The sequence below is a fragment of the Glycine soja genome, chromosome 4, assembly GCF_004193775.1.
Source record: "Glycine soja cultivar W05 chromosome 4, ASM419377v2, whole genome shotgun sequence".
Taxonomy (NCBI): domain Eukaryota; kingdom Viridiplantae; phylum Streptophyta; class Magnoliopsida; order Fabales; family Fabaceae; genus Glycine; species Glycine soja.
The window spans coordinates 39,478,053-39,622,231 of record NC_041005.1 but is presented as its reverse complement, the minus strand read 5'-3'; the positions used below and the strand labels follow the sequence as shown (position 1 = coordinate 39,622,231).

Below are 144,179 nucleotides of genomic sequence, written 5' to 3'. Positions count from 1 at the left end.
GAGCACATTTTCCCCATGACCATGCACCTAGTATGAAAACTGTTCTCCCTTTAAATTTCATCTCTATCTTTCCACACACTTCTTATTAACCTCATAACCATCAAAAGATCACCTTCCAGGGGTTGTACATCACATTCACTTCCACTCTCACTAGAAGAACTAAAATAGCTAGAAGAAGATGCACTAGTGATATCCCTATTACCCAGCACAACTATAGTCTTTTTGCTAGGACATTGGGAGGTAATATGACCCTTTCCCAAACACTTAAAACATTTAATAGAACTCGCCTCTAAAGAAGTGGGAGTAGGGTTAGAATTATTTTTACTAAGGGCAACACCTTTTTCATGAGATTTGAATGAAGATCCTTCCTCCTTCTTGAATGTTTCCTTATCTTTCCAAGTTGAAGAGCCATATGGGGACTTCTTGTATGTTTGATTCCTCTTTAATTGTTGCTCCACCTTGATAGCTTGATGAATGAGATCCTCCAAAGAGCCATAGTGGTGCAACTCTATAATGTCTTGGATCTCCTTATTGAGACCATGCAAAAACCTTGCCATGGTGGCCTCTTGAGACTCCTCAATTTGAGTCCTAATCAAGGAAATCTCCATCTCTTTGTAATACTCATCCACAGTCTTATTTCCTTGAATTAGTATTTGGAGCTTGTTGTGAAGGTCTCTCCCATAATAGGAAGGCACAAATCTCTCTCTCAAAACTCTCTTCATGTCTTGCCAAGTATTAACCAAAGGCCTTTTCATCCTCTCAACATCACTCCTCACTTGATTCCACCACACTAAGGCATATCCCTCAAACTCTAGGGAGACCAATTTGATCTTCTTTTCTTCATTGTAGTTGTAGCAAGTAAAGACTTGCTCGACCTTCATCTTCCACTCAAGATACACTTCTGGATCATAAGTCCCTTTAAAAGTAGGGATCTTCACTATCACTCCCTCAATCCCTTTCTCTCCTTTTCTACCTCCATATCTTCTATGATTTCTTCTTGTGGAAGCAATGACTTCCAAGATTATTTTGATGATGCTAAAGAATCAAGAGTTAAGCAAGTTCCAAAGAATCAGGAGTCAAAAAGCTTCAAGAATCAAGTTTCAAAGAATCAAGATTCAAGAATAATCAAGTTTCAAGATTCAATCAAGTTTCAAGAATCAAGATTCAAGAATAATCAAGATCAAGATTCAAGAATCAAGAGAAGACTCAATCAAGATAAGTACTAAAAAAGTTTTTCAAAACATTGAGTAGCACAAGAATTTTTCACAAAATCTTTTACCAAAGAGTTTTACTCTCTGGTAATCGATTACCAGAAGGTAGTAATCGATTACCATTAGCCAGCATTGTTTTCAAAACTGATTTACAAAGTTGTAATCGATTACCATAATCATGTAATCGATTACCAATGTTTTAAAACGTTAGATTTCAAATTTCAAGAGTCACAACTAGTGATAAAACATTTTCAAATCATTTTAAACTTGTGTAATCGATTACACAATACTTGTAATCGATTACCAATGTTTCTAAACATTTTGATTTTCAAATTTAAATATGAAGAGTCACATCTTTTGATGTGTAATCGATTAATCGATTACCAGTGACTGATTTCGAAAAATAAATTTCCAAAACTCACAATTCTTAAAGTGACTTGTTTCTGAAGATTTTTTCAAAAGTCACAACTTTTTAAGTGACTAGTTTTCAAAAGAGTCACAATTTTTAAAAGGTGACTAGTTTTAAAGAAATTGCCAAGAGTCACAAACTTTAACTTGAGTCATCAAATGATTATAAATATGTGACCATGGCATGAATTTCCATAACGTTTTTTTACAGAACTTTTTGATTCATTTCTCTTCATCTTTCTAAGAGTTTTTGTTCAATACTTTCTCTTTCAAGAAAAGTTCATTGACCAAAAACTTGTGCTATTCTTTTTCTTCATTCACTTCTTTGTCTTGCCAAAAGATTCAAAGGACTAACCGTCTGAAAATTCTTTTGTTTCTTCCTTTCTCCCTCTTGACAAAAGATTTCAAAGGACTAACCGCTTGAGATATCTTCTATTTCTTACAAAAGATTTCAAAGGACTAACCGCCTGAGATATCTTTTGTATCCCCCTCACAGAGAATTCAAGGGACTAACCGCCTAAGAATTCTTTGTCCTAACACATTGAAGGCTATATCATTTGTTTTACAAGTAGAGGGTACATCTACTTGGGTTGTTATACTGAGAACAAGAGAGGGTGCATCTCTTGTGGATCAGTTCAAGTGAAGGGTACATCCACTTGGTTGTTCAAAGAGAACAAGGGAGGGTACATCCCTTGTGGATCTTTGGCTTGTAAAGGATTTTACAAGGTTGAAAGAAATCTCAAGAATCGTTGGTTGCTTGGGGACTGGATGTAGGCACGGGTTGTTGCCAAACCAGTATAAATCTTGTGTTTGTCTTCTTTTTCCCTACACTCTTTAATTTCCGTTGTGTACTTTTATTGTTTCTGTTCTTTACATTCTTAACTTAGTAGTAAAAGCCTAGTTAAATCTAGTAACATTAAGAAGGATAAATTTTTTAATTAGTCAAGACACATTAATAATTAATTCAACCCCCCTTCTTAATTATTCCGAGGCCAATTGATCCAACACTTCTCTCCCTATACCTCTTATTCCTCCATCCTCCTTCATCCTTTTTATATCCCTCATCTTCTCCATGAGAAGAATTAGATGATCTTACCTCTCTTCTTCGCTTTATATTTTCAATCCTCACACTTAAAGCTTCACTACTCTTATGTATTTTTCCCAAACTCTCCTCATTCTTCTTTCTCATTCTCTCTATCCTTTCTTCATTGTCATAACTCATTCTTCTCATTTGATTACCAAGTTTAATCATCTGCGCCATGAACCTTGCGGTTTTTGGAGATGGTGGAGTAGCATGTCCACTTGTAGAAGCCATACCTACAAGAAAAGTTAGTACACAAGTAAAAAATAGAATAGGACCTCACCACTTTTATAATATGCACTCTTTCCTTTTACCACTCTTGCTTCTTTTTAGTTCTTATGCAAAACCTTCAAGCTCAAAATCAAGAAGTATTCAATGTGAAATATGTCACAAATCAAAACTCAACTCAAGAAGTCAAGAAAAGAAATACTCTAAGACAAAACTAAGGAATTTTAAAGACAAACAAAAATAATGAAAGGAATACTCAAAAGGAATGTCAAGGAAGACAAACTAAAAGACTCCAGAATGAAGAAAAGGATTGTCCAAAAATTGAACTATACTAGATGTAAATAACCAACCAGACACAATTTTTTTTTGAAATAAAAGTATGTAAAAACAAGAAAGACTCTGAATGCATATTTTTTTTTCGTTTTTATTTCTTCCTTTTTTATCTCTGCACTTTTTATTTTATTTTGGCACACAATTCAAATTTGAATGCAAATATGTGATTGGGAAAATCCAAATCTAGACTGTAACAAAATTTTTCCTCCAAATCTAAAAACTGGATTTCTTTCTTTTTTTTAACTTCTTTCTTTCCTTTTTTTTTGGACGAATTTTAATACTATATTTATAAAAAGAAGAAGATAAAAAGATATTGGTACTAGATATAGTTCAGAAAAGAAAGATAGACTCAAGAAATAAAACAAAGGAAGATAAAATAATAATATAGAGCTAAACAAAAAAATGACAGAACAAATGAATGAGGAAACACACATGAAACAGAAAACACAAAGGATAGATAACACCTAATTTCAAGAATAGAATTGAGAATGGAAAGAACAACGCCACAATCTTTGGAGATTGATAAGTTGAGGATGATTCACCACAAAGAATATAATTCTTTAACAAAAACCTAAGGTTTCACACAATAACCAAGAGAGACTCTTAACTGTGTCTAATATGAAATTTCATAAAAACTTCCCAACAAAGTGTTTAAGGAGTCTATTTATAACTCCTACTAATAATCCTAAATTAGGCCCAAGGCCTAATAACTAATCTAATAATTAGAAGACTTAAAAATAACATTAAAAAGGTAGCAGCCCATTACAAGTCCAAAAATAGGCCCAAAAATATAATTAAAAACGAAAATAAATCTTATTCTAAAAGTTGGCTAAAATAAATGAGCTTTGCTTCTTCTTCTTTTCCTCCATGAGAGAATTTAGTCTCCTGCCAAGCTCTTTTTGAATCTCTTACTCCTTGCTCTATGATTGGTCCATCCATGTTGAGTCCACCCAAGCCAAACTCTTCCTCCTTGGGCAGTCCTCTATCATAAAACATCTTGCAACAATTACACATTAGCCTAACTTAATACGTTTGACAATAATACGTAAATATAAAGTTTAAAACAATGAAAATGACAAATTTACCTCCCACGAAGGGTCTCTATGGCTCTGACAAAACTGCTTCCACTTCTCCTTGCTTATGTCGTACTTTTCACATACTTTACCATCCTTGTCCTCCTTGTCATCGACAAGAGCCCATTTGGAGGTCAAATCTGACTTAAACTGTCTTCGTCGCTAACCTACAGTTTGAAGTATTTTTTTTTCTTCATCCTCAAATCGGATGCTTCAGGAATATCAAATTCAGCCTGAGAAACAAAAAATATATTTTATAGTTAGCCAATTACAATTTAAGAATTTTAGTATGACCAATTACAACAAAATGCAACATTTAATTGAAATACCTAAATATCCTCTCAGATCAAATCCTTTTGAGTTGTAGGGACTTGTTTCCATTTATCATATGTAGCATCCACCTTATCGTAAACGACACCCCAAATATATTCTTAACTTCTTTTTGTGGGGACCATCTGCTTTCCTAGTGGCAGGATCCACATGAACCAATGGTCTCTCCACCCCAACTAGTCTAGTAGCCAATGATCTAAGTCATGTCACTTTTCTTGTCCTCTTTAAGGTAGACAGGGAATGTGTTGCTGACTCAGGAAGAGGAGGAGGAAAGCTGGGTTATGTAGCCATGTGCTTGTTAAAAAACAACATTAACTAAACAATGTCTAAAAACTATATTAAGTTATGTAATTGAATGGAATTAAAGCAAGTCAATATAAAATAAATTACATTATACGATGTTAATTAATTGTCCTTCCTCATGATCATTACGATTTGCATGCACGTCGTCAACTTCTTCTTGCATGATGTTAGGCGATATTTGTGTAGAGAAAGGACTGACACAAGTATCAATGGTTGAATCATCATCTTCAACATTAACACCAATTTTTTTTTCCATGTAGAATCACTGACCACCTTTCATCACAAGGGTCTTGAACATAAAATACATGTTTAGCTTGAGCTACCATGATGAAAAGCTCTTTATGATAAGCGAGCTTCTTTAGATCTACCAACGTAAATCCAAAATCATCAGTTCACACACCGATATTGTTATCAACCCACTTACACTTGAAAACACAGATAGTGAATTTGATATAATTAAGCTCCCATATTACTTTACTGACTCCAAAGTAAGGCATGAAAGCTAGATGGGGATTGTCATCATGTACACTAGCAAAGTGTTGAGATTCAACCCTTAGACTAACCCCACTTCTTTGCATTGTACTATTGTCATCTTGTGATTTTGTGTAGAACAAATACTTGTTGATATCGTATCTTGTCAAGTTACAACATTTCTTTTAGGCCCATCTGCTAACCTCCTTAACATTTCAGAAGCATTATCATCACTAAAGATTGTATCTTTAAATCAATTTAGGAAAGTCTTGTTATGCTCTTTCAACACCCTATTTGTGGACATTTTTGGATTACTTTCCTTCACTAAACCTTTGTGACGAACTATGTGTGGCAAAAATTCATTACTATTATTCAATATATACAAATGAGCTTGTTGAAAATCTTCTAGACTTGGAATGATAACATGCATTATTGAACCCTTACCTTTCACTCTTTTGTCATGCCGAGACTCGAGAAGCCCCACAAGTTTTTCCTTTTCAATGTACTCTGATCAAAACTCTATAGCTTCTTTTGCAATGTACCTTTCAATAATGGATGTTTCAGGATGATGTAGATTCGTTGTATACACTTTTAAGATCTTCATGTATCGCTTAATCGGGTACATCCACCACAAATAAACGGGACCACAACACTTCATTTCCCTTACCAGATGAACAATTAAGTGAACCATGATGTCGAAAAATGAAGGAGGAAAATACCTCTCCAACTGACACAATATAATAGTAGCCTTGTTTTCCAGCTCATCTAATTTGACAAGATCAATGACTTTGCTACATATGGCACTGAAGGAAAAGCATAGGCAAGTTATGGCATGCCTCACTTTATTAGGCAAAATGTCGTGTATTGCCATGACTAACAGTTGTTGCATCAAGACGTGACAATCATGAGACTTTAAGTCAATTAACTTTAGATCTTTGAACTGTACAAGACTCTTAATATTTGAAGAGTATCCCTATGGGACTTTGAAATTGCATAGACACTGAAAAAAACTTTTCTTCTTCTTTCTGGACAAAGTATGACAAGTTACAAGCAAGTATATTTTCTTACCATTAAACCTTGGATGTAACTGGTCTCATATACTCATCTTAGCTAGATCTTGACGAGTATTCAAACCATCTTTTGTCTTGCCTTGAATGTTAAGAAGTGTGTCGATGACACTATGACACACATTTTTCTCCACATGCATAACATTAATACAATGTCTAACATCTTGATCTGACCAATATGAAAGATGAAACAATATCAACCTTTTCTTCCATATGCAAGTTTTACTTTTTTTTCCTCCTTTTGGATCTTTCTAAATATAGTATTCATGTCTTCAACTCGCACTTTCATGCTCTTTCATGCTCTTGACTTCCATTAAAAGCTTTTTTCAATCGCCGGTAAAGGTGATAAGGTTTCAGAAAACGTTGATGTCGAGTGTATACTATTTTTGTTCCATGTTTTAGTTGTACGTAGCTTGTCTTCTTCACAGATAGGGTATGTACGATGGCCCTTAACATCGTATCCACTCAAATTCTTGTATGCTAGAAAGTCATTAATGGTACAAAATAGCATTGTACACAACTTGAAAGTCTCATTTCGGTACCCATCAAACACGAAAATCCCCTCGTCCCATAACTTTGTCAAGTCTTCAATCAAGGGACTGAGATAAACATCGATGTCCTTTCCTGGTTGTCTTGGGCTCGATATTATCATAGACAACATCATTATTTTCGCTTCATGCACAACCAAGGAGGCAAGTTATAAATTACTAACAAAACAGGCCACAAATTGTGTTGAGTGCTTAAACAGCTATAGGGATTCATTTCATCAGTGGCAAATCCAAAGGATTTCTTGATTTGCCGAAATCTGAATACAAAAGATCAATCTTCTTCCACTCAGAGGAATCAGCCAGATGGCAGAGCATTCCATCGTAGTTTCTCTCATCTACATGCCATTTAAGATCTTTTGTGTCATCTCCATTAGCAAACAGACACTTAAACCTTGGCATGATCGGAAGATACCACAACACCTTCGCTGGGGGGCCTTTCTTTGAGTTTTCATCACTGCTACACTCCTCATCATCCTTTACTTTGTACTACGATACCCCACACCTAGGGCATTTATGCATCTCTTCAAACTCATGTCTGTACAGTATGTAATCATTAGGGCATGCATGAATTTTCTGATACTTCCTACCCATCGAACACATTATCTTATTTTCCTGATAGTAACTTTTTGGCAATGTGTTTTCCTCTAGAATCATATCATGCATTACTTGAAGCAATGAACTGAAGCTTTTGTCACTCTACCCATATTTGACCTTCACATTAACCAGACTTAACACCGCTAAAACAGCGTCAACGACTTGTTGCACCACGGATACAAAGGCTTCTTCGAATCACTTTATAATGTATCATACATAGGGGCATGTGCTTGCTGAAAAGACTCTTGTCCAAGATAACGAATCGTATCCTCTAAGCGATATTCCATTTCTACATCAAATGGTTCAGATTGAGACCTCCTTTGCATGTCTGTCAATTCACCATGTCGTATAATTCTTCTTAATCCCATTACACAGAAGATGTTTGCATATGTCGTCTTGTACTTGTCATCTCTCATTCAAATAGTTTATACAAGGACATAAATATTTTTTGTCCTCATCCAGTCGACTTCTTTCAAAAGAAAATTGTAAGAATTATTCCATGTCTTCCTCATATGCAGGGCTCACGCGACTTGCTTTCATCCAACTTTGATTCATCTAATTAATAACTCTATGATACTCACAAAGTTATTCGATGTATGAAAATCTCATTTTTTTTTAATTAAAGGTGTGGCCCTATCTCATTCAAGAAAACATTTTTTTATAGTAGATTCATACATCAAGGTTAAGTCTCTTTTCTTAAGTTTGATGAAATTTTGGCAGCATTTCGCATTGATCTCCAAGTACACGACATGAAAGTGGTGAGATTAATTCCATGGCAATCAAGTATTCACTCAGAGAACAAAGAGAAATGCATTGTACCGAAATTTCATCAAATTTAAGAAAACAGACTTAACCTTTACGTATGAATCTACTATAAAAAATGACTCTTCCTAAACTGTCCAACGGACAATTCAAGATTTAATACAATGATTAATCCAAATTTTCCGAAAGAATCATTGTATTAAGTCTCAAACGGGAATCTAAGGTTCACTCATGATAAACATTAATTATATATAAAGCAATAGTCATTAATAACATAAAACAAGGTAAAAAAAGAACTCATAAGAAAGAAGAGACTAACAAAAGTATGAAAGACATTTGTACCTATAATAATACTCACTAATAGTCTCCAACAATGAATATTGTGATCATGATGCAAACAAAAAAAATAAAAAGTGCCTACAAAATTACATTGAACATGTTATAATTTAGAAGAATTTTTTTTCCTTTTAACAACATTTCAAAATAATCCACATGAGACAAGGAAATAATTTTTTTCAAGATTGTTGTATAGGCTGATAAGTACAATGCTTGAAGAGGAAGCCAATTACATGAAATAAAATTGAGCAATATATGTGTTTTTTTTTCTTGTGTAAAATAGTGAATAGGTTAAAACTTAAGACCTTGACCAAGCTATTTAAACATTTTACCATTATCCCTCACCCTAGTAATTAATATATACAAGTATTCTAACTTGTTATTATTGGCTTATGTCAATAAAATAGCAGCTGCATTTTTAAAGAGAATCCTCACTTTTTCATAATTAGTCATGTGCCGTCTCTTTCTGACTTTTGTGAAAATCATTAAATGATTATGAAACCACCTCCTTGCTCTAACTTAGGGACTGCCTTAATTTCAAAGAACATCGTAGTAATGAGCTCAAACCCAAAATGCACAGGATATATTTGAAATTAATCAGCTCAAACCCAAAGAAAATTGTAGTATTGAGTTCAAAGAATATGTTGTTATTTTCCCATAGCACTTGAAGGTTGTGTGTTCACTAAAAACCAATGTTAACCAAGTGATATTAATGTTAACATCGATTTTTTTTATTTAAAAAAATTGATGTTAAATTATCATTTTCTAACATTGATTTTTTTAAAAAATCAATGTTAACATAACTTCGTTAACATTGATTTTTGAAAAACTGATGTTAAGTAACTCACATTATTTATGATTATGCTACCGCGTTTTTGTTAACATTAATTTTATTAAAAATCAATGTTAACATAGGAATATTAAATCTATATTTTTTAGTAGTGTTACTTTCTTTGAGAACTCAGTATGCTGAAAAATTGTTGTAGAAGACATCTGCAAATATCATTTTAGTTTCATGTCTTTTTTTAACATCCAAGCAACATCTAGAGAGGACATTTTGATTGGTTAGTTATGTTATCTATTTTATAATCTATATATAAGTTTTGAACACGAAATCTATATAATGTCATGTATCTTTAGATGTCATTGGTCATATAGTTGAGAAAGATAACATAAAAGAAAATGTGAAAAATGTTCAGAAGAAGAAACTTATATATTGACATTGTTCTTCAAGATTTAGAGTAAGTATTCGTAATTATAAATAAAAGCTCTTTTTTGAAATTAGGTTCTTTTACAAGTATGAATTTTCATTATGATTTTTTTTTTAATTTTGTAAGCACAATTATGTTCATTGTACTCTATGGGAAGACTTTGCTGTTAAGATGCATGCGCAACTTGAAAACCAATAAACTCAAATGCTCTAGTAATTGTCATATTACAGCTTTGCAAGTTGAAGAAGTATATTGGTAATTATTATTTTTGAAGGATTGTAACAAATATTCTTTATACAACCATTTAATTTATATGATAGTGGTTAATCTCGGTTTAATTTATTTTTGTAAATTTTGCTCTTATTATATGATAAGTGTTATGAATATATCCAATGCTTGGTACGGGAACAAACTTTTCATCAATCCAGATATTCCCGAAGTTGTAGAGTATAGAAAAAAGGTCAAATTTAATTTCAAGTGCCTTATATTTAAGCACTAATAGTGTTTTAAGAATTTAAAAAATGTTCAATATTAATATGATTTGGTTTTATGAGTCATGCTTTAACTCTATTATAAAGTTTACTCCTACTGGAACCATACTTCAACTTTAGATAACATATTCTCTTCTGTTATAAACTTTTTTATAAGTGTGATAAGATTGTCACGACTGATCCTAGATGTAAGTTGGAAGAGTAAATTGAAATCATACTTCAACTTTAGATAGCATATGCTCTTCTATGTTCACAATGTCACTCCTAACTAAATTGTCATGAAGATAAAATGATTATATTTTGAAATTTTTACATTCTAAAAACCACGTTCAATTATCAAATATAAAAACTCTTTTAAGTAGTTTAGGCACTGTTATACTTATTATTCTTACCAAAATTTGAAACCGTGGCACGTCAAGATGGACGTGGCTGAGTAGAGTTCCGAACTTCACACGTCGGTTTGGAGATGTGCCTTTGACAAGAGGGAGGACCTGGAAAAAAAAAAGGACTCTGACATGGAAGAGATAGAGAGGCACATGCTTGTCGCCGTGTACTGAGTGTGTGAGCAAGTCATATATGATCGTCGTGTAGAAGGGTTCAATAGAACCTGCATTTATATTAGTTGAGCGGGGGTGCTGGTCTTTATTTGTAGGAGTTGTTGTAGCCTTGTAGATAATTCTCGGCTTATAGATAATAGTCGGGAGATAATGTTAGAGATAAACATTTGAATTATACATAAAGGTAAAAGATAATCGTACCTTTTAGATAATGTGGCATTATAGATAATTTAATACCTGCCAACAAATAATATATTCAAATATATTTGAATATTAGTTAGGTTAGAGATAACATGTTTGTTAGGGAGCCCGACTGCTAAGGATCAGGCGTCTGCGCTCCTATAACACGGTTGACGTGGAAGGTTGACACGTGTCTTTGAGTGCCAAGTAGGATGTCATATAGATTTTGTGAGCCCTGGATAGTACAGTTACTAATATGCATTTGGTGCATTGAATAAGCATGTTAAATATTAAAGAGATAATGTTGGTGCATTGAGTATGTACTATTGGGATCCAATGTTTTTTTTTATCTAAGTTGGTGTTGCATTGCAGTGTGACTATGGGGTGGTGCGATAGTGTTGTTTGGTGGATGAAAGTTGTGAATCTAATCTGTTGTTGATGATGGTTGTAATGTTGAAGATGTTGTAGATCTGAGTGGACAATTATTATATTATTTATGTTGTGGTAGTTATGAAGTTTACATAAGAAGATGACAAACATTAGAAAAGTAGATGGTTGAATGCATTTTGAAAGGATAGTGACAGTTTTTAGCCATCATTATTTTAAATTAATTATTTCAAAATTTAAAGCTAACGGCATTCAAGTTTGTTAACGGAATTATAAGAAATTATTAAAATGAAACTTTTAAAAACATAAAGAATCAAAATATGAAAATTTCAAAACAAAAGAATAAAATGAAAACTTTTAAAACTTAATGTACTAAAATAAAATTTTAAAAACATAAAGAATCAAAATGAAACTTTAAAAAACATAAAGGACCAAAATGAAACTTTTAAAATTAAATGTATCAAAATAAAACAACACAAAAATATAATAAATTAAAAATAACATTTGACCTTTAAATTAAAGTAAAGAAAAAAATATGAAACCCACCTTATTTTTTGAAAATTTCTTCTTAAATAATAGTTTCTTTTCTTCAATCAAACAACCGATAAATGAAATGAACATCCTTTACCAAAACAAGAAAAAAACATTGCTCCAAAAAAAAAACATTGCTCCATTTCATAGACGTTGAGCCTTTAACCTCCCTAACTAACCCTCTCAGATTTCCTCACGCGCCTCCAAACGCTTTTCCTTCACTTCTAACATCTGCAGGTACTCAATAAGATTCATACACGTTCAGTCTCGCATCACACCCTTTTGATCCTAAAATCTAGCACCCTTGATCCTCTAATGGGATTTTGATAAATCAACGTTTTTTTGTCCCTGGATTTGGAAAACAGCTTGTTCCATGGAAGGTTTGGTGAGTTCTGGGATCAACACAGTTCGTGTTTTTAGCATTACAAACCACCAATCTCGTTTTCTTCCTTCATCAACTCTGCATCTCAGGAATAATAGTTTGTGTGGATTTGGAATTGGAGTTGAGAAGAAGAATAAACAGTGTTCCGTTGTGGCTGCTTCTGTTGGGGGCTCCAAAGTGGGCCATTTTGAGAACACACTCCCTTCCAAAGGTTATTATTATTATTTATGTATTTATGTATTTTATATGTATGCACAATATATTTTTTATGTTATTTGCTTAATGTTTTGGTGGAACTTGTTATGTGATGTTAGAGGTTCTTGAGCTTTGGAGAAATGGTGATGCTGTGTGCTTTGATGTGGATAGCACTGTGTGCTTGGATGAAGGGATTGATGAACTTGCTGAATTCTGTGGGGCTGGAAAGGCAGTGGCTGAATGGACTGCTAGGTTGTATTGTTTAACTGGGATTTTTATTTTTATTTTTTAATTTCTTTTGGTTTTTTTGGTATCTGATTTAAGTGTTGTTGAATTTTCACAGAGCAATGGGTGGTTCTGTTCCGTTTGAGGAAGCCTTGGCTGCTAGGCTGTCTTTGTTCAATCCCTCTTTGTCCCAGCTTCAGAATTTTCTTGAACAAAAGCCACCAAGGTATGAGTATGACTGAGAGAGACTGAATTGTTTTGTTAGGATTCTTCAGTGTTTGTTGGCTTGAGCAAATTTGATGTGTTGATGAGCAATGAACTTGATTGATTAATGTATCAGTATTTTGCTTTTGAGTATGCTTTTAAATGCAAAACAGTGCCTGGACAATTACTTGTGAAATCCCCAATTATTCTTGCCTTAGGCATTTTGGTTTAACACATGGTGTGATGGTTAGATTTTATTCCATGTGACTGGGAGGTCACAGGTTCTAGTTGTGGAATTAGCCTCTTGCAAATGTAAGGCTGCCTACGATAGACCTGTTATGGGTCTGAATTTCAGGGATGAAACTAGAAAAAATTAGTAAGGGGGACGAAAATTTAAAAAAGCAAATAAAATAAAAAGACTAATTTTTACTATCAATGCTTATTTAAAATTTAATCTAATGAAAATAAAATATCATGTATCGTATAAAAGTAAATTTAACACATGGTATTCTATGATTGTTTTGTTCGAGTTTTGTTCTATGAATAACACTTTCATTTGATCACCAGCACACTAAAATTATTTTCCTAATTTTAATTGTAAATCTTGAATTGAAAGAATGAACTAATGACAAAATCATTGGGATTTTGATTGTTATGTACACGTGCATCCATATATTTTTTGTATAGATTTGTGGGAAAAGGTCTAACTCTGTAACAATCTTATTAGAGTATAAATATACAGCAACATTCTAGTCACAGTGGCTTAGGAATGAATATGAAAGGGGGCAAGCTTTCTTTTCTTAATTATAAATGACTTCTTGTGGGAAGAGGCTTTGTTCTTTAGGGGGCACAACTGCCCCTGTAACCTTATGCCTAGTTCCATCCCTAGGTCTGATGCTTCCCAAGACATGAGACCCACCATGACAAGAGCTTTATAACACCAGTTTGCACTTTTAGGCTTTTAATTTGACTGCATTGAAGGGATTTATTTTGAGCATTCTTGTATTGAGTGACGCTACATGTCAGAAAAAAATTGACAGATTTCGGTCAGAATTTACCAAGATTCAAATATTGGTTGTTAAATAAAACAAAAGTGGTGATGCGTACTTGTATATCCAAGAGTCAATAGCAGTGCAAATTAATCCTGGCAAAAAAATTCTGGCAAATTGATCCATGTAGCCAAACCTAACCTAGTGGGATAAGGCTTCTGTTGCTCTTGTTGTAGTATTTTTCCTTTTGTATGTTAGTTTTTGTTAGGTATGGGACTTGAGTCCCACATTGATAGTATGGGATTCCAATGTGGGGTTTATAAGGTCTTGGGCTCTCCAACTACAATAGCTAGCTTTTGTGGTATGGTCCTCCCAAGGTTCTTATCAGTTTTATTCTATGGTCTACCATTGACTATCAAACACAGTTTTCTGCACCTGTTTGGGGTATCCATTCATGTCTGAAGCAGCAGAAAAATAAGAGGATAAAGTGCAAGGTTAGATTGACAGATTCAAAAATGGTTACTCTCCCCTAGGATGCCCATGTTGCCACAAACCTTGTGAGCACGTTCTAGCAGCAACCAAATTTCTGAAAAAGAAATATGTTTTTCCCTACCTAGTGTATATTTAATGCAAGTTTTAAGATATATTTGCTTTTGACCACTAACAAAAAGATGCTGCATGGTTTCTAAAGCCAAAAGTTATATTCATTTCTATTCAAATTATAATTCTAATTGTTATTAAATCATACTTCCATTATAGAAAGGAACAACACTCTACACTTAATAAATTGAAAGTGGTGTAGAGAAATGAGACTCTACGACAAAGATTTATTGACTTATCCCTAGTTAAGACCAGCTTAAACTTTGATAAGACAAAGGGTTGGTATTTGAATCACCAAAGCTTGAATGTTTATTTTCTTTCTCTTCACACCTTCTAATCTTTATTTCTCCAATGTATCTTGTCATGCTTAGTTCAGACAGATTTGGAATAATTTTATGATTCTACTTCTTATCTTAATATGCAGGCTTTCCCCTGGCATTGAAGAGTTAGTCCAGAAGTTGAAGGCTAATGGCATAGTTGTTTATCTGATCTCTGGTGGCTTCCGTCAAATGATCAATGTACAGAGAATATTTGTAATTAATGGTTTTTCTGATTCATTTTGGGCTCGGGAGGAAATCAATAGTTACTGACATATTGTGAATTTGGATAGACTTTTTAATCTGTATTGCACACTGCCATTGAAAATATTTCAAAACTAGTACATACAGTCTTTGCATGCCCATAATCTTTATTAAGATTAGCGCGATGCTAAACCCTAAACATATCTCTTGCAAAATACATATTTTAATTTAGAATGTGGAATGAATATGAGAGGCTTGATGAAGTTTGAATTGTGTTTCAGGGAGGGAGGGGGGGGGGGAGATCATATCTGATATTGGAATTTTGATCAGGGCCTCTTCCATTGCCCTTAACCCATCCTGCAAGTCTGTTTTGAAATGCAATGAATATAGTTAGCAGTGTGTCTCTTCCAATGCCCTTCTCATAGCTTAAATTTGTCATGACATTAAGAATTTTTTGCAGTTCTTTTGACATTTGATATGTTCTATGTATAAAGGATGATGGATTAAGTACTACAGTTTTCTAACTACTTGCACGCTTCTTACTTAGCCTGTTGCATCAATACTTGGGATTCCACAAGAGAATATTTTTGCCAATCAACTACTTTTTGGAAGCTCTGGAGAGTTTCTGGGGTTCGATAAAAATGAGCCTACTTCAAGGAGTGGAGGAAAAGCTGTTGCTGTCCAACAAATCAAGAAGGTTCAGCCCTCTTGTTGAGTTTTGTTTTTTTAACTACTTGCATTGCTTGTAAAGCTGATCAAACTGATTTTCAGGCTAATGGTTTCAAAACTTTAACTATGGTGGGGGATGGTGCAACTGATTTTGAGGTAAGAAAAATCCTCTGCAAATTTCCTTGTAATTTTATGATTAGACTTGTTTTTATTGTTTTAATATAAAACCACTGATATCCAAAACCTTTTAATAATATTAAGATAATTTCTTTTGTTTCTTTGTACATTGTCCTACTAAACAAAACAAATTTTAGATCTCACACACAAAAGACCAAAAGTAATGCTGTCATTGTTAGTTTTTTTTTTTTTTATCGGCAAATATTAGTTATTTATTAGTTTGTTAGTTTGGGAGAAATTCGAACTCATCACCTCTCCCTTCCCCCTTCTCCCTTTAGTTATTGGTTTGTTAGTTTTTTTTCTTATAATGTATCCATGTGTGATAGTAATTTATATGCTTTTTATCACCCTCGTATAGGCTCGTAAACCAGGTGGTGCTGACATGTTCGTTTGCTATGCGGGTGTTCAACTTCGAGAATCTGTTGCTGCAAAAGCTGATTGGCTAGTTTTCAATTTTAAAGACCTCATAAATTCGTTAGGGTAACTTTTTATTTTTCTTTTTTCATTTGTTTCCTTCTGAGCCGGCATGGGGAGTTTCCTATATTCTAAGAGGATGGGAATGCAGTCACCATCTCACTGTTTTAAATTTTTTTAGACTTATGTTTTATTGATTTTTTTAATGTATAAAAAAATATTTAGCGGGGGATTCTCTACACTTGAAAAAGTGTGTAGAAACCTTTCGGATGATAGAAGAGTGAGAAATCGAATAAATGTACATTTGATGGCTTTTCTTACTAATTGCCATTAAATTTTATTCTTGGTGAATTATGTTTATTCTTCTTTCATTAATTATTTTTTATTATTTATTTGTTGCTTTTGTATGTTTAAATGCACTTCTGTAAGTCAAGGGGATCGTTGAGCAGGACACGTGAGGTCAATTTCCTGACGTTTATTTTTACGGATAATAAAAAAAATTTTACTTTTGTAATACGTTGTGGCAAACAAAACTGAATCTTTAAAGTGTTGTCTAATGAAAGTTATGAATGGCTTCTGTTTCTAGCATTTATAAATGGATCCTTTGGGCTCGAAAGCGTTAGAGGCTAAAAACTTCTCCGCATGTTTTAGGTGAAACGGGGCTAAGAATGTTGATTTGGGGGTCTAAGATCTCAAATGGTAAGCACGGGTCTACCCAAAATTACGTCTGGAATACTATTTCTTTTTTCTAGTACTCATCCAAATGCATTTTCCTATGCCTTCAAATAAAGTTTGTTAAAACTTAAAAGGATACAAGTTTTAGTTTCGTTTTGCTACTCAGGGAGGTTAAAAAAATAATGTTTATTCAACTAGAGACTAGAGTGACCTAAGACTAGGGGTGACAATTCAATTGGAGGGAGTCTTTTTCATCCAGCAAAATTATTGGTGCACCCAACATTTTAAATGAAATGGTAAAAATATTATTTACTTAAAAATTTAAAAAAACTCTCCCTCTTCTCTGCTCCCTCACCATTCGCTATTGCGTCTCTTCTTCATTTTGCTGCGTTTTCTTCTCACCCTTGGTCTTAGTTGTTTTCAGGATAACAGTGATTCCATTTTTGTGATTGAAATCCATATAATATATACGGATTTGTAATCCATATAATTAAATTTTTTTTAAAGGATTGAAATCCATATAATACATCTAGAGGAAGGTGAAGACAACGAGGAGGATGAGAACAACTTGTAACACTAATCTCTTTAGTGTGTAACTACATCAATCTCTCAAAAAAAAAAAAACTTGAAGTTAATATTTGTGTTACCAGTTGTTCTCATCCTCCTCGTTGTCTTCACCTTCCTCTAGATGTAGTGTCCTTTTAAAATGTATTATATGGATTATATGGATTTCAATTCGTATGTATTATATGGATTGAAATTAAAGCTCTCCCTCTTCTCTGCTCCCTCACCATTCGCTGTTGCGTTTCTTCTTCATTTTGCTGTGTTTTCTTCTCACCCTTGGTCTCGTTGTCTCAAAAGATGCCTTCATTTCAGTGTGTTGCAGTGTGATCATGTTGTTCATGGCTTCCCAAATACTACATAAGTCTCCAAGGCTATTCTGTAATAGTCTTTTTAAGGCTCAATGAGCAAACTCAACCCTATATTTGAAATACACAAACAAGTAAACAAAAATAATTATTTTTATGCATCCCTAACAACAACAAATATTTACAAATTTCATACTTATTAGTTGTTGTGTTTCCTAAATGCATCACCTTATTCGTCTAGGCTATAACAAATCTTTCTTTATGGGGAATCAACCATGTTTGCTTGACATAGTCAACAATCATTGGTCATGGTGAGCAAGCAATTTTAAACTTCATAAGGCACACATCGAACTCTTGCTCAGAAGGACAATTCACCAAACTCCCCTAGGCTTCCATGACATAATCTCATGCATTTTTTTACCAACCAGAGTTTTACATTTTTTCCTTCATGTTATTATCAATGTGAAATTGACACAACAAATTGGTAGACTCGGGGAAAACGGTTTTCACTGCATTCATCAATGATAGATCTATGTCGGTAACAATAACTCCAGAGAGTGCATCATGCCTCAGAGAAATACCTCGAAATAGTTCTAGAGCCCAAACAACATTAGTTAGATGTTCTCCCACCAAATAGGCAAAATAAGCAAAAAATGTCATCTCTGTTGGTGTCACACCAACAATGTCAAGTAACGGCAATCCGTACCTATTTGTTTTGTAGGTAATATCTATGAGAAATACCAAATTACATGCATTGGATAATTTGGCTGTATCAGGATGACTCCAAAATATATCACGTACAACATCTTCATCCTTCAATTTATGCCAATGAATATATTGATCTCGTTCAAGAAGATTCATTAGTTGTTGTATTTCGTATTATTGCCTCTTATGGAAGAACGATATCCATATCTTGCATTGTATACTTGCTTCATTGTTCTATAACTATTGGCATTATGCTCCTTCAAAATTAAAAGAATATTTCTTGATTTCACCATTGATTTTGTCATATCACCAATAATAATTTTCTCTTCCTTAGCCAAACGATCAACATATGGGTTTCCAGCTAATGACTTAGCCAATGCATGATTATGACTCTCACATATTAACTTCATCATTCATCCTTGACCTCCCACCATTGGTTTCACTCATAGCTTAAAGGAACACTCACATTTTCTACTGTCAGTAACTATTCATACTAAATTTTTCTTCCTAACCCTATATTTTTCACTCCTTTCACAATCAATTAAAACAAACGATGTCCTTCCTTTAATTCCAGTATTTGCCTCATAATCATCGCCATAAAACCAATATCATACGCAATAGAGTGAGCCCAATGCAAAACATAATCACGGATAACAAACACCTACAAAAGGGATAATACATATTTAGTCTTTAAGGGACATTCATTTACTTACTTTAACAAAAGAAAACAAAATCATATTAATACCTAAGAAATATTGAAGGCATCAGAATAATCAATACATTGAAACACAACAGGTTCCTTTCTATTTTCTTCATTCACACCAGGTTCCTTTCTATTTTCTTCATGCACTGATCTTCATCCATCTTAAGAAAACAAATTACCTAAAAAGGATTATGTTGCGAGAAATAATTAGGGACTAATAGACCTTGCTAAAAAAAAATATATATATATATATATATATACACACATACATAAATAAGTCACTTTTTATTAGATGGGTAGTGAACCATCTAATATCTTGTGATCAAGTAGATCAAAATTCTTTAGTCAAACAATCTTTTATAGAAGAAACTTGGACTCTACTAATTTTAGGGTAGGGCGGAGGAAGGAAAATACTGAATTTTATTTTTAATTTTTTTGGCAAAAAAAATTATATTACTTTATACAAGTGAGTTGCAGACATTTTTATTTTAAGTTCGATTTCCTTTCTTTTATATGCTATCAGAAGATAAACACTTTTTATAGAAATTGTTTATCCTATATGTAATTTTTCCCAACTAAACTAAGCGCATTCAAATATTTTGTTCTTAAATATTTTAATTTATTTTTTTCAATAATGTATTGATTATTATGCATGTTTGGAAAAGTAGGTAAATGAAATGTATTGATGAGGTTTTAGTTGCTACTATTTATTGGTGAACTCAAGATATACTCCGACTGGAATTCAAAGACTAATAAATTTATTATATATTTTTGATAGGGCAAATGAATTTTATTATATAAACAAGTGAGTTATATATCAAAGGTAGTTAAGGTTAACGTAATCTTATAGTAATTGTTTATCCTATTGATGAATTTTCTATTGTTAACTATTTTAATAAATACTAAAATCATATTATATATGACATTTTATTGTTATGTTTGATAAAGTATTTCAATTACTTTCTAACTTTTCTTTACTAGCTGAAAAGTTTGTTTAGTTGTTCGGTAAATAAGTTTTTTTAAGTAGTGAAATACTACTTAAAATAATGTTTTTTACCATGCTAGTTTCTAACTTCTAGTTTTTTATATTTTCTTTTATTTTTATCCTCAATAAATTTATTCAATTTACTTATTGTCTTTTTTAAAATAAATCATGATTTTATTATTTTTCTGTTATTGTATATTTTTCAGCTACTTCAACAATTAGTTTTATAGAACACTTACAATTTAATAAGTTAATTGGTAATTTTTTAGCTTCCGGCTAACTTTTCAACTACTTCTACTGAACATATCTTAAATATCCAAATACTCCCTCCATCCCATTATACTTTTCGTGTAAGAAAAAAATGTTCTTCTAACTTTTCAATATAACATTATCTTTTTTCACTTATATTCTTTATAATATTAATCATAGACAAGAAAATTTATAAATGAATTAATGATGATATAAAGTTAATTTTATAAAATTATTTTGTATGTATTTATTATTTTTCTTTATCTGTGTAAAATAATCTAAGACAATAATTATTTTGGGATATCGATGGAAGGAGTATTTTTTTTTTCTATGAGCAGTAGTTTAGTGCTTTAAACTTGTTAATGGATTTTAAATACCAATGGTCTCTATTACAAGCCATTTCACATTCACTACACTAATGGGTTTTAGTTACTCTTGTCCATTGTATCTATTTGTATTTTTGTGTGTTATAAAGAGTAACTGATTGCTCTAAAGCATCTCCAACGTTCAGGACTCTTGTAAGATGTATTTTGGAGTTTTAACGCCTTAGTCTTATTTTATTTCTATCATCCTCTTTTCCTACCTTTCAATGACTTTAGGTTTCCTCTAATTTTATTTTTGGATGAATTGGATAGATAAATATATGTAACATGATTATAATTTTAAATTGAATGGAGTTAACGATCTGAATCAAATTGTAACACAGTCACACAGATCATCCCTGGTTCCGCAGGTTGTGCTTGTGATGTGAGAGCTTTGCTGCTAACTTAGGGAATAATTTTGCTTTTGTGGCTGAATTGATGGGTGCAATTTTGGCCATTGAGTTGGCTGCTGAGAAGAATTGGACAAAGTTATAACTTGAATGTGACTCTTTACCGGTAGTTCAGGCGTTTAACGATTGGAATTTAGTCACTTGGAACCTAAGAAATAGATGGACTAATTGTATAGAAATTGTAAAAAGAATGCCTTTCTTAGTTGGCCACATTTACATAAAAGACAACTCGTGTGAAGATTTGTCAGCCTCTCATGCTAATTTGATTACAGGTTTTTTTTTGGGGGGATGCAATCCCTCATTTTGTTTTAGCCGAGTTCTATAGAAATAGAATTGGTCTTCCAAACTATAGAGGTTCAAGTAGTTTGCTTTCATGGATTTGGTTTTTATCTCCCATGATTTTGTATATGCTATTGGGTTTGGTTTAATGGATTTCTTGGGGTTCTTCTAGTGTCAACCTAATTATAATAAGGTCGATTTTTTCCTATTCTTTTGATCCTCTCTTGTTTGTCTTAAAAAAATTAAATTTGAACTGAAAAAAATATTCGTATCAAATTAGAATGAAATCATTTCTTATCAAACTAAAATAAGGTTAAATATTATTACAACTATCATAATTTTTATCAAAGATCATCACCATTACTTTTATCACCATAAATTTATCATCATCATTGTCATCTTGACACCCCGTAATCTATTATCACCCTCATCAATCATCATTAAACATACTTGAATTAGAAAGTAGGACTAGAAGTGATTTGTGTGGTTTGGATTTAATATTTTGTATTAAAATTTGTATTTAAAATTACTAGTTTGAAAAGTTATTTAATTTTTAAAAATTTAAAAGTTTAAAGTTCACATCTATATCCAACCTAGTCTAAATATTTTTAGTATAGTTTTGCAACTAAAATTGATATTTTACATAATGATTGTTGGTGGTGGCGGAGAAAATTTTGACGAAGTGTTGAAAATTTGAGACAGACATTTTCACTTTTGAAACCGAAAGGAGCATATGAAAACATTTGATAAAATCCCGGGATATCCTGTAAACAATAATCAAAATAACATTTCAAGAAGATATTATGAGAAGTCAAGGTTGTAGATAATTCCTTTTTGAAGACATTGATTTCAAACAAGTAGAGTTTTTTAGATTTTTGATGTTGAAAAGAACAAATCGAGGTCTATGATTTGAAGTTAAAGACCGAACGATAATTCCAATGTATTCGAGGAATTGAGATAAAGATTAAAATAATACTTTATTAAGACCTTATAATAAGAAAAATCAAGGTTGAGGCAACCTATTGAAATGGTATTTTTCAATGAATTTAATATATCCAAGACTTTTATGAAAAAAAAAATCCAACCCATGGACAATTTTCAAAGATTGAAGTTTTTTCGAAATAAAACTCTGAAGCTATTATTAAAAGTATATTGAAGTCATTGTAATTTATTTATGAAGTCAAAGTTTGGAGCAGGTGCCATAATATTATTCAAAATTATAGCTACATATAGGTGGTTTTTTATCAATAAATACTAATTATTTATATTTTTTTTAGTGGGCGAATTACAAATATGTGTGTAAGCATATATAAGATTTAACCATTATCGATAGCTGTCCATAATTAGTTTTTCTTTGATTAAATAGGGACTGAATTTCATTTACTCGTTACTTTTATAAAAGCTAACATGTCTATCATGATTCATTATGATAACTAGCTGCAACGGATTTAAGAGTATGTTATTTAACCATCTTTTTAACAAATTTTCTCTACCTTCCTTTTCCTTACTTTTGTTATTCTTTAATTATTTCTTTTTAGTTTAATGTCATGCACTTAAAATTTTACATTGTCAATCAATAAAAAAATTAAAATTAATATGATTTTTAAAATAATTATTATAAAAAATTCTATTATATTAGTTATATAATAATTTGTTCATTTCATTTAACTATATAATAAAACTATTTTATATATATAGTATACTTTTTAAACTTTATATTGTTGTATTTCTTGTTCATTTCATTTAACACTATTCTTGTTTATTTTACTTAACATTGTTCTTTTTTTTTTGTTACATGAGAGAGAGAAAAAAACATTCTATTTTATTTCATCTAACATTCTTAATCTTTCATTAATTTGACTTTTTCTATTACCAATTATCTTCTTCTTTTTTTATTTTAAGTTTTAATTATACACTATAAATCTATCGTTAAAGGTTTCGAAGATTTAATTCTATGTCTTTTAAATTAGCACAATTTTTGCATCATAATCATCTTAAATGACTCATTGTCACAATAATTAAATTCTATTTTTTTTAATACGGACCTTTCTGAAAAGAAAAAAAAAATCTTAAAATCCATCTCAATCACTCGACGGACACCCGTAATACAGAAGTATTTATTGAAGTGGTACTTAAATATCCATTTGGGTACTTCAATGCCTTTCTCGATCAACTAATCAAAATCCTCACTTGTCAACGTTATCAAGCTATTGTTTTCAACTTGCCGTTGATGTTTAAAACTAATTAATTTCTTTATTTGTGGGCCTTCCTCATATGTTTTTTGCTTCTCTTGTCAGAAACATATTTAACGCAGGCCCCCGAAAAAGAAAGTAATAATAGGTTTGGGTCTCTGTCTCATGTTTCTGATTTCATGATGTTCATTTCTTCCATGTTCACTTATCTTATGCTCATATTATATTAATCTGTGGAGAGAATTTAGATTTGATTTTCTTATAATACATTTCTAGGAAGATAAAAAAGTTTAAGTGTCATTAAATTAAGATTAATTTCATAATTAATTCAATATTAATTAAGAACCAAAATTTATGGTGATACCTTAATGTTTTATTGGAGAGTCAAAGACGTAATTATAGTTTTAAAAAAATAAATAATACATACATATATATATTACATCAACATGTGTGACATTCGAGAGGTCTAAAGGAAGATAAAAAGAACAAGGTTCTCTCTAGTGTAAACTGATTTATCTAAAACTTGGGTTAGACTATAGTATAATTAATACCAGTTTAATAATTTGAACAAATTTTGTAATTCTTAAAAAAATCATGAGTAGTATTTGATCAAAAATCCAACAATTATTTTAAGCAGGTTTTTAATATCATTAATTATTATTTTATATAACATACTATCAATTATTTTAAATTTAAATATATATATATATAACAAAAATTAATTAGTATTTATAAATTTATTTCAAAGTAACCAATTTAAAATGTTTATTATTGAAATTATTTAACATATTATTATAAATTAACAATTATTTTAATAAATCAGTTTTATGTACTGTTTCTTTATTTTATAAATATGACATAGTAATTTAATTTTTATTTACTACAAATAATTCAATGAACAGTTAATAACATTCATTCACGCAATTCATAACATATTTTACCAATAAAATAAATTACACCACATTGTTTCATAGGATTCTTTATTTATATGAGATATAGTTATAAAAAGTTACAAGATAGTGGTTAATAACCCCATATCCATTAAAAGCAGACCGATAAGATGAACAATTATTGTTATTTGACAAACAAGACCATGCATATAAAATCCGCCCAAATGCGATAATACAAGAAGAAACTTCTTCACTTTCTTTACACGACAAAGGTTAAAGTCCAGCATTCAAATTATTGAACCAAAATGGTTTCTGAGACAGTTGATGATGAATATGATTTATGTATTCATTATTATTACAAGGGAAAAAAATACATTTTTAGTCACTGTATTTTCATAAAATCTTTTTTTTTTAATCCTTAAAGTTTTATATCAATCAATTTTTATTCATGTATTTTACAGAAAATTTGTTTTTAATCCTTCTTCCTCACAGAATTCTGACAAACGACATATAAAAACAAGTTTTTTTATAATAAAAAAATACAAAGAATAATTACATGATATAAAACTATAGGAATAAAAATAAGGTTTCATAAAAGTATATGGACTAAAAATATTTTATTTCATTATTACAGTTATCTTTTTTTATTTTAACGTAGAGTTCAACTTTGATGTAAATTAGCTTACTAGCATTCCAATTTTTATTATAAATATTATCATTTTGTGAACTCTATCCTTTCTTAAATATTTGATTTCTCTTTAGGTTTAATTATGTTTTTTGTCCTTAAAAATTAAAATATATCATTTTTTGTCCCAAGCAAGAATTGGACATCCAAACCTACATACATTATTTTTTTACATCAATTATATGTACAATCAATGTAAAAAAAAATCACATTTTATATCGGTGATATGAATAACCGATGTAAAAAAATGTCAAAGTATGAATTAGAGATAACAATAAGTAGGGTCTGGTTAAGGTATTATAGTACTCATCCACATACCTGCATTTTAAAAATTATCAGTACTCGAACTTATACCCACGCAAATAGTAACTTTAATCTCCATTCTCGTACCCACCGAGTACCTATATATCCATACTCGTACCCACCGAGTACCTATATATCCATACGTGCACTTTACTTGTATAAAAAGTCAACAAATCAATAAAAAAGTATTAATTAAAAAAAAAAACTAATACAACCAAATTGAAAATTCACTATTAAATCATCCAAATATTACATTAAAAACATTCAAATATGACCTAAAGTAATTCAAGCATAAGTCATAAAAAAATAATATCATAAACATAATTATCTAATAAATCATTCTTAAATGTAATGTTTTAATCATTTATGATTTAACATAATGTGTGTGGGGGGGGGTGTGTGGGTAATTAATTTATATATATATATATATATATATATATATATATATATATATATATATATATATATAATAGGTGTGGGGCGGGGTGGTTATTATAGAACCCATACCCGCACCCATCCTCATTCAATTTTTGCGGGTAAATACTCGCCTGAACCCATTCCCAATAAGCAGATAATTAACCTACCCATGTGCGAATATTTTTGTGAGTATCCGTAAAGTCTGAGTACAATTTATCATCTCCAGTTTAGATTTATCCAAACTTATGTCCGGATAAAAAAAAATGACACATTTCAATTTTATGAAGACAAAAAACGTACTAAAAATTTTGCTAGGATGAATTTCAAGCATTTCCTATTTGTGAGGACGAAAAATATATTTTAACCTTTTCTTTATAAATAGTGGTGTACATAAGACACTAATTTGGTTTCAAGATTATACTTGGGTTTAATTTTGATAGATGTAAGTATGCTCTACACTTGCCCTCTACAGGGATCCCGTCTATCAGAAAGCCTAGGATTATTATACTATATTCTTCTAAAAAAAATATAATTTTAAAAAAATTATGTATTAATAGTAAAAAAATATTTAAGTTTTAATATTTTCTATAACATGTTGACATAGTATTACATTAATAACGACATTATTTATTTATGTCCCTCAACTATTTCAAATTTTGATTTTTAGTATCTCTTCAAAAAAACTTGCCCAATTTTAATTAGTCCCTATCAAATTTCAAATGACTAACTTTTATCCTCTATAAAACTTTTTGTTCATTTATACTCACTAATTTATTTTTATTACTCAAAATTAGTCTATGAGAGAATCTAAAAATGGGCCAATAAAAAGAAAATGAATATTAATTTTGAGCAATAAAAATAAATAATAGACTAAAAATGTGCAAACTTTTTAAGAATAATTGAAAATCAAAATATGAAGTAGTTTAGGGACTAAAAACTTATTAATCATAAATATTACTCCCTCTGGTCCTTTATACAAGAAACAAATAACTAATTTATGAAAACCAGTAAAAATAATTAAGTTATTCTTAATTAATAATTTCATAAATTTTAATGTTATTCCAAAAACACCCTTTAAATTAATTGGTTTAAATGGTGATTACATTTGATGACTTTACATCTCTAACAATGAGTGTAACTTGTATTGTTAATAACCAACAAAGGACCAAAGGAAGCATTATTTTGTGGAAGTCTATTCTTCATTAATTTTTTTTTATTTCTCTTTAAAAGTAGCAGTGTGCATGATTCATCATTTCCTATTAATTTGGTCTAATTCAAGATTAATTTGACACATTTAAATGTTAGAATTAGATTCAGTATATTTTGAGGACATATCCAAGCTATAGCTTGGGTTGTTATCCTATATGTAACATCCTTGGGGATGCTACCTTATTTGCTCATGTGCCTCAACAAGGAGGACTCAAAACATACAAACATCAAAGATCACATGAAAATAAAACATAATCATGAATTACTAAAATAAGTATAATACAAAAACTTTGCTATCGAGAATAGCCCCTTACATACCCTCCTTTAGGCACATAAGATATCTACGTCTTCATTTAATGTATAGGCTTATCTGACATTTTTCACCTAGCAACTAGGCAAACACATCATTTAATACCCAACTGGGCAATATACGTGTCTTACATGTAGACATTCACAATATACATTTGATGGTTACATTTTCTATTTTTCATTTAGTTCATATTAACATTGCTATTATTTTTCACTTAACTTCCATCATAAAAAGCATCCTTCTTGCTTGACCTTATATTTATATCCTCCTTCAATTTAAGGGATTGAATTCGGATATGACTAGATCCGAATAAGTTCTATCATTACTAAGGAGACATTTTTTCTTTAAAAACATCTATCTATAAAATATTTCTTTGAAAAACATTTTCTTTCATAAAACCTTGTTATAACTACAGGGAAACTCCCTACCTTTACTAAGGAGGCATCTTTTAATCTTAGGTGTATTAAGTATCTTCTTACATGTGGTCTATCATTTCTATACATACAATTCTAGGAAGACATAATAATCACATGAATGAAACACCTATGGCTACACAATATAGATACAATATCAAACACCTCAAGGTACCAATTAATGGCAAGAATACAAGGAATAATCATATATTATCCTTAATCAATCATTTAAAACATGTAAACATTGGTTATATGAATGGAAATAAGCAAAACACACCATGTTATTGTAGGGTCCCATACTTAGCATGCACAACCCTCATGTTGAACACATCACTTGTGCTTAGCACGCTAGTGCAATAGCTCTAAACTTGCTTTCTAGAGGTCCCCATTCTTAGCATGTCCATCATGTGCTTAGTGCACCAACCTAAACTAGCACTCCATGGGTCTTCATGCTTAGTATGCCCTTCACATGCTTAGCATGGGTTACCTTTGTGCTTAGCACACCTGACATGTGCTTAATTAGCATAGGTGATCAAACCTGAACCAAAAAACTCATGTGCGTTGAGCACACATTCATTATGCTTAGTACAACCCTTGAACATAAACCTTGAAATTCATCGTGCTTAGCACACATTCACCATGCATAGCATCGACCCTAACCCTTGAACATGAACTCATAAGTCATATGCATTGAGCATGCATCAACATGCTTAGCATAGGCATGTGATCTTTAACTTGCGAGAATCACAAATTCACACTCTTAAGGGTTATCCATGACTTTTAATCAATCCCAAAGAAATCAAGTCTTAATAACTTCTATTACACTTCAAACTATTTAATCTACTTGATAACCCTCTCCCCCAATCATGAAAAATCATCAAAACCCATAAATCTCCAAACTTAGGGTTCAAAGGGGAAAACTAATATATCAAGGGGACGAAGAAGACAAGAAAGAGGGACTCACCTTACAGAATATACAGGGATGAGCTCTATGCCCTGGGTACCTTCAAATTTATTCCCTTCTCCTCTTCCTCCTCTTCCCATTCATTTTATCTATCTTTCTTTCTTTTCTCTTTTTCTTTCTCTAACCATCCTTTCCCCTTCCAACTTATAATCGTGTTGAGATGTGTGGGCTAATGGGTCTCTTGCCAATCTTGGGCTAAGAGTTCAATGTGGGTCCTATTACCTTTTATTGTGGGGTCCTATTATTTCAATTAATGGATGGGGAATTAAATCTTTTCTTGTTTGATTCACAAAGGGGAATGGATGGATTTAAAAAAGTAATTTACTTTTATATCCTTATAATATTAAATTTAAAAACATAAGTGGGGATATTTTTACTCAATATATCTATTTTTTTTAAATCCCCATTATCCCCCAATATTGAAAGAAAGCAAAGATTGAATGAAGAGGAATTTTGCTTCATTCCATTCCCTTCCCTCCCCTCCTAAATATTGAACTAAGTATGAAAGGTTTAAAAAAAACCCTTCCCTTCCCTCCCTTCCATTTCCTCCAATCAAACATCATGCAAAAGTTTTCACAAAGAACCAAAATAGATGTGAATATACATATTCATATAATAATATGATTTGTGTCTAACAAATGTTGTTACAACTTATTTCTATGACTAATGGAGCATAATTTAGCATTCATTATGATGTGAACCTGAGTAGGAGCGGATCATTTGATACAGGCTACGGAGGTTTGGATGACGCCACTTCCGGTGAAGAAAGATAAGTCAGGGTAGATGCCACAAGGATTACCTTGATAAGTCTAAGATTGGTTCAACAAGGAACTCAGAGAGAAACTCTCACCCAATTTTATCAAATACCAAAAGTTTCCTTTATTGAAAACAAAAACAAATACTTATAGTGTATCTGAACAAAAAAATAAAAATAAACATGGGCCTTCTAAACAGTTTGGGCCAAAATTACAATAAAAATAAATTATAACTAAAAACTTATTTAACTTGGGCCTTCAAGTTAGTTTGGGCCTTCAGCAACAATTAGTAGTCTTGTTAGTGCCTCTGCCTCTGGGCCTTCATCTTTCTCCACTTGGGCCTTCAATCATCATCAATGGTAGCTATACAAATGACCAGCCTTATCTCTATGACGTGTTGGGCTTGTTTAAGTCTACCTCTGGTCATGGGCCCTTCAAGTGCTTCATGGTCCTTGCCCTTGGTTATGTCCTCATCACTCCCTCCTTCTTGAAAAGGATTTGTCCTCAAATCCAAGGCCCCTCCATCTGCATCAAAAAGAGATAGATCAGACACATTGACAGTGGCACTTACATTATACTCACTAGGCAAGTCAATCTTGTAGGCATTGTCGTTGATCTTCTCCAACACTTGGAATGGTCCGTCTCCTCTAGGTTGAAGCTTGGACTTCCTGTGTTTTGGGAACCTCTCCTTCCTCAGGTGTACCCAAACCCAATCACCTGGTTCAAGCATGACTTTCTTTCTACTTTTGTTGGCTTGCCTTGCATAGCTCGCATTTTTCTTTTCAATTTGAGCCTTCACTTGCTCATGCAACTTCTTCACATACTCAGCTTTAGCCTGTGCATCCTTATGCTTAAACATAGCAATGTTAGGCATAGGCAACAAATCAAGAGGAGTCAAAGGATTAAATCCATACACTATCTCAAATGGTGAACAATTAGTTGTGCTATGGACAGCCCGATTATAAGCAAACTCAACATGAGGCAAACAGGCTTCCCAAGATTTAAGATTTTTCTTTAAAACAGTCCTAAGCAGTGTGCCTAAAGTCCTATTAACTACCTCAGTTTGACCATCAGTTTGTGGGTGACAAGTAGTAGAAAACAACAATTTAGTACCAATCTTACCCCACAAGGTCCTCCAAAAGTGACTAAGGAATTTTGCATCCCTATCACTGACAATGCTCCTTGGTAATCCATGAAGCCGCACTATTTCTTTGAAAAACAAATCAGCCACATGACAAGCGTCATCTACTTTCTTGCAAGGGATGAAGTGTGTCATCTTAGAAAACCTGTCAACAACAACAAACACAGAATCCTTTCCATTCTTGGTTTTGGGCAGCCCCAAAACAAATTCCATAGATATGTCAGTCCAAGGATATTCAGGAACAGGCAAAGGAGTATACAATCCATGAGGTTTAACCTTAGATTTAGCTTGTTTATACACAATGCAATGACCACAAAATTTATGCACATCACGCCTCATATGAGGCCAAAAGAAATGCTCTTGCAGAATTTCCAGGGTCTTTTGAACCCCAAAGTGTCCCATCAACCCCCCCTCATGTGATTCACTCACAAGCAACTCTCTAATGGAACACTTAGGCACACACAATTTATTTGCTTTAAACAAGAATCCATTATGCCTATAGTAACCATTTTCAGAAAACTTTTCACATGCAGCAAAAATTTCAGCAAAGTCCACATCATGCACATACATGTCTTTCAAAGACTCAAGACCAAACAGTTTAGTTTCAAGCATAGCAAGTAAAGCATGTCTCCTAGACAGTGCATCAGCCACTACATTCCCTTTCCCCTTTTTATGTTTGATGACATATGGAAATTGCTCTAAAAACTCTACCCACTTAGCATGCCTCTTATTAAGCTTTCCTTGGCCTTTTAAGTATTTTAAGGACTCGTGATCACTATGGATGACAAACTCTTTGGGTAATAGGTAATGCTGCCAAGTTTGTAAAGCCCTAACCAAAGCATACAATTCCTTATCATAAGTTGAATAGTTAAGGGCAGCGGCTCCTAACTTTTCACTAAAATAAGCTATCGGATGTCCCTCTTGCAACAAAACAGCCCCAATACCCACATTTGACGCATCACACTCAATTTCAAATGATTTTGCAAAATTAGGCATAGCAAGAATGGGTGCATTAGTTAACCTATGTTTGAGGGCAGCAAAGGCCTCTTCTTGTTTCCTACCCCATTTGAAACCCACATTCTTCTTAACAACTTCAGTTAAAGGTGTAGCCAATGTACTAAAATCCTTAACAAATCTCCTATAGAAACTTGCTAAACCATGAAATCCCCTCACCTCACTCAGGGTCTTAGGTGTTGGCCATTCTTAGATGGCCTTAACCTTTTCCACATCCACCCGTACTCCCTCAGCAATAACAACAAAACCCAGAAACACCACATGATCAGTACAAAAGGAGCACTTTTCTAGGTTGTCATACAATTTTTCTTTCCTAAGCACACTTAAAACATATTGCAAATGTTGAACATGCAAATCAAGACTAGTGCTATAGATAAGAATATCATCAAAGTACACCACCACAAATTTCCCAATAAATTCCCTTAAAACATGGTTCATCAATCTCATGAAAGTACTAGGTGCATTAGTCAAACCAAATGGCATAACCATCCACTCATACAAACCATATTTTGTTTCAAAGGCAGTTTTCCATTCATCTCCCTCTCTGATTCTAATATGATTATAGCCACTTTTCAAATCAATTTTAGAAAACACACATGCACCATACAGTTCATCAAGAAGATCATCTAACCTGGGGATTGGGTGCCTATACTTGATGGTGATGTTGTTTATGGCTCTACAATCAGAACACATCCTCCATGAGCTGTCCTTCTTAGGTACTAGAATGACAGGTACAGCGCACGGACTCATACTATCTCTCACCCAACCTTTGCTCAGGAGTTTGGACACTAGCCTTTCGATCTCCTTAGTTTCTTGTGGGTTGCTCCTATAAGCTGGCCGATTGGGCAAGGACGCTCCTGGAATGAGATCAATGTGATGCTCAATTCCCCTCAATGGTGGCAAACCATCTGGTACACTTGCTGGAAACACATCATCAAAATCCTGCAGAAGAGACTAAATACTAGAAGGCAATTTAAATTCATCAATTGGGTTAGCATGCAACATCTGACGTTGAGAAAACAATAAATAGAGGGGTTGTCTCGCACAAAGCACCCTCCTTACCTCCCTTTTTGTTGCTAAATAAAGTTGTTTGCCCTCAAGTGTTTCACTCTTTTTGTTTTCTCTCTTTTCCCTCTCAAGTGTTTCACTCTTTTTCTTTCCTCTCTTTTCCTTCTCAAGTGTCTCACTCTTTTTCCTCTCAAGTGTCTCACTCTTTTTCTTTTCTCTCATTTTTATCTGATCCTCACAAACCTCTTGAGGAGATAACGGTTTGAGAACAATCTTCTTGTCAGCTTGCTTGAAAGAGATTTTGTTGGTGAAGCCATCATGCACTGCCTTGGTATCATACTGCCACGGTCTTCCTAACAGCGCATGGGTCGCTTCCATTGGGACCACATCACACAGCACCTTGTCATTATATCTCCCAATGGTGAGACACACCTCAACCTGTTGAGTCACTTTTACCTCTTCATCTTCACTAAGCCATTGAAGTTTGTATGGTCTAGGATGGGGCTTAGTTTCCAAATTTAGTTTGGTCACTAATGTGGAACTTGCAACATTGGTACAACTTCCTCCATCAACAATTAAAGAGCACAACTTACCATTAATTACACACCTGGTGTGGAAAATATTTTCTCTTTGATTGTCATCCAGTGGCTGCATTTGATTTCCCAACAGCCTTCTCACCATCAACATATCACCCTACATAGCTTCCTCCTCATAATCTTCTTCTTCCACTTCTTCTTCACTGATTTCAGACTCACTAGTGATTTCTCCATCAGCCTTCATGATCATGGTCCTCCTGGTTGGACATTCAGAAGCAATATGTCCTCTGCCTAAGCACTTGAAACATTTTATATTTCTGGTTCCAATATTGGATGAGGAAGTGGAGGTGTTATGTTTGCTTCCACCTACATTGGACGCTGCTAACTTTCCATGCGGGGATGTGGCTGCAGGTCGGAACAAATTACCTCCCTCCTTCTTGGATCTGTTGGCCCAGTTTTGGTTGTAAGTATTGGGTGAGTCCTCCTTGTTGCACTTTTTCTTTTAATTTGATGTTCAACCCGGAGCGCCCTATGTAACAAGTCATCCAACGCCACATACTCTTGTAATTCAACAACATCTCTGATTTCAGGGTTTAGACCATTCAGGAAACGAGCCATTGTGTCTTCGGAGTCCTCTTCGATGTTGGCCCTCACTAACGCCATTTCCATCTCTTTATAATATTCTTCCACGGTTAAATTTCCTTGGGATAGCCCTTGGAGTTTCTGTCGTATGGTTCTGTTATAGCTAGTGGGCACATACCTTTTTCTCATCACCCTTTTCATCTCAGTCCATGTATCTACCTTTCGCCGTTCCTCTCTCAACATTTCTCTCTGGTATTTATGCCACCAAACAAGGGCATAGTCGGAGAATTCAGCTACTGTTAGCTTGACTTTCTGCGCATCAGTGTAGTCATTGCAGGCAAATACGTGCTCAGTCTTCATTTCCCAGTCTAGGTAGGCATCTGGATCACTTCTACCTTTGAAGGGAGGAACATTGAACTTTACTCCCTCAACCCGGTTCTGCCTCGGTCCATCATTACCGCCATTGTTACCTCTATTCCCATCTATATTTCGTCTAGCATTCTGATTGGCTTGGTTCTCCAAAGCTTCTAGTCGTCCATAGACCTCCTCATTGGTACGATCCAACAATCATTGCATCTGTGCATTCATCGCATCCAGTAACAGACATTGAGCTCCGTCCAACTGATGATACTCGTCACCACCACCACCTGCTCCAGCCATAATTCAACAGGAAAAAAAATGTGCAATAAAAATTATTAAGGTTTCAGGACCTCACAACACTCTACTCACGTGTTTAACTCTTAGATGGTAGTACACTCGTGTTTAATGCTCTCAATAGGCTTTTGTGTAATGTATTCCCTCTTGCCTTTTACCACTCGTGTTTCCTCTTAAGTTCCTGGATGGACCAAATTAGACACACAAGGTAATATAAAATAAAAGGAAAGACAATATAATGATTACAAACAGATATGATTTGGGATAACAACTTGGACTTGATTTGGATAATAATATATTAGATTGGATTTGGATAACAGATGAGCTTTAATTTGGGTAACAGATAGGATAACAGATAAGATATTAGATAGGATAACAGATAAGATATTAGATAGAACAACAGATATGACAACAGATAGGACAAGTAAACTTCAAATGCTCATAACTTTTGCTACGGTTGTCCGTTTGAGGCCCACTATATATCAAAACGCTCAGAATTCAGAGGAGAATCTAGATAAGGGGATTTGTTTCACGATTTTCTTTCAAAAAAACACCTCTAAATGCCTCAATTTCGTGTTCAAAGATCAAACACCCACTTTTTTTTTTCAAAATTTTTGCAACTTTTTTTTTTGCAACTGTTTCCTTTTTTTCTTTCTTTCTTTTTTTTCATTCTCTTTTTTTTTTTTGTTTTTTTTTTCAGACGTCCAGCTATTAGAATTCGTTCAATAGGCAATCATCATTAGGCAAATTTGACAATTTAACAATTCGGCAATTAGGCAATTTTTACCCCAAACAGAATTCGAATAGGCTGAAACAAAAGTTATGAACAGAAGATAGGATACAATATGACAGGCACAAGAACAAGAAACAAGAAGTCAAACAGATTTTTTTTTTGACAAAGTCTGAAAGACACAGGAAACAAGAACAAGAACGTGACAAGAACAAGAACAAGAACGCAAATAACAGAACACAAGACGCAAACAAGAACGAAACAAGATGTAAACAAGAACGCAAATAACAGAACAAGGACAAAAACGCGAACCTAGACAAATTACAAAGAAGAAAAATAGGATAGGATAGAACCTGTATCAAGAGCCGAAGCTCTGATACCAGATGATGTGAACCTGAGTAGGAGCGGATTGTTTGATACAGGCTACAGAGATTTGGATGACGCCACTTCCGGTGAAGGAAGATAAGTCAGGATAGACGCCACAAGGATTACCTTGATAAGTCTGAGATTGGTTCAACAAGGAACTCAGAGAGAAACTCTCACCCAATTTTATCAAATGCCAAAAGTTTCCTTTATTGAAAACAAAAACAAATACTTATAGTGTATTTGAACAAAAAGATAAAAATAGACATGGGCCTTCTAAACAGTTTAGGCCTAAATTACAATAAAAATAAATTATAACTAAAAACTTATTTAACTTGGGCCTTCAAGTTAGTTTGGGCCTTCAACAACAATTAGTAGTCTTGGTAGTGCCTCTGCCTCTGGGCCTTCATCTTTCTCCACTTGGGCCTTCAATCATCATCAATGGCAGCTATACAAATGACCAGCCTTGTCTCTATGACGTGTTAGGCTTGTTTAAGTCTGCCTCTGGTCATGGGCCCTTCAAGTGCTTCATGGTCCTTACCCTTGGTTATGTCCTCATCACATTAGTGGCTTAATTTGTGCATAATTTACATACTTTAATGATTTTTTTTATCCTTTTAGCTAATTTTTGTGCCATTGGGCCTCATTGGGCCAAGTGTTGAGTTTTATTAATTTTCATATATTTTCTCATTTAGACATTGTTTTACCATACATGCCATAAATATATACATGGAGCTTTGATTCAGTTGATTTTAATCTTATTTGAAAGAGACCACAAATTTCTATGATTTTGATGTCTCGCGAGCTCTGCCTAATTTTGAGATAAGTATTTACATGAAACTTTGATTCATTTGATTTTAATCTTATTTGAAAGAAACTGAGAATTTCTATAATTTGGATGTCTCGTGAGCTCAACCTAATTTTGAGGTCTCAAGGGTCAAAATTGAGCTTTGATGTAGCTATCTTGCACCAGAAAATTAGAGTTTTGTATTTTTGGGCCTAGTTTTATGTTTAATGGCCCAATAGTATTTTTAATAGGTCTGGGATTTCAAGAGTAGGTTTAAGTTGTACTTAAGAGTCCATATTTATTTTATTTGTGTTCTTGTAATAAATACACCTACTCTCTTATAGACACAACATTTTACACCACAATTTTTACATTTCAAAAATTTAATTAGGTTTCGTTCTCTTGTCTTTCATCTTCTTTCTTCTCCCTTTCTTTTCTCTTTTGAATTTTCTATTGAAATTTTCAATGAAGATGATTATGGAGAGCTAAATCCATTTCAATCCAAGGATCCCAAACTTTTGGTAAATTTGAGTCCCTCTATTTTTAATTTTCAAATTTATGATTTATGTTTTCCCCCTTTTTTTTGTTTTTCCATTTTCTGTGTTTATGTATGATTGTGTTGAGATTTGGGAAATTGAATTGGGAATTAGGCATAGGATTGATTAATCATTTCATAGTGATCAATTGATTGTTTGTTTCAATTTGAATTATGTTTGAATTCATTTCAATTGAGATATGCAGTTGTATTTTTTTATTTTGATGAACGAATGTGAGGTGTTTGTCTCATTATTTTGAATTGGATTGTGTGATAATAAAATTTTTTTATTTTTTGGAACTGTGATGATTTACCAAAGCATTGAATCCTTAAGTGTTTGTCTGAATTTATTTTCAGTTTTATTTAAATTTTATTTTGTATTCTATTTTTAAATTATGAATTAAAAGAACTTCCTTTGTTTCAAATGAATAACTCGTGTTTGATGAAATGTGTCTCCAAGAAATGACTTTGGATCATACCTTGCTCTGCAAATATTGGGGATTCTAGTTATTTTTGACAATAATTTGACAATTCTTGTTAATAACTCATTTGATAAAATATATTTATGAAAAACTTTATGAAGGATTTAACTTGCCTAAAGTTTTTTTTTTGTTCTTGAATGAATTATTCAAGCAAATTTAGTAAATTTCTATATAAATTGAAGTTATACATAATTGAATGAAGTGCATAAAATGACCTATTTGTCCATGAATTTTCATGAAAATATCTAAAAGTTAGTTACTATAATTATCAATGTTGTGTTGATGGGTTAAATGTTATTAAGGTTCCTAAAGAGTTCTAATAAGATTTGAAATTAAATAAAGAATTTAAAGTGTCGAATCTAGGATGAATCAAGTTTTTTCTCTCTCAATCATATAGTTACTAAATATAAATAAATATCATCTTATATCTCGAGAAAAGAAAGCAACACTATTTATGTGAAATGTTGTACCATAATGAAATTAAAGCATTGATATATCTTATTGGTCACATATGACTTAATATCATATTTGATCTTAACCTATTAGTAAAGTTAACTTATTAGTAAGGTATAATTCTTCACCTATACAAAAAATTAAAGTTTTAACTTATGAAGTCTTAGGCTCCATTTTCTTAGAACTTATGTAAGAATTCCTAGTTCAACCAAACTTAGCTCAATTGATTTTGATTCATGCTTAAATGTCTTTAGAAATGTTCCAAATCTGATTTAAATTTTAGCTTAGTTGTAGAATTTTTCACCTAACTTTCATCAATTCGTGAATTTATCATCCAATTTTTTTCACAGATTTTACCACTAAACTTCATCATTTTACGGATTTTACAACCCGAGTTTTTTTTGTGAATTTTACCACCTATCTTTTCACATTTCGTAAAATTTATTATCCATTTTTTTTGCGCATTTTACCATCACATTGGTAACAAAACGACGTCATTTCATTTTTTCCTTAACTTATTGTGACATGTCATAAATGATAAAATGTGTAAATATGGAAAACTTGACTGATAAAATTTGAAAAAAAAACATAGGTGGTAAAATTTGCAAAATAATTGAAGTTAAGTAATAAAATTTGTAATTAAGCCTTAAGTTTTTTTAAAGTTGTTAGATGTTAATAAATTGATTTGATCCATTTTTAGGTCAAAAACTTGTTAATGTTGTTTCCAACTCAAGATAATATATTATCTATAAGGCATAATTAATTATTTTTATTCTAGTTTTGTTTATATTGCCTCACTGAAATAATCAATTATGAGAACACATAATTAGGTATAAATCTATTTATATTTTTAGAAGGCCTTGGCCCTCCTTAATTTTGTTAATATATATTATTGATATTATTTTATTAAGATAATTTGTTAATTTTAATGACATTTTCTCTCTTTGTTCATACAAATATTATGTTTTTTTTTATAATTTTGGTTAAAGAAATAATTACACTTGAGTATTATTAATTTTCTTTTTAATAGTTTTTTCCTTTTATAATATATTATCACAATTTTATTTGAAATAAAATGTTTTCATTAGTATTTCTTTTTTTATTGATTGAATTGTAAATTGATTTATGAAATAAGGTTTATTTATTAACTTTTGTCAATGGAGTAAATTTACTAATGTTTTATAAAGGTTTAATATCTTGAATTTTATAACATACCAACAAATGCTCTCTCATTCTATGATTATTCTTCTTAATTTTTTTTTCATTTTTCTTGTCTTGTTTTAGTAAAATGACACAACATTTTACCTCTACTAATTTTTCATCAATGATTATTGATTGCCAAAAGATAATCAAAGGACTAATATAATTCATTATAACTTACTAAATTTTTATAAAACAATCAATATGAAATTTTCATAAATAAAATGGACTTTTATAAAATAATAAATGTCATTAGTGACTCATAAAATGAATAACTGATGTACTAACAACTAATGTGAATGAAAGACTCAATCAACCCTTATTAGCTATATTTTCTAGATATGTTCTTGAATTGATTTGAAAAATGCATAATTGTAAATATTTTATATAAAATTTAATACTCAAATACTATTGAATAGAAATTAATTTTTATTGTTTGTGTGACCTAAGTTCTAAACCTAGCTTCATCCATGCTCATAATTGATATTATTTATGCTACAAAATATTAATTGATTAATCGATTTTTCTAACCTATACGACCCTGCACATGTTATTATAAGCCTTATTAATTACCCATTTTTCAACAAACTAACTAATTTTGATTCTTAAAAAAAAGGTTTTCTTTCGTTTATTTTACAATCTCACTATAATATAATCTCTCTCTTCCTATCAATAAAATAGAAATTAATTAACACAAATCTCCTACCTCTGAAAACTATACAGTCTTATGCCTTTCTTCACCAAAATAATATTTTACATCAATCAAAGGACTAAAGATTATAAGGTACTTAGTTTTTCTTTTTTAAAATTGTTTTTCCTTTTTTATTTTTCATTAATGTTGTATGTTGTTATAAAAACAATACAAAAACACATTGTAAGCAATAGATAGAAAAAAAAGTACTATGATTACTTGTCATTTTTGTGAGAATAATTTAATTTTTTAAATAACATTTTACTACAATGAATTTAGAGTTGTTTTCAATGAATTGGCTTCAAGTCTTCAACCCAACATGTCGAAGATATAAGAGATTCAAGGAACCAAGCTAATAGAAATTTGTGACACCACTAAGTATTTTTTTTCAAATAATAATAATTTTTATATATATTGTATATTTTTTATTTGATAGAGTCATGACTCTTGACTACTAAACAATACAAATTGAATGTGTCTTTTTCTCTCTTTTTTAATTTACTAGTTTTAAACAATTTTTAATTAAATTAATTAGTATGAATATATTTATATTGTGAAAATTTTAGCAATACAATATCATTATCAATTTATCTATGTAGGTTGAGACTTGAGAGTCACAAATTTGATTAATTTGAACAATCTTTCAAATGATGAATCATGTGATAATTTTGGATGTGGAGTAGTTGATATGAGTAACGATGACCATGAAGGTTCTCTTAAAAATGTTATTGAAAATTATTTTGAACCTTCTACTCAACAATGTTTCTTAAGTGAAGAAGAAGCTTATAGGTTTCATGAGGATTATGCTAAAATAAATGAGTTCTCAATTCGAAAAAATCATTTTCTTAATAAAAATGGATAATAAATGGGCATGATTACATACTTCACCATGGAGGATTTCCAAATAAATTTTTTTATAACCCATCTAAAGAGCAAACAAATAGATAATCTTCAAGAAGTGGATGTAAGGTTGCCTTGGCAATCAAGTTGGAGAAATCCTTTGAGATTTCTCCAGAAGAATGGTAAGTTATTGAATTTATATTTGACCGAGATCATGAATGATTGCCTCTAGAGCATGTACGCTTCTTTGCATCTTCTGGAACATTTTTGAAGAAGATGAGAAGAAAATTTGGTTATTAAAGGATGTTGGTCTTCTAGTCAAACAAATAATGAGCTTGAGAAAAATGTGAAGAAAGGAGATCTTCCTTTTCCTTTTCTTCAAAAGGATGTTTATAACTTTTTCAATAAGATTCACCAACAAAATGTGGATAATGATGCTAATATTTTTTCCAATTTTGTAAGCGTGTCAAGGAGAAAAATTCTTGCTTCCAATTTGGATTTACTCTTGATGAACATAAGATGTTGGAGCATATTTTTTGTTGCCACCTCATTGCTTTGAATTGTACCAAGAGTATGAAGATGTTGTTGCATTTGACACCACTTATAAAGTGAATTCTTATAATATGTTTGTTGGCATTTTTATTGGAGTTGACAATCATGAAAGGACACTATTGTTTGGATGTGCGCTCCTTTGAAATAAAGCAATTGCTACATTGCAATGATCAATGAAATTTAGTTATTACACATCCCTCTTTTTCTTAAATTTTGTAAAGTTTTACTATAATTTATTTTAAATAGCAATCCTATGCATATTCTTATTGGCAACTTTTTCTTGCATACAAACTTTTTTCTATAATGAAGAAACCTCCAAAGACAATAATTATTGACCAAGATCCATGGATAACTTAAGTAGTTTCTCTTGAAATGTCATTCACTAACATGTCATATTACTGCTAAATTTAGTGGTTGACTTACTTTTATTCGTCGATTCATCATGGTGTACTATTTTTTATAGGATTTACATGCTCGACAATATTAATGATTTTGAACAAGAATGGGCTATTAATGTTTCTAAGTTCAACCTAGAAGCAAATAAGCACATAAAAGGCTTGTATGAAGTCAAGCAATATTGGGTATCATCTTATCTTCATGGACATTTCTTTAGGGGTATGATAACAACTGAAACATTTGACGATATAAATAGATGTGAAATGCTTTACTTATCTTGCTCGTGTGTAATCCAACTTTTTAAACAAGAATTCATATGATATTTTAGTTTCTTGTCTATCCTGTTTTGTGGATTATTTTTACATTGCAAGTATTTAATAATTGGTGGTAATTGGATTGTAGTACCATATGAAGTAGCTTAAATTCTAAATTGGTTTTCATATCTAATATTATAGATTGATTTTGTCATCGAGAACATTGGACAACAACAATTACATCATACTATGTTGTATACGTAGAGGAGCATGTTTATAATGTTTTCACAACAGCTGCTTTCAATAAGTTTTTGAAGGAGTTTGAAAGAGCAACTCAACACAAAATATGTGAAGAAAATCATGGAATGCATTGTACAACATTACAAGGAGCAACAGTCACAAAAGCATAAAGTCTTCTAGGATGGTGGTGTGGTTAGTTGCAGTAGTAAGCATTTTGAATTTTGTGATATTCTTTGTTGGCATGTATTGACAATATTCCTCCATAAACATTGTTTTCAAGTTTCAATTATGTTGGTGCCGTGACAAATTTCATAGACCAGTTAAATCTTTTTCGGTGCCAAGTGAAGGAGAATTTATTGATAAAGATTCATCTATTGATAGCATCGAGTACAAAGATATTAATTTTGTTAGCATTCCTCCAAGTTCAACAGCAAAAGGTCGTCCCAAGACAAAATGATCAAAAGGTGAAAAAGAATTAGAGAAGACGACTAGAAGTTATACATTTTGCAAGAGAAGTGGCCACCATAGTACAACTTGTCTATATAAAAAACATCATTATTTGTCAATAATGTCAAAGAAAAGGAAGAAAGAAATTCAATCGCAAGAAAATTTAAATCTTATTTTTTATCTCAAGTTTTATATTCAACTTTTGGGGATAGAGTGATTTTTGTTTTTTAGTATTATTATATATTACTATTGTTATGTCTTTCCTTCTTTTTGTTTTTACAATATTAGATGCTACTATTGTCTTGAGAAGCAAAAGTTTGCATTATCATTATGAAACATAAGCTGTGAACATCTAATGTGAGAACCAAGAGTTTGCTAATTGTTATTTAGCTATGAACATTTATTATAAAAAATATTGGTGTCATTTATTATTAGTATAATTTTTTTACACAAGTTGATGAATTGATGAAGAAGTAACAATGTTGCAAAGGTAGTTATTTTTTTGTTATGCAGGGAATCATGGTTTTTTTTCATGAGTGTCTAAATATTGTACGATAATATTTTCATGTTATTTTTTTGTTAGCTGCTTTTTCCATCTTTGTAGGAATATATTTTTTTAGATAATACTATATGACATATTTGTTGGATGTGTGAAGGAGTATATTCATTTTCATGTGAGAGACTTGCACAATGATGCACCAAAAAATGGGTTCAGATAGAATAATTAAGCTGCAATGAGAGATTTGTGTAAATTAATATTGGTAGGAAGTGAGAGATTATATCATGGGGATCTGTAAAATAAATCGGAAAGATAATTTTTTTTTTAAAGAATCAAAATTAACTAGTTAGTCGAAAAATGGATAGTTAATAAGGCCTAACCTGTGCATATGCAAGGTTACACAAATTAGAAAAATGTTGATTATTTTAAAATAGTAAGAAATTATTGATATTGTTTTCATGAGAAGTGATTTCTAAACTAGCTTTAATAAATGATTTAATGTTATAATCAATTATTTTACCCAAGTTTTTAGTCTTCAATGCTCAATATATCATTTACTGTGTTCTTAAAAATTTTAGTATTTTCCTAAAATACCTTTATGCTATTTAATAATATCTAAAGGTTTCTAAAAACACATAGAACAATGTACATTATTTTGAAAGATCTTTTTGAATTCTTGTCAATTTTCCTAAACCAATTTGCTTTATTCGTGTGGTATTTTCTCACTATTAAAGTGTTATTTATATTATCCTTTAGTAACAAAAAAAAAATCTACATTATCATTTGCTTGAATTCTTAAAAGGATGGGATATTCCTTAGAGATTGACAGGATAAGGTATGTCTATTACTATGAGTTGTTTAGGTTGGGTTATCTCTAGTTGTAATCAAAGAACAAACATAATTTATTATTGGAAGAAATTCATAGGTTATTGCTTAGGAACTATTGGATGCAAGTAGTAAATAGTTAATAGTTGAACAAGGAAAAATGTCAATTGTATCCTACTATTTTTATATAAGGCAAATTATTTGTTTATATTTTTGCATAAATATATTATTTCTTCAATATCTTGTTTGTAGTTACAAAAAATTAATTTGAATACCTCCTATTGTTATTGTTATGATTAGTACATTAACTTTCATCATAATAGAATCAGACCCTTAATAAACCTATCATTCACGCATTAAAGTTTTTGCAAAAAAATTTGGTTAATTTACATTTTGTCCCCTTTAACTTACGATCTGCAATTTCCATCTCCTTATTTTTTTCTAACAATTTTAGTCCCTAACTTTTTAAAATCCACAATTTTGATTGAATCCTCAATTTATCATTTGGTTGTTTACTTTACCCATTAACTAATGATTTATTAGTGTTTTGGTGACTAGTCGAAACAGTAAAGTTATGATTAAATGTGATATCAGCCCACAAGGACCTTTATTTGAAAGGATTTATGTTTATTAAATTGAGAATTATACCAAAATTGAGGACTTTAAAAAAAATGGGACTAAATTGAGAAAAAATGACAAAAATTGTAGATAATAAATTAACAAGAGAACAAATTACAATTTAGTCAAGTGCATTGACTTTTTGAGATACATTATACATAATGTACTTTTTCCTTAACCATTGTTTTTCCCAAGAAAATTCTCCTCAAAAGGATTTTAATTATGTGGTATTGAATGACATTAAGATAATATTTGTTGGTGAATAAAAGGAAATATTACATATTAAAACAATCATGTATTATTTTTTCTTTATTATAGTTTTGTTTCACATAAATTTTTTTAGTAATATTGTAATGAAATTGTCTTTAGGTAACGAGCATTCAGTAAATAGTGTAGAGTATAATTATTTTATAGACCATTAAGTCTGGGGATCAATGAGATGAGATTTTTCTAACTTAAACTTGTGGCCTCGAGTTCAAACATTAAGACTTTTGTCAAACTAGTTGAAAAGTTAGGTTATGTTCATCAAAACTAGTTAGAAAGTTAACTGAAAATTGAAAAACTAATTTATTAAATCATAAATGTTCTGTAGAATTATCTGTTGAAGTAGTTGGAAATGTAAAATGACAAAAGTAAACATATTTGTATGATAATTTTATACAATTACTATTTTATTTTATGAGAAAAAATGTATTTTGAAGTATATAATTTTTTTAAATTAATTTTAAACTCTTGTTAAATTGTTTTCATCACATTTTTAGTTTCAATTATTATATTTTTCATATATATATATATATATATATATATATACTATTAATCTTATGTTATGTCTTAAATATTTTTAATCAAATTTAAAGTAAAGTAAAAAATACACTTATATAGACATTATTTTTTTATTATGTTAATTAGAGCAATAGTTAAAATAAATTATGATATAAAAATATTCAAAAAAATAATAGAAAATTCAAATAAAGTAAATCTAACATTTACTCATTGTATTTTTCTTGAAGTATAATGTTGAAAGAATAATTAAATATTATAAATAGTACAATGATTAAAATAAAATAGTATAAAAATATGTAGGAGAAATGAGTAAAAAAAATAAATAATAAATTCATGTTCAATTTAAAATGGGCAATAAAAAAATTTTAAAATATTTTAAGAGTAACAAATAATAAATATAAAAAACTAAAAACTAACATTTTAAAAAACAAGTAGTTTTTCAAAAAATAATAGAAGTTAATAAAAACATTTGTTTACGTCAAACAACTTTTCAGCTAATAAAAGAGTTAGAAACTAACTAAAATGACTTGTTAACATAATCTTAGCTAAAAGTTAAAAAACTTATTGATCATTGGAAGTCAGCTGAAAGTTCAAAACTATCTCATTAAATTATAAATGTTTAGTAAAATTATTTGTTGAAGTAGCTAAAAATGTAAAATTACATAGATTAGCATATAAAATTTTAATCGATTTTCTTGAAAAAAAATATATTTTGTAGTATTTATAACTTTAGTATTAAATTAATGTTAAAAACTTGTATTTTTTATTTATAAAATATCCAAAATAAAAAAAAAAACCTATATAAACTTGTTATATATTACTATAAATATAATATATAATAAAAATATAAAAATGAAAATAAAAAAACTCTATTATATGTCAAAAAAGAGTTAAACTAATAAAATTTTACCCTAAATATAAAATATTAAAAAATAAATCTAATAAATATTTAAGGACAAAAGGTGGATAAATATAAAAAAGTAGCATTTTAAAAAATTTACTTCAACTAACATTTTAAAAATATTAAAAGTTACTAAAAGAATACGGAACAATTATATAAGTTTTTTCAGATAGTAAAAAAAGGTTAAAAACTAAGATATCTTGTCAAACACAAATATGCAATTTGTATTAAATATCCTAAGGAAGAGTTTATTGTTCATGATTTTACACAATTTAAACATGATTGTCTTTAATAGAAGATAATTATAGTATTTACTACTTTTTTTTTCATGGATGCCCATTAGTTGTTTGATTTGATTTGAATTTCTTCTAATAAATAATAATGAAATGATTTGATTAGTTTCATTTGCCAAGGATATGATATTGAGAGGATATTGTAAATAATTACAAAATTAATTTCTTACTTTTTTTTTACCCATTGATGTGGAGTATATAGATAATTTTCTATTTACTTGTATCAAATTTGAAATAATACACAATTTTTTTTCATCTTTCTTTTCTCTGGTGAAATTTTCTTTATCTTTCTAGTGTCTTAACTCTATCTTTAATTACTTTCTTTATATATATATATGTTATCTCTTTGCATAGTTTCATAACAATTTTAATATTTTTTAAAAGAAAGAAGAAAACTAATCAATTTAGAAAAGAAAAGTAAAAAGACATTTTGTTAAAGATATTTATTATTTTTTTAGAGAAAGATATTTGTTATATTTTAAATATAAAAAACATTAAATATTTGTTTTTATATACAATTGGTAACATTTAATAATACATATTATAAGTTCTTTAATCAGTTCCTTTAATGTATTCCTTAATAGTGTGTTTGGATGGAGCAATTCAGTAGGAGAATTCATTTTTTCCAATGAATTTAAAAGGATTCATGATAAAATAGCTTGTTTGGATAAAATATTTGAAAAGAGATTTAATTTTTGGTATTTTTATGAATCATTTTGATTGATTAAAACAGTGAGATTTCAAATTCTCTCAAAAAATATAGAATTTGAAATTCTTTTTTTGGAGATACTCACTTTAACTCACGTTCTTGCGTGCAACTCTTTCTCGTGCAACACTCACAACTACGAGTGACCAAAGCTATTTTTCGGTCAAAATTTTTTTTGTATGATGTCAACCAAAGCTATTTTTTTTCGATATCAGCTAAGATTTTTTTTAGATGATGTTGGTTAGGGTTATTTTCTCACTAACGTCAGTCATGGAAATTTTTTGCTGACGTCGGCCAAGGATATTTTTGGTCGTTGTCATCCAAGTTTTTTCAGTTCATGTTGACCAATGATTTTTTTGACCGAAGTTGGCTAGATTTTTTCTACTAACATCGATCATGACTAACTTTTGAGTAGACATCTGCTAGGGTTTTTCAGCCGACGTCAGTTAGGTTTTTTTCAGCCAACATCAGCCAAAACTATTTTTAGCCAATATCGGCTAGGGTTATTTTTCAGTCGATGTTAGCTAGGGTATTCTGGCTGATGTCAACTAGATTTTCTTAGCCGACGTCAGTTAGGATTTTTTTTTTGCTGACATCGACTACGATTTTCTGGTTGACATAAGCCAGAGCTATTTCTTAACCACATTAGCTAGGTTTTTTGGTTGATGTTGGTTAGGATTTTTTCTGCTAACACCAGCTAGGTATTTTTGACCGACATTAGGTATGACTATTTTTAGTCGACATCGACTAGGTTCTTACGATCGACATCCACTTAGAGTTTTTTCAATTGACATCGATCAAAACTATTTTTTAGCCAACATCAGCCAAGACTATTTTATAGTCGATGTTGGGTAAAGTTTTTTGTCCGACATTGGTCATGGCTATTTTTTAACCAACTTTGACTAGGGATTTTTTGGCCAACGTTGACCAATGATGTTTTTTGGCCAACGTTGACCAATGATGTTTTTTGGCCGACATCAGGAAGGTTCTATTGGTCGGCATCGACCAAGCTATTTTTTAGCCGATATTGGATAAATTTTTTTGTCAACACCTGCTAGGATTTTTTAGGCCAACGTTGGCTAAAAATAGCCTTAGTCAATGTCGTTCAAAAAGACCCTAGCCGGCGCCAAAGAAATCCTAACCGACGTTGGTAAAAAAAACCTAGCCAACATCGACTGAAAAATAAACTCAACCAACGTTAGTCGAAAAATAGCCCCGACTAACGTCAGTTGATAAATATTTCTGGCATACTTTGACAATAAAAACCCTATTTGATGTTGACTGAAAAATAGTCTTGGTTGATGTCGGTTTAAAAACATCACTAGTTGTGGTCAGGCAAAACAACCCTAATTAAAATTATCAATATTTTGTATTTTTAAATTATTAAAAATTGAAAAATATTTTTTAATTAATATTTCAAAATTAGATTGTATTTGTTTTTTTTATAAAGTTTAATATTAAAATTTCATCTATTTAAAATATAAAATTGAAATTTTGCATATGAAGAAAATTGAATTGTCCTATCCAAAAAAATAATTTAAAATTGAAGAAATTTGAATTAATTTATCCAAACAAAACATTTAAAAAATAAAAGAAATTAAAATCAAAGCAATTCAAATTCTAGACATTTAAAATTCCCTGAAATTTTAAAATTCCTGATCCAAACATAAGATAAAAGAATCCCAATAAAAGTTAAAAAATAAATAAAGAAGGACTAATTCATTTAAAGGCCAAAACATATAATAAATTTCAATAAAAAAAAGGTTATGGTGATATTTTGGTATACCAAAAGAAATTGATAACAGAAGTAAAACTCCATCCTTTCAAGCCAAGTATTTCGTTGCTAAACCAAACCCATTATAGTCTTTTAAATTTTAATTCCATTATAAATAAACATGTTAGAGACATGACCTGTGGTTGGGACACTGACTCAGTAACCTTTCCCTGGTAGGGGCAATCAATAATCTAACTTTTTCGTTTCGTAAGGTCTGTATAGAAACAAACCAATAATAACAGAACAATACTTAAATAATAGATTCACAGTAAAAGCAGAAGAAAACAAAATCTTTGTTAGCTTCTTTTTACTTTCACTGATAACTAAATCAAATTCGTTTCGTTTTAGAGTTTGATAAAATTCTGAGATTAATTTTTATATACTATTTAGTGTAAAGATTTTTAAACTATCAATGGAAATATATTTCAGATATGACTTGAAAAAAATATTATAAAAATTAATAAACATATTATATATAAAAATTTGTAATTAAATAAAATATTAAAAATGTTTATATTTTTAGTACATTCTAATTTGACCAACATGGATAAAATATCTCTTTGGATTAATGTTGCTCACAAATTTTATATTTAAATGTGTATTAAGGTATGTGAAACTAATTCCAAATATCAACGAAATAAACATTAAAATATTTTTGTCAACAATATTATTTGATATAAAAGTATTTTTATATCACTGTTTTGTGTTCTAGGTACATTATTTTTATTTGTAAAAAAAAATTAATATTTTTTATTTTATTTTTTTTAATCATATTGGTATAAAATTGTCGGAGATCATATAAAAAGTAAATATTTTTCTCTTAACATAATTTATTTTATACATAAAGATTAATTAAAATTCGAATGATGAACTACTTGATTAAAATACACATCGTTATCATTTGATCATTATTATTTGATTCAAATTTGTTACCAATTTTATTCAAATATTGACTTAAAGGCTCAACACCGAGACCACGGTTAGCAGATAAATAAATCCTTCCTTTATATTTAGACATGTTGAATAAATTTTTTTTTTACACTGCAATAATGTTTGATATTTGATATTTTAAAAATATAACTTTATCAAATGAAATACAATATGAGTTTAATGGTCTTATAGTACAGTAGTTTTATAATATCATTTAATCATAAATTATTGTTAAAATATTTCTTAAAATAATTATCATATAAATTAAAGAACTTACCATCTTGATAAATAAGATTAGATTACAGCATAGAATTACTTTATACATTTACTACATATCTCATAAATATAATGTCTCTATATATAAGATTTTTTATTCCCTTTCATAAGATTTTTGTTAAAAGCATTATTTTATATTAATTATTTTAATTAAAATGTTCTGAATTAATTTATAATTGTTGTATTCAATTAAGAAATAAATATTATAAATAAGATTATTTCATTTTTTCTTGTGAGGTTAAAAATGAGTTTTTTTATTTTAAAAAAAGAAAATGACTACTACACGCTAATTTATTTAGTGAAAAATAATTAAGTAAAAAAGTGAAACGATGATGATAATTTTAAAAAATATAAATTATTAACAATTTTGAAATTATTACTTAAAAAAGTGAAATTCTCTCTTCCCAATCATATTTTTTTTCATCTACAAGATTTGAACTTGAAATATTATTTAAGGAAATCAAATTTAGTATCCCTCGGATCAACAACTTATTAGTAAACTAATATGATCATGGATATAACATTCAAACATTTAATTCAAGAGCTATGACAAGTCCTACAAATTTAGAAAACAAAATTATCCATTTACTTGAAAAAATATTAAGATAAATAATCAATTTGATTCTCAAAAGTACGAGATATTGTCACTTTAGTTCATAAAAGTAATAAAACAAAAAAAAAGGTCATTGAAATTATATTTTGTTATTCTCTTTAGTCCAAAATTCAAAAAATTATATAACATAAGTGATAAAAGCCTAAAATGAGACAACACTTTATAGTTTTAAAGACTAAAATAGTGATTTTTAAAAATGATAACCAAAGAGATGAATATAAAGGACACTTTTCTTATTTATGAGAGTAAATTACATTCTTCATACATGAAATATCCTGAAATTATACAAATTTCTAATACTTTTTAATCATTATCGTAACCTAATTTTACATGAAGTCGGGTGTAATATTTTTCATATAATTAAAAAAGTGGTGTTAGTATAATATATAATGGAATACTAATAATGATCGATAAAAGTAATAATAATGTATGTCTCTTAATTAAGTTATCTCGAATTTAAATATAACTTTGGACATAGAATACATTATTTTATGAGATAATTTTTTTTATGTGTTTATAGTCTATAATAAAGATTAATCGTTATTTTTAGTGAAGACTATTTCATATCAATATTTTGGTCAGAAAAAAAAATTCAAAAATTAAATTCAAAAATTAAATGAGATTAATGTAAAAGTAAATAAAAGCAAAAATTAATGTAATTCTACGAAATATCAAAGATAATTAATGTAATTTACATTTTTTATTATGACTAATTGAAAATGAGACACTTCGTGTTTTTATGTTTATTTTTAAAAAAGAAAAAGAAAAAAATAGTTGAAAAATATAGTAATTAACAATTTTTTAAGGAAAATGACATCAATTAAAATTTATAAAAGAAATTATATGCATTAAATATGATAAATTTGGAATAAAAGATGTATAATTCGATCAAAAGAGATAATTGTCTTTGTTAACACACACTCTTAATTTTTCAAGACATGCCAATATGGATCAGACTCCATTGGACCCTATAAAAACTGGAGAGAGAGACCGAAGAAAAATAAAAATTAAAAAAAAAGCATCGAAATTTCTTTGCAGAAAAGGAAAAGCATTTATTTTCTTTTCCGTGGGATATGTTATTAGCGATCAGTGTTCTTTTTATTTTTTATTTTTATTTTCTGTTTTGAAAACGTTGTAGGTTGTATTGTATCCGTTCTGTGGAGATAACGCTGTAGCGGGTCTCATTCCTTGTGTTTGGAGGTACCCAACTTGCGAGATTCCACCATTTTTTCATGTCTTAGATTTCATTTCACAAGAGTGAGCAATTTCCAAAAATAAAGTTCATTTTTTTTCTTTTTCTTTTTCTCATTTTTCCTCTTCTCCAATGCCAGAAAATTAAAGGGTCGTGTTCGTTTGTTGTTGTAGTAAACTGTGTGGGCGTTATCTTCGATTGTTTGTTTTCGCTCAAATGGGTAGCGTTTGTTGCTGTAATAATAACCTGTGGTTGTTGTCTCTGGCATTTGAAACTGGGAGAAAGTTGTGAATTTCCCTTTTTTTTTATTTTCTATTGTTGTTGTGGGTATTCTAATGTTCTTATTTGTTTATTTAGTTATTTTTGTGTGTTTTCAAGTGCTATTGGGGACTCTGGGGAGTGGTTTCTTGTGGTTTTGACTTTAGAGTAGTGAATGGTGGGGTTTTGGTTTGGTTTGGTTTGGGAGGAGGAATATGTGTCTGGTGTTGTTTAGCTTGAAGTGGTGTTGAGTTTGTTATTGCTAAAAAAAGTTGAAGGGTATTTCCCTAGTTCATGGAAAGTTCTTGCCTTTGATGTTTGAAAGAAAAGGGGTGACTTGTGTTGTGGAGTTTGAGTATTGGCTGTAGAAGGGAGGGTAGAATGGATTTATGGGTTGTTGCAGCTGCTGCTGGAGCTGGTTATTTGGCTAAATATTGGAATAGGATTTCAAAAAATGGTGACGGCTTGTGTCACGTGGCTTCGGAGGATTCTTGTTTTGAGAATCCTGGGCCGCCTAGCTGCTCTTCTCCGTTGGCCAAACAAATGCGAAGAGATGAATTGGGCAAAGATTTTTGTTATGATGGAAGGGCTTTAGAAGGGAAGTCTTCAGATCTGAACACAATGAATGGTCTTTTGACAGGAGAAGTGGCTTCTACCAGAGGGATTGATGGTGAAAAATTGCAACATTTTTGGAATTATAACAAACATGATGTGCTATCTATATCAAACTTGGCAATGCCATTATCAACTTATGATGATAGCTTCAAGGATGTTGATGATGAAAATGAGCAAAGCTCTGGCTTTGTTGGTGACCATGGTTTCCTTTTTCCGAATTCTTCTGCTGAAGTGGTTCCTATCCATAACTCTTCTGGACATAAAACCTTTCTCAAGATGAAGCATTTGTCTGGGTGTGTCAATAGACCTTTAAGTTCCTTGGAAAGTTGCTTTATGGCCCAGCTGTACAAGGAGCATGCTGAAACGGAAGAATATGTTTTTAGTTCTCTTTCATCACTGTCCACGGCCACGAGATCTTTTCTTGTAAGCAATGGAAGCCAAATAATCAACAGAGCAAATAATAATTTGTTCAGCACGTCGATTGAAAGCAAGGAATATAAGTTGCAAAAAGAAGTTGGTCAAGTAAAGGATGAAAATGTATTTGGGGTTCCTTCCTTGCCAAAAATCATATCAGTAAATGATACTAAGGAGAAATTTAATGCAGTCATTGTGAGAAGTCGAAGATCGAGCTCTTCCGACAATGTGTCGAGTGGAAAACTCATCCATACTCAACAATTTGGTATATTCCTTCATTTAAACAATACCTCCTTAGCCTGTGATGTGTTGCAAATGTTTGATTTATGTATTTCTTGTTCATGGCTATGTTTAGAACTTTTACTTTTGTGGTAGGAATAATACACTTGTTAGTTAGTCAAGGAAATGATCTGTCTTTCAATGAGGATATTTTTATTTTTATTTTTTGATGTTATGCTTAGTTACTGTCTCCTCCTGTATTGTGAGAATAAAAATCGTAAAGGAATCTTGTTTTTTTTCTTCTCACGGGTGTAAGTTATAAATATAGATATTTGATATTTCTATACAGTACACTAATCTTTGAAAATGAGGCTTATAAGTTATTTTAAAATTGAATGGCTTCTGAACTGGTTTAAATTTTGAAGTCCTTTCATATTGGAGGGATACTGTAGCTTTTAGTTTTTCTATTCACTGACAATTCATATGGAAACATACAATAGAGAATCTCATTCTTCCTTTGCAAATGGATATTTTATGGGGGGTGAAGGTGGAATGAAATTGCTTCAGTTCCTAAAGCAGCATTCACAGCCTTAATTAGCAAAGGGTATTATTATCTGATCTTTAATGTTTTGATTAAGCCTAACTTTCTAAATTCTATCCCAAAACTGTCTTCTGCATCGGCAACTGTAAATATTGATCTTTGAAATGAATTAGGTTGCTATTTATTTCATGGGTGGACAATATGTATTACTTTGATGACTACATTTGTTAACACATCTTTATTCATCAGATAAAACATTTCTCTTCAGTCTTGGGATTTCGTTCGGGATGATAACTTCCATCATGGCAAATAAAAGAGAAATAGTCAAGTTAAGAGAGTTGTTGAAGCAGAATGAAAACTTGGTTCAAGATCTACAAGAGGAACTGGAAATGAAAGATTCAATGACTGTAAAGGAGTTACAGAATGAAAATTATGGTTCACAGGATACATGTGATCATTCCTCATATGACAAGGAGCTAAATGAATTTTCCCCTGAAAAGCACGTGGATAACTCTCCAAGAATTGACTCTAAAGAATCATATCATCAAAAGGTAGAACAAAGTTCTGAGTCCATGAGCAAAATTGAAGCTGAGCTTGAAGCTGAACTTGAGAGATTGGGGTTGGACATGAATGCATCAAGCCTAGAAGGAAAATTGTCCGAGCTTGTTGAGGTAAGAATAATGTTTATCTTCTCATTTCCACATTTCCGGGTAATTACATGATCCTTTATCACAAAACATTGTCTTGAAATATATCTGTTTTTGTCTTTTATTATTAGTTTTTCCATGTATTCACCTCCTAACACCGCCTATGGTATCATAGCCAGTCACAAGTCTAGGTAAAGGGAGAGAGTTGTGCTAGGCCTTCAGACAGCTAATGTAAAACTTGTCAAAATACCAAACATGGATCATGTATGACCGATTTTGTGTGCCATATATTCACCCAGTTTAGTTGGTCTCATCCTTTGATGTGGGGGAAATAAAAAAATGGCATGGAAATGACCCCTTCTGATTTATGTGCCTTGAAAGAGATATTATGTTACTCAATTCCTCCCTGTAACATGAAAGATGAATGCCTGAACTTCCACTTGTTCTGACTTATGCTGCAACATGAGTTTTTAATTCGTATGACTAATTTATTCTAGTAGAAACCAGAATTGCAGATATAACTGAGTTCTTAGCAATTGATTAGCACTGGTGTGTTGAGTAACAGAAACAATAAGTAATCTTTGCACTGATATAGATATTGGTTTTAGCTCCCTTTGCCAATTTTATATGCCTTGTTTTTCTTGGAAGTTCCAACACATCTTTGTTTTGCAAATCATGCAAAGTTTCTTTTTCCAGCGAAAGTTTTCACCCTATACTTTGTTCCATTGCTTTTTGTGGTTGAAGTTAATGGTTCTTAAATGGGTTAATGGGTGTTAATGGTGCACAAGTTCTTGCAGCTTGACCCAGAGTTTGTAGCAGATTTTGCTCAAGGTGAGTTACGAGTCGACATGGTCAGTGGGAAAGATTCTGTCTATCCAAAATCAAATGAGGATGCTGGTGATGCAACACCTCTCCCTGTCAACTATGCAGTTTTGCCTCATGAACTGAGTTTGCGTTTGCATGAAGTTATACAATCCCAACTTGAGCAACGCATGAAGGAACTTGAGATTGCCCTTGAAAATAGCCAGAGGAAAGTACGGCTTTTGGAATCAAAGCAAGAGAATTGTCTTCAAAAGGCTTCTTCCTTTAGTAAAGAAAATGATGATTGTGACCTTATGTCTCAGCCCTTAATCCTCAATTTATCAGGTGAAGCTCTAGATGCATACAATGAAGCCTATGAAGAACTAATAAAGATAAATGACTCTGAAGAAAATTCACCATTAGGCATCCATGACCACCAGGAAGATTCATATGCAAATGATTGGCATGCATTAGGGGTTCAACATGGTGGAGCAAATGGTTCTAGTAAGGTAACAATGTTGGAAGGGAGCATATATGAATTAGATGGTGCTGAAGATGAAACTTGTGGTTTTGATGATACTGAGGTGGAACAGCAATTGATTAGGCAAATTGTTGAAAGGACCAAGAAAGGTTCTCCCGTTTTTAGAAATGCACAAAGGATATTGTATTCTATGGATGAAGATGAACAATGATATCAAATAGTTTTTAGGCATCTAGGAATAGAAAAGAGTAACATTTATTAATACCAAAAAGCTTCCTTTATTTTCATCTTTTTATTTGTATCATATCATATCCGTTAGTTCTGTGCAGCCCCTTTTCAAGCAAAAGGCCTAAATCTTTCTACCAAAGATTCCTAACTCAAGCTTCATTGGCCTATAAAGTGCATGTTGGATACATGCTTAGTTGATATATTGCACGTTTTAAAGGTCGGTTTTGTGAGAAGCAACAAAATATTGCATGTCCGTTAAGTGGAAGAATGAACACACTAGTGACACTACAAGTAATTAGATTAGACCACGTGTCCACGTTTATTTTGATAAAGCACGTGTTTGATAATAGGGTTTATTTTGTTGTGTATGGAACATTGTCTAGGGTGTTATGAATTTTCTCTGGTAAATGGGCTGTTGTGTTGGCATCGCCTACAATGCACAAACCTGCGACAATGAAATGGATGCTATAAATAAAATAATGACTTGCTTAGAGGCTTTTTTTTTTTTATCATTTGGGGGGTAAAAATATGCTAAGTCAATGGGTGTGTTCAGTTTTAGAAGATGTGACCTTGCAGGTAGAAGTCATATAAAAATTTATGACTTTTGTTTATAAAGTTATAACTATTTTTATGACTTATTTCTAAATGGAAATTTATTCAAAAAGTGTCTTCATTAGGTAATTTTAAAAAAAATTATCCCAAAATGATAAAAAAAAATCCATGCTTAGATATTTGATTGTCAACATCAAAATGAACTTCAATGATAGAAATGTAACTATATGTAAGTTTGGTTTCGACTCTTTTTGTAAAGTTGAATTTATTCACGATTAGTGGTATTGTTCCTTGCGGTGGTTCTTTAAGTAACGGAGTGGCTGATGATTTTTGTAAAAGATATTTCTTTTTTTTCTTGTTGTTAAACCTGGTTAATTTTTGGTCGAGAGACAAAGACTAATCCCTGACATCCAATTAAGGGGTTGATATTTTCCAATGTTGTTTCATTCGCACAAATAAAAAATCAAACTTTTAATTACATAATTAAGAGACACGATTATTTATAATATATCACATCATATTAATTGGAAAAGACATTTTAATACAAATGTCTTATTGCATGCTTCAAAACAAATACTATAATAAGTCTTGATAGTTTCATTTCACATAATAAGTTTAGTTTTAATGTTTTTTTTTATAAATCTAAGATATCTTTTGACTAGAATTTATTTGAGAAATTAAAGGAAAATATCTCAACTAGAGATTGTCTGAAATTAATATCAAAGGAAAATATCCTTCATTCTTCCTCGCTTGAAAACAAATATCTATGGTCATAATATATGACATAACAAACCTGTCATTATCACTAAATTATCCTTTTTAATGACTTGTCCATTGTCGATTCTTTTGTACTGAACATGTAATCATCTAAACTAATAACTTATTCTATCAACAAATTTCTTTAGAAAATATTTTGTTCACTTTACTTTTTGAATATATAAAAAATTCTTGTTCTGAATGGTTCATAAATCATGAGAAATTGTATAACTCTAAAAAGCTCAAAGTCACTATTCTCATCTTTATTATTAGGATTACATGAGGCATACAATGGTGGCCCGAACACAATCAAGATGAACGATCGCTAAAGGCTCATTTTAAGAGAGATATCAAATTTTTTTAATTAGTCTATATAAATACTAAAACAAAATTTTCATATAATTTTAAAATTATTTTTAAAAAATATTATAAAAGAATGAAATAATTATCAATAATTTTTAGGTAAACAATTATGCATCATTAGTCAAATAATGGATGATGCTTCTACTTCTCAACAAAATTCTACCCATAATTTTGAAAGAATGAATAATCAATTTATGTACGACATTTTTTGTCTTAAGTTAGAGACCACAGATGTTTCCCCACCCGCTAGGTCATAGACCAATCCCACTCGCTGTGTGTGGTTGCCGCTAGCCCAAAGGAATTTTACACATAATGGAAATTGAGCACTGGTTCTTCCGTTAAATACATCATTCTCACTTATGTGAACCCAGCGGCATCTTACACCACTGCGCCAATCCTTTGGGTTCAATTTATGTACCATGTTGAACTAAAGAAGATAGTTGTATATTATTTCCTTTTATTTCTATCAACATTAATGTAATTACGTAAATAAGGCTCTTGAACTTTCTCTTCTTTCCTTGTAATGTCTCCATGCTTAATCTTTCTCTTTCTAATTAATCTCCTTGTCATCCCACCATAGCCCTTGAATAGTTATGCAAAAACATAAAAGTCAATGTTACAATGTAGCAATGCCATTACACTATTTCTGTTTAGTTGTGTTGCAAAATGTAAAGAGGGATAAGCTAGGATTAGGGGTGGAAGTAGGTCAGGTGCCTATCGGAGGCCTATGACACAACCCGTTTAAGGCCTGGTTCAACTCGACTCGTTTAGCAAAAAGGTTAGGCTCAAGCCTTTAAACAAGTATTTTTAGTTAAAAAGGTCAGACAATAAGCCTTGAAAAAAGCCCATTAAACCTAACAGGCTAACCTATTTAATGGCAATATTTTTTAATAAAAATGTTATTATTAATATGATATATAATATCATAATTATTTTTAATGAAATTACAAAATAATCTAAGTGGTTTGGCGATTTGAATCATGTTAATATTTGGAATAAATTAATTCCTATAAGTATAGATGAGTAGTAGGAATACGAGTTTTTTTTCTTTTGACGAGGCTTAAAAGGCTTTGGTAGTTGTCACATGTAACGTTTGCAGGAAAATTTTATCTTCATCTTGTGGTTTAAAATTGACTTATTATTTTTAATGAAATATTTGGCTTTGTTAATGGAATTTTTTATTTTATTTTATACACTTCTTGATATGAACTAGGCTTTTAAATTGGAGAATAGGCTGAAAAGACTACATAAAGACTAGGCCAAGGCCTAAAATGTAGGTTCGTGACAGGTAATAGGCCCAAACTTAGACCATAAAAATATAAAATTGGTTAGGCCAGGCTTAGGTAGGGCCCGACTTGGCCCAACCCATTCCACCCCAAGCTAGGAATATAGTGAGACTAAAATGGTAACCTGAAATTCTAATAATTATAAAATTATATTAAAAAAATGTTATAATGAGATCATTTTTAACACTAGGTAAGAAAGAGGAAGTGGCACCCCAAAAGGTGTTTTTGTCCATTCCCTTTGGTGGGAGAGAAGTTTTCATCATTGACACCCAAACCTAAAAGAAATGGTACATTGAAGGCATCTTGGTTTGTGTTGAAGGGTATATAGAAAGGGCAACACATGCCTTTTCGACTACGAAAGAAAATGGGATAAAATCGAAGATAATGAACCATCTAAAATGTCACATTCTAGTGTTCCTTCAATGTTGTTCTAGGTTTATCCATTTATGTGAATAGTGAAAATAAAGGTTTTTATTCCAATTACTTGATAAACGGACTATTAGCAACTGACCCACCAAATAGTGAACTAGGCCTCACAAAGGCTTGCCAACAAAACCAACCACAATCACAAAATGGTGTTTACGGTTTGTGCTTTGAGGCAAATGCGACATGTCAAAACAAACCAACCAATGACACTAAACAAATGCATTGAGGAACACAGTATCTTGACCTAAAGGGAGTAAGTTATTGTCAGTGTTGGGGTCGTCCCCAACCACAAAGGTAGGCTATGATGACGATGTTCATGTGGCAGAGGTATAAGGTGCAAGGTGGTGGCACTATTGTGGCAATAGGATGGACTGTTCACATATGACTTCTAGGGTTAAAAATGACCATTCACTATTACAATATAATTTTCATTTAATATTACAAAAGATACCATGCTTACATACTCAAGTTATCCATTATAATCTATATTTTTCATTTTGTAAAAACAATTAGACCCAACAGTTAAAATTTTATGGTTCACATGTGAACCATTTGTTCTAGACTTTTTTTTTTTTTTACTAAATTAGGTGGTTTCATAAAATTATTTATCAAATTAGGTGATTTTGAAAACTATTTATCAATGATAGAGAATTTCGACTTTCAACATTATTTGTAATTATAACCATATAGAAGAGTTATTTTTTACTAGAAAATGACCAAAGTGAAAGAGAACCCACCTAGAATAACACTTCTAATAATACAAATTTTTTGTAACAAGTGTATATAAAAATATATTTAAATATTTACTGACATATCTATTAACATAACTTAAATTAAATAATTAATAATATATTAAAGATTTTAAATAATATAAAAATTACTTATATAAATTATAAAATATGAATTTAATACCCATGCAAGACATGAAACATTAAACTAGATTTAAGATTAAAATATTAATTTTAACTTTTTCACTCTTTTTAAGAAAAAGTGTAATTATATAATTATTTTTTATATTATTTGATATAAAATAGTAATAATAAATTCTACTCACATTTAATAATTGGTTGTCAAATTTTTTTTAATTAATTTTAAAATTATAAAATATTTATCTTAATGTCTATATTAAATTAATAGTTTATTTGATGATCTATTTTTTAACATTGTATTTTTTAAAAATAGTTAATGCTTTTAATTTTATTATTAATGTAAATTAAATATTATTATATTAGAACGTTAAAAATTAAGAAAAAAAAATAGAAATATTGCTAATTGTTAGGTCTATAGTAATATTCAGTCCTAAAAAGGTCTATATCCACACCATTAAAGGTTAATATTAAAATCATCCATCAGAAAATTTTATTTGCTAACATTAAAAATCTGAATATTTTTACTAAAATAATTTTAATTTGAATTTTATTTTTATCATTTAATAGTTTTTTATTCATATATTAATTGAAACATTAAATATATCATAAATAAATAAAATGGAATATTTTTATTGATTATTTGATTACAATATTTGATCTTAACAATTATGTTTTAGAATCTGGAAAACATATTTTATTTATAAAAAACAGTTACACGTTACTAATAATTTTAGCACGAAATTGAAGAAATATGGTAATTGTATACATTGTTAACCTCAATCATATTTTTTATACTTCCTTGATTCTTACATGTCACCTCCCAAACAGATTAATTATAAAAAATTCAAGTAAAAATCAATTTAACTATAATTTTTATATGTGATATTTTAAATGTCATAAAAGATACTCTTTTATTTTTATATATTTAAATTTAATGTATGCAAATTTTATATAAATGATGTTTATATTTTTTATATCAAAATATCTTTTGTTTATTAATATATAATCATTGATTTAATTTATGTTAAGAGACTTTTAGATATTAATATTTAAATTTAATGTATATAATTTTTATATAAATGGTGTTAGTATTTTTTTTTATTGTAGAAGCATATTTAATATGAAGTTTCAATGATGTTCCAAGATAAGCTCTTCTCAAGTTTAATCCAAGTCAAGGACTCGAAAATTCAAGATAAATGATGAAGTTAGTCCTTAGAGTCTTGAACAACATTCTTTACTTGATGATGCAAAAGGTTTGGCCAAAGGACATTTTTCAAAAAGCTTTTTGAAATTTAAAAAATATGATATTTATTCTTTGGTAATCGATTACACAAGATTTGTAATCGATTACAAGACCGTAACCAAAGTAGTTTTTGAAATGTTCTTAAAATTTTGAATGTTTTTAAAAGTCTGTAATCGATTACACAAGACTTGTAATCGATTACACAAAGTTTTAAACGTTTTATAACAGTCTTTAAAAATTTGAATTTAAATTTTAAAGCTTATAATTGATTACAGCTTCTGTGTAATTGATTACCATAACTTAAAATTTCAAATTTCAAGTATGAAGAGTTCATAAAATAATTTTGTCAGAAAATAACTCCGGATGAGTCACAACTCTTTAGAAAATAACTCCGGAAGAGTCACATATGTTCAAGAGATTTTTGAATGACCATCAAAGGCCTATAAATAGGTGACTTGGGTTACGAAATTCCCTAGAGAGTTTTTTTGAACTGAAATGTTTTATCCTCTCCAAAAGATTCCTGGGTTAAATACTTGCATATTCAATAAGGAATCTGGATTGATCTTCAATTGTAATATCCTTCTCTTAAAGAGAAAAAATTCTTCCTCTTCTTATTGAAAGAAAGTTGTTTAAGAGACCATTCTGATTTCTGAACACAAGGGAAGGGTTGTCCCTGTGTGGTTCAGACTTTGTAAAAGGTATTTTACAAACTAATGGAAATCTCAAGCGGGTTGTTTGGGGACTCAACGTAAGCACAGACTGTGGCCGAACCAGTATAAAGACTGAGTTAGCATTCTCTCTTCCTTTAAACTTCTTTTAATTATTGCACTTTATCTTTTACTCTAAAGAAGTTTATTTTTGAATTGTTTTTTGAGTAATTCATATTAAGGGTATATTGTTAATCCAAAAAGAGAAATTAATTTTAATTAGGTAAAGTTTTGTATCTTAATTTAACCCCTTCTTAAGATACTGAGATCACTTGTCTAATATTTATATTAAAATATTTTTCATTTTGTAATAATAAATTTAAAAAAAAAATATATTTTATATAATTATTTATTCTATTTATGTTGCAGTAATTTATTTATACATACATTTGTCACTTGTTAACCATATAAGGACAAATATACTATGATGATTAGAATATTTTTCTAATAATCATTTTTTATGTTAAGAAGCTCTTAAATATTTATATTCGAATTTAATATATACAACTTTTATATAAATGATGTTTACTTTTTTTAAAAATCAAAACATCCTTCATTTTGTTAATATAAAAGTTTTAAGAAATATATTTTTATACAATTATTTATTTTATTTGCAGTAGTCAATCTTTATATCCATTTGTTAAATGGTAAGCATATTAGGATAAATTTGTTGAGATAATTAGCTTATTTGTTTATACTCATTGTCTTTTCTATGTTGGTTAAGAAATTCTTACATTTTTATATTTAAATTTAATTTATACAACTTTTATATGAATGGTGTTTAAATTTCTTTTCATATCAAAATATGCTTCAATTTTTAATTTAAAAAGTATAAAAAATATATATTTTTAAATTATATATTTTATTTATGATGTTGTAATTCAATTTTTTTTTCATTTGTCACACGAATCATACTCAGACAAATCTATTTGAATATTTTTTTATAATCATTATTTTTTATGTTAAGAGACTCTCAACTCTTAAATATTTATATTTTTAAATTTAATATATACAACTTTTATGCGAATATTGTTTGAATTTATTTTATGTCAAAACTATCTTTATTCTATAATTTAAAAGTATTAAAAAATTATATTTTTAAAACAGTTATATATTCTATTTAAGTTGCATTAATTCAATATTAAATCATTCCAACTCCATAGCACATGTAATCATACTATGATAAATTCATTTGAGTAATTATTTTTTATATAATTATCAATTTTTTATGTAAAAATACTCTTAGATATTAATATTTAAATTTAATGTATACAACGTATATATGAATGATATTTATATTTTATTTTATATCAAAATATTCTTCATTTATTAATAATAATCATTATTTTTTTAATGTCAAGAGACTCTTAGATATTAAATTTAAATTTAATGTATACAACTTTTATATGAATGATGTTTATTTTTTTTTATATCGAAACCTCCTTCATAATTTTAATATGAAAGTTTTAGAAATTATATTTTTTATATAATTATATTTTTTTATTTATGTTGCAGTAATTCATTTGTATATACTTCTGTCACATAGTAACCATACTAAAATAAATTCACTAGATCAGCAGTGAAGCTTGAAATAATCATATAAATACTCAAAATTTAAAATAACACAATTATATAATTAAACAAAATATGAGAAAGTAATAAAAAAAATATCAACACACATTAAACCAATCAACTAGAAAAAATATACTCTCGCCTTCCCATAATAATTGTTATACAAGGACAATAAATAATTTTAATTTTATCTTTAAAATGCAATATTAATTACTTAATTTTTCACTCATATTTCTTATAATGTTAATGTATAATTACTATTTTGATCCTCTAATTTATTTTTATATCAAAACATACTTCAATTTTTTAGTTTAAAAATTATATATATATATATATATATATATATATATATATTTAAATTATATATTTTATTTATGTTGCTTTAATCTGAATTTGTATTCATCTGTCGCACAGGTAATCATACTTGAACAAATTCATTTAGATGATTTTTTTTATAAACATTAGTTTTTTTAATGTTAAGAAACCCTTAGATAGTTATAGTTTTTAGGTAAAATCTGTGACACCTTCTACCTCGATATACATGTTTATATAATAAAATTCATGAAAATACAGAATTACATAAAATAATTTTATTCAATAAACATAAAAGATATGAAAATATTTGTGTAAAAGGTTCACATTTGTGTTAATCACCAAATTAAAAACTTATCAATTAAGGGTATGAAAATATTTTCGGCTCAAAACATGACCGTTCAAATTTACAAAAAAATTCAAGTTAAATAGCAGAATAAAATAAAGTAAAATGACATGTTTGGAACATCATGCAATTAAAACAAAAAATCATGCCCTAATATCACATCCTATTAGAACATTATGTCCCGACGTCCTCCAGCATGAGGTTTCTTAAAGCAATCCAGCTAGTCATTGCTCCCATGAACACAAGGTTCGAGATCATCATAGGATTTAAACACAAACAATACACGGGGAGTGAGTTATCACATTCCTAAACAGGCAGAGATAAATGAAGACGCACATATATAGTATAAGTATAACAAGCTCAACTTAATACAATTCGCATTATTTTACCACTCATTGCGTAACATCACTTGTCCCAAGGATTTAATCACAAAATCACATTTCACATCTCCACATTAATCACATATTCAGAAAAAAAATCTTAAGTACAACACAACATCTCACACTCACGCAATTCATTACCCGCCATCACGTAGCAAGTCACAATGATCATTACACAGACGTTATGCATCGGATAAACTAAGACTCAATCCTATATGCAATGTGGTACCATGTCAGTGAAAACCCTTGTCGGACACCTAGGAGTAAATGACAAGATAGACCACACACTGATAAGTTAGGTCATTCTCACTAGGTAAAATCATAGGGAGACCAGTCAGGGTCACGTTGTTTTGTGAGAATGCTCCAACCATGTGGGATTGGTACATACTTAAAGAAGTACTCAAATCGAGTGTGTTTACCTGATTTGAGTACTCTTTTAACACATAGACTTTATCTATAAACTATACAAAACACACGACTCATCAATTGTTCTCAAAATAATTTTAACTCATCGCGCCTCAAAGTGATTAAAGTCGTCAAGTTCCTACAGTGGATCCCATCACAATACTCGTTGCGCATTAACTCGTCACCCTTAAAGGGTCTTACAATCATGTGATTATACGGTTCATAACTCACAACTCAATGGACATAACATCTCAATACACATGTGATCTCATAATTTAACACATAATCTGTTGGATCAAGTGGCCTCAGAATAATTAAGAAGGGGGGTTGAATTAATTATTCCTAAACCTTTACTAATTAAAAATTTACTCTTCTAAAGCTTTTACTGTGTTGTTAAGTAAATGAAGAATAGAAAAGAAACTTAACCAAAAGTAAATGCGGGAATTAAAGTGCACAGCGGAAATTAAAAGAGTAAGGAAGAAGAAGACAAACACACAAGAGTTTTTATACTGGTTCGGCAACAACCCGTGCCTACATCTAGTCCCCAAGCAACCTGCGGTCCTTGAAATTTCTTTTCAATCTTGTAAAAATCCTTTTACAAGCAAAGATCCACAAGGGATGTATCCAACCTTGTTCTCTTTGAACAACCTAGTGGATGTACCTTCCACTAGAACTGATCCACAAGAGATGTACCCTCTCTTGTTCTCAGTCAACAACCCAAGTAGATGTACCCTCTACTTGTACCACAAAGGATGTGCCCTCCAATGTGTTAAGACAAAGTTCTCAGGCGGTTAAACCTTTGAAACTTTGTGAATGGGGATACAAAAGAATTTTCAGGCGGTTAGTCTTTGAAATCTTTTGTATATGGGAAAGGGAAGAATCAAAAGAATTCTCAGACTGTGTCGTTTTGAATTCTTTGACAAGGGAGAAGGGAGGCACAAAAGAATTCAGGCGATTAGTCCTTCGTTCTTTTGGAAAAGAGAGAAGAGAGAAGAGAAACACAAAAAGAATTCAGGCGGTCAGTCCTTGACAAATTCTTTTTGGCAAAGGGAGAATGGAATGAAAAAGATGAATAGCACAAGTTTTGTTTTCAAGGTTTGGAAAACCAGAAAACTTTAGAAAGCTTTTTGCAAAGGAAGAAGAAGAAGGAGTTCAAAAAGATTCAGAAATCAATTAGGAAAAGTTTTAAAGAATGTTCAAGATATAGAAATGTAAACCAAAGTCTTGCTTTTATAGACTCTTCATGTCTGGTCAAGAGAACCATTAGAAGAGTTATAGCCTTTAGAAAAACTTAAAAACTATTTGGAAAAGTTATAACTTTTAGAAAAACTTGAAAACTATTGGAAGAGTTAGATCTTTTGATTTTGTTCAGAAACTATCACTGGTAATCGATTACCAAATCAGTGTAATCGATTACACAAAGCTTTTTTGTGAAAGGATGTGACTCTTCACAATTAAATTTGAATTTCAACATTCAAACACACTGGTAATCGATTACCAAATACTTGTAATCGATTATAACATTTTGAAATTAATTGGAACGTTGTAAATTCAGTTTGAAAGTTTTTTGAAAACCATTTTTCTACTGGTAATCGATTACAATAATCTGGTAATCGATTACCAGAGAGTAAAAACTCTTTGGTAAAAGGTTTTGAGAAAAATTCATGTGCTACTCAGTTTTTGAAAAAACTTTTTAATACTTATCTTGATTGAGTCTTCTCTTGATTCTTGAATTTTGAGTCTTGAATCTTGAAACTTGATCCTTGAAGTGTACTTGATTCAATCTTGAACTCATTCTTTGATTCTTGAGATCATCATCTTTGTTATCATGAAGTGTTCTTGACTTTTGAGCTTTTAGTCATCATCTTTGTTATCATCAAAACTCTTTGAATCAATCTTGATTCATAATGAAGCTTGCTTCTACATACTCAACTTATCACATACACCCAATCTCAATCACAATGTTATAATCCCAAAGTAACATATTATCACACCTCATGAATCATTTACACATCGCACATTATTAATATATACATGACACAAACACAGACTTTACCTATGAACTATGTAATACACACAACTACTCAATTGTTTTCAAAATCGTTTTAACTCATCGCGCCTCAAAGTGATTCAACTTGTCGAGTTCTCACAGTGGATCCCATCACAATACTCATCGCACAAAAACTCATTGCCCTTAAAAGGTCTTACAGTTGTGTGATTGTATAATTCATAGCTCACAACTTAATGTCATCACTTTACACCTCACAATAACATGTATAATCAAATTGAGGAACGTATTAATCTCACACTTGTTCACAACACATGTCTCATCACACCTTCTCATTAACGCATTATCACTTCTCACACACACACACACACACACACACACACACCCATAAATTTGACTACACTGACCATAGTAAACCCCTTCACGTTGTACCGAAATAAAGATCTGATTTAAACGACCGGGTACAACATCACATTTGACACCTAAAGAAGGTACAACCTAACTATGAGGTAAATCAACAGGTGTTACAATAATACGTAGATGAGTTTTGGCTGGTACAACCACTCTATTGTCCACTTCTAATAAACGTGATTGACCCAATTCTAGATCATCTTCTGGAATCGTATAACAGTCAAAAGTGAGTGACTGTTCATTGGAACTGTTATAGTCTGAATACTCATAAATCTGATACCATTGATATCCAATAACTTTGCTAGTAATGGTTGGATCTACTACTACCTCGTCCATTGAGTATAACAGAGCAAATGGTGGTATAACAATGAACATCGGGATGATACTAAGAAATCTGATACCATTGATATCCAATAACTTTGCTAGTAATGGTTGGATCTACTACTACCTCGTCCATTGAGTATAACAGAGCAAATGGTGGTATAACAATGAACATCGGGATGATACTAAGAAATATGATCAGAAGAATCTCGATAGTAGTTCCATGAACAATCCTTTGCGAGATTGGATTTTTTTTAATAGTGGAAATACCATAAAGCACGAAGCAAGATCCATGATACGAATATATATATATATATATATATATATATATATATATATATATATATATATATATATATATATATATATATATATCATACAATAATCTTCCAACATTTAAGGCATATAATCATTCAATTATTCATTCGGTTAATAGCATAGAACATGTGATCACATTATGGGAAACAAAATTCCTCAATCAATTTCAAGAAAAGATACAAGGATCAAGAATTCCCAAATTTCTAGGTTTCTAACATTCAAAGCCAAACACTCAATTAAACCATCTAATTCACATCAAGGCATCAATTGACCTGTTAAACATGAGCAATTCATAGTTATCATCGTATAGGAAAAATTAAAACGCATAAAACACCCCAAAATTAATCTTAATTTGATCATCTAAGGATCTCTACACATTTTCACAAAATCTAAATTGTGATAAACTCATCCCTTATCTCTAAGTGAACTCACGTGTGTAGTTCGACAACGACAACAACGTCTCTAGCAGTTCCTAAGATTTCTCAAACTTTTCCTTTGATTGCTCTGCTAAAGTTTCCAAGCGTTAGAGAAAACGAGAAAGGATTGAAGTCTCAATTTCATTGTCTCCATCCGTGGGTAATTTCTCTCTACAGTCAAGATTTCACAAATTCCAACAATGAGATTGTGTGAAAATGAGTTCCGAATGTGGTGTTCAAATTTAAGGAAGATCCAACAATTAACGAGTCTGAGATTGTAGATTTACTGAGACATGTTTGAGTGTATACGAGAAAAATAGAGGATTTCGAAAGAGGAAGAAGGGATAATGAATTTGGGAGGAAGAGAAAGCGTAAAACTTAATATGTCTTTATTTATAGTTAGGATACTCTGAATGCCTATTATTTACTATATTTTTTATTTATTATTTTATAAAAAAGAATTCTATTTTACTATTTCATTAAATAAATAATCAATTAAAGTATTGTTTTATTTTTTAAAACATCATTTTATTCTTTTTATTTTCTAATACTATGAAATCCTTATTTTAATCAACAAAAACTTTTTTCTCTCATTTATTTAATTTTTAAAAACTCTATTAATTTTTAAATAAAACTCTTTTTATGTCTTTTACAAAAAATGGGGTGTTACAAAATTTGGTTATCTTATTATTAAATGTGCAATTATGTCCTTTATCTTTTAAAAAATAGGTTCAACTTAATCCTATTTTTCTTTTACCTGATCTAAATATTTTAAAAAATAAGAGTAAATTATGTTATAAATGGAACCAAGTTGAACAATTTTTTTTTAAAAAAATTTTAATTTTATATGAATGTTTTTTTTAATTATATCATAACATACATCTAATTAAACTATTATATATTCTAATTATGTTACGTTAATCCATCTTTATATCCATCTATCATTCGACCCACATAGATAATCATAATATAAAAATCTATTGAATTTTTTTTTTCTAATGATTGTTTCTTATGTCAAATGACTCTTAGATATTTAAATTTAATTTTAATCTATACATCTTGTATATAAATGATGTCTATATTTCTTTTTTAACAAAACACCCTTCATTTATTCTAATTAGACATTTAAAAAAGTTATATTTTTAAACAATTATATATTCAATTTATTTTGTACTAATCTATTTTTTGTATTCATTCGCTCCAAGAGTTAGTATACTAGGACAAATCCATGTGGGTCTTTATTTTTTTATGATCATTGATTTTTTATGTCAACAAAATCTTAGATATTTATATTCAAATTTAATGTATAAATTTTATATGAAGGATATTTAAAATTTGAAATAATAAAAAAATATGTATTTTTAAATAATATTTATATATTCTATTTATGTTGCGTTAATATATATTTTTATTTATCCATAGCACAAGTAATCATATTAGAAAAAATCCTTTTGAGTGATTTTTTATATGATCATTGAGTTTTTTTTATGTCAAGAGATTCTTAGATATTTATATTTAAATTAATTTATACAATTTTTATTTAAATGATATTTAAATTTATTTTTATTAAATTATCCTTCATTTTTTTAAATTTGGAAGTATTCAAAAACTTATTTTTGTACACTTATATACTATATTTATGTTGTTGTAGTCCAGCTTTATATCCATTTATCACACGGGAATCATGTTAGGGAAAATTTATTTTTACATCATAACATCCTTCATTTTTTAATTTTTAATTTTTAATTTATAATTATAAGAAAATATTTTTTTAAAGCATTATGTATTCTATTTAATAGTAATATTTATATTGTACTAATCCATCATTATAGTTGTACATTGCACATATATAATCACATTAAAGCTAATTGATTTGGGTACTCATTCATTTTTATAATGGTTTTCGGAAGTTAAGAGAATATTCCATTATTCATTTAAAAAAAGTACCCTAAATAATTTATTAACGGAAAGTCACAAGCCTAAAATGTAATATTTTTTTTTATTTATAAATGTAGTATTTTTAAGAGTAAGTATAAAACAAGCATATTTAAATACACTTCTTTTGTCAATCCAAAATTTTATATGTGGTCATAAAAAATAAGACAACTTTATAATATATATGATATGATGTGTGCTTCATGAGGTTTTGCTTCTAGTCATATAAATATGGATATTTAATCATGACAAAAAATGAAAGAAATAATTAATTATTTTTTTCAAAACTCTTTTGAGTTAAAATTCATAAAAAAAAGTTAATTTTAAAATAAATGTTAACCATTTTTTAAAATATATAATTAATATTTATTTTAAAATATTAAAGATTGTATAGTGCTACATTTGTTATTATATATAAGAAACAAATGGTAATATTATTTTTCCTAATTACGAGAAACATATAATCAATTACAAATATATTAGTTTTTAATTTTCTTTAGTATTTCTATTTTATTGTAAAGTCTAATAACAAGATATCACCATTTCCTATGAAATTGGATGCATATTTCGAATATTTTTTTTAGTAAATATAGTTCAATTTCATTAAATAAAAGTAAATATATTTAAGAAAAATTATAAGAGCAATTAGATAAAAAAATTAAGTAAAATTGTGATATTTTTTATAAACTGCTATGCCTATAAAATGATAAAATAATAAAATAAAAAACTTTCAAACCCTTCGTTTATCTAGTGTATCACAAATAAAAAAAAAATCTAGTTAGAAAGAAAAGTATTGAAAGTTAACCTTTTGTCTCTTAAAAAGCCTTTTTTTTCTTTCTAAATTTCTTTTACTTAAAATTTTATATTTAGTCCAACTTCTCTTTTAAAGTAATAAATTAAATAAAGCAAGACAAATAAATTCTTTAAAGTTGTCTTTTAGGCTTTTTAGCTAAGCCATAATAAAGTTAAGTCATGGTCTTTATTATTATCGGCCGACTCGATCAATGCTCAAAAAATTCTTACAAAAATATTTAAAAATTATTCATTATTAAGATCCTAGTATTAATAACGGAAATTAAACTCATATTTATATATATATATATATATAATCTGTTTTTTTACCGATTAAACCAACTTTGTTGGTTGTTCTTTGCTTTTTATCATTATAAGATAAGAAAAGTATATGTTTCCTTCCATGCGTCACTCATTATTTAATCAATTAATTTGTCAAAGAGAAGTACGACTAACTACAAATTAAGCAACACGACTTCAATCCAAACATAAAACCCCTTTTACCTTTATTCCTTTGCATTTCGTCAATTGTACTCACTGAGAAAGAGCAGTAGATCTTGGCATCTTGCAATTGCAAATAAATAAATAATAATAATCCTCATATACATTTTCAAGGCTAAAAGAATACATTATTCTTTTTTAGATTGTTGATATTAAAATAAAGTTTAAGTAATTTGCGGATTCCTATACTCTTACAAACTTTTCAATCAGGTCTCTCGAACTTCTTTTTTTTCTTTTAATTGGGTACTTTCACATTTGGGTACTTTCACATTTTCTTTTCAATTGGATCCATGATTTTTTATTTATTTTTCAATTGGATCCTCACATTTAATTGTTATTATGAAAAATTAATTATAGACACTTAATTAGAGGTGTAAATAATAAATTAATGCTTCTTAAGTGTGTTATAACTACAATTAAATTAATTATGAGAGTTTTATGTAAAATTTAAATCTTTTGCGGAGCTAAATAATTATAAAGAAATACCTAGATTGAATAGACCAAAAAAGATAAAAACTTAGTAAAAAATTCTCATTGGCTTAATTGTGCATACAACATACTCAAGAAGCAGTGATTTCATGTTTGTTACTCTAATTAGATGTTTGTGATTAATTTTTCATAATAACATTTAAATGAGGGATCCAATTGAAAAATAAATAAAAATTGAGGAAATCAATTAAAAGAAAAAAAAAATTAAGAGTCTAAATGAAAATTTGGTAAAGGTATTGGACCTACATGTTAATTTAACGTTAAAAAAATTCTGATTTGACTAGAGGTTAATAAACTCATTTAAGAAAGCATAGTTCTTTCATTGTTTATTTTTCATTTTTTTTAATGGTTTAACTATGTTTTACGTTCTTTAAATTGTAATAGTTTTAATTTTTAATTATTATAATGTTTTTGTTTTTTATTTCTTGTATTTTTTTCTTGGAAATCAATATATTTTACAGAGATGTAGGCTAACAAAACAAAAAACATGTTATATTTGCAAGATTTAAAATAGAAATTGCTATATTTTGTAGAGACAAAATTAAAATTGTTATACTTATAGGGTCATAAATTAGGTGACAATTTTACAAATAAAAAACAAGATTTTTTTTTTTACAAAATCTAAAAGAACCCTGTTATATTTTTAAGAATATTAAACGTACGTATTTAATCTATTTTGTATGCATAAATCCTTAACCCCATATTGTACTTTTAGGAAGAAAAAATAGTTTTTGTCAAAAAAGAGAAGAAAAAATAACATTAATCTAAAGGTGATCTAAGAAGTATTTATTTCACGTATTATTTATTTATTTTTAAAAATATAGAGTTGCAAAAATTTATTCTCACATTTGTTATGAGATGATAAAATAATTATTTGTAGATATATCATGCATTTTTTTAGAATATAAAAAAATAATATTCTTATATTATATTTTTAGAAATAGTATTTCCAAAAATAAACAAATAATATGCAAAACAAATGAAATAGTACATGTGCACAACAAAGGTAGCAAATAGCAATTATTGGATATATACAATTAGGTGTCCAACTAGGACGACAACTTTGCCTCCACACGGGTAAATGATTGTTTTCGTACATTTAATAGACAAATAAATAATGTCATACATATTCAGGTTATTGTTATTAAAGGAATCTGTGTTTATGTGGTGAGTATATAGTTTACAAAATTTTGAATTATATTTTTTTGGTTAGTAAAAACATATTAATAAGACGAAAACTTTCTGGTAAGAACACATACAAAGCAAATTTGTATAGTAAAAAACATCATACCTTGCAAAATAGGAATAGTGACAAATAGAGTTCAAATTTAGTATATTGCAAACAATAACAAAGACTGATATGATAAACTATTTTGTGTAAAATAATGTTATATGATAAATTAATCTAATAAAGACATGCGAATGGATAAAAAAATTAAGTTAAAAAGCAATTAAAACCAAAAAATAAAATAATTAAAAGATTAAAAAGATATTTTAATCTTATTCAAATTTATAATTATTTAAAACCAAAAGATATTAAAGTGATTGTAAATGAACATAACATCAAGGCAAGGCGTGGACGAGTATCCTGTTCCTCGTTGTCATCCCTACTCAATAAAAAAAAACAAAAACAAAAACTAACAGACTAAAAGATATTTTAATTTTATCTAAATCTTTAATTATTTGATACCAAAAAAATGTATAAGTAACAATTGTCAATATGCGTGACACAGAGGAGGAATTAGTGTGTCCTTTCCCCTTCTCATTCTCACCTAATAAAATTAAAACCAAAAAATAAAATAATTAAATGAGTAAAAATTATTTGTTTTATTCAACTATATAATTATTTAACACCAAAAAAATGTAAAAGTGATAATTGTGAGTATGTATGACAACCACATATTTTGTCGTCCTCGTTCCTATTCTCATCTCTGACCATTGTGGTAGATCAAATTTTCCTGGGGTCACGTTTATGATTTCGTCTTCATCCTTGTCCACTAAAAATGACTACTACTTTAAAATAATATATTTATAACTACTTTTTTTTATCTAATTTTAAATTTAAAACTAATTTTAGATGTCATTAAAATGAATAAGCCATAAAATAAAATACAATGATTCAAAACATAAACTCAATCCATTAAAAACATGTCAAGTTTCATAAAACATAAACTCAATTCCATTCTTGTTTGAAATTTTAGATGTCGAATTTTTTAATTCAGCAAAAAGAATCTGCAAACTAATGCAATTTGAAAAATACTATAAATAATTACAAAATTGAATAGTACGGTAAAAAGGTTTTGATAAAATTGAAAATTCATTAATTTAGAAAATGTATTGGTATTGTAATTAATTAATGCAAAAATGAGTAGAACGATATTTACATTCAGGTCAATTATATGTAATCCAACTATTCAATATTTAATTTTAATTATTTTCAATCAATTTTTCACATCACATCTTTTATAATTCAAGCTTTTATAGCGGTATTTTTTTTTATATAATTTAAACCATTTTTTTAATTTAAACTCTATGTAAAATATATGTTTATAAATTTAATTCATTCTAAATACTAATAAAATAAAATGTGTTTAGTATATTTTTTTAGTATTATTTTGTTACAATTAAATTTAAAAATAAGAAATTTTTTAATATATTTAACATATATAAATTCATTATTATGAATGTATTTATTATTATTAAAGAATTGCATTAAAATGTTTATTGGTCATTTAAAAATTTATTTCATTAGACCATTTTTTATAATTTAAACTGTATTTAAAAATATGTTTGTCAATTGATTTTTTTTTATAAAAACATTTATTGGTCATTAAAAATATGTTTATAAATAAAATGTTTTTAGTTTGTTTTTAGAGATTAAATTTACAAAAAGAAAAAATTAAATATATTAAAAATAATCACTTTTCTTATAAAATTGTATGTGTTGTGTTAATATGAAAATTAATGTTGAAAATTTTAAATTCCACAAAAAAATCTGAAAATTAATGTAGTTTGAAAAATAATATAAATAAACGTAAAATTCAATAGTTAAGCGGTAAAAAGATTTTGTTATAATATGCAGTTTTGTTATAATCCAATAAATTTGAAAATTTATTAATTTTGAAAATGTATTATAATTAATTAATGCAAAAATGATTTTGTGCAGTATTTACATTCTATTATAGGTCAATGTAATCCAACTAATTGATATTCAATTTTAATTTTTTCTAATTAATTTTAATTTTATTCAAAATAATCGTTTGAATATTCAAATCACACATTTAAGATCTTTTATAATTCAAGCTTTTATAACAGTATTTTTTATAATCTAAACTATATTTTTTATAATTGTCTATTTCATTATTCATAATTAAGTTAAGAAAAAATATTAAATTTCAATATTTGACGCTAAACAAAGAGTATGTACAATAATAGAAAAAATTATATTAATAACATAACTTTTACTTCAACTTATCTTATTTCGTAGAGGACATGAGGACGTTTTTTGGAAGAAGAAAAAACATTCTTTAAAAACACATGCTTTTCATGTTATCAAATATATAAAAAGAGTCAACTTTGAAGAAGGGGATATAGAAAAAGAGAGGTTAGGGAATTTTTTGTAGACGGAAAAAAAGGAGTGTATGTGTAATTGAAGCAAAACATACAAAGTATCATTGTAATTTTCTCTTCATATTTTTATAAGATTTTCATTAAAATATTTATATATTATTATTTTATTTTTATAAAATTACTTTTAAATATGAAAAATTTTATTTGTATAAATAACAATTACTTTGGTAAATGCCATGGAAATGATAATTAATTGACATGAAAGAAATAGTTCAAAATATTTAATAAAATATATTATATAATTTTTAATTATTATCTTTATAACACTTATAATCAAAATCACTATTGTTATTATTATTATATTTAGGGACATAAGGCACTCTTGCCTTTTTAAATTTTTAAAAAAATTAAAATAATAAAATAAAATAATAGAGTAATTTTTAGGATGTGAGTGGGGTGTGGGTTGGTTGAAAAGAGTAGTTATAGGAATAAAAAAAAAAGAAATAAAAAAAGTGATTTTAAGGACAAAATGAGAAAAGAAATGTGTACACTAAAGTATCATATTTCCTTTATTAATAGTAAGTATAGGTTATTATTATTATTATTATTATTATTATTATTATTATTATTATTATTATTATTATTATTATTATTATTATTATTATTATTATTATATAAATAAAAAGAAAAAATGAAATATAAATATTTATTATATTAAAAAATAAATCTATTTTTCAATAATTAAAATTATTTAATATAGTATTAAAAGTATTTATTGATTAATTCATGTAGTTGTTAATAATAATTTTCTCTTAAAAAATATTTTTGGATGCTCAGTGTTTATTGTAATATTCAAGTGAATATTTTTTCTTAATATTACTACAATATTAACATAGTAATTCTTAATTTAATTTTGTTTTTGTTTTAAAATTTTATTTTAAGAAATTTTCACAAATATCGTTCAAATACTTACAAGTATTTATAAAATACATACATTAATACTCCCAGAAGAAAGTATTGGTCCAAGTATGAGATATGAGCACATGGTGTACTTTCATCTAATGTGACGATGATATCTCACGCCACAACCATCCCTAATAATGATTTAGTATACATAATATCAAATCATATTTGTAAAATAATTAATATTTTTATACAATATTTATATTTAAAATTATTATTTGAGCTATCGATTTGTATATACGTATATACTAAAAATAAAAATATCACTACAATATTAACATGAAAATAAACATCATCATGCTTAATTTCACTAATATTATCAAAATTTATAGTCCTTTTTTATAATAAATATTAAAACAAATAATTAATAAATTTATATATTAATAAATGATACTTCGTATTTACCTTAAACAATATAAAATTACATATCTTAAAATAAAATAAAATGTTAATTTTGTAAAGACACCAACTGTCATTACATGAAACATTAAGGCTTTTACATGGAAAGATTCATTTTTAGTCCCTTTAAAACTCTTGAATTAATTTAAAAAATGAAAATATGTGTAATTTTTTTTTCCATGAATACAAGCATGTCATATAAACTTCATCCATAAAAGATCCTCGAATCGTAAAACATAAAGGTACGTGTGCCCCAAGACACTACATCATCAAACATTATAAACAAATTTCTAAACAAAACTCAAGGATCCCATTTAGGGAATAAATACAATATAGATCCATGAAGATATATAAATCCTAAGTTGGTCCCCACTAAGACAACATAAATAAATGACGAAGGGTTGGATCCGCCCCTAAGTTAACACCAAGTTCGCATCAACCACGAGTGATATGCTCCTTGAAGGCTACATCATAATTTGCTCCCTATCAAATGGCATGATCATCAGAGTTTCATAGAAAAGACAAGAGTAAACTTATTTTAAAAGAAAACAACATATAAAAGAAATATAAGATCAATATGTTAAAAAAAATATAGAAATCTCCCATTTTTCCAATAACCATGTATTAATACAACTCCTTAAGTAATACATCATTCTCAAGTCACAATTATCAATGCACATGTCTAAGTATCATGTTAGTCATGCTGACTCTTTACTCTTGAAAGATTTCACCTTTTGAACAATTAACTCAAGTACATCCCTTGACATAGTCGCACTCTATGATCTAACCATTCGAGGAGACTTGAATTAATCCTGTAGAAGAAGCGTGGTTTTATAAAAAATAAATGAGTGTGGGTAAGGCTTGCAAAAACCTTAACCTATCTAGGTATTTGCCCATTCATCCATTCTATAGGCCCATTCGGTGTTAGCCATCATGACAACCTCCAACACTGAGTTGAGGGCCTTCTTAGCAACCCTAACTTACATGTCTACTCAAATGCAATGTCATTCATCAATGCATGTATATTATGATAATTCAAATCAATTTCATACGTCATCACAGATTTGTTCACCAATCTCAACATCATAAGAGATTATAACATCATAGAATCACCATTCATACGTTCATCACACTCATGAATCCACATATAGTTCAATAAGTAAAGCAAGACATTCTAACATCTTGAATTCTTGCAAATAACTCACCAAAAACTCATATGAATGTGAATCTCCTGATCTCAACATAACGTTAACTCTAATAATCAAATAACATCGTCTCAATCGCATCTCATATCATCATAAATTCATTAGGATCTAAAAAATAGCTAATTTATGCAAGGAAAACAAACATTAATCACATCCACATCAAAACTAGTCAATGAACTCAAAATGATCACTATATTACTCAAAACTGATCATCAAACTCAAAATGGTCATTAGACTCAAAACTAATCACTGGATTCAAAATGTTCATCGGACTCAACATGGTCATTGGACTCAAAACTGATCATCAGATTCAAAACTAATCATTGGACTCAAAATGGTCATTGGACTCAAAACTGATCTGTAGAAGCAAGCTTCATTGCTTCATGATGATGAATCAAGATTGATTCAAGGTGTTTTGATGATAACAAAGATGATGACAAAAAGCCCATGAGAATGATTTCAAGATTGAGTCAAGAATAATTCAAGAATTAAGAGAAAGATTCAAGAGAAGTTTCAAGTTTCAAGTTTTCAAGAATCAAGAATCAAGAATAATCAAGAACAAGATTCAAGACTCAAGATTCAAAAATCAAGAAAAGACTCAATCAAGATAAGTACTAAAAAGTTTTTCAAAACATTGAGTAGCACATGAATTTTTCACAAAACCTTTTACCAAAGAGTTTTTACCTCTGGTAATCGATTACCAGTTTACTGTAATCGATTACCAGTAGCAAAGAGTGTTTTCAAAAAGCTTTCAACTGAATTTACAATGTTCCAATTGATTTCAAAATGGTGTAATTGATTACAATGATTTGATAATCGATTACCAGTATGGTTGAACGTTGAAATTCAAATTCAAATGTGAAGAGTCACATCCTTTCACAAGAATGCTTGGTGTAATCGATTACAATGATTTGGTAATCGATTACCAGTGATAAGTTTTGAATAAAAATCAAAAGATGTAACTCTTCCAATAGTTTTCAAGTTTTTCTAAAGGTTATAACTCTTCTAATGGTTTTCTTGACCAGACATGAAGAGTCTATAAAAGCAAGTCCTTAACTTGCATTTTCAAGACAATCAATTACAATCTTTTACATCCTTTGAATCTCTTTGAACATTCTCTTGAATTTCTTCTTCTTCTTCCTTTGCAAAAACTTTCTTAAGTTTTATGGTTTTCCAAACCTTGAAAACAAAACTTGTGTTATTCATCTTTTTCATTCCCTTCTCCCTTTGTCAAAAGGAATTTGCCAAGGACTAACCGCCTGAATTCTTTTTGTGTCTCTCTTCTCCCTTTTCCAAAAGAACGAAGGACTAATCGCCTGAATTCTTTTGTGTCTTCCTTCTCTCTTGTCAAAGAATTCAAAATGACACAGTCTGAGAATTCTTTTGATTCTTCCCTTTCCCATAAACAAAAGTTTTCAAAGGACTAACCACTTGAGAATTCTTTTGTTTCCCCCTTCACAAAGTTTCAAAGGACTAACCGCCTGAGAACTTTGTCTTAACACATTGGAGGGTACATCCTTTGTGGTACAAGTAGAGGATACATCTACTTGGGTTGTTGTGACTGAGAACAAGAGATGATACATCTCTTTTGGATCAGTTCTAGTGGAGGGTACATCCACTAGGTTGTTCAAAGAGAACAAGAGAGGGTACATCCCTTGTGGATCTTTGCTTGTAAAGGACTTTATAAGGTAGAAAAGAAATCTCAAGGACTGTAGGTCGCTTGGGGATTGAATGTTGGCACGGGTTGTTGCCGAACCAGTATAAAACTTTTGTGTTTGTCTTCTTCTTCCCTACACTCTTTAATTTCCGCTGTGCACTTTAATTTTCGCTTTTACTTTTGGTTAAGTTTCTATTTCTGTTCTTTACTTTCTTAACATTATAGTAAAAGCCTAATTGAATCTAGTAACATTAAGAAGGATAGATTTTTAATTAGTAAAGGTTCATTAATAATTAATTCAACCCCCCTTCTTAATTATTCCGAGGCCACTTGATCCAACAAGTGGTATCAGAGGAGGTATCTTGTAGAAAGTTTAACAACTTCAAGATTTATGGCCTCTTCAAATTCCTTGTTTCCTGAAGGAAATTCCATTCATAGACCACCTATCTTCAATGGTGAGGGTTATCACTATTGGAAAACCTGTATGCAGATTTTCATTGAAGCCATAGATTTAAACATTTAGGAAGCAATAGAAATATGACCATACATACCCACTGTAGTAGATGTAAGCACAAGCACCACAACACAAAAACCTAGAGATAAGTGGACAGAAGAAGATAGAAGAAGAATCCAGTATGATCTTAAAGCCAAAAACGTTATTACTTCAGCCCTAGGAATAGATGAGTATTTTAGAGTGTCAAACTGCACAAATGCCAAGGAGATGTGGGATACTCTCCAACTTACACATGAAGGCACCACTGATGTAAAAAGATCTAGAGTAAATACTCTTACACATGAATATGAATTGTTTAGGATGAACCCTAATGAAAACATTCATAGCATGCAGAAAAGATTTACACATATAGTTAACCATCTTGCCTCTTTAGGAAAAATCTTCCCTAATGAAGATTTAATTAATAAAGTTTTAAGATGCTTAAGTAGGGAATGGCAGCCCAAGGTAACTGCTATTTCTGAAAGTAAAGATCTCTCTTCTATGTCTCTTGCTACTTTGTTTGGAAAACTGCAGGAACATGAAATGGAACTCCAACGTCTTAATCAAAATGAAGAAACTGACAAAAAGAAAAGAAGTATAGCACTTAAAGCCGCATCATCAATACAATAAGAAAATGAAGAAGAAGATTCAGATGATGAAGAAGACTTCTCACTCTTTGTGAAGAAGTTCCAGAAATTTGTCAAGAGAAGAAGAATAGAGAGACGTCAGAACTTTAACAATGGAAGAAGATCACAAGAAGACTCTCAAGTTCTTAGATGTTACAAATGCAACCAACTTGGCCACATCAAAGCAAATTGTCCTTCAAATGAAGAGTGGCCTGAGAAAAGTGATAAGAAAAGGTATGATGAAAGAAGAACCAAGAAGGCCTACATTGCATGGGATGACAATGATTCATCCGATGGCTCAGAAAAGGAAATTAATCTTCTAACCAAGGATTATGAGAGTGATGAGAACATTTCTCATGAAGGTTAAACAAAGAGCAAAATTATGACTTTCATCTTCAAAAATCTAGACATCTTTAATCATGAAAAAGGTAACATTAAAATCATTCTCTTTTTGAAATTTTATTTAGATTGATATTTCTCTTTCAATTAATTTGATTATGATGACTAACAAATTTTTATTTGTTTGACTTGATTAATTGAAATTGTGAGTATATGGTTAAATGTTCTTGTTTGATTTTTTTTTAAGTATGAAGTCTACTTTTAAGTATTTTGATAATGTCTATGATTATCATTCTTAAATACTTTGTTGATTGTTTTGATATAATTTCATGTCTACATGATTTTGAATATGTATTACTTGATTAAGATTCATTCATAAAGTATTTCTAAAAAATATATATTTTCTTTAAGAAAGTATTTTGATACTCATTCAAATCTTTTTTTTCCCTTAAAAATCAATCAGCTTTTATTTTTTGGCTAAAATGCTCTCTGGTAATCGATTATCATATTAGTGTAATCGATTATAGGCAGTTATTTCTGGCTATATTATTATCTAGTAATCGATTACCATATTAGTGTAATCGATTACAATGCGCCCCTACTCCTATATATTCAAATTTCAAAATCAGAAATCTGTAACCTCTCTTATTTTTTAAAACCCTCGTTCCCAATTCTCTCTTCTGCCATATCTTACTCATTTCTTGTCCAAATCACTCCCCACAAAGCCCAAACTTCATCTTTTTTCATTCTCTTTCATTTGAACTGATTGAAATTTCAAAAAATCTCTTCTAATGGCGGAACCATCAAAGAAGCGAAAGGGTTCTTCAAGTCGGAGTCAACGGCATTCCGAGACTCAGGAAACGCCGATTCCTTCCTCTATTCCCTCTGCCTCATTGTTTTCATCCGAAGAACAACGGATACGGTACATAAATCTCTTTTCTTCTCGTTCCATTATTGATCCAAAATTCATTGATATGGATTTCTTTTCAAATGAGAGTTTTGAATGCATTCAGGCATTTGAAAACTCCAATCTTATTCCATTCATGTCCTTAAAATTTCCTGTTTACTCTGATTTAGTTAAAGCCTTTTATTCAAACCTAGAAATCCAAGAAGGCACTTTAATTTCTGAAGTTTATGGGATTAAAATGGTCATTGACCAATCCCTATTCTATGATTTAACCCAATTATCCAGTGAAGGTGTACCATTTGAAGGTACATTGATTGATGATTGGAAATATGAATTCTCTGTGCATGATGCCCGCCGATTGGTTTGCACCAACCAAGCGGATATGACCGGAAGGCTTCTTGCCGGTTCATTGACTTTTGATAGCCGCATCCTTCATTATCTCATTGTGCGTATCTTGCTTCCAAGATCTTCAAACCTTGCACAGGTTTCTGAAGAAGATCTTATTGTTATGTGGGCTTTTCATAAAGGCCGACAAATTGATTGGGCACACTTAGTCCGATATCGCATGCATAAGGCATTACGATTAAATGCTCCATTGCCATACCCACACCTAGTCACCCGCTTCCTTCAACACTTTAACATCCCTCATGATTCTGAACCTTATGTTCCAATCAAGAGATCCTTTCTTATAGGCGTGGCTGTCATTGCATCCTTTGGTTATCAAAAAGAGCATGATGGCTCTTGGGTGAAAAAGGGTGCTCGACCTGTTGATGAAGAAGGACATGGTGGAGAAGATTCCTCTCTTCTTCAAAAGATTTTGGATAGGTTCGATGGTCTTCAAACCTTTGTTGGTGAAAGGTTTGATACTTTGGAGTTACAAGTGGACATGCGCTTCAATGAGATGGAGTCAAGAATCACCAAGGTCGAAGAAGATGTTTCTTATATTCGTACAAGCTTTGATCTACCACCACCGCCGCCACCATCATCTTAGATTTCTATTATTTTTAATATTACTAGTACTTTGTTTTCTAGCCGTGTATTTGGCTATATTATGACATTTGAACAATTTAGTATTTCTTTATTTGCATGGTATGATTGAACAATTATGAATTATGTGATATGACTATGTGGTTTTTATATATTTGATCTATTCATGTTTCTTTCTTCATGATTGGTTTATATTCTTCAATGAATGTCTTGTGAATGATTAATAGTACATGAATGTTTTATACTTGTTACGCACTTTGGCTTTTTGTTGATGCCAAAGGGGGAGAGAAATAGGAATTAAATCAAGAACTCACATAAGTAATTAACTTAATTTCAAGTGAAGCATAAACTCAAAAACAAAGGGGGAGAATATGGAGAATTAAGTGAGAGATCGACTAGGAAAAAATGTGTGTATGTGTTTCTTGATTTCAGGGTTGCCATCATAAAAAAGGGGGAGATTGTAGAAGCAAGCTTCATTGCTTCATGATGATGAATCAAGATTGATTCAAGGTGTTTTGATGATAACAAAGATGATGACAAAAAGACCATGAGAATGATTTCAAGATTGAGTCAAGAACAATCCAAGAATCAAGAGAAAGATTCAAGAGAAGTTTCAAGAATCAAGAATAATCAAGAACAAGATTCAAGACTCAAGATTCAAAAATCAAGAAAAGACTCAATCAAGATAAGTACTAAAATTTTTTTCAAAACATTGAGTAGCACATGAATTTTTCACAAAACCTTTTACCAAAGAGTTTTTACTCTCTGGTAATCGATTACCCGTTTATTGTAATCGATTACCAGTAGCAAAGAGTGTTTTCAAAAAGCTTTCAACTGAATTTACAACGTTCCAATTGATTTCAAAATGGTGTAATCGATTACAATGATTTGGTAATCTATTACCAGTATGGTTGAACGTTGAAATTCAAATTCAAATGTGAAGAGTAACATCCTTTCACAAGAATGCTTGGTGTAATCGATTACAATGATTTGGTAATTGATTACTAGTGATAAGTTTTGAATAAAAATCAAAGGATGTAACTCTTCCAATAGTTTTCAAGTTTTTCTAAAGGTTATAACTCTTCTAATGGTTTTCTTGACCAGGCATGAAGAGTCTATAAAAGCAAGTCCTTAACTTGCATTTTCAAGACAATCAATTACAATCTTTTACATCCTTTGAATCTCTTTGAACATTCTCTTGAATTTCTTCTTCTTCTTCCTTTGCAAAAACTTTCTTAAGTTTTCTGGTTTTCCAAACCTTGAAAACAAAACTTGTACTATTCATCTTTTTCATTCCCTTCTCCCTTTGCCAAAAAGAATTTGCCAAGGACTAACCGCCTGAGTTCTTTTTGTGTCTCTCTTCTCCCTTTTCCAAAAGAACGAAGGACTAACCGCCTGAATTCTTTTGTGTCTCCCTTCTCTCTTGTCAAAGAATTCAAAACGACACAGTCTGAGAATTCTTTTGATTCTTCCTTTTCCCATAAACAAAAGTCTTCAAAGGACTAACCGCCTAAGAACTTTGTCTTAACACATTGGAGGGTACATCCTTTGTGGTACAAGTAAAGGGTACATCTACTTGGGTTGTTGTGACTGAGAACAAGAGAGGGTACATCTCTTGTGGATCAGTTCTAGTGGAGGGTACATCCACTAGGTTGTTCAAAGAGAACAAGGGAGGGTACATCCCTTGTTGATCTTTGCTTGTAAAGGACTGTACAAGGTTGAAAAGAAATCTCAAGGACCGCAGGTCGCTTGGGGACTGAATGTAGGCACGGGTTGTTGCCGAACCAGTATAAAATTCTTGTGTTTGTCTTCTTCTTCCCTACACTCTTTAATTTTTGCTGTGCACTTTAATTATCGCTTTTACTTTTTGGTTAAGTTTCTATTTCTGTTCTTTACTTTCTTAACATTATAGTAAAAGCCTAATTGAATCTAGTAATATTAAGAAGGATAGATTTTTAATTAGTAAAGGTTCATTAATAATTAATTCAACTCCCCCTTCTTAATTATTCCGAGGCCACTTGATCCAACATGATCATCAGACTCAAAATGGTCAATAGGTGCGACATTGGATGCTTGACATTAAAATGGTCATTGGACATGACACTAGTCGTGAAAAATAGTTACTTGATGCGAATTCTGTAAAATTTCAAAATTTTTGCATAATTGTCTCTCATGGCTTCCAAAACAAACTCAAACTTTTTCCTATCAATTCCAAATACATAAACAACATTAAAATACTTCACTAATAGAAACTTTTAATCAATATTCATCAAATAAATAACAACCCAAATTTTAAAACTCAAAATCTCTAATGCTCAAACTTCCATTTTTTTAACATGGTTCATTTTCCAACAACCTTAAAACCAATTCACAACAACCTAAGCACATTAAAGGATAAAGCTTCCCTTACCTACATAAACACAAGACAATGGCTCTTTGAAGAAGAAAGGAAAACTTTTAATCATATGTTGACATATGTTCAATTTGGACATTCTTTTATTAATAATTATAGATTATAGATAATAGAAGAAAATATGTTTGATTATAGTCGCACAATTATTTGTTACTTTATTTAAAATATATTTAACAATAAAATCTAAATAGAGTCAAATTTACATAAATGTTAGTTAGATTTAAATTATTTAGTATAAAAATCTCAACTTTATAATATAAATATTAATAAAAAAAATTATTTATAAAATTATTTTAGACGATTTCTAAATAAAAATAATTTTAAAGTAAAAAAATATTTAAATTATTAATGAATTTTAATAAATAATACTTAATTATATAAATTTATCATAATATATTATTAAACAAAAAGAAATATTTAACGTAAAGAAAGAAATAAAAAAAGAAAGAAAAGAAAAGAAAAACTTAAAATGAGAAAAAATAAAGAAAAAAATCTGAAAAAGAAAAAGAAAATAGAATAGATAATAAAATAAATTGATAGAAAATATTTAATAGCAATAGATACCATCAAATAATAATATAGAAAAAAAGGGTTTAAGGGGAAAGAAAATAAATTGAACAAGTAATTGACATTTGCCAAAAAGTTAAAATTGTCATATGACTTTAGCCTCATCCGTTATGCATGCGTATGTAATATATAATAACAATAATACAATTAATATTATAATATTGGTATAGATTAGATGAGAAAAAAATCTGCTTATGGCTCAGTGGAACTAATTTTTTCAAGTAAAACTTTATTGGGTTATTATTTTTTAGTCTCTGAATTTTTTTTTATTAATTTTTATTTCATTCTGATTTTTAGTCTTTTATTTTTTTATCGTTCTTATTTTTAGTTCCTTAAGAGAATTAAAAATAAAAGTGAAAAAAATTTATTGAACTGAAAATATAATTAAAAAAAATCAGGACTAAAAATATTTTTAAAAAAATTAGGAATAAAAAGATAATTTACGAACTTTATACTATGTATACGCGTTGGTATACTCCAATATAGTAATTTCAACTTTCTCGGTTGCACTTTCTTTGACTTGAACATATATGGTCTTGACCTTGACTTTAAAGTGACCGGCCAAGAGTGGGACACGTAACACGTTTATGACGACGAACTTTTGTAATTGACGCGAACAATTTTTTTATGTAACGATTAATTTTTGTTTATTATATTTTTTTATTTGTAGTAATTAAGAGCATGAGAAGTGCTAACAACACTCTCTAACGTAGGAGATAGGGTGTGAAGGCTTTAAATATGGGATGATAAGCTTTTTTTTTTTTTTTTCAGAATATGGTAAGCTGAAGTGATAGGAAGTTACACCTTAGTAAAAAATTATAAAAAAATGCAAACTTCGCAAAAATAAAATATAGTAATGGTTAGAATTTGTTAATTATTTTTCTCGTAAATAGAGCGAGCAAAAAATCAAATGGCACAACATAAAAAAACTTCGTACCAGAGACTCTTCGCTATGCGAAGGTATGAGGGAGGGATATTGTACGCAACCTTACCCTTGCATATGCAAAGAGGTTGTTTCCGGATAAACAAAAGAAAAAAAATTGCCATTTTCATTCAAATGACCAACATGTAAGATCATATTCATTTATTAATTTGATGCCAATGGAGAGCAGGCATAACAGCCTCCCGAAGCTAAACTAAGACCCTGGTGCCATTTTGCTAAATGACAAGCAATATATACAATGATCTCAGTGAAAAATGAAACTACATAATGAAAACCCTTCACTTTCTGTGCTGAGGATAGTGCAAAGATTTTGGTGACCCTTGAAAAAGGTCCAAAATGTAACTTTGAAGATCATCTTCAGTGTACTTGACATACTTCTCAGCAATGCTAGATGAGTTTCTACCAATGTATGTTCTGTATGCAAGAACCAGTTTTTGAGACACTGAAATTTGTAGATCCTCGCGAAGTCGAGGGTCTAGGATGAACCACCCTGTCTGGATCCTGTAAACTTCACCAAAGGCAGTGCTGAACTCTTTGCATCTTTTCTCCAAAGTTCTCTGTGAGACACAATTTGACACACTACCCTCCTTGAGCATGGAAAGCACCGAGCCCCAAGAGATCCTCTCGTAACACCTTGCGTCGCGCTGATACATCGCAATGTGCTGGCGAAGCCAACAGTCCCCAAAGAAATGGCTTAGATCAGAGCACTTGACCTTTTGCACCATGTAATGAATGTTGTTCATCATGAAAATATGTTGCAAAGCCTCGTCTTTGTATAACTTGGACTTGTTGCTCAAGTTGGATTCTAGAGTTGCGGTGATTGACCGAAATTGGCAAGCCACTGGACACAATGAGAGACATGGTGTGTCATCTTTGTTGCCTGCAGGATCAATTGAGGTGTCATCAACAAGAAGGAGATTAAGGGTGTCACCATATTCAACTAGAGCCATGATGTAATTCATGACATACTTGGTAACATGATGAACACCCCCTTGAGGAAAAGGGGTCTTTGAATGATTGGATGCAATAGCATTTCTGAATGCCAGAAGTGTAGACTTAATAGTGTCACCAAAGCTCCTTAGAAGCTTGTGAAACTCTCCTCTTACAAAAGAACCAACTTCTTCAAAGAACAAAACATCTACGTCCACACCAAGTTTCTCCAAAACCTCATACATGTCAAGTAAACGAAACATTTTTTCTGGTGTGTGCATTCCCATTGCCACGGCCTCACCAAAATTCAAGAGGTGCAGCATAAAACTCTGAGAAATTTCAGAAAAGCAACATTGATAAAAGGATCCAAAGTCACCAAGAACCTGCTTACATAATCGTTTCTCGCTGACAAGGTACACCCGAACAATGATCTTCATGGCTCGAACCCATTTCCTTATCTCATGGTTCAAGCAATGCCACTCCAGTTTTAGCACATCCTCAATTCTTAACTTTTCCATCTCAAGAATGACAAAATACTCGGCCAAGGCATCCCTCCTCGATGTAACAAAGACCTGACAGAATTCCTGATGGTATTTTGAAGCAAACATGACACTTGCAATGCTCTTGAGACGTTCAAGCACTGCTGGATTCACCAAATCAACAGTGCTGGCCTCGGATTGGCTAGCACCGCTACTCCGGGAGGCCTCGTCGATTTGTTCATCCTCAACCGAACGAAACGATTCATCAAACACCATATCCACCCTATTAAAATGGAAATACAGGTATTCAGGCTCTAAGTGTTGCTTATGTTGGAGAAGAATGTGGACCAACTCTTTCTCAAGCCTTGACATAGCAACCTGCAGAATTTCGTTTGCTCTCCGAACAAGTTCCTTCTGCTTCCACTTTTCATTCACAGAAAAGCTTTCCAAATTCTGAATCAGTACTTGGATTTCACCAACAACTTTCAAATACTCAGAAGACTCGTTGGAAGGGTTTGCCTCCCACCTCATTACCTTGTCTTCAACACACTTAAGCTGCCTCTCTAAATGCTTGATTTCTCTTCCTTTTCTCTCATTGACTATGGAAATTGAAGACAATTGTGTCTCAATATCCAAAAGGGTTTTTCTCAAGTCATCAGATACAGTCTTACTTGCTGCTAGTGCCTTCAAAATGTGCTGAGCGGCAGCAACCACATGTTGATCTTGTTCACAGGTGGAGATAACAGATTTATGTTCCTCCATCTCAGCAAAGAAGGTAAAGAGCAAGAAGAAATCCACACCAAAATTCACCCTCCACAACTGAACCGAACTACTTCATTTCCAAATTAAAATCATGGTACAGTCATGTGTACATACATAGAAAGAAAGGATTGATGGGTTCAACAAAACTGCCACAAGAAATTGAGAACTCAACCAACCAATTGACTCTCAAAGTCTCACACCAAGCTTTTTTTTCTTTTCTTCTTTTTCCTCCTTCGGAAAAGGAAAAGACACTGAAAATCATATGCTGTTCATGGATTTAGAAACATGAGTCAGATATAAACAACTACAAACCAGAATTGAAGAAAAGAATCAATCAAATGAAACCTGAAACAAAGATGTAATACAAAGCAGAAGGCTAAGAAATTGAGAAGGTGGGGGTGAATTAATTTTGTGGACAAAGAGTATCAAAGAGAAAATTGGATTTTAAGATATTTTAGTGAAGAGAAAGTTGAAAGGAAGTTTCTTGGGTAGAGAAAAAAAAAAGAAAAACTGTGGAGGAGATTTGCTCTGCAAGTTATAATTATTCTAACAACACAATTTCCTCAATCTGTGGCTTTTGACTTTTGACGGGCATGCCATTAGTATTTAACGAAACTATGAAATTGAAGAAATTAACGAGAAAGTAAGTTACCAGTCAATTCGTCTGTATTTAATGGGGGTAACACATAACATAAGTACACACTTCCTTAGTTCCTTTTTCTTGTTTTTATTTTATTTTTTAATGCACTTCCCTAGTTGAGTTTCTTCTTCTTATTATTATTATTGCTAACTTTTAACGCGTCTTATGTACCAACGACTTATTTTGTCAAAAAAAAAAATTGTACGAACGACTTACAAATATTTGTTGTTTTATTCAAAATATTTATAAAATTAAATAAAAATTATTTTATATTTTTTCAATTGTTAAAAATTATATATTTTAATTATTTATTAATAATTATTATACGGTTGGTTTTGCAGATGTATTGAATTAAGATTTTAGAAGATTATTTTGATATAAAAAAATCATAAGAATTTTAAGAGATTAGGTAGAAATGTTATGATTTATCATATTTTTTAAATAATTTTTATCAGTTTATGATTAATTTGGATTTTAATTAATGGATTTATATCAATCAGATTTTAAAAGATTTAAAAATACTTAATAATTTTATAAAATTCGAAAGGAATCTAAATAAACATTATAAAGGATTCTTTATATCATTCAAAATTATAAAGAATCAATAAAAAAGTAATTATAAAATAAACAAGAAAACAATAAAATCATATAGCTTCTGATCATTTGAAAAAACAAGCGCAGGCTATTGCAAGATCAAATTGGGTATGAAAGACGGGATAGTGCAGGTACAAGGTCATTAACAAAGTTTTTTTTTATTTATCATAACAATACAATTTTAAATTTTTACAAACAAAAGTTGCATTTATAAAGATTGAGTACGAAAACACCGCAAAGTTCTTTCTTTTATACCAGCTTATAAAAAATATTTATAATCTTGATAAAATAAGACTTTTTATAAAAAAAAACTTTTAAAATCTTAATTACATAGACCCCTCATAATAATAATAATTATTATTATTATTATTAAGTATAATATAAATATTCATAGCTTATAAAGGAGTTTACCTTTTCAATAATTTATAAACATTAAAACATTCAGTATATATCATTATTAATATATTTAATAACAAACAACAACTATATTTCATAGTCAATTATTTAAATTAATTATAAAATACTTTTGTATGGCATATTCATTCTACAATATAATGGTGAAAATAAAACTTCTTCATATAATTTAAATATTTTTTTAAAAAAGCAAAAGACAATAATGTCATATCATGAAAACTTAGTACAAGAAGTACCAAAGTACCAAAGCTTAAAAAAGAGTACATAACAAGTGATCGGATTTGTGATTCAAAAACAAACACCACTGTTGGCCCCTTTTGGCTCTAGTAAGGCTCTACACATATCATATACAATAAAAATCAAATTTAAATATCAAGTATAAGAAAATTGTAAATTTAAATACTGTAAATAATTCAAAATTTTAATTGACTTTCATATTATTACTATTTATGTTCAAATGATTGAAGATGTTATGTTATATTTAATATTACTCTTAAATTTAAATACTATTGTGATTTTGAAATGTGAAATAATAAAATAATTTGATTATTTTAAATTTATAAACATTATTTTGAATAATTTAAAGTATAACAAATAATTAAATTAGAGACAAAATATTAAAATCAAATACTAGTTAAAAATATTATTTTAAAAAAAATTGTTGATTTTATTTTTCCAAGTAATTGAGTCAAATAATACATAAATCTTAAAATAAACCATGCAATATATTCAGAAAATAAGAATTTGTTGAATTTTTTTCTAATTAAGTTGTTTTTCTAAACGGATTATTAGTTGATGATATTTTGCATAGTAACAGATACTAACATTTTATATTGTTGAAGTATAATGTGTGAACAATCTCTGAATTTCAATTTACAAAAGATATTTTACATCATTCAGCATTTAACTAAATGTCAATATTAAAAAAAAAAAAAAAACTTCACTCTTTGTATATTTTTGGTACTGAAAAATTTGTATTGTTCTTTAACTTGAATTAGTTGGAAAATTTGCTTATATGTATGCATTTTTAATGTTTATAAAATGAGCAAGTTTTAGTTTTAATCATTGTATATTTTTTTTTTCAATTTTCAAAAATACGAAATCATTATTTTTGGTCCTATTATGTATATGGTATTTAAAAAGTCATTGTGGTGTTTTCCAACTTGAAATTTTATTTTTTCTGCTTAAATATAGTGCCTATAAAATAAATGAGTTTCTTTTATTTATTTTTGTTCTTGTAATTTTTATTTTGGTTTTCATTTCTCAAAAAACATAAAATTATTGTTTTTTTATCCTTATTTTACGCGACTCTTGTTTACTACTTAATAATGTACTTTGACTACAAATACTATATCAGCATTTGACACCTTTAATTTTTTTTTCTAGATCTCTAATAAAATTTTTATTTATCAATCTTATAAAATGAACCTTAGAAAATAAAAAATAATAATTTTAAATTTTAGAAAGATGATAATAAAAAAATATTTTAAAGGAATCAAAATCAAGATTCACTCACGCTACAGATACCAACTTAATGTTTTAAATATTAGAGAATAAAAAATAAATAATATTTTTAAAAAACTAAAATCAAAATTCCCTAATTTTATAAACACCAAAAGCACATTCAAAAAAATATTTTCCTTGTCGCTTTGACAGTAACGGTTTCTGTACTCAGTGGAGGAGTTTGGGGTCGTTACTTACCTATCAATGTATCCAGGTCTATAATGAGAGATATTTGTGATGAGCTGTCAGTGTACGGATTCAATTATTTGTAATGACTTCTTTTTTAAAAAACACTTTAAGTTTATACACAAATTTTGTAAACTAGAAAGTATTTTAAATATGAATTTTAAAATAATTATTAAAATTAATAATTTTATTATAAGTAATAATCTTTGGTTGAATGATAATATAAACATTATTTATAGGGTAAGTGTATTTTAATTAAATTTTTATTATAACAGTGAGATTATTATAAATAATAATTTATTATTTTTTGGATAACGATAGTAATTTATTATTAAATGAGAGTTGTATATAAGTTTTAACATTTTTCTTATTCTTTATTATCTGTCTCGCTATTATAAGAGCTACTATAAATCTTTATTAATGAAAAATATATACAAAGTCACGAGTGCCACGCTAACGTTTATACTTGCACATCAAGGCATTAGGCATCTGCTAATTAGACTTTGAAAATGTTCAAATGCAGACTATCAAAATGCTTATTACTTTGAATGATGACTATATTTACATTATTTCTTGCATGTGGACAAATGTACATGACATGACTGATATTTTCTCGTGTTAATATTAAGCTCTAAACAGTAAATATTATGCTCACAAAAAAAAATGTTCTTTTAATTTATAATAATCACTACTTTCCAAGATAAATACTTCGTACGAATACAATAATAAAAAACTATTTTTCTTCTAAAAAAAAGTTCTTTTAATTTAGAATGTTAACGTGCTTCGAAAACATATTTAAAAAATTAGGAAATGACAACTATCGTTCTAATTGCTTAAAATAAAATAATTTTTTTGTCACTTTCGATCTTGCACATCAAGGCATTAGGCATCTGCTAATTAGACTTTGAAAATGATCAAATGTAGACTATCAAAATGCTTATTACTTTGAATCATGACTATATTTACATTATTTCTTGCATGTGGACAAATGTACATGACATGACTGATATTTTCTCGTGTTAATGTTAAGCTCTAAACAGTAAATATTATGCTTAAAAAAAATGCTCTTTTAATTTAGAATAATCACTGCTTTCCATGATAAATACTTTGTAAAAATACAATAATAAAGAAAAAAAAACTCTTTTTCTTCTAAAACAAATTCTTTTAATTTAGAATGTTAACATACTTTGAAAACATAATAAATTAGGAAATGACAACTATCATTCTAATTACTTAAAATAAAATAGGTTAAATGTGACTTTCGGTCTATTATATTTTAGTGTTATTGTAAGCTGTAAAACTTTAATTTCAGTCTTTTATATTTTTGAAATTTATTTTGAATATTTTTGTTTTGCAAAGTTTCATTTTGGTATATTAAGTTTTAAAAGTTTCATTTTGACTATTTATATTTTTAAAAATTTCATTTTGATTCTAAATTTTTAAATTTTAAAATAATTAATTTATAATAGTGGTGACTATAAATGAATCAAAAGAATGACCAAAAGGAAACTTTCGAAAACATAAAGGGTCAAAATGAAACTTAAAATATAAAGAACCAAAATGAAACTTTTAAAATTTAATGTACCAAAGTAAAACAATACTAAAACATAATGGATCAAAAGTAATATTTAGCCAATAAAATATTAATTCTGTTCCAAAGCACATATATTAGTAAAATCTTAAGAGTTTTATTTTGAAATATTATTAGTGCTAATTTTCTATACTGTGAATTAAGTAAAATCGCTTCAAGTGTGACTTTTAAATTTATTACTTATTATTGTAAAAATCAATAATTTTAAATTGCATGTTAAGTTCTGGTTAGTTGACCATATAAAAAGTTGTAAAAAAATCGTATAAAAAGTCTTTAGGATGCTTATATGAACAAAGATTAATTCAATTTTAAGGATAATTCCTATCTAGAACCGTCAAAATGGTTGATCGGATCTAGCTCGACCTTGACCAATGTGGGCCAAGGCTAAAAAAGCCCAAAGAGCCAATAAGCCCACATTAAAAAGCCGACAAAGTCTTGTGTGCTAAAGTCGATCCATGGAACTTAAGTTTCAATATTATGACATATTTTGTTAATATCCAGTTTGAGGTCATCTGAAAAGAACCTCAATCAAGGTTGACTTAAAACTATTGTGATGAAGGTCAACCAAAAATGCTTCGGTCAAGGTTGACAAAAAATAATCCTAATTGAGGTCGACCTAAAACTATCCAATTGAGGTGGACCAAAAATAACTCTAGTCGAGATTGACTAAAACTAACACTAGTTGTGGTTGGACGAAAACAACCCCAGTCTAGTTGGTCAAAGACCACCATATATGGTTGGCCAACAATAACCCTAGCCGATGTCGTTTAAAATAATCCTAGCTAAGGTTGTCCCAAAATGCCTTGGCCGAGGTCAACCAAAAATAACCCTAGCCAAGGTCGCCCAAAAAGTGTCTTGGTTGAGGTCAATTGAAATTAATCCTAATAGAGCAAGTCAGTCGAAAAATTTCCCGATTGAGGTTGAATAAAAATAGCCCTAGTTGAGTAGCCTGATAACAACCCTAGTCAAGGTCAACAAAAAAATTACCTCTATTGATGTCAGCTAAAAACTGCCCACCCAGGATTTGACAAAAACTACCCTAGCTAAGGTCGACTGAGGTTGACCGAAGATCAGACGAAAATCCCTAGCCAAGGTTGGCAAAAAATAATCAAGCCAAAGTTGATCGAAAATAGCTTGGGTCAAGGTCTATCTGAGGTAAAGTGAAACAACCTTAATCGAGGTTTACCAAAAGCAACCCAAGTTGAATCAACCAAAAATTATCATGTTTGAGGTCAACCAAAAATAATCATAGTTGACCGGAAATATCTTGGTTGAAGTTGATCAAAAATACCCTTAACCTTGACCAAATTGAAAATTTATGTTTTGGACAGTTGAAAAAAAAAACATTTTAAAATTACATGACTTATAGGTTGACCCTCTTAAGCCTTGATCCTTGCCCCATATTAAGTGGAGCTCTATAGGTTGTGGGCCTTTAGGCTCCCTTATTTTGTGGGCTAAAAGCCTAAGGACCTAGGACCAAAATGACAAATTTATCCCTATGCAAGTAAATTAATGTTAAAAAAATAGTTTAGAAAATTTTGAGATAAATCATTTTAATATGCCAAATCTCCCTTTATTAAGTGAGGTAGTATTTGAGCCTTGCAATACAATAGTATCATACATATAGAGTATAATAATGCAAGTATAAAAAAAATTGTTATTCTTTTTTTAAAAACAAATAAATATTATTCTTTTACTTGTTAAATCCGTGAATAAATTTTTTGTAGGTTAAATTATATTGTAGACCTTTGAATTATTTGGTAACTTTTAATTAGGCCTATGAACTATTTTTTTTCCATTATTTTAAATTAGGTCATGCAACTAGTATTTGTTTTTTTTAGTTGGGTTCTTCCATAATTTATGCAAGTTTGAAATGAGATTGTTGTAGGGTGGAGTCTAGAGAAGCTTGTGAAAGAATATTAAGTTGAGTGGACATGCAGAGATAGAAATACTGTTAGAAGAACCTAGCTTTTTTTTTTCTTTTTTTTTTTTTGTGAATATAGAAGAACCTAGTTGAGAATATGAGTTAAGAACCTGCAAATGTGAGAATTCTTGAAGATGTAACAATACTAAATTTAGGTGCTACTTAGGTTTCTATGATTAATTTTTTGTAACGACTGTTAGACAGAATATTCAATTAAAAACAAATACAAATTCAAAAATTCAATTGAAAAATAATTAAAAAACTAATTAGTTCATTTTTTTAATTTTTTTATTTAACTTATATTGCAGAATTATACTTAATTAATCATCTTGCAAAAAAGTCATATATACATGTCAAATATTCAATATGATAAATTCACCAAAAAAAATATATTTAGCTGATAATAAAATTAAAGTGAATTTTTTCATAATTATCATAACAATGGAGTCCGGGGATAGATAATGGTAAGGACTAACTTGACTAATAAAATTTAATTTCAGATATTTATATTCTTTTTTCTAATTTCAATGACCAATATGAGAATGCCTCAGAATTTCAAGGATCAAAATGCTATTATATTTTTTTTTATCACTTTCTAGTTGTGTATTATAATATCAACATCAAATTGATTTTCTTTAATATTAATATTTAAATTCAAATTTACAAAGGTATCTAGCTTAGTTGGTCATTTGGTCAAGTATGCTTATGAGTTGTTATAAATTTTATGTTATATGTTTTGGATTTCTACGGATAAATAAAACGAATTTTACAATAACAATATCTTATTGATAGATTTTTTTCTTCAAAATGATCTAAATTTAAATTTCCAATAATAATGATAAGTGGTTTGATTGAAGTGAATATATGACATATTTATCTAAAAAATGATCACATGATAATTGACTATTCTAATTATAAAAACTACTCCAAAAAAAACCAATAAATTAATTAAGGTATCATATAAAATAAAAATTCATATAAGATTTAACGATTTAATTAAACCAAATTTATGCTCCTGGTAATTTTATTAATTATTTATATAGTTTTGTCAAATTTTCTATAGATAAATTTTTGTTGGAAAGTAATTAAAGCTGAAAAATAAAAAGGAGAAAAAACCAGAAGTAGAATGATATAAAAATTGTTTGATTTAAATAACCTTCAAAAAATAATAGTATGTATTTTATTAAATAAATTTTGAAACTAAATATACTTAATAGATAAATTTATTATCAATGAAACACTATTAATGCAGTCAAATATGCATTCAATATATCAACCAATTTTCAATAACTATAATTAGCATGAAAATTAGTATTTAATAGTATATTTGCATTTGATATTAATATTTTATTCTAACTACATACATTAAATGATTTTTTTTATTATATATTACTATAAAAAAATTGTTTTTAAAACTTGAAAAATTTTAAACTAACTTATTAACGTGAATGAAACAAACAATAAGAGATAAATAAAAATGTACTTCTAGGTTTATCTATTGATTAAGAAAATTGAATTTACAAAATAAAAAATTACTATTTCTCAATTCATAATCCTATAAAATAGAATTTTTTTAGAAACCTATAAATGGAAGATAAAATACAACTTTTATTGTGTGTTTTATATACCATAAGTCCAATAAAATATATATGTAATTTGATATTTTTCATATTTTTACTTTGATCCACAAAAAATATACCATTTCAATTTAAGCAATTCTTATATCTACTATATAAATTCAAAAAAATATAATACATATAAAATTTGAATATTCCAATTTATGCAGTTCTTATATACTATGATTGAATTAAGATTATATGGGAAATAAAATAAAATAGAATAAATATAAAATCTATATTAATTAAATTATTTGAAGAAAATAAATATAAGGTGTCACATGACATCATCCTATAAAATAAAATATTCTTTTATATAATATATATATATATATATATATATATATATATATATTATATTTGCCTTTTTTAAGTTTTATACGTCATCTAAAAATATTTAAACTGCAAACAAAAATATTAAGTAAACTTTAAATATTATTTTTGGATAAAAATGCAATCAATGTCTTTTTATTTTTATTTTTATTCATTAATAATAATTATCTTTTAAATAGTTTCCTTGATTACAATATATTTGTTATAGCCAAATGAATATTAAATTTTTGCACAACTTAATTTTTATTTTATTTTCTTATATATGTTTTATTTGGCGTATATTTTAGTTCAACAATAATACGAAAAATTATTGTTTCTTTTATAATGATTATTATAAAATAATTATACAAAAGTATTTAATAACATTTTTCACGTTCTATACTCAAATTTAGACCTTGATGAAAATTATACAATATTTTATCATTGATGAAAATATATCTCTGGTCCATAAGTATTTAGTTGAAATTTAATCATGAAAAAAATATTTGTTTATTTATTTTAATAAAGTATTATTTCTTATAACATTTATTTATGAAAAATATTTGATGAATTATTATAAAATAATTATAAAAAATTATTTAATAACATTTTTTACCATACTAAAATTTAGCCATTCCAAATAAAAATTATATAAGATTTAATCATTGATGAAAATAGATCCCTATGTGAATATTTGATTGAAATTTAATCATGGAAAAATATTTATTTATTTATTTAATAAATTTTCATTTCTTATGACATTTATTCATGAAAAATATTTAATGAACAAGTTATTTTTTAAACTAATATAATTCAAAATAGAATTAACTATAATAATTACTAAAATTAAAAACAAAATGAAGATAAATGACTTAATATATTTTTGGAAATAATTCGAGTTAAAAATAATAATGCAAATACATTTAAAATTAAATTTTGAAAATAATTTAATTTTAAATTAATCAAATTTTCAAATATCAATTCAAATAATTAACATTAATATAATTTATTTTTTCTTTCAATTCCAACTGAGATTAGATAACATTTTTTTATGGTTAAAACATTTTAGATGACTTTTAAAGCATAAAAAGGTAAATTAAATAAAAATGAATTTTATTATAATTAAACAATTTCACTCAATTTTTGTTATCCCAAATCCAGCATGTAAACCATGCAAAAAATAAAAAAATAACTAAATTAAAGTTTGTTAAAAGGAAAGTGAAAAAGAAAACATGTAAAGGAAAAAAGATCTTAGTTAGGACAATAATTCCAATAATAATATTTTTTTGAGCATGTGTATATAAAAATATATTTAAATATTTATTGACATATTTGCTAACATACATTTATTAAAATTAAAGTAAATAATTATAATATATTAAACATTCAAAATAATATAAAAAATACTCTTATAAATTATAAAATATGAATTTAATGCTTGTGTAAGGCTCAAGACACCAAGCTAGTATATATAGATGACCTGTCATATGAGAATGATCATCTATCCGAGAATGAGAAAGATTAATCTAAATCATCATATTAAAATGAAAGATTAAGATTAAGACATTTTAAATTTAAATTAAAAACTCATTTAACAATAAAATCTCTCTAAGATTTATCGAACAAAAAATCAAATATCTTAAAGATTTAATTTACGTCAAAATTATCACTATAACCACTACCGTAACCTTCGTCATCGCCACCATTGCAACAGTGATAACACAACAACAACTGTCATGTTGGTGGTAATGATGGTGGTTGTGGAGGCGATCATGGTGTTGGTGTTGGTGGTGGTGGTTGTAAAGGCGGCAACAATCATGGTGATAGCGGCGATTGCCGATCATGATGGTGATTGCAACAATATCCATGATAATTGTAGTGGAAATGACTATGATAGTGATGATGATAATAAATTTGAGATATTTTAGAACGTCATATGTTATTCTTTAAATATTTTATTTTTTGTTTAATAAATCTTATAAAAAATTTATAGTTAAATAAGATTTTAATTTAAATTTAAATATTTTAATCTTAACCTTTTATTTAAATCTAACATTCAGGTTGATCATTCTCATGTAAAATGGTGATTCTCATACATTACTTACAATATGTATCAGTAGATAGAAGATATTTTCTCTGTATTTGATGTTTTATTTCATTATTTGTCGGTTAATGTATACCAAATTTTTTTTGCATTCAGACAACAGTTCTTTACATATGTTAGACACACATAAGTAGTAAGTATATAATATAAACAATATTTTCATATTTAGGTTACAAATATGCACTTAAAATGAGGAAATTGGGATTTTTTTTAAATTACAATTTTTTGCTATACTCAACTACTATATATTATTACTCTAAAACATTTATATTTTACTAATGTCTTGTCTCCTAAACCCAATCATTTAACTTAATACCATCTTTTTTTCCCTTTGCAATAAAAAGAAAAACTTAATACCATCAACTTTTACCTTCCAAAACCTTTTGCTAAGTTTTCTATTTCACTATATTATCCAAAATAATTCATCATGGGACGATTCTTTGGTAACCTGTGTGGCAAACAAAGCACAACTCGGGAAGATTCAGCTACACAAGACGAGCCCCAAACTTGTTCAACAACCAGGAAATAATAATACTCGATCAATAGTTGTTTCCTATTCAAGAAATAATCCTTCTAATAATGTGCCTCCTCCCAATATCACTCAGCCACCAAATGTGCCAAGAAATAATGCTCCTAATGTGCCTCTTCCAAACACTCGATCTACAAGGGTTCTACGTCCAATTGAAAACATTATGCCTCCAAATGTGCCAAATAATTTTTAATATTAGGACTTTCGATTGTAATGTGCTGCCACCAATTTTATCTTAAGAATCCTGCTGGCTCACACGGATGAAGAGACACTTCCGAGAATTATAAAGTTTTTTGTTTTTTGTTTAGGAATAATTATGTCATTTAATATTTGGATGATTTAGGAGTATAATTTATTTAGTCTGACTCTGTGTATCCTTAGTTCATTAACACCTGACGAGAGAACCTATGTTAGTTATTTCGGTTTATGTTTACTCTTTTTTTTTTTTTTGGCAGATTGGTTTATGTTTAGTAACAAGAGCGGGTAACCTGTGCCCTACACGCGTAAATATTGTTATAAAATATTTTAAATATATAAATATTTTATTAGTTTTCTATTAGAAACTATTTATAGTAAATTTATTTTTTATTTATTTTAGATTAAATTATAATTTTAGTCCTCCTATGATTTTAAATCCACCATTTTGATCTCCCATTTCTAAATCAAGATATTCAGTTTCCATATTTTTCAAAATAAATAATTTTGATTGATTATTAGTTGATCATCCAAAATCAAATATTGATCATAGTTGGAGTTAAATTTATGGTCTTTTATTGAAAGATAAAATAATAAACCACTAACATATTTGTTTTATTTAGTTAATATTATAAATACTATTTTGCATGTATCATTAGTCAAGATTTATACATTTTTTTAAAATTATAAAAAATTATAAATTAAAAAAATATTTAATATATAAATGCATTTAATTTTATTTTATATCGTTTTATATATTTTTATTTTGAATAATTTTATTTTATAATTAAATTTCATAAATTTATATATAAATTATTACATAAATTATTTTGTAAATTGATTTTAATGTACATATTGTTTTTTCCTCTAATTATATAAATCAATATAATTACATCAATTAATATCTAAATTATACAAATTAAGTAAATTTATTTTAATATGTAAATTATTTTTATTCTAAATATATAAATTAATAAAATATTAATATTTTATTTCTTAGAAAACTTACTTGTTAGTATATTTGTCATAGCTATAAAAAATTATTTAGTAAATAAGTTTTTTTAATACCAATTATATAAATTAAGAAAATGGTAAAATATGCTTGGGGTCCTTGTAAAATATTAAAAGATTTAATTTCATCTTTATAAAATTTATTTTATTAATTTGGTTCCTGTAAAAATAAAATATATTTTTGTTAGTCCTTAGTGGTAACTCCATTTGACGATAATCTGATCGAGACATACAAATGTAATTTGATTACAAATAAATTAAATAATTTGTGGTGGTTAAAATCTCATATAATAAATTAAAAATTTTCTGACAGCTAAAACTCCTAAAAAAATTATAATTTTTTTATCACTTCTTGGATGATTTTCTTGAACTTTTTGGTAACATTAGTGAAAAAGATGAAATAATAGTGGTAAAGAGATTAAATAATTAAATTTATTAGTTACGTCAAAGAAGCATACAATAGACTCCTGAGGACTACCAAAAATATGTTTCATTTTTCGAGGGTCAAATTAATACAAAAATTTTATGGGGATGAAATTGATATTTTTTAAATTTTATAGGGACTCAAAACATATTTTACCCTTAAAAAATTACATAAATTAATATGTAAATTATTTTATTAAATTTATACAAATTATGTAAATTTATTTTTATATGTAAATAATACAAAATTTTATTTTAATTATAAAAAGTAATAAATATTTAATTTTTTAGATTATTTAAATATTGTTTTAAATTTATGTAATTTGTATAAATTTCATAAATTCAATTGATCGATGCGTCCTTGCACGGCATATATTAATTTGTGAATAATATTATAAAATATTTAAATTTTTAACACATAATTTTTTTAAAAAATTAAAAAATAGAATTTTAAACTAAAAATAATAAGCATTTTGGGTCAGATATCATAGTGTATTATAAAGTATAATAATTTTTAAATTATTAACTATAGATTTGAAACATAAATAATTAGTTGAAAATTTGAGTAATTTATGTATATTCTTAAGTTATGACTAACTGAGAAGATAATAAAACAGGTGAAATTATGATTAATATTCTTAAATAAAAATATTTTATATTATAATTTTATTATTATTATTATCATTTGAAATTTTATAATAAATAGTAGTTTATGTAAATTATCTTTAATTTGAGCCGTGCAATTTGAAGCAAATTATCTTCACTTATTTTTTTATTTTTTGATTTATTATTTTAAAAAAAGGTTTTAGGAACGCAAAATAATATATTCTAAGTTTTTTGTAATTATGTTTTGCTGCAGATTCTAATTTAGGAATGCAAAATTAAATATATTAATTACAAATTACAAATTTACAATGCTAGAAATAAAAATAAAGACATTGGATAAATGTGTAGCAAATCCTAAGATTTACTATAACACCCTGTGAAATCATAAAACTTTTTTTAACTAAAAAAATTAAAATAAAATGGAGGTGAAAACCATTGGATAAATATGAAGAAGAAAAAACGTAAGCAATATGGAAATTATGAAAAGAAAAGTTTTCCACGGTTTCATGGTTTTTTCTTTTGCTCAATTCTGATATGGAAATTATGAAAGAAAGAAAGAAATTAAATTTATCATTTTTCTAATTGATAACAAAAAGATAGACAGCATAAAAGAACAATTTACAAATATAAAAAAATTAATTAGTAAATATGAAATACATATGTCTTTATCGTCTATCAATCTCATAGGAAGATAGAGACATTTGAGACAAATCTCTCTCTTTATCCCTTTAATGTATGACATTGTCATCTTCTATCCCTTTAATGCATGACATTGTCATCTTCTATCCCTTCATTCATGTGCATGCACAGTCTCACCGAAAGCTGCAATATACAGGTTAAATAAAGTGAATCTCAATAGAAAAATTATGAAAAAAAAATATGTGAATTAGTTGAGAGGAAGATTTTACTGTCACCAAAATAATCAAATAATCAAATAATCAAATAAAAGAGGACCAAAGAAGAATGAAATGACAACATATCATAAAAGAAACGACAACATTTCATAGAGCTGAGAAGAGAAAGAAGTGTGAAAATGGGAAAGGGAGAACATATGATATGAATTTTTGTTTGCAACCTAAATTTAAAAGAAAAATGAAGAAAGAGTATACAAGAAGCCATTATACCAAAATTTAATTGTTTTAATTGTGACATCGATTTAATTGATATTGATATAATTAGAAATTGATTTAATTATGACATCAATTTTAGTAAAAATGTTTTAAATTATTTGAAAAAAGCAGACAATTATTAAAAATTTGATTGCTATCAATCAATTATAAATATCAATAGAAATATTATGATTTCAAAACCAAATTATCATAATTTAAAAACCAAATTAATGACAAATCAATTATTATAATTTTATTTTATTTATTTATTGGTTTTGAAAGAAAATTTATTTATTAAATAAATGATCATTGAATTTATATATAAGGATGTACGTATCCATAATTTTGTGATAATATTATATTGCTCAAATCACCTAACAATCAGTTATTTGAGTTGAAATAAATGACCATTGATTCATAAGTCAAATATTTTGTAAAATCGATCATTAAAATGTTTAATGGAATAATGAATGAAAAATGAAATATATTTTATGAGTATTTTTTCATATTTACTTTAAATGACTTTATTGTGTAGAACTCATGAGGAAACTATGTGTAAATTTTCTTTTTAAGATTATTTTCGTATGTATATAATATAGATTCAATAAATATTGAGAGTTTTTTATTTGAGGTTTAAACATTCTCTCAATTATTGATTGAAATTTATTAAAAATCATAAATTTTTTTGAATCTCACTTCTCATTTAATCACTCTCACTTATGATGTAATAGTTTTCAATAAATTTTAACTAATAATAAAAGGTTTGTAATTTTAAAGAAATTTTATGAGAATTAAAATTAAAATTTTGAATTTTATAGGGACTAAAATCAATCTTTATATTTTATAGGGACTCAAATAAAAAGTAAAAAATATTTAAGGGACAAAAAATAAACACTTGCCACATGGCAACCACGAGAAAATTTTCACTAATAAGCCATGAGCAATCATATAAGTGAACCTGACACTACACTTTCACCCAAAATCTTAAGACTCTCTTATCCTTACTTATATGGTGTTCAACCATCACATTCCTATCCGATGTGGGACTTCACTTTATACTTGTACTCCAAGAACCTCTCCATCAAGTGTGAGTCTTTTTCACATGGTAGTCTCTCCCTCGAGCAAAAGTCATTTTCAATCCACGAGTATCAAATGGTGACACTTAGAGCTTAACCATGACCGCCTCAGCTTGTCTAGCCATTATTGTTAGCCTGCTCTAGTACCTTGCACCACTGTAACGCCTGTGGGACTCATTGCTTGACCTACATGCATGAATTCACCTACCAGGAAAACTTTCGATACAAGGAATCTCCATGTCCATGGATCCATTGTCGCCATTTACTTGTTTGAACCGGTCTCCAAGTCAAACCAACACTCTATACCAATTATTAGGGAAAAAGACATATCTCTCTTTATTCATATTGATGAGAAAACACAACATCAAACAAAAAAGGCCAACACCATAAGAAAAACATGAAATATAGAAAATTTGTTTAACGTAATTCGGGTCCTCATCCATACACTCACACCGTTTATTTTGTTAACTCAATTTAGGTGCTCATCCCTACATCTATGACCTTGAAGTTATCTAATGTGATTCAGACCCTCATCCCTACATCCACAACAAGTTTCTAAGACAAGATGGATAAACTTGCAAACCTTCCTGCACCACTACAAATTTTTAGAATAAGTTAGATAAACTTGCAAACCTTCTTTCAACGTGACCTCCTCTCTCACTTAGGATGGTGATGCCCTCTTCAGGCTAGGTGGTTCTTCTCATCTTAAAAATTTATATTTACAGACCTACCATCCTAATCTTTAATGAGGAAACAATTTCCTAATTTACAAATCAAATAATATCTTTAAAATATAAACAAATCCTAAAGATAAAATTAATATCTTCTAAATCTAAACAATATCAGAGGAATTTGAAATTATATATTTTAATTGTTTCCAAATAATCATTCCCTCAATTAAAATTTTTATTTTCATCTTCAATCCGTGCCATCTAGGATGCTCGCCATACTTCTGCTCCACACAAAGTTTGTTATGTTTCTCGATATGCTCTTTGCTCCGTGAATATTGAAGGGTGATACTTCTGGACTTGTACCACCAATTACTTCCATTGGAACACTCCGCTTGACTATCACATTGCCAAGTAGACTTTCAATACAAGGACCTCACACGGATCCACCATCAACTTCCTCAAGATTCTTCAATACTTGTCTCTAGTCACTAGGCTGAAGGATCAATCCGCTTTGATACCATTTTATTGTCACTTGACTATCACATTGCCAAGTAGACTTTCAATACAAGGACCTCACACGGATCCACCATCAACTTCCTCAAGCTTCTTCAATACTTGTCTCTAGTCATTAGGCTGAAGGATCAATCCGCTTTGATACCATTTTATTGTCAATTGAGGAGGGAAACACCTGAGAGATTTTTACCAATTGACCATCAACAATCATATAAGGGATTCTGACACCACACTTTATCCCAAAATATTAAGGCTCAAGTTTATAAGTCTTATATAAGCAAAAGAGGGTTGATTATGATGAGATTTTCTCCCTAGTCATAAGACACACTTCTATTAGGGTAGTGCTAGCCTTGGTAGCCAGTTGTGAGATGCATTTTGAACAAATAGGTGTGAAGATAACCTTTCTCCACGATGATCTAGAGAAGTAAATTTACATGGAGCAGTCAAAGGGGTTCTATAAGGTAGACTGAGTCTGCTAATTTGTAAGTTAATGAGGTATCTATATGGATTGAAACAATCTCCAAGGCAGTGGTACAAGCAGTTTGATTCCTACATGCTTCGGATTATAACTATTGTGTTTATGTGAGGAGCCTTGATGACGTCTCTTTTATTTTTCTGCTACTGTATGTTGATGATATGTTAATGGCTAGTAACCATTTGCTTGACGTGAACGATTTAAAATCACTGTTTAGCAAGAAGTTTGACACGAAAGACTTAGGTCCTACTAAGAAGATTCTTGGGATGAAGATTCACAGGGACATGAAATCGAGACAGTTGTGGCTTTCACATCAGGGCTATGTTGAAAAGGTGTTAGACAGGTTCAACATGCGAAGCCTATGAGTACGCCATTGGCAAAACATTTTAAGCTTTTTGTAGATCAATGTCCGAAGACGAATACATGTCAAATGTTCCTTATGCCAATTTAGTTGGTTGCTTGATGTATGCTATGGTGTGCACTAGACTAGATTTGACACATTTTGTAAGCCAAGTCTACAAGTTTATGTTTGAACCAGGGAAGCGACATTGGGAAGTAGTGGATCTTGAGGCACCTAAAGGATACAATAGGTTATGGTATTATGTTTGATAGTCAGCAAAATGATCCTTCAATTGTGGGATATGTGGATTTTGACTATGTTGATGATTTGGATGACAAAAGGTCTACAATAGGGTATGTCTTTACTTTTGTAGGTGGACCTGTTTGTTGGAAGTCCATAATTTAGTCTCTTGTGGTGTCAACATTTGAAGCAGAGTACATGACAGTAACATAAGCTAGCAAGGAAGTTGTGTGGTTAGCATGACTAGTCAAGGAGCTAGGCATTGAGTAAGGTGGAGTTCAATTGCATTGTGATAATCAGAGTGGTATCTATTGGCAATGAATTAAGTGTATCATGCTAGAACCAAACATATTGATGTGAGGTTCCACATAATTAGGGAGCTGATGACATCTATCAGGTTTTGTTTAGGAAGATTCAAGATGCAACTGATATGTTAACTAAGGCAACCACAACTGACAAGATTCAAAATTGCTTGAACTTGTTGAATGTTGCTCAATGCTAGATGTGGCATAACTCCAAACTCATGAGATCAATGTGGATTTGCTATTTATCTTCCATAGGGCTAAATATTTGTCAAGTTAGAGATTGTTGTACATGTCTCATATTTTATGGGCGAAGCAAATGTTGGAGCTGAGCATAAAGGCTACATCTTTCTAGGTTATGAAGCAGGTTGGGGATGCATGGTAAAGCCCTCGTGGCACATGTGGTGATATTGTATGCTGATAAATATAATGTACGCGATTTAAGATAATGTACGATATATTATATATATTATGATGTAATCCCATTGTTTATGAATAAGTGTTTGAGTGTGTGCAATTTTTCTTATCTCCCTTAGAATTTCGGTTGTTATTATCAACAATCTAAAAATTATAAATTTAATATTTTTTAAAAAACATTTTGTTTTACTTTATTAATCTTTTTATTATATATATCTTTTATTGTTGTTCAATTCATTTTTTCTTTTTCCTCTAAGATAATATTTCTTTTTTATATATATTTTTATGTTTGTAATCAGTGGAAAAATAAATAATATTTTGATTGAAATCAAATTAAATTATAATCACATTAATTTATATTCAAATTTCAAAACATTACAACAATTAATTTTTTATACCTCTCTCTTTTATTTAGGAAAGAAAGTGAATCAACAAACAATCATAAAGTACAAAGTGATAATATTTTTGGGTAGAAACTAATAAAATATTTAATTTATGATACTATAAAACGATAATAAATTTAATATACTTAATTAGTCTTTTTTTATACAAACCTTCCGAGACAATCTTGATTCTTGAGTCAACCAAGAAAAAAAAGGCAATCTTGAGTCAAACGTACAGGACAATTATAAATAACAAAAAGCTCTTTTTTAAATATTTAATATAATTCATATCTAAGACTCCAACTTAATATTATAAATAATTGAGTCTTTTTAAGAATCAATTTAGTGTATATTTGATTTGTAGTTGAAGTTGTTGCATTGCACGTTTCAATATAGATCAAATAGATAAAAATAGAATGAAAGTAAAAACAAAAGTTTTGATCTTTTGCAAAAGTAATTTTCAAACGTCCTCTTTTCATCGAAGTAATTCTTGGTGTATGTATTAAAAAATTTAATTTGAATGTACTGTTGTTTAATTACATATTCGCGTATAAGATATATATGTTTTAACTTCTATAATAACTAAAGTTTTTAAAACTAATCGCAAAACTCATGTAAATCTAAAAAATCTTTGTATAACTAAACTCATGAAATTTTTTAAAACTAATCGCAAAACTCAACTTATAAAGTTTTGTATAACTTCGATTTTTTTACCTTTTGTTTAGATTAATTGACCATTGGTGCGCATGGCAGCGGAAGTTTGTGAGTTGTGGAAAATACCAGAGATTGAAACGGCTAATTGGCTAAACTTGTGCAATGCCTTCTCCTTTATTTAACCCTTTCTTGTTGTATCTTCTCTCTCTTTTTCTCTCTGCTCACTTTCTTCAAACTTTTTTTACGCTTTTTCTGGATTTCCTGCATCTTTGTTCGTACATTGTTGTGATTCAGACAATGCCATCAGAGGCCTAGTAAATAGCAGGAGCAGGCAACTGGATCATTTGGGCACATTACTTTTCATTGTATATGTCCATTTTTCTGGGTACATTTTTTTTATTGAATCTTTTGAAATGCAATATCTCTTTATAAATCCTTTGTTTCAATTATTATAAAATATGTTTAATTGAGTTGTTTGACTGCCATTATTTTCATCATCTAGTATGTTATATAGTATAGGTTACTCGTACATTTTCAATTTGTGTCATGTACATCATGATAATGCAGTTAGTTTTTATATATGGTTTCTCCTTTTCTTTTTAATATTTGGTAGGTTAAATTTGCCGGCCATCTTCAATAAAATAAATCGATGTAATAGTTAAACATCATGCACTACCGTTTCAGGCACTTTTTTTTTTTATGATAGATAAGGGCCTCTATATTGAAGAACTGAGAATTACATTTTTCTTTTAAAATATATTTTAATAGAGATAGTATCTGATTCTGTTTGAATCAAAATAATGCACACTTGAAACAAACATGAAGATTTGTGATTTTGTGCATGCAAGGCACCTAACACCTTTGTTATGTTACATATTACGGGGTAGAACTCTATTTGGATTTATTAAAAATTAAACTTATAATATAGCCTAATGTGGCACGGTTGATTCATGTATCTGCCCCACCAATATTTGAAGGATAAACATTGCTGCTGCTGTGCTTTCTAGTAGAGATTTAACTCCTCTAGAATGAGCGCAGTTAAAGTAATATTAATCTTGATAAAAAAAACTATTAATATTCCAATATATCTATGATTTGTCATACATATGCACACAACTGAAATTGCTTACTGTTTTTATTTTTTCCTAAAGTGAATTGCAAGGAGTCAGATATCTATGTGATCTCTCATTTTCAAGTGACTGACATGCAATTTTGTTTTCAGCTTTAATTATTAAACAAGCATCTAGTTAGTGACTTGAATCAAATCCTTGTTTCTTTCAGATATGGTTTTTCATTTGAGATTCTGCTTTTACAGAATATCCATACCCTGAATGAATATTACTTGACATTGTTGGCTGATGGAATCCATAAGTAACAGTGGATCTAGTGTTGATATGAGAACTAGTCCTTCTACAAATTCAGGTGAAGGAGAACAATTTAACAAAGAAAAGAAACAAGTAGCCTCCTTTTCACCCTTTTCATCAGAGTTGAAATCACAAGATCACTTTGACCTTATGCCAAATACAACAACCACTACAACTCATCCTAGACCTTTTGGTGCAACCTCTCCTACACGTGACCAAACATGCTCACAGTCTGAATTGCATAACACACATTTAGTGGCAGAAAAGGGTGGCGGAAGGCCAATTGATAGCCATGTGGAAGCACATTCTTCTAACCCTTTTGGTGAAGCTAATCCTTCTCCAATGGAAAATAACACAGCCCCCACCAACACTAAACATGTTGGTGCATCTGAATCTGAAAAGGAGCATGACCATACTAGTGAAAGTGCATTTCCTGCTGATGGTATGCTAGGCCCCCATTCATCATTGGCACCATCCACAAATGAATCATCACAAGGGAATCCCTTCAAAGTTCCTCCCACGAGTGAAACGAGAAAGAACACTAATGTTGGTGAAGCTGACTTGGTGAAAGTTGATGAACAATTTGATCATGGCAGTGAATCACATCATAGACTACCATCACCGGAGCAAGGTCATTGGAGCGTGCCTAGTAGTGAAGCATGGACACATCCTACTAACACACATGGTGAAACTCATGTTCCCTCTTCAAGCCAACAATTAGACCCCTTGTTCACATTGGAATCAGCACAAAATCAACAACAAGCTGATGCAACTTCTAAGAACCATGCAGGTGCTACTACTATTCCCACAAGCGTTGAACCGCATCATACCTTTTCAGTTGCAGGACAAGGACATCAAAGCAAGGCTGATAGCAATTCAGTAACAGATAACAAGTCAGACTCATCAGTTTTATCATTTTCCCCGGCTTCTGAATCTTCAACTCAAGACCACAAGCATAATTCTGCAAATGCAGCCACTAACACACACGGTGAAACTCATGTTCCCTCTTCAAGCCAACAATTCGACCCCTGGTTCACATTGGAATCAGTACAAAACCAACAAGAAGCTGATGCAACTTCTAAGAACCATGGAGGTGCTACTACTATCCCAACAAGTGTCGAACTGCATCATACCTTTTCAGTTACAGAACAAGGATATCATACCAAGGCTAGTAGCAATTCAGTAACAGATAACAAGTCAGGCTCATCAGTTTCATCATTTTCCCCATCTTCTGAATCTTCTACTCAAGACCACATGCATAATTCTGCAATTGCAGTCACTAAAGCACCTCAAAAACGGGGAAAAGATGTTAAGTTTGCTTCAGAATTCAGTGATGATGATATCCCAATCAGCTCTTATCCAAAACATGGACGGCAAGGTAGTGATGGTGCAGGACAATACTCATCAGCAGGTGTTGCTCCTGGCACAAGCAACGGCTCAGAAAAGCAAAATCCTTCACTGCAGGTGATGGAGAGTCCGGATAATCCTACAATTTCTTCAAACTATAGGTTTCCATCACATGTGTTTGATAGACACAAATCAAAATCAAACACTCAATGGAGCACTGCCTCTAATGAATCATTGTTCAGCATTCAAATGGGAAATACGAGTTTCTCGAATGACATGGCTTGGATGAGCAAATCTGGTGATATGGATAGACCTGGTGACATGAACTCGTCTGGCGCATTTCCTCCAAGCAATCAGCCCCCATTCCCACCTCAATCCCAACCCCAACCTCAATCTCAACCTCAACCTCCAGTAACAAAATTCAATGATATCAGCCAATGCACTGCAAAACAACATGAAGTTTCAAGAGTGACTGAACAAAAAGCTGCTGAGACAATGAGAGAGGTTATAATGGAAAACAGTATAAAAAGAGACAGTGTAATCAAAGGAGATTTGATACCTGATCGTGGGGCAGCACCTTCCAATAAGCGTTCTACTTCTAATGCTCATTCTCACCAATCAGACGGGAGCACCAAATCCTTTGCGTTTAATGTGTAAGCTCTAGCTACTTCTTTTATATGTAAAAATACATGCTTGTTTCATTAACTATTCTATTTATAGTGTGTTTAGATTGGCAGTGAGGGATCCAAAATCACGGTGGTGTGGCATCATGAAAAACTACAAGCAACTCTGCTTCGCTTCGCCTTCACATGGAAAATCTGAATTGGTTTTAGCAAAAGTGAAGTCAACCAAACACGCTATACCAATATAATATACTAATAGCATGTTTGGTTTAACTTCACTTTTGTCCAAATCAATTCAGATTTTCCACATTGAAGGAAAAGCAACACAGTTGTTTCCAGTTTTTTCATGGAGCTATTGTGATTTTGGGTCCCTCACTGCTAGTCACGATAGCTCCAAAGGCATATTAGACTAATCCAAAGACTAGTATATATGTTTTTGAAAAGTGATTCTGGTATAGTTTTGTTTATACCAATGTAAATAATTTTGATCTGGAAAGTGTAAAATGTGGCCCTTGAATTCATACTATAAGAACTGTAACACATGATATAGGGAATGTGAATAGATAAACATTGAATTAAGAAATAAATATTCAGCTTAAATATATTTTTACTCATGTAAGTTTATATTTTTTCAATTTTAGTCTCTATAAGTTTTTTTTGTTCATTTTTAATCTCTATAAATTTGTGTCCATTCAAGTTTGATTCTCGTAAATTTTTTTGTTCATTTTTAGTTTTATAAGTGTACGTTTTTTTCATTTTAGTCCATGTAAGTGTACATTTATGGGGATTGAAAATGAAAAAACATAAAATCTTAAAAGGAATTAAAATTAAAAATACACAAACTTACACATACGAAAAATGAACAAAATATGTGACAGGGACCAAAACTAAAAAAATACAAATTTACAAATAACTAAAAATGAAAATAAAAACTTACAGGAAGCAAAATTAAAAAAGCATGAACTGACAAGATTAAAAGCATATTTAAACCTAAATCTTATTATCACTAGACCAAAATTACTGGGATGATGATGCTTCTTGATGGCGGCTAAAGCTTAACTTGATGCTAAGTTTCTTGAGCAAATAATTGAACTGTTTTTGTGATGTGAAGATTGGCAGATGGAGACAAACCTCTTTCACCAAAACATGGTGAAGAGAAGAGAAAGCAGCAGAAACAGCCAGGGCAGCTTAACATTAGACCAACACCAGATGCAGCAGCTCAGAATCCCAAGTCAACCCCAAATGCTTCTCAGAACAAATCATGGTTTTCCTGCTTCTCATGCTGTTAATTAGAACGCATTAGATCACCATCTGATCATAGAGTCTCTCTTGGCTTCTACCAAAACCATTTTATTGTCTAAATCACCTTGATAGTTTAGTATCAAGCACATGCACTTCATAGTTGGGAAATCAGACACAAATATTCTGATTAACAACGTAACATTTGATAGCACTCTTGGTAGATAAATGGATCAACAGAAACAATCTAGGGTCCAGGGATTCCATAGAAAATTATTTTTAGATGGCACACTAAAACACATGCACAAGTGTGCAAGGTCACACAAATTTTCTGTGGCACGTGAACAACAACAGCGGTTCGATTATGTTAATATTCCTTTGTCATTTGGCACGTTTAAAGATGTAGTCAAATAGCTAAAAGTCTCTCAATAGAAGATCCACAGAATGGTAATTTAAATAAGGAGGAACCAATTTATAAGGGTTGATGAAAAAGAGTTTGAGGAAATCAATAGAACTATAAAACTAGTTGGACTACTATCTAAATATTTGAGGATTAAAAAGTTAGAAATGAGTTTTACATGAAAAACTCAATCTTTGACAAGTTCTAATGGAATCAATATACAGTAAACTAATACCTTCAATCATTTTTTTTTGGGTACAGAATACTTTAATTACGACTATGATTTTTTTTAATAAAAAAAACTAGTTCTAGGTTATTTGACTTAATTTATCGTAAAACAAAGACTTAATTTTGTTTTGGAATTTAAAAACTCTTAATAAAATTAAAAATAAGAGTCAAAATTATTTGATGATTTTCTGTGTTTCAAACTAAAAACTACTTTTAAGTTAGAAGAAAATTGAATAAAGTGTTTTTGAATCCTAGGATTTGAAATATGAAAGGAAACTAGAAATTCCTAAAATTAAATGATATAAAAGCTTCTCTTTATTCATGTTTTCTTCATTAAAACAAGGCTTTTTTATTTTTTTATTTTTAAGAACTCCTGTAGAATTGTGTTTTGCATAGTTGCACCTTTTAAGGGTATTAATCAAATGATAAGAGTAATTACTTTTTTTTTTTTTAAAAAAAAAGAGGAAAATAAATCCTCTCATGTAATTTTACATGACCGAGACAACTGAAAACTTTTGTACCAATTTGTTTTTTTGATAGATTTTTACAACCCTAATAAAATCCTATCCTATTTAGGTTATGCTTCGCAAAACATTTTAATTAATTTTTAACTTTTTTTTACTAGTTTAAAAACTTGCTTGATTGTTTAATAAACAAGTTTTTTTAATAGTCTCTAATGTTTTTTGAAATGTTACTTTAAGTAGAATTTTTTAAAATGTTAATTTTTATATATTTTTTTCTTTTTGTTTTAAATATATTTATCCAATTTTTTTATTACTCTTTTTAAATAAATCTTAATTTTATTATTTTTTGTCATTTTACACCTTTCATGTACTTGAACAATTAATTTTAATAAACATTTATAATTTAATAAGATAATAAATTAGTTTTTCAGTTTTAAGCCTTTAGCTATAACTTAGTTTTCCAATTTTTAACGGACTTTTCAACTTCTAATTAATTTTTCAACTAATTTTTCCATCAAAGGACAGAAAAAATGAACTAAGTTTTTACGCAATAAAATCATGTCAAAATCTTATATGAAGAGATGCATTCCTGAGCAATGAAGCATCTACGTTAACCCCATTCTGCCCATTAACTTGTGATAAAGGCAAAATTGACATAGTACTGTACTAAAAAAAGGAAAATTCATACCTAAAGTAGCATGTTTATTTCATCACATGTACAATTTATATTTTATATTTTTAAATTATGAGGATTGTTAAATAAAACAGTAGAATTCTCATATTCCCTAAGTGGCGCTAGTTGGACTGCTTAGAGCATCAATCACAGGGACTAAATTTGTAAAAGTATAGGACTGTGCTTCCTGTCGGATAACTGAATATTAGAAGCATTTGGTCGTGACAGGAGTATGTGAAGCAAGGTTGAATACATACCTTACAATCATTCTATTTCTATTAGTGACTGCGTAATAACAAAAAGATAAGTAAAATAACAGCATATAAGAGTTTAGATACTCCATACAAATAATATCATAATAAACATGTCTTTGCAGGCAGTTTTAAGTCTCCTTAAATAGAGGGTAAAAAATATAAGAATAACTAACTCCTTTAGGAAAATTGTATGATAAATAGTGTTTTTTTTTTTTTTTAATTTGACCCACCCTATTTAAATTGGAGATTTGTAGTCACACAAAACTTGTAAAGACAACAAAACTCTACTTACTGAATTTTATTATAACTACGTCTTCAATATTTAAACTTAGACTACTAATTAAATTGAAACAACCTCTGCTAATTAATCTATGCACTCAGTGATGTATTTAATAAATAATGTTGTTCAGTCACTTACCCATTTCAGAAATGTAGTTATATCTTCATTAAGCTTAGGAACATAAAGGTTGATAACTCCAACATCCTATTCTCCAAGTTGAATTCAATAATAACTTGAAAGTGATGGAAAAACTTGATCTAAATCACATAATTCTCTTGTTTTTACCTTGTATTAAATACTAAAGAACACAACCTCAGATGAAAATTTCCTTTCACACAGGCCACTTGAACAATGGATAATATTAATTCATGGAAACTAAACTAACCAAAGATAGTTTCATTGTTTCCACTTCCCTTTACATTCCAAGATGAATGAACTATAAATCCATTCACATTGCCTCTAAAATGAGTTAGATAAAACAGTGATATGCTTCATTGGATTGGCTACTTCCTTTCCCCCAGCATGCATGACAAACTCAGCTGGAGTGAGGAAATTACCATGGCAGACACAAACAATACACACTTGACCAGACCTATACTTGTACAGAAACCCTTCTATCCTCTTCCCATTGGGGCCATCTCCAGTAGTAGTCACACTTGGCATCCGCCTCAGGATCTCCATTACATCACCTTTAAGGCTGCAGTAGTTCCCAAGTTTATGCTTTTTGGCCGGATTCTCCGGCTTAGTATCAGCAGGCCTAGGTGAAATTCCCTTGGCCATTGTTTTTTGGGAAGCCATGGAATCGTTTTCCTGCTTGGTTGATGTTTGGATATTCGAAGCAACTCCTTCGGCTGAATGTGTGGGACCTATATATGGAATGTTGTATGAGACACCTCTGAGTGTATCTTTGGGATAGAAAGCACACAAGAAAGGTTCAGGTTCAGGTTCAGATAAGCAAAATCAAAAGAAAAAATAGTCAAATATCAGCAATAGAGTTAATTTTAATATTTGCACTAGTTAATGTGATGAACTGTGAGATTTTTTTATTTTTTTAAAGCTAAACTTATATTAATGAATTTAGCAAGCAAACTAAAACATACTTACAGCAATGCAAAGAAATCTGTGATACAAAACACTTACAGCTTTAGTAATATTCTGCTCCATGTGTTATTGCAAATGATTCAGATTACTGCTAGATAAGGAAATTTATTTCTATTGTATCTAATTGTAATCAAGCCGTTGTTTGTTCACGAGTTAATAATGTATTACAGCTAAACCTTAACCACTTACAATTACAAGGTTATTTCTGTAAAATGGTTACGTAGGGAGGAAAACGGTACTTTAGGACCCTTTGTTGCATTAAGTGACCAGATTATCCAAAATAACCCAAGTGAAAACAACCATGAAAACAATGAAGAAAACATGAACAGAACAAAAGACCCTCTCCCAAATTATCAATTTTTAATGCCAAAAACAAATATCTTTGATGTATAAATCTATCAGGGAAAGTTACGAATCCCGCTTTACTTTCATAAATGTTACATCTTAGTTTCTAATCATTATAGATAAAACAAATAAAAGAGAGGTATCCAGTGATATAAGTTTGGCTTCACACTTGCAGCATACATAATAATCTATTAGTATGTAGCGTGAAAGTGTAGGAACGGTGTTTCAGGGGACAAAAATCATAAATAATTAATACAATAATATGATTCAGAAATTAAATTAAACAGAATTAACAAAAGTTATAGTCTAAAGGAATCGTACACCAGCAAACCAATTTCCATATGTAAATGGGCGTCTGAATCCAGAGAATGATGTAACATTATGTCCTAAAATATCAAGGATGCTTAAATTATTTATTTCTAGTATATAAATATTAGTACACTGATATGATAGCCATTATCCACCAATGACGATAGAATTTGAGTTAGTGAAGACTAGTCATACAAAGAATATGAAAACAATTATACAAGATCAACTAGTTGTGATATCATTAAAAATTTATATAAAGAATAAACTCACATTGAGGGAGATAATTTACAGAGTTAAACACAACTCTGCAAGAACAAAATTGATATGGAAGGCCACTAAAAGGAATTTTTAAAAGACTACTGTCAGTTTTTCCTCTATGGGTACATAATGCACTTTTCTTCACTAAACCGGGTCATTGTGACAGTCTTACTCTTTTAGTATAGATCAGTGTTATCAATGGCGGATGGCGGAACACGGGGGAAGACCAAAATTCTGCTATATAAACAGGCCATTGTGGCCTATGGTGCTGCCATAGCAGGCCTCCCTTCACAAATTGCCTATGGCGGTTGGCAAAAAAACTGCCATGCCATTTCTGCCAGGGCGTCAATAGCGCTGCCATTTAACAACACTGGTATAGATTTACCCCATAACACATTCAGCGTTACCATTTATTATTAAGTTTCACTCTTAACAATGTCTTTTAACACCTAAGTACATCAGCAATGGCCATCCTGTATTTGACATGTATTATATATTTGCATCTTGCACAACAATCCAGGGTTATGTTTGCCTGCCCTCAGCCCAATATTTAGCCAAATGACATCGGGATCAGGAATATTAATGTAACCAGGGAAGCAATCATAGTAGACACTTTCGATTTGATGATACATTTGGACACATTAATTTTTTTTTATTTTCCTATTTTAGGGTTAATCATATCTTCTTTCAATAATTACACTCAGCAGTGTGTGGTTTTCGTACCATCCTCTATAGTACAAGCATTTATAAGGATCAAGTGATGTAACACTAAACAAAATGAGTATAGCTTCCTCTGGAATCGCAGTTTGAAACTTGAATGACCCCTCACCTCAGCCTTTCCTTTTTCATTTAAATCTAACAGATAAAAAAAGATACCAAAACAATGAAGTTTGTTAAAAGGAAAAGAAAAAAACAATTATCAATGAAAGATACAGAGGAATCTAAAGATTCTGCATATCCAAAACTAATTCCAAAGAGCTTTTATTGGTGGGGACAACTGAGAAGAAAAGAGAGATATAATGCAAGTTTGATAAAAGAGCAGTTCAGAAAAATGCTCATCTTATAGTTGCTAAATATCGTTTGTCGTGGTATCATTTGATTACAAAAAAGGGGCATGAAACATATGCAAGCAACTAAGAACATCATCAGACAACATGGTTAACATTCATAACATCAGACAATATTTATCAATTTGCTAAGCTAGATTGAAACCTTTTATAAGCAAACCTCCTTTTCAATTTGTATCTCTCTTTTCATTAGTAGTCTCAAGAGATGGTAGAAAATTGTCAATTTTCATATCTAACAAAAGTTGCATATGCACTATGAAATAGTTCCTCCCAATCATATTTATATACAAAGTGTTTTGCTCTTTAGATATACCTATAATTTAAAAATTTCTGTATCTCTTATGTTATCTTAGAATATCATATGATTTCAAAATAAGGAGAAACTTGGTTTTCTTCATTGGCTTTAAAATCTATCATAATTCATATGCATCATCCATATTTCTTTACTTGTCATACATTGTCATTTATGATGTGATTCTCTATATTTTATAGCATGTTTATGTAATTGATTTCATATATCTTTTCTCAGTATCTTGTCAGTAATTCAGTATAGTTTCTTCTTCACATCTTGAAATCCATGGCAAAATTTGAGTACCAACACTAGGCACACTTGTGATTGCCATGTGAGGCTCTTTGACTAACAACTAAGAATAGTTTTGCATTTGGAGTTGCATTTGCCTTCAAAGTAAACAATAAATTTTTATTTTTGACTGTTCTTCTCTCATCCCCCGGGGTTTTCACTTTTCAGTCATACAAGCTTCAAAGATAAATCTTTCCTTACTCTTCATCACTAATCACATAACACTAGGAAGCAAGATGAATCAAATAATAGTACAAAAACCTAATTGATGTAAACAACCTGAAATTCAATGAAGCAAGGAAAATGACACAAAGAAAAGGGATGGGGGATAGTCCCCAAAACCAAAAAAAGTTTCATCTTATTTTTTTTTTAAATAACTTAGCTGCAACATAAACAAATATATCATTGTTTTCTAATATTTTAATGCAATCACCAGAAACATTAGTCAAGGGATTAAACAAGACATAAGAATACACACCAAGGCCTGAATCCTGAGAAGAATTTGGGAGTGCCTTCGGTTTGAGAAGTGAAGATGGTGTGTTGTTGACATTGACGGCAGAAGAAGCAGCCACCCAAGCAAGCACTTGAGGTGAAAGTGCAGCCACCCTCCTCCTCTGCCTCTCTGTTGGCAGTGAGCAAGATCTGCCAAGAGATGGACCCCACTGGGCCGCATTTGCAACACCAACTACTAATGATGATGATGATGACCTTCTCAACCCCCTCTCTTCTGCTACATTCTCACCACAAGGTGGAAGCTTTAGAGTAAGGTCTGTTTTGTTGGACTTGTACTCTTTCTCATTGTAACACCTCTGCACCCAAAAGAACACACAACGAGTAAAAAAAATCTCATAATGTTAGGCCATTGTTGCATGATGAAAAATAAAAATTAAAAAAAGAAAACAACTTGATCAACATTTTCTTTTCCTTTTTGCTTTATTTACCTCCATTGAAACCAATGAGAAAGAGGGAATCCTTCAACAGAACAACTCCTGGAAGGTTTCTCTCTGAAAATAAAATAAAAAATACAATTGCACGAACAAGTTAGGAACAAGTACAATTTTGGTGGTCCACTTAGAAGACAAAAACACAAATTTAAAAGTACAAAGAGCTACTAAGCTCAAATTTTGTGTTGAAATTAAGAGAAGAAAAAAAATGGGGGAAGGTGGCTCACAATTTTTGTTATGAAGGTGGTTTTAAAGAAAGAAGTGAATGGAAAAAAAAAAAGTAAACAAAATTGAAGAATCTGAGAGAGAGGGTCTGAGAAGAAAACTTAAAAGGGGTTGAGAGAGAGAGAGAGATGAAAGAGGAAGATGAGTTTTGTTTGTTGATGTTAATGTTGTTGTTCAATGATGTTTCTTTCATTCATGGGTGTAGTTCGTGAATTATGAGGAAGCGTTTGAAAGTTCCACGTGGTAATCAGTGAAGAGAGAGGTTGGTTCACATCGTCTACGGTTACAGTACACTTGTGCTTCGACTCTCTGCACTTTGCAGGCACCACCTTACTTCGACATCTTTCTTTCGCCACGCCAAGTAATTCCCTACGCCACTTTGGGGGAACAACGCCAACTCACTCCCACAAGTACCTAAGCTGTTTTTCCTTAGAGTACATGTGTCTTATTCAATTCTTTTTAATTAGGTTAAATTTCATCAATTTTTTTTCTAGACCACAAATATTTTTCACTTAAAAGAATTATGTTTGAGTCGGAGAGGAGTATTATAGACGTCCAAGTTCTTTCTCTAAGTATTTAACACAACTATATATTTAGGACTTGAACATCAGATTTCTGGTTAAGCTAGAACAACTTCATACTAGTTGATTCATGCGCTTGGTGGTATTTCATAGACAACTTTTTAGTTTTTTAAATATTTTTATAATTGAATCTTATATTTATTTTTTAATTGAATCTTTCAATCCTTTTTGGTACCTGAATAAGTTTAGGTGAGTTGGATTCCGGATGTTCACTAGGGTTGGGACAAGCTTCAAGATTCAAAGAGTACTTATAGAAGTACTTACAGATTAACCATCAATAAGATCTTCACATCGATAACGAGAATAAAATTCACGTCCTTTTGGGATATGAGTTTGTCCATTATCAACTGGACCAACCTTTATGAATCTTTCAATCTAACTTCTATTATAGGAAATTAACCACAAAACATATAATTAGTCTCTGATTCAAGTATTGTTATCTTTGCAGGTTTGCAGTGAGTCTATCCTTAAAGGTTAGTATTTTGTCCATAGATCTTCTTAGCAGGATTCTTCAACAAATGTTTTCATCTCTATAGGTCCACTCAACCTAATATTCTTTTACAAGCTCTTCAAATTTTACTTCACTTACAACAACAACTAACTCATACAAGTTACTTAAACGATTAATATTTTATAATGACAATTAGTCAGTGTGACACCCTCTACCCCGACATACATATAAATAAATAAAACATATAAAAATAAAGGTAAACAAATTAACGTGGGTAAAAGGTTCACATTTATTTCACTATTATCAAATAAAACTTATTAACAGAACATGGCCGTCAAAGTTTACAAGAGAAATTTTATTAAATCAGGGAGGTAAAATAAAATAAAATAACATCATGCAATTAAAATAAAAAACTCATCCCCAATGTCACATTCTATCAGAGGATTGTGTCTCAGCGTCCTCTAGCATGAGGTTCTTTAAAGTCATCCACCTAGTCATCTGTTCTCACGAATACAAGGTTCGAGATCATCACAAGATCCAAACACAAATAGCACACAGGGAGTGAGTTATCACATTTTAAAAAAATACAAATAAACAAAGACATGATCAAAATAAATTATGGAAGTATTTATAATTAACATAGCTCAACTTAATACAATCCACGTCACTTCACCACTTTATCATTTAAAATTTATTTTTCAATCATCAATCACATTACACATGAATCACACACTCGGGTCAAGACATAATAACACTCATCAATTTCATAATAGACAATTAGCAAGCGTTATGCAACAATTATACTAAGACTCAAGCATATATGCAATGTGGTATCACGTCAGTGAAAAACCACATTGGACGCTTAGGAGTACATAACTAGACACATCACATAATGGGTATGTCAGGTCACTCACACTAAGTAAAATCATAAGCTGACCAGTCAGGGTCACTCTGTTTTGCGAGAATGCTCCAACCATATGGGATCAATATAGGCTTAAAGTAGAACTCAAATCGAGTGTCTTTACCCCCAAGGCCTAAACTTCGAACAATCCATTAGGGCCTCACCTTCCTGATTTAGGTCCAACCCCTAAAACAATTTTTGCACGCAAACACTGCTCATGAATTATACAATACCCACGATCTCACACTCGTGTTTCAAACACGTTTAACACATTGCACTACAATTTAACACTTTAGGTTCCTAACTAGGAATCCTACACTTTCCTTTTAACACTGTGCATAAACATTTTTCTCAAGGTAAACGTATTGTCACATCAAGGGTTAACCACACACTTATTCACAACCAAATTTCATGTCCACAATTTTAACATATCACAACTTCACAATCCACCATCACATGTTTACATGTATCTCACAAATCAATGCATGTTCAACTTTGCACTTATACTCAATCCTAATAACAATGTTATTGATGTGATCCTTACTAGGAGCGAATCACTTGATATAGGTTACAGAGTTTTGGATGACGCCACTTCTAGTGAAGGAAGATAAGTCAGGGTAGACGCCACAAGGATTACCTTGATAAGTCTGAGATTGGTTCAACAAGGAACCCAGAGAAAAGCTCTCATATTTTTTTTTTCCAATGCCAAAAGTCTTTATTGAAAATGAAAACAATACATATAGTGTATCTAAACAAAAAGATAGAAATAGACATGGGCCTTCTAAACAATTTGGACCAAAATTACAATGAAAAAAAATTATAAATAAAAAATAGAACATATTTAGCATTAGCCTTCAAATTAGTCTGGGCCTTCAGCAACAATTAATATTCTTAGTAGTGCCTCTGCCTCTGGCCTTCATCCTTCTCCACTTGGGCCTTGTTAAGTATGTCTGCTACCATTTGTTGGAGGATATCCATTGACTGATTGATCCTACTCCTGGTCATAGGTACCTGTATTTGGGCAGTTTTAGGATTCTCATCATTCCCTCCTTCTTGGAAAGCATTTGTCCACAAATGTTCAGAATCATCACCTGCAACAAATGGAGTCAAGTCAGCAACATTAAATGAAGAACTTACTCCATACTCATATGGAATATTGATCTTGTAAGAATTGTCATTGATCCTCTCTAGTACTTGGAAAGGTCTATCTCCTCTAGGTTGAAGTTTGGACTTCCTTTGTTTAGGGAACCTCTCCTTCCTCATGTGTATCCAAACCCAATCACCTAGTTTAAGTATCACTTTCTTCCTGTTCTTGTTGGCTTTCTAGGCATAACTTTCATTCTTCTTTGTAATTTAAGCCTTCACTTGCTCATGCAATCTTTTCACGTACTCAACTTTAGCCTGTGCATCCTTATGCTGAGTCTCTTGGGGATTGCTTTTGTAAGGTGTCCTGCTAGGCAATGAAGCTCCTGGAAGGAGGTCAATTTGATGTTCTATGCCTCTTGAAGGTGGCAGTCCATGAGAAATCTCCTTGGGAAAGACATCTTTAAATTCCTACAATAAGGGTTCAACACTAGGAGAAACATAAATAGTTAACTCATTAGAATTATCAGTAGAAATTTTACTGTCTTTGCAATACAGTAGATAGAGTGGCTCACGAGCAAGTAGCACTTTCCTTACTTCACTCACCTTTACTAAACAATTAAATTTTCTCTCATGTGTATCACTATTCTTTTTCCTATTTTTCTTTGGTGCCTCACTCTTTTCTTTCTCTTGTTCTCTCTTTTCTCTCATTCTGATTTGATCATCACACACTTCTCTATGGGATAGAGGTTTAAGAATAATCTTCTGGTCATGGTGATGGAAAGAAATCTTGTTGGTGAAGCCATTATGCACTGCTTTGGTGTCATACTGCCATGGTCTTCCTAACAGTATATGAGTTGCCTCCATTGGAACCACATCACACAACACCCTATCATTGTATCTTCTAATGGTGAGACACACCTTAACTTGGTGAGTCACTTTTACCTCTTCATCTTCACTAAGCCATTGAAGCTTGTATGGCCTAGGATGGGATTTAGTATCCAAATTCAGTTTGGACACTAACCTGGAACTTGCAACATTGGTACAGCTCCCTCCATAAACAATTAAAGAGCAAAGCTTACCATTAATTGTACAACTGGTGTGGAAAATATTTTCTCTTTCGGTGTTGTCCTATGGCTGCATCTGACTTCCCAAGAGCCTTCTCACCATTAGCATATCACCCTGTATGGCTGCCTCCTCAAGCTCTTCTTCCACTTCTTCTTCTTCACTGATTTTGGATTCACTGGTGATTTCTCCATCTGCCTTCATGATCATGGTCCTCCTAGTTGGACACTCAGAAGCAATATGTCATCTACCTAAGCATTTGAAGCATTTTATGTTTCTAGTACCAGTGTTGGATGATGAGGCAGAATTATGCTTGGTTTTAGCCCTGGAAACTGATGACTTTCCATGGGGACTAGACGAGTTGCCTCCTTCTTTCTTGGATTTGTTGGTCCAGTTCTGGTTGAAATTGTTGGATGAGTTCCTTCTTGCTGCAATTTTCCTCTTTAGCTGTTGTTCAACCCGAACTGCCTTATGCAGCAAGTCATCTAATTCCACATAATCCTGCAATTCAACAAGATCTTTAATGTTAGGATTTAGGCCACTCAAAAAACGAGCCATTGTGTCCTCAGTGTCCTATTCAATGTTGGCCCTCACTAGTGTCATCTCCATCTCCTTGTAGTACTCCTCCACAGTCAAACTTCCCTGGGATAGCCTCTGGAGTTTCTGTCACATGGTTCTGTTGTAGCTAGTTGGAACATACCTCTTTCGCATAACTCTTCTCATCTCAGTCCATGTATCTATCTCCCGCCCTTCCTCTCTCATCATTTCTCTTTGATTTTTATTCCACCAAACAAGGGCATAGTGTAAGAATTCAACTGTTGCTAACTTCACCTTCTGCTCTTCAGTATAATCATTGCAGGAGAATACATGCTAAATCTTCATCTCCCAGTCAAGGTAGCCGTTTGGGTCACTCTTGCCTTTGAAAGGGGGTACATTGAGTTTTACTCCTTCAATTCTATTCTGCCCATCCATTCGGTTTGGTCCATCATTGGTCCTTCTGAAAGATTCACTCCTACCAAATTTTCCCAAATAGAATTTGTTTGTAACAGAATTTGAATTTCTTTTTTGACACAAAATCTGAAAGAAAGAAGAACAAGAACAAGAACGAAAACAAGAGCACAAACAAGAACACAACAAAGCGCAAACAAGAACAAAACATAAACCTGAGACAAATTACAAAGAGAAAAAAAATAAAAATTGGATAGGATAAAACCTGTAACAAGAGCCAAAGCTCTGATACCAGATGATGTGATCCTTACTAGGAGCGAATCGCTTGATATAGGTTACAGAGTTTTGGATGATGCCACTTCTAGTGAAGGAAGATAATTTAGGGTAGATGCCACAAGAATTACCTTAATAAGTCTGAGATTGGTTCAGCAAGGAACCCAAAGAGAAGCTCTCACAATTTTTTTTTTATTTTTTTATCAAATGCCAAAAGTCTCTATTGAAAACAAAAACAATACATATAGTGTATCTAAACAAAAAGATAGAAATAGACATGAGCCTTCTAAACATTTTGGGTCAAAATTACAATAAAAAATTATAAATAAAAAATAGAACATATTTGGCATGGGTTTCAAATTAGTCTGGGCCTTCAACAACAATTAATATTCTTAGTAGTGCATCTGCCTTTGGCCTTCATCCCTCTCAACTTGGGCCTTCGTCCTTCTCCACTTGGGCCTTCATCCTTCTCCACTTGGGCCTTGTTAAGTATGCCTGCTACAATTTGTTAGAGGATATCCACTGACTGTTTGGTCCTACTCTTGGTCATAGGTCCCTATATTTGGACAGTTTTAGGATTCTCATTAGTTATGATCTCAAAGTAGCATGTTAGCTCACAATTCATCACATATTCGATTTATCACTTAGAAACAATTTTAATCACAATTTCATAATCTCAATATAACAATTTATCATGCCAATCTAGCAAATCTTGTCCAAAGTACAAAAAATTTATACAAAAATGTTTCTCACGACATGAGCAGTAAAACCCCTCAAACAATTTTACACAATCATATCAAAATCAATGAATCAAAATCCTAGGTTAAAAACATGAAAACACCAAAATCACTCAATTTTATCAACCAATTCGCATCAGGACATCAATTGGCCCGTCAAACACATGTTTGACTGTCATTTTACTTAAACATGTTTGAATGTATGCGGGAAAAGAAAAAGTTTTGGGAGGGAAGAAGGATAAACGGAGAGGAAGAGAGAGCGCGGTAAATGTAAAAAGTGACCAAGTCTCTATTTACTCTATTTTTCTTTATTTAATTAATAAATATTTATTTCTCCTTATTTATTTAATTATAAAAACCTCATCATTTTTTTCTACAACTCTATTTAATTTTAAAATAAAAAAATCCTTTTTAATTTATTTTACAAAAAATGGAGTGCTACAAATAGAAGGATCCCAACCAAAAAATATATACGAGTTCAAGGATCCAATTGAAAAAAGAAATATAGTTTAAGAACCTAATTAACAATTACACTAGAAGGAGGGGGATGGGGGTTGAATAGTATGCTAATCAAATATAATGACTTAAAAAATGTTTATCATAGGTTTATATATATATATATATATATATATATATATATATATATATATATATATATATATATATTGAGTCGTCAACGGAAAAGAAATAAGTTTTGATAAAGCTGAGTTTGATCGTCTAGTAAATATATGAAATAAATTTTAAAACAGTTTTCAAGCAAACACTTGGTACAAAAAGAATGACAGAAAGTGCTAAGAAAATGCATAATAAAACCATTAAGGAGAGACATAGAAACACTTGGTTTATACTGGTTCACTCAAATAGAGCTATGTCCAGTTCTCCTTTACTCAACAGTAAAGGATTCCACTAATAAAAAACTTGATTATAAAACAAGTATTTTGCCCTGTCACTCCTGGCTATACAAGTATTCTTTTAGCCACTTCTAGCATTATCTTAGACTCCCCTAAATCTAAGAAAACCCAAGAATTTTTTAACACTAAGTCACTTCTGACTTTCACAAACAGTCATTTGAATGAATACAAAGATTCAATAACACTCAATGAGTGGATAAACAATAGAGCTCAATTACAAAATAATTTTTCTTAGCAAAGGATAAAAAATTTCATGGGAACCCCTTGATCACTATTTAAAAAATTAAGAAAAGTAATACAATAAATGATACCTTTTTCTATATTTTCATATTGATTATTCCTACCAAAAAGTATGACAAACCTAAGGTGTCCCATATGAGTACCTAAATTTGTATTGAAACTAAAAATAAGAACAAACCTACCTAATGAGTCCCTATGTACACAAATCATGAAGATGTTGGGTGCACGAGTGATTTTACAAAAGAGGGTTGCACCACTCAAAACATTCATCATACCACCTATTTTAGGGATTTGGTGCCTAATAATACCTATTTTGGGCACCAACAAAGCAGAAGGATTTAAGCTCTTGCAAACCAAACCCTCATCCAACAACTCATTTACTTGAGGAATAAACTCAAGTCCAAGAGGTGTAGCAATGCTAATAAGTGTTTTTTTACAAAGGAGAAAATGTGGAGGTTGTCTAAGAGGGGAAATTTCTTTAATATTTGTGTTTATTTCAAAATGTCTTTCCTTTTTAGCTAACCTCTTGGAGGATACACTTACCTCCTTACTCTCCTCCTGAACCATTAAAGGTTGTCTTCTTCTTGGGGGTAGATTTCTTCACTAGATTCTTCCCCTTTTGCTTCTGCACTTTCACTAGAGGAAGGTGAAGTAGTAGCTTCATCTCGGCTACTATAAATGTCTTGGCTCCTCATAATCATGGTTTTCTTGGTGGGGCATTGAGAAGTAATGTGTCCTCTTCCAAGACATTTAAAACACTTTATAGAGCTAGTATTTTCTTGCATACTAGCCTTAGGGGGTTGCTTTTCTATTATCTTCCCCTTATCTTCTTTGGGCTTAGAAGGTACTGCCCTTAAGATGCCTAGACCTTGGTCTTTCTTTGGATAAGAATGAGAGCTATAAGATTTTAAAGTAGACTTTCTTTTAAGTTTTTGCTCTACCCTTATTTCCCAATCTAAGTAAGCCTCTACATTGTCCTTCCCATGGAAGTATGGGAGGTTAATGTTAGCCTCTCGAGGCTTTCTTTCATTTTCTCTCCTACGGGAGTGAGGTCTAAGATGTGACCTATGCCTTCTTTCATAATAGTCATGAAGTTCTTCAACTAGGCTCTTGCAAGAGTTATGACTATTATAGGAGACATGTTTTTCTCTATTCATTTCTTTCATTATTTTTCTTCTTTCTTCCTCTCTTATTTTCTCTTTCATCTTGACTTATTTCTTCCAATATTTTTTTTCCTTTTTCTTTTCTCTCTTGTTTTTCTTTCCACAACTTAAGGGATCTCAACTCATCTAATATCTTATACAAGGGGTCCTTAGGAGTAGAACCCTCACCATTAACACTAGATGAAGAATGAAGACTCATGTTGGTTCCTAAGTTGTGGTTCTTTCTTGTTTGGGGTTTGAAAACAAAAGGTAAAAGAAACTATGGTTGAAACTAGCCAAAATAAACACTAAAAGAGGTATGAAAGATAAGGAAAAAACTAATTGGTAAAAGGAAAGCTACCTAGGCGGTTTGACAAGGGAAAGTAAATGAAATAAGGTATGAAAGTTAGCAAGAAATTAAAGTGCAAGAAATGTAAACTAGGCGGATCCTAAGAGTGTTTGGATGACCTCATTTAAGGTTTCCAACAAAACACTCACCATCCTAAGGGAAAATTGCCTAAAATTATTACACATAAATGGAAGTAGGGTGACCTATTGGAGGCTCCCAACTTACTTCCAATGAAAAACCTTTTTGTTACAAAATTTGAAAGCAAAGCAAATTGCCAATTACAAAATTACAAAAAAAAAGTCTTCAATTTTGGTGGCTATTCTCTCTGTGGTGTTTCACTCAATTTGGAGTGCTTCTTAGTCTAATAGCTCATAAGGTGGTTGGCCCCTTGCTTCTTGACTCAAATTCTTCAAGGGATGACACCAATCCTCCTTTCCAATTCCCTATGTGGCAACTCACAAACAAGGAAACAAAGAGACAAGCAATAACCAAAGACCAAAAAAATGAAATTGAAGTTAAACTAATAGATTTTTAAGAAGACAAATTTTCAAGGATTATTCAACAATTAAAGCAATGAAAAGCACATAAAAGCAAGCTAGAACTCAAAAAGAAACTTAGAATGGCTATAGAGTAGAGTAAAAAAAACTAAAAAAAAACCTCAAGAAACCTCTAGTTTTGGCACTTGTTTTCACACTAATTTTCAATTGAAATTTTAGAACTAAGATTGGTATAAAATAGGCCCCAATTATAGAACAAATTTCGAGCCAAAACAACAAGCACACTTCCCTTTCACTTTTTTTTCCTGGACATTGATTTTTCTGCCAACTTGTGTGATTTTTCTTATTTTTTCCTTTTATCCAAATCGTTTGGTTCCTTTTTTATAATTTTTTTCCCGATGTCTAGAAAATTCAGTAAAACTTTCAGCTCAAAATTCAAAGTGACCAATTCTCAGTAATTTATACAAGTTCGTATGTTCAAGCTGCTACCACCAACGATTTCAACCTAGAAATCAAGAGTAGTGTGTATGTTGCTTAAGGCTTTGATAGTTACAATTTGTGTTTGCTTATGCTCAATTATCTTGAATAACACAATTCAAGAGAGCTTAAAACTTATTTTGATTCACAAATCCAGCCACAACTTAACACCACAACTCAACTTCATCATAGGCATCATGTAGGAAACTTAGAAAACAAAAAAAAGTTCAACAACAAGATTACTTCTAAGAATTGATTTAGAACATGTTATGAACTAAATAACACACATGAATTAGACTCAAAATTCAAAGGATAGGCTAAGAATGACAAGAATACATGAACAAATGTATCTAGAATTCAATCAAAAAAATAAAAATTCAACACAAACTTAAAACATAATGTGACAATTACTATGACTAAACATGACTCTAAGACAACATGGATTAAGTGATTTACACTTAGATTTTTGTGTTTTTTTTTCTAATCAATATTTTGGAAGAAAATTTAGATCTAAAGGTTCAGCACAATAATATTATAATTGAAAAATGATAGAACCTAAAATCAACACCAAAACATGATTCAAGAGTAGATCTATAAAATTTGAACTATAGAAATCCAAGAACAAGTGTAGATATAAGATTTAATCAATTTATTTTTTTGAATCTACTCTAAACAACACCAAACCACAAGACAATGGAGGATATAGATGGAGAATAAGATGAATAACAAGGAATTAAAGTGAATTGACCGAACAAAAAGATAGAGGAAGCAAAAGAACATCACCTAGATGAAGATGCTCTTGATACCACATGATGTAGCTCCATGTGGAGCTTGTAGGCTTTGTATCTTCTTCATCGATGAAGTCCTTTGCTTCTTGAATTTTAATGACAACGGAATGGAGAAGAAGAAGAGTTGAGAGGAGACACCACTTCAAAGAGAAGATGAGTCAAGAAGAAGCTCACCACCATAGGGAGCCATGGATAAGAGCTTGAAGGTATGAGAAGAAGAATGGAGGGAGAAGGAGAGAAGGAGCATGAAATTTAATCCTCAAAAGAGGTCTGAACTTTGAAGTGTAATTCTCAAATGATCAAAGTTGAAAACAATGCACACACATGACCTCTATTTATAGCCTAAGTGTCACACAAAATTGGAGGAAAATTTGAATTTCTATTCAAATTTCACTTGGATTTGAAATTGAATTTGTGGAACCAAATTTTTGAGCCAAAATTTCACTAATTATGATTAGTGAATTTTAGTTATGGTTCAGCCCACTAATCCAAGATCAAGTCCAAGATTCTCCACTAAGTGTACTTAGGTGTCATGAGACATGTAAAGCATGAAGGATATGTACAAAGTGTGACAATATGATGTGGCAATGGGATGTAACAAGCAAATGCTCACCTCCCCCTCTAAAATTTAATTGGATTGGGCTTCTCCCAATTCAATTAAATTTATTTTCCAACACACATCAAATATTCACTTAATGTGTGTGAAATTACAAAACTACCCCTAATACAAAAATTAGTTTAGGTGCCCTAAAATACAAGGGCTGAAAATCCTACATTTCTAAGGTACCCTACCTACATTATGGAGCCCTAAATACAAGACCCAAAAATAATGAAACCTTAATTTAATATCTACAAAGATATGTGGGCTCATACTTAGTCTATGGGCCCGAAATCTACCCTAAGGCTCATGAGAACCCTAAGGCCTTCTCTTGCATCTCTGACTCAATCTACTTGGAGTCTTCTATCCAATGCCATTGCAGGATAGGATTGCATCAATAAACAGCCCTATGGTTCATAGCTTTGCTTTTCATAATACTTTACCTAGTCTAAATTTTCACTTGGTCAGAAGATAAAGTTTTCTTAATGTGTAACCATTATGTAAGATGGAACAGCGTTCATATTTACTTTGTAAAGAAAGGATGAATTTCTTTTTAATTTAATTTGAACTTTTGGTGGAATTTTGGATTATGCAAAATGCAAATATTATGCTCCTTTATAATACAATATACTTTATTGTTTAGAAATTTCCTCTATATGTCAAGTTTCAAATGGTAGCACATTTACTTTTTTTTACTTCTAATTCTTGTTCAATAATTTTCGCAGGTGAATATTTTGACTCACACAGCTGAGGTACTTGTAATAAATAACTGCGGCTTTTGGATTAATCTAGTTATGTCAGAGAGGTTTACTTGTAGTGTTGGAATTTGGAATTTGGAACTTGGAAGTCAAGTGTAATCATAGAGGAAATATATACCCTACTCATTATTTTGGTTTTGTTAGTCCTATCCTGTCCTGTCACTTGATTCAAATTCACTTAAGCTTTTCTTATACTAAATTTGGTGTTGTTTTGTTGGTTGGTGGCAAGAACAGAGGGAGCTGGAACATGCGACAAAGCAGATTGCAAATCTGGTATGCTTGTGCAACTATACATACTCGTTGTTGTTAATTGGTTGAGAACAAGATTCTGCCTTATTTGTTCTCACTTTGCAGCTGTTGGGAATTTTGATTTTGTGAATCAGTAAAAACGTTGATATTCATAACTTGCATTCTTTTAGGAAAAGGAGCGTGTCAAGTTAAAGAAAGAAAGAGATAAGAAAGAAGATCAGCTCAAATCCATATCTTCCAGGAATGAAGAAGAAAATGCTTGTACTAAGTGTTCAAAGTCAGAGTTCAGACACGTAAGTCAAATTTTTAATTTTGTTTTAAACGATGTTCCGATTATTTTGTTTCTGGGTCAATAATGTCCCCGTTTCTCGCTTCTCAGACTAGCCAACAAGAAAGCATAGAGTTTAGCTCTTGTAATATATTGCAACTTTATACCATTGTTGCTTATATATATTGAATGGTGTCATAATAGGTAGGTTACGTAAAGCTATGATAATATACAATAACAGACCAACATAATGCAAATCACATATAACACGTACGTGACATACCTAACATAGTCTCTCTCTCTCTATGTTTCAAACTAGCTAGGTCATGTTAATTACTATAATGTTTACTACATTAATTCTCTTGTACTATAATATATTCAATTTGATTCCATGTGGTTAGTTGAGTTTTTGGACGCATTAGGAAGAAAATGTGGAAAATAACTAGAAGGTTTGGATTTGGAAATTGTAGTGGTCATGAGGATAATTAAGATTCTAATACGTCATGCATAGATTAACAATGTCCATGTTTAGGTGTTTTGATTGGAATTAAATATGTTGACGTGAAGATACATACTATAAAATAAAATAAAATAATTAAAGATACTTTTACAAATAATTTATATATATATATATATATATATATATATATATATATATAAATTATTTGTATATATCATCATATACAATAGTATTATATGATAAAGTCAATTCTTATTGAATGTATGTGTATTTTACACTAACTATGTAAATTAAAGTTTTTCATAATATATGTAAATTTAAATTAGTGATAAATACATTGTTGTTTTATAACACTTCACACATCTCATCTCATTTCAAAGAATACAAATAAATAGTTGAATTATAGTCGGCAAATCATTACTTGATTCAATGAAAGAGTACCATTTTTTTTTTTACTTCTATTCAAACCATAATTTAAGACCTAAAATCTTGTTAAAAAATAACTTAAACTATAATTTTAACTTGTTTATTTCTAATGACATTAATGGTATGCATGGGAGAACAAGATACACTTACCTTCATACAAATGCAAGAAAAAAGGTTAATTTTTTGGTTGGATTGATTTTGTGTAATCATGAGTCTGCCTCTTAAATTCTGTTACATGCTTGCTCCTCATGTAAGTCCTGGATTCTGTGTTAGTACTTTGTGAAGTTATCTTGGCTCAGGTTTCTTTGTATTTGAGGTAGCTATGACACATAAGTTTTTTAATTGTAATTATTTAACATTTTTCTCTCTTATCTTGTGGTCTCATTTGTTAAAAAAAAATGTATCAAAATATTATATAAATTGATTTTTCTCTCTCTTATTTTGAAGTTTTCTAGAGGAGTTCTTTGTTGATACAGGAATATTAGCTATTAAGAATGCTGATTTTGATAGCATTGAGCGTCTGCCTTTGGTAACTAGTGGTGAAATTGCGTCAACCTTTCACAATCCTAAGTCTGTTAAGCTTGGGCATTGCGACCTTATTGAGGAGATTATGATTGGCGAGGATAAACTGATTCATTTTTCTGGTGTTGCTATGGAGCAGGAATGTATAATAGTTTTGTGAGGTCCTATGTACTTGTTATTCTTTTTTATTTATTTATTTAAAAACCCTTTCAAGTGTTCTTTTACATAGTCAAGCATTTTATTGTTGATAACATATTATATCAAATCTTTTTCTGTCAATTGAAGTTTTAATATTTTGGCAGCTGGATTTTTTTAATGTTTTGTTCCATTCAAGTACACTCATTATCTATTTCATGGTGAATTACATTACTACCTTTTTTGTTGTTTCCATGATGATTTATTGAAATTTCACATCCAGAATCCTGTATATATTTCCTTTCAGAATATTGGATATGCATATTGAGCCTAATGATATGCATATTGTATGTATTTGTGAATTTTAATTATTAAAAATAAACGTATCTTTTCATTTTTGAGCATTTATGTGTACTACAAAATATTCATATTGTATCCATAATGTTTGATCTTGCTAAAGCACTTTTGAGGTTGACCATTTCATGTGACCAAAAATAAAAAATAAATAATAAAATCTACATGTGACATTCTAAGACTCTTCTTTGTAAAACCGTCTTAGAAAAGTACCTTTCTAAGACAGTTCTAAGCTAAGAACCGTCTTAGAAGGTCACTCTTTGAAGATCACTCTTCTAAGACAGTTCTTAACTAAGAACCGTCTTAGAAGGATATATTTCTAAGACGATTATTAGCAAAAAAGCGTCTTAAAAGGATGCATTTTTCAAAGACAGTTATTTATGGAACCATCATCAAAAGTCTAGACTATCAATGATGTTGGCTTTAAAGACGGTTAGTCCTTGAGAGAATGATACTTTACTTACATTGCCTACTTGCACAACTCGATGTGGTTGCTTAAAATACTCCAACAATCATTTTCTCTTGAAGTTGTTAAGCTTGACCCAAGTGTTAAGCTCTAATACCACTTGTTAACCAAGTGGTCTCATTAACTTAAGAGGGAAGAGGGATTAGTTATGTTTTTTTTAAAATTGTTTCCCCAACCTTTAATCCTAAAAGAATTGAATATATTCAAATATATTTAATTCTATTTAACTTAGTGAGAAAAATAATCTTCTTATTATCTCAAAACCCTAACCCCATGTATATTGCATATTAGATATTAAAACTATAGCAAAGCAATAAAGACAAAATGAAGAGCTAAGGGTTAGAAGAGAGTGCACCATTGATTTTTATACTAGTTTGGTCAATCCAGTACTTAAGTCTTAACTTGATATTTTCCTAGAAGTAAAGCAATTATAGAGAAAAAGTTGATTATGTCACCACTCGTGACAACACGTCATATGGAAATCCTTCCTAAATCCTAAACTTTGAACCCGAGTCAGTGAATACAGAGATCGAGCTAATTATGCCACCATCTATGACAATGTTAGTCGTCTTGTATGACTAACTTTTGTATAGAAATTTTTTTCCAAAACTTGTATAGTTCCCCCAATTTATGGTTATTTTGTAGTGATTTTGTAAATAAATCTTGTTTTATTGTTAAAGTTGTCTCTAGAATATGTCCATTGGATTTAATGATGAAATATGTGCAATTTTAGGTGAAAAAGAGGCTAAGTCATGAAGTGCTAAAAGTGACAATTAAGCTTAGCTCATCAGTGGGCTAAGCGCACATCCACCGCTAAGCGTAGCTTCAACGCGCTTAGCACGATAGAAGAATCTGGCAGAGTATCAATATCAAGGCCGTGTGCTAAGCACGAGATCAGTGTGCTAAGCGTAGCAGTTGTCTTCAGTCAAACTCAGCGCACGACTGGCGCTATTAAGCTCAAATCCACTTACTCGCGCTAAGCGCAATGTCGCGAATTCAAAACCTATTTAAAGTCTGTCTTGTGCAGAATTAGGGTACAGAACTTTTACACAGATTTTTACAACATTCCAGAGCACACCACAATGCCTAGGTTTTGTAATCTCATTATTGTTAGGGTTTCTTCTGTAATGGCTGACTAAACACCCTTGTTAGGGATTTCTAAAGAACAGCTGATGTAATTACTTTAGTATCTAATTGATTGTGTTTCTTGTGTTCAATGCTTCTTTCAGTGCTTGAATTCTGTATGCTCTTGGTCTGATCACCCATTTGTGTGCATAGTTAGATGACTTTAGCATTGGGAAATGTCTTGTTGCCTTAAAACTTGAATGAAGTAGAATTGAAACTTAGTCTTATAAGAGGGATATGCGGATTAAGTTTTGGTTTTAAATATGCTGTTACAATAATGCTGTTTGGTCTAAGTCTAGTCTAGCAAGAGGGATCTAAGGACAAAGCTTAGGCTAAATTAGTCTAAACTTTCGTAAGCTATTTAAGCTAAGTATAGTCCAACAAGAGGGATCTGAGGATGAAGCTTAGTTTAAGTTAGTCTAAACTTAGGAGGACTATCTAAATTGAGCCTAGTCCAACAAGAGGGATCTGACGATGAAGCTTGGATTGATTCAGTCTAGCTAGGGATCGAGATTTAGTAATTTAGGCTACAGTATAGAACACAAAAGCATGACTGATTAGAGAAACATCTTTATATACATCAGTTGGTTGGTTAGAAAGACCCAACATATTTACCTACTATTGTCAATTTTAATTACTTGCATTTTTACTGTTTTTAGCCTAGAATTAGTTTAATTTTGTTCCAAATCATCAATTATCAATGTTTTTTTCAACAATGCCTTATTCCTGAATTTAACCTTGTCTTAGACTAGTTCCCTGAGTTCGATACTCGGATTCATCCATTTTAATTTGAAATGCTTGACGATCCGATGCGCTTTCCGGGAAACCGGATTTCCCTTGAACATATTTGTATAAAGAAAAAGTGGACCAAAAAGTAACTGCAGGCGAAATCCAACTAAGTATTTATGGCGTCGTTGCCGGGGAACTAGATTTAGGAAGAGTTTAGTTCAGTTTTGCGACATTACTTTATATTTTTCTCTTTGATTCATTGATTCTTTTTTGTTCATATTTTAGTTACCGTATATTCAATGTTCTTTTGAACTGGATAATTGATGTTCTGTTTTCTTGTATGCAAAGAAGATCTACTATAGGTGATTTGATTCCCATCGATTTGGAGATTAACGCCACCTGTAGAAGGCATAATTCAGAGAGAATCAGAAATTTTTTGTAGGATTTAGAAGCAGCAGCAACTTCAGAAGAAGAACCTCGATCTTTCGAGGCATCTTCTAGTTTTCCTATTGCATGGCATTCTCATATAGAACCAGTTGAAGAGACAATCATGGCTGAAGAGCCAAGAAGAGTAACCTTGGAAGATTATTCAAGTTCTACTGTGCCACAATTTTTCACTAGTATTGCACAGCCAGAAGTTCAAGCTCAGACAATTACATATCCTCCTTCTTTGATACAGCTAATTCAAAATAATTTGTTTCAAGGTTTACCCAATGAAGACCCTTATGCTCACTTGGCCATCTATATAGAGATATGCAATACTATTAGGTTGGCGGGTGTGCCTGCGGATGCAATCAGGTTGAGTCTGTTCTCATTTTCTTTATCTGGAGAAGCTAAGAGGTGGCTTCATTCTTTTAAAGGAAACAGTCTGAAGTCATGGGATGAAGTGGTAGAAAATTTCTTGAAGAAGTACTTCCTTGAATCAAAGACTACAGAAGGCAAAGCTGCCATCTCTTCCTTCCACCAATTTCCAGATGAATCGTTGAGTGAGACACTTGAAAGATTCAGAGGTTTATTGCAGAAGACTCCCACTCACGGTTTTTCAGAACCAGTACAGCTCAACATATTCATAGATGGGTTGAGACCACAATCTAAGCAGCTCTTGGATGCTTCAACTGGGGGTAAGATCAAAATGAAGACCCTTGACGAAGCAATGGACTTAATTGAAAGCATGGCTGCTAGTGACATAGCCATTTTGAGAGACCGAGCCTATATTCCTACCAAGAAGAGTTTATTGGAGCTAACCTCACAAGACGCTCTGTTGGCACAAAACAAGTTGTTGTCCAAGCAACTAGAGACACTAACAGAAACACTCAGTAAGTTGCCAACTTAGCTTCATTCTGCACAAACTTCACATTCTTCTATTTTTCAGGTTGCAGGATGTACAATTTATGGTGGAGCTCATGAATCTCGATGTTGTATCCCTAATGAAGAGCAAATTGCACATGAAGTCAATTATATGGGGAATCAGCCCAGAGACAATTTCAATACAAGTGGATTTCCAGGATTTTAGAACAACCAGCAGTATCAACAACAGAGACAGTGGCAAAATCACCCTGGTAACCAATTCAACAGAGACCAGGGTGGTTCATCTACAAGGCCACAACAGCATATGCCAAGTCTCTATGACCAAACCACGAAGCTGGAAGAGACTCTAGCTCAATTCATGCAAGTGTCAATGTCTAACCAAAAGAGCACTGAGTCTGCAATTAAGAATCTGGAAGTCCAGGTGGGCCAGCTTGCAAAGCAATTAGCTGAAAGACCATCAAACAAATTTACAGCAAACACAGAGAAAAATCCTAAAGAAGAGTGCAAAGCTGTGACGACTAGAAGCAAAATGGCAATTCAAGCAAAGGAAAGTAGAGCTGATCAGAAGGTGGAGGGATTTAAACAACAGCTGGCTGATGAACTAGCGCTGGAATTGGTTGATGATTTAGTTGAACTTGAAGAAATTGTTGAGAAAGCAGAAGGTGATGAACAAGGAGAGACACCAAAAAGAGATTGCCAAGAGAAAATAAAGAAGAAGGAAGAAAAAGAAAAAGAAAAAGAAGAAGAAACAAAAGAAAAAGAAGAAAAAGAAAAAAAGTTGAAAAATGAAAAACAAAAAGAGAAGGTTGTTGAGTTTGAGAAAAAGAAGGGCAAGAGTGAGACTAACTAAGAAAAGAAGAAAGAGGCTACTCCTATTGAATGCAAAGAGGTACCTTATCCATTGGTACCCTCTCAGAAAGATAAAGAGCGACATTTGGCCAGATTTCTTGATATCTTCAAGAAACTGGAAATTACTTTGCCATTTGGAGAAGCACTTCAGAAAATGCCCCTCTATGCCAAATTTTTGAAGGATATGTTAACCAAGAAGAACCGGTACATCCATAGTGACAGAATTGTTGTGGAAGGTAATTGTAGTGCTGTGATTCAACGCATTTTTCCACCCAAGCACAAAGATCCTAGAGTTGTCACAATACCGTGTTCTATTGGTGAGGTTGTTGTAGGAAAAGCTCTCATAGACTTGGGAACTAGTATCAATTTAATGCCTCTTTCCATGTGTCGGCGACTTGGAGAGATATAGATAATGCCCACACGCATGACCCTCCAGTTAGCTGACCGCTCCATCACAAGGCCATATGGAGTCATTGAAGATGTTTTGGTGAAGGTTAAACACCTTATATTTCCAGCTGATTTCGTTGTCATAGATATAGAAGAGGATGCTGACATTCCTCTCATTCTTGGCCGCCCATTCATGTCTACTGCAAGCTGCGTGATGGACATGGGAAAGAAAATACTGCAGATGGGCATAGAAGATCAGAAGATCAACTTTGATTTGTTCCATGAGGATAAAGATCCACCTAGCCAAAATGTTTGTTTTAAAGTGCATATGATGGAGGAAAAGAGACCTGAGAAGAAGGTCCTTGAAGTAGGAACTCTGTTGGATCCTGGATAACAGGATGATGCGTCAAGCTAATGACGTTAAAAGAGCGCTTACTAGGAGGCAACCCATCTTTTCTTTCCCTTTCCTAATTTTCATTCTTATCTCTTGCATGTAGTTAGGATATCTTGCTTGTGATTGTGATTAATTTCAGCTTGTTTAGTAATGAACAAGGGGTTTTAAGCTTGTGTGAAGAGATAGACAGAAAAAGACTAAGAAATTTTTTTGCAATTGTCTATCCGCTAAGCACAGACCTTGCGCTAAGCACTTAGTCTTCACGTGCTAAGTCGAGCTTGCTCGCGCTAAGCACATAGACCCCTGATTGGTAGGCTGAATAATTCAGCTAAGCGCACATCATGATGTAAGCTCCATTGGAGCTTGTAGGCCTAGGATCTTCTTCATCAATGGATTCCTTTGCTACTTGGAAGATGAATGGCAGCGGAATGGAGAAGGAAGAGAGAGAGGAGATGCCACTTCAAGGAGAGGATGAGTCTAGAAGAAGCTCACCACTATAGGAGGCCATGGATAAGAGCTTGGAGGAAGAAGGAGATGAATGAAGGGAGAGGAAGAGAAGAACACGAAATTTTATGCTCTAAAAGAGCTCTGAAATCTGAAGTTTAATTTTCAAATGATCAAAGTCGAAAAAATGCACACACATGGCCTCTATTTATAGCCTAAGTGTCACACAGAATTGGAGGGAAATTTGAATTTCTATTCAAAATTTACTTGAATTTGAAATTGAATTTGTGGAGCCAAATTTTGGAGCCAAAATTTTACTAATTATGATTAGTGAATTTTAGCTATGGTTCAGCCCACTAATCCAAGATCAAGTCCAAGATTCTCCACTAAGTGTGCTTAGGTGTCATGAGGCATGTAAAGCATGAAGGACATGCACAAAGTGTGACGATATGATGTGGCAATGAGGTGTAGCAAGCAAATGCTCACCTCCCCCTCTAAAATTTAATTGGATTGGGCTTCTTTCAATTCAATTAAATTTATTTACCAACACACACATCAAATATTTACTCAATGCATGTGAAATTACAAAACTACCCCTAATACAAAAACTAGTCTAGGTGCCCTAAAATACAAGGGCTGAAAAATCCTATATTTCAAGGATACCCTACCTACATTATGGAGCCCTAAATACAAGGCCCAAAAATAATGAAATCTTAATCTAATATGTACAAAGATAAGTGGGCTCATACTTAGCCCATGGGCCCAAAATCTACCCTAAGGCTCATGAGAACCCTAGGGACTTCTCTTACATCTCTGGCCTAATCTACTTGGAGTCTTCTATCCAATGCCCTTGTGGGGTAGGATTGCATGACATCACTGTGCTAAGCCCCACATCTTTGCGGTAATTGAACTTTAACCAGTGGGCTTAGCGTGGATGATGCGCTAAGCGCCACTTCTTCTCGGGAAAAATTTTATTGTAGCAGCGCTAAGCGTGTTATCTTGCGCTAAGCCCCAGATCCGTTCTGTAACTTGAGTTTTTTAGCTGGGCTTAGCGGGTCAGGAAGCGCTAAGTGCCAATCTCTTACAGGTTTTGAATTCTTGGAAGTGCGCTTAGCGCGCCTGTTGTGCTAAGCCTGAACTACTCTCTGTAAGTTGAAGCTTGATGGTACGCTAAGCCTCACATCTCAGGCTAAGCGCATATTGCAGAAAAAATTTTGTGTTGCAGAAAGCGCTAAGCACAGCCTGCCGCGCTAAGCCCTAGATGCTCACGGGACTTTACAACTTCAAGTTGGGCTTAGCGCAAGGCTAGGCTAAGCGCAGCTGTGCGCTAAGCGTGCCATACGAATTTCAGTTTTTAAAAATCAAAGGCAGAGCCACTTTGGGTGTTACCTTTACACCCAAACCTCTGCACCTTCCTAACCTTGAGCATTTGTGTACTTTCTGCTGCGTGTGTACTGCTTGCCTACATCTTCATTACTTCATTTCAAGAACAATCCAAGTAAGTTAGCACATTTCTATTTTTATTTTTCATTCTTCAAACCTTAGGATAGATGACTTCTTCTTTTCTTAGTTGTATGCTGCTAGGTTAAGGTTATTAGTTTTAGGGTTAGTCAATGTAGGATTTTAGGTAACTTAGAAGCCCATTAGGGGCAATGTGGTTGAAAGGGGTGAAGACCCCTGTGGTTTTGTCTGGAAATCGCGATGAACGCGCTAAGCGCGCCTGTGCGCGTAGCCTATTCATCGCAGCTGTCAAAATTTTGGATTTCCAGATGAACGCGCTAAGCGGACCATGTCGCGCTAAGCGCGTTCATCCCTGCTGATGAACGTAAGTGATGAGCCTGCCAAGCGTGTCTGTGCACTAAGCGGGACTAGTGTTCAGACATTAAGATTTTGAGAATTTTTATTCAACGCTAAGCCTGAGCTGTACGACTAAGCACTACTTTGCTTCTGTAAGTTTTCCTTTGAATAAGGCTAAGCGTGTCTGTGCACTAAGCCCTGGTTGTGTGTTGAGCTAAGCGCCTTGCTGCGCTAAGCTCAACTTCCTCACTGTCTTTTAAGTTTTTGTAGTGAGGCTAAGCGTGCCCTGTGCGCTAAGCCTGAGTGTTATTCTGTTGAGGCTGAGCTAAGCGTGCCATGTTGCGCTAAGCTCCAACTCTCTTTGGTTTTGAAAATTGTAAAACTTAGACTAAGCTTAGTTGTGCGCTAAGCCTATTCTGCAGAAAAAAAAAATATTTTTTGTGTCTTCGAGCTAAGCGTCAGCCTGCTACGCTAAGCGCCCAGTCAAAATTTCAGTTTTATTTTTATGTTTTTGTGAAAATAACCTGTGCTAATCTCTTGTGTTTGTCTTATATTTTGCAGATGGCATCTAAGAAAAGGAAAACACCTTCTACACCTACCCAAGCCAGATTTGATAGATCCAAGTTCACATCCCAAGAGACTTGGGAGAGATATACCGACATTGTGGTGCCTCGAAAGCTACTACCAGAGAGGAATGTGGTAGTTTATTACAGAGAGTTTGACGAGTTCAAGGAGGAACTCGAGAGAAGACATTGGGATGAGAAGCTGACTGATTTTTTTGTCAGTAGCATAGACATTGCCATTGTAAAGGAGTTTTACGCCAACCTCTATGATTCCGAGGATAAATCACCTAAGTAGGTGAGGGTGAGAGGTCATTTAATGAAGTTTGATGAGGATACTTTAAACACATTTTTGAAG

The 144,179-nt window shown here is 30.5% G+C and overlaps 5 protein-coding genes across 10 annotated transcripts; 3 read left to right on the top strand and 2 right to left on the bottom strand.

Annotated features, from left to right (window-relative positions):
- The first annotated feature begins 12,173 nt into the window (after positions 1-12,173).
- On the top strand, positions 12,174-16,829 carry LOC114409667 (phosphoserine phosphatase, chloroplastic-like). 2 transcript variants are annotated; one of them, XM_028373205.1, is made up of 8 exons: positions 12,174-12,339; positions 12,468-12,695; positions 12,799-12,931; positions 13,023-13,130; positions 15,122-15,215; positions 15,766-15,915; positions 15,990-16,043; positions 16,423-16,829. In XM_028373205.1, exons 2-8 carry the CDS (start codon positions 12,476-12,478, stop codon positions 16,546-16,548), a joined length of 885 nt encoding a protein of 294 aa, XP_028229006.1. In that variant the 5' UTR covers positions 12,174-12,339; positions 12,468-12,475; the 3' UTR covers positions 16,549-16,829. The 2 variants fall into 2 exon arrangements, with proteins under 2 accessions (XP_028229006.1, XP_028229005.1); XM_028373204.1 differs by having other exon boundaries at positions 12,175-12,695.
- Positions 16,830-52,030: 35,201 nt separating this feature from the next.
- On the top strand, positions 52,031-56,448 carry LOC114409666. Of its 2 annotated transcripts, none has more exons than XM_028373202.1 (3): positions 52,031-53,720; positions 54,465-54,886; positions 55,651-56,448. In XM_028373202.1, the coding sequence occupies exons 1-3, from the start codon at positions 52,808-52,810 to the stop codon at positions 56,353-56,355; spliced, it is 2,040 nt and encodes a 679-aa protein (XP_028229003.1). In that variant the 5' UTR covers positions 52,031-52,807; the 3' UTR covers positions 56,356-56,448. The 2 variants fall into 2 exon arrangements, with proteins under 2 accessions (XP_028229003.1, XP_028229004.1); XM_028373203.1 differs by having other exon boundaries at positions 52,032-53,720; positions 55,660-56,448.
- A 31,482-nt stretch (positions 56,449-87,930) lies between these two features.
- LOC114409665 (exocyst complex component EXO70E2-like) lies at positions 87,931-90,647 on the bottom strand. The gene is made up of 2 exons (XM_028373201.1): positions 90,366-90,647; positions 87,931-90,285 (listed from the first exon to the last, which is right to left on the bottom strand). Exon 2 carries the CDS (start codon positions 90,018-90,020, stop codon positions 88,128-88,130), a length of 1,893 nt encoding a protein of 630 aa, XP_028229002.1. The 5' UTR covers positions 90,021-90,285; positions 90,366-90,647; the 3' UTR covers positions 87,931-88,127.
- A 20,506-nt stretch (positions 90,648-111,153) lies between these two features.
- On the top strand, positions 111,154-114,772 carry LOC114408175. Its single transcript, XM_028371265.1, has 2 exons — positions 111,154-113,212; positions 114,294-114,772. The coding sequence occupies exons 1-2, from the start codon at positions 111,207-111,209 to the stop codon at positions 114,469-114,471; spliced, it is 2,184 nt and encodes a 727-aa protein (XP_028227066.1). The 5' UTR covers positions 111,154-111,206; the 3' UTR covers positions 114,472-114,772.
- A 2,226-nt stretch (positions 114,773-116,998) lies between these two features.
- On the bottom strand, positions 116,999-121,980 carry LOC114409664 (ninja-family protein AFP3-like). 4 transcript variants are annotated; one of them, XM_028373200.1, is made up of 4 exons: positions 121,822-121,980; positions 121,322-121,384; positions 120,859-121,189; positions 116,999-117,586 (listed from the first exon to the last, which is right to left on the bottom strand). In XM_028373200.1, exons 2-4 carry the CDS (start codon positions 121,325-121,327, stop codon positions 117,180-117,182), a joined length of 744 nt encoding a protein of 247 aa, XP_028229001.1. In that variant the 5' UTR covers positions 121,328-121,384; positions 121,822-121,980; the 3' UTR covers positions 116,999-117,179. The 4 variants fall into 4 exon arrangements, with proteins under 4 accessions (XP_028229001.1, XP_028228997.1, XP_028228999.1 ...); XM_028373196.1 differs by having other exon boundaries at positions 116,999-117,625; positions 121,552-121,955; XM_028373198.1 differs by having other exon boundaries at positions 116,999-117,625; positions 121,822-121,955.
- Positions 121,981-144,179: the final 22,199 nt, after the last annotated feature.

What these genes read in the sequence shown, in the direction of transcription:
- LOC114409666 (XM_028373202.1), top strand. Translation starts at nt 52,808, where the DNA reads ATGGATTTATGGGTTGTTGCAGCTGCTGCTGGAGCTGGTTATTTGGCT. An exon ending in CATCCATACTCAACAATTTG is followed by an intron (nt 53,721 to 54,464) that starts GTATATTCCTTC and finishes TTTATTCATCAG; the next exon opens with ATAAAACATTTCTCTTCAGT. An exon ending in AATTGTCCGAGCTTGTTGAG is followed by an intron (nt 54,887 to 55,650) that starts GTAAGAATAATG and finishes ATGGTGCACAAG; the next exon opens with TTCTTGCAGCTTGACCCAGA.
- LOC114409667 (XM_028373205.1), top strand. Translation starts at nt 12,476, where the DNA reads ATGGAAGGTTTGGTGAGTTCTGGGATCAACACAGTTCGTGTTTTTAGC. An exon ending in GAACACACTCCCTTCCAAAG is followed by an intron (nt 12,696 to 12,798) that starts GTTATTATTATT and finishes ATGTGATGTTAG; the next exon opens with AGGTTCTTGAGCTTTGGAGA. An exon ending in ATGGTGCAACTGATTTTGAG is followed by an intron (nt 16,044 to 16,422) that starts GTAAGAAAAATC and finishes ACCCTCGTATAG; the next exon opens with GCTCGTAAACCAGGTGGTGC.
- LOC114409664 (XM_028373196.1), bottom strand. An exon ending in TTCTCAGGATTCAGGCCTTG is followed by an intron (nt 117,626 to 120,858) that starts GTGTGTATTCTT and finishes TCTATCCCAAAG; the next exon opens with ATACACTCAGAGGTGTCTCA.
- LOC114408175 (XM_028371265.1), top strand. Translation starts at nt 111,207, where the DNA reads ATGGAATCCATAAGTAACAGTGGATCTAGTGTTGATATGAGAACTAGT. An exon ending in AAATCCTTTGCGTTTAATGT is followed by an intron (nt 113,213 to 114,293) that starts GTAAGCTCTAGC and finishes TGTGATGTGAAG; the next exon opens with ATTGGCAGATGGAGACAAAC.
- LOC114409665 (XM_028373201.1), bottom strand. Translation starts at nt 90,020, where the DNA reads ATGGAGGAACATAAATCTGTTATCTCCACCTGTGAACAAGATCAACAT.